Consider the following 144,179-nt stretch of genomic DNA (forward strand, 5'->3'; position numbering starts at 1 on the left):
GCACCAATCTACTTCAGAGAAGATGGGCATTGAAGAAACTCCATATGGAGTTTACTTTCATTGTGGCAAAAGTTAGCCACTGGGCAAGAAAGTGCCCTCACATCAACTGCTGACAGTATGCTATCCAAAATGGACAAGCAGGACACAAAACATAGGAGTGCTGATCCTTGCCAAGACAAGTTAGGAAGGCTCTTTCGAAAATCCTGTTTCACAGAGGAGTCTGTCAGATGTGCTAAGCCTGTAGACTGAAAATGATACCCCCACATTGCATAGAAAACTCCGGTGAGTGTTCAGGCAGCTGCCTATTTCTGTCATTACTCACATTTTTTGGAATTCGCATATTTGCACTTCCTAGGAATCTTAATTTCTTATGGGGTCTCTGAGGGTGTTGACGATTAGATAGTTATAGTTATAGATTTCTTTGTTTGCTTTTTTTTCTTATTAAAATAGAAGAGGGGAAATGTGGTGGTAATCTAATTGTACTGAAATGTGATTTTGATTGTATGTTAATAAATAAAGTTGCCCAGGGGTCAGAGCTATTTGAGCCATAGCAAGAGTGTGGCGGTGGTGGCACATGCCTTTAATCCCATAGATCTCTGTGTGTTCAGGCATACAGCCAGCATTGGATACATATGCCTTTAAGACTTGGGGGGCTGTACATACAGACAGTGACGAGGCAGTTACGTGTGTGGGTTTACAACCAATGAGAAGGCAGAACAAAATACTTAAAAAGATGAACAGCCAGGATATAGCTCTCTTTTTCGGGAAGCTGGGACACCGCTGGAGGAAGGGTGAGATTTTAGCTCTGAGCTCTGACCTCTCGGCTTTCTCTTTTACATTGTTTCTGTGTTTCTTATTTAATAAGACTGTTGGATACATATACATCTGGCACCCAACTAGCTGAGATGATCCAGTCTCAAAGACTACTTGAATAAGTACTTGAGATAAACCCTGAACTTTGGCATTATACACAGACTGGATAATGAATGATATAGTTAACTTTCCTAGAATTTGACAATTAACCTAAAATTTTTCTTTCAGGATAAAGAAAACTTCGCCCATACCCAGCAGGAAGCAATTTTAAGAATACGACGCCCACATTCCCAAAGAGGTGGCGTGGGGCGGGTGGTTTTTTGGTCTTTTTAATGGGTTTTGGGTCTGGGATAATTTTCAGTATTTAGGGGGGTTGGTTACAAGTTATTGTCAAGGGTTAGGAAAAAGGCTAAGTAAAGGAGATTAGATTTAAGGTTCTTGTTTAAAAAAAAAAGAAAAAGAAAAAGACAATTACTAGTTTTAAATACTTTAGATTGGATTGGATTGTTTTATATTGTATACAAATTTGAAACTGATATTATAAGAAAATGCTATATGTATATTTGTAATTGTATTTATACCATTCATTTAACAATGTAATGCAAATTTCTGATCCTTGAATGTTATTATTATCAACTATTAGGATATAAAGAGATGAAAGTTAGTAGTTAGACATTACAATAGAACTTGTAGTCATATTAGATATGTTTTAAAAATTGAGCAGAGATGTTTTAGACAGGTCATCTTCAAACCCTTCAGAGTTCTACAGAATATGGCATTTAAAATGTTTTAATAACTTAGAAAACTTTTCTTTTTTGAGACATGTAGCTCCTGGCAGTACCAATCTACTTCAGAGAAAATATTGGCACTGAAGAAACTGCATATGGAGTCAACTTTCATTTTGGCAAAAGTTAGCCACTGGACAACAAAATATCCTCGAATCAACAGGACAAAATGGACAGACAGAACACGAAACAAAGGACTACTGATTCTTGCCAAAACAAGTGTGGTTATGGCTTTATCAAAAGGCATCTTCTGAGGCAAGGACAATATGGCCCCATCCATGAAGTGGCCTTCACATCCAGAAAAGGTACGGTGCCCTTTTCTTCGAAGGCAGCTTAACAGGCAGAGGGCCGATGGCTTCTGTTATGCAATGGAACAGCAGCTGAAAGCTCACGCCTCTTGATAGTAGACTGGCATTTAATAGAGGGATGTGGAGAAGAAGGGGATGGTGAGATGAAGCCATATATACACTGCCAAGAAAAATGGACAGCTGAATTCAAAAACTGCCAACAATTTCCAGAATTTAAAATCCTGAATCATGAAAGGACACTAGTGGAATTCAGGTGTTTCTGGTAAGTGGACTGCGCTCACCCAATGTGAGGTTGAACTGTTGAACTTGTGTACATCCTACTTCACAAATGAGTCTGTCAGATACACTAAGCCTATAGGCTGAAGATGATGCCCCAACACTGCGGAGAAACCTCAGGTGACTGCCCAGGCAGCTGGCTGTTTCTGTCAACTCACAAATTTTTTTGGAAGTTGCTTGCATGCACTTCCTGTTTTTATTTTTGTTAGCTAATATTATTTCCTTCTTGGGTCTCTGAGGGAGTTGAAGATTAGTTAGTTATAGTTGAAAATTAAATAGGATAGAAAGTGCATTAGATACATCTTGGATTTACCAAAATAGGAGAGATGATGGAATTATTTTCTCTGATTTGTCAAATACCTATTTAGGTATTTATTACTTGTATATATTGTATATAGTTATTGTAATTTTGTATATAGCTTTTCTTTTGTTAGTTATAACCTTTTACTTTTTTTCTTTTTATTAAAATAGAAGAGGGGAAATGTTGTGGTAATCTAATTGTACTGAAATGTGATTTTGATTATATGTTAATAAATAAAGTTGCCTGGGGGTCAGAGCTATTAGAGCCATAGACAGAGTGTGGCTTTGGTGGCACACGCCTTTAATCCCATAGAACTCTGTGTGTTCAGGGATACAGCCAGCATTGGAGACATATGCCTTTAAGACCTGGGGGGCTGTACATACAGACAGTGACGAGACAGTCAGGTGTTTGGATTTACAACCAATGAGAAGGCAGAACAAAATACTTAAAAAGATGAACAGCCAGGATATAGCTCTCTTTTTCGGGAAGCTGGGACACCGCAGGAGGAAGGGTGAGATTTTAGCTCTGAGCTCTGACCTCTGGGCTTTCTCTTTTACATTGTTTCTGTGTTTCTTATTTAATAAGACTGTTGGATACATCTACACCTAACCCTGTGCTTGTCAGCTGAGGTTCATTTTTTATCCCAGGGGACAATAGGCCATGATTGAGATATTTTTGGTGGACACAACCAGGAGATTGGTTGTGTAGACAGAGGCTACATGATGCTTCTATACTCCCTGCAGTGTTCAATTCCCATAACCTACCTAGAGATTCACAACACCATTCTTTAACTTCATTTCCAGAAGATCTGACACCTCTTCTGATCTCCGTGGGCATGACATGCATGTAGTGTGAACACACATGCACGCAAACACATAACTTATCAGCAAGCCATGCAGTTCTTTGGCATGTGTCCACAGTTCTTGATATTCCTACTCCAGATACTTGTTTAGTCTTGTTCATTGCCACTCTGTTCACATAGACTAGGAAAAGGAAATAACCTAAATAGTTTTCAACTAATGAATGGGTAATGAGAATGCAGTACATATACACTGTGGAATACTATTTATCAGTAAAGAAAATGATATCTAGAGGCAAAGAGATGGAGCTAGAAAATATATTAAGTGAATTAACCCAGGCACAGAAAGTCAAATGGCACATTTGTTCTCATTCTTCTGTGATTCCTACCTCCAAAACTTCAGATGTGAATATGAAACATGGTTGTGGTGGTACATTCCCATAGGATTTGCTAACGGAGGCAGAGCCAGGAGGATCTGGAGTTTGAAGCCGGCCTAGGAGGCTTGCTAAGGAGAAGCTTTGGCAGGGGCCCAGCCACAAAAGGTGGCCGAGGGACCATGGAGGCAGCATCTGCTGCTCCAAGTTGCTGGCTGCTTCTCATCGTGTTGGTGACTGCAGTGATGGCTGCTACCTGGGATGAAAGGTTTACTGCTGCTTGTTCAGAGAAGAATTGCCAGGACCATTGTGTTACAAGAAAGCATCAACAAAGGTCAGTTTGGAAAAATTTGGCAAGTCAAATGGTGGGGAGAAATGGCTGTGAAGATATTGTCTTCTAGGGTAGAACATTCATGGTTCTGAGAGACAGAAAGATCGACATTGGACTACAAACTGCTCAGGACAATTTTGAGATGGCTAGCTGAGATGATCCAGCCTGACAGACTACTTGAACAAGGACTTGAAACAAGCCCTGCACTTTCTCATTATGCAGTAACTGGACAAAAGATACAGGACTTGACAATTAACCATAAAATTTCTTTTCAGGATTCCCTAAAGATGTCTTCACCCCCCAAAAAGCAGGAAGTAATTTAAAGAAAATGATGCCCACATTCCCAAGAGTTGGGATGGGAGGTTTTTGGTTGTTTAATGAGTTATGGATATTGTCATTGCTTATGATGGTTGGTTACAAGTTGTTAATTGTTAATGATCAGGAAAAAAACTGAACAAGGAGATTAGATTCAGAGTTTTTGTTTAAAAAAAAAAGAAAAAAAAAGAGAATATAGGTATGAGGTAGATCATTTAATCTACGCTGAAGAAAAAAATAAATAATAGGATAAATGGGTAGATCATTGAATCTACTCTAAAAAGAAAAAGAGAAGATATAAAAATGACAAAAGTAGATTATTGAATCTATTATGAAAAGAAAAAAGATAGAATATGGAAATGATAAGGTATAAAGGTCAGTTACTGAATCTACTTTTAAAAAGGAACTACTTGTTTTAAATAGGATAAGTAATGAATTTTTTGTCTGAATTTGTCAAATATTAATGGACTGGACATTGTTATATATTAATGGAGTTTTTCATTTGAATCTGTCAAATGTTAATGGACTAGACATCGTTAATGTAATTCTTGACTGTATATATTGTATAAACTAATTGGATATAGTTTTTCTTGTATTAGTTATAAGCTTTTTTAATTTTATACAAAATAGGGGGAAATGTGGTGGTATTGTGTTCCCTAAAATATTGTGTACCCTAATAAACTTATCTGGAGTCAGAAAGCATAAAAGCCACTAGATATGGAGGCCAGAAAACAATGGCACACACGCCTTTAATCCTAGCATTCCAGAGGTAGAAATCCATCTGGATCTCTGTGAGTTCAAGGCCACACTGGAAACAGCCAGGCATGGTGACTCACACCTTAATCCCAGGAAGTAATGGCAGAAAGCAGCTAAGTATATAAGGCATAAAAATCAGGAACTAGAGCTGGTTAAGGTTTTAGGATTTTGAGCTGTGCAGTTCAGCTGAGATCCATTGGGATGAAGACTCAGCGACTTCCAGGTTGAGGAAACAGGATCAGATGAGAATTGGCAAGCTGAGGTGACTGTGGCTTCTGTTTCTCTGATCTTTCAGCATTCACCCTAATACCTAGTCCCGGGTTTGTTTTTATTAATAAGAACTTTTAAGATTCCTGCTACAATATGGGATATGGACATTGCCGTTGTCTGTCTCACAGAAGTTGCAGATAAGTCTCTCTTGCTGATAATACCATATACTTCAGACACAGGACTGAAAGGATCCAAGCTTGATCTGATCTGAAAGTCTGCACCCTGAGGACTAGTTTTCATAGTCCTGGGTGCTGTGCAAGCAGCCAAGGGAAGGAAACAAGAAATACACCTACCCAGCTGTGACACCAAAGTACCACAATGAAGAACTTAGCAATATACTGCTAAGCATGTATTGTGGAATAATTATTTTGTACACTGTAAAGATGTGTCTTTGCCAAGGCACCTTCTGATTGCTTTATTAAAGATACAAATGGCCAATAGCTAGGCAGAAAGAGGTTAGACAGGACTTCCAGGAAGAAAGAGAGCAAGAGAGATGAATCTAGGCGTGTGACAGAAACCAGGGGACGTGGAGAGGAAACAGGAGGTGCAAGATGGAAGAGAGGTAAAAAGCCAGGAGGCACAACATTGATTGATATAAATGGGTTAATTTAAGTTATAAGAGCTAGTGGGACAAGTATAAGCGATAGGCTGAGCCTATAATTAATAATATGTCTCCATGTCATGTTTTAATTGTAAGCTGGAGGACCAAAGGAAAAAGTGTATGCAACAGCAGCACTTACATCTTGGCTATAACCAACAGAATACTGAAGATGCTGGCACATATTTTTAATCTCAAAATAAAGGAAGCAGAGGCAGGGGGACCTCTGTGTGTTTGAAGCCAGACTACACATGGTTTTCAGTCTAGCTAGGTCTAGATGGTAAAACCCTGACTCAAAAAAGGAGATAATGAAATTGGGCAGTAATTAAAACCGTGATTTTTAATGTACCTATTGTTACAAATTGTATTGTGGCTCAGTGCTATGCTGGGAAGGATCAAGAAGTGAGTGGGATATCCTAATTGTCTCTTCACTTGTTCACTGACTCACTTACAAGGTGAGGGGAGCTCAGCTGGCCTTGCTGTCTTGTACCACGTTTATTTTATTATTTAAATTTTTATTTATGTTTTTTCATTTTACATACCAATCACTGTTCTCCCTCACTCCCCTTCTCCTGCTTCCCCCCAATCTCCCCTCATCCTCTTCCCTGGCATTGGGACCAGAACTTATGCCGTGTACATGAACTGGCTTTATTTTTAATTTTTTAATTCATTTGACATACCAACCACAGATCACCCTCACATCTCTCCTCCATCTCCTCGCTCCTTCCCCCCAAGACTCCCCCCATCCCCTCCTCCAAAAGGGTTAGTACTTCCATTGGGGAACAGCAAACCCTCCCCTCATCCCCTCCTCCAAAAGAGTTAGTACTTCCATTCAGTTGAGGCAGGACCAAGCTTCACCCCCATGCATCAAGGGTGAGCAAACAATCCAAAGGTAAGAAATCTAGAAGCTAACTTAAAGGGGGAAATCTCATAGGGTTCCACCTCTAAATAAAGAACTACAGACAGCTAAAGAATTAGTTTTCCACAGGGATCACCCTTTTAACAGGTTACCAATATCAAGTGGTCAGCTCTGAAATCAAATACATATACATGCAACACCAAATAGACTGGGAACATTGTATTTATGTATTTGTGTGCCCGTGTGTGTGTGTGTGTGTGTGTGTGTGTGTGTGTGTGTGTTTGTGTGTGTACATGTGATGATCAATGAAAATAGAACATAAATTTGACAGGCATCTAGTAGGAGAGGATATGGAAGGGAAAGAAATAGAAAAGGAAAGGATGTGATTATATTTTCATTTCTAAAAATTTAAAAATTAAATAAAATGTAGATAAACATTTAAAACATATAAGGCAAAAAATAGAAGCACATAAAATATTTATTTAACAGTGAACAAATTTAAAATGAATCAAAATTAATTTACATAATTGCAAAAATCATAATATTCTAATAATTTTCACTAGTGAAAAATTAAAGTACCTTAAACTACAAGCTTATAATATATTTATTTAACATATTGTTCAAATGTAAAATTTATTAAAATTAATTTGTGTAACAGGAAAAATCATAATGTCATAACATTGACCTTGTTTTTCATTAACCCTACTGTTGAAGTTACCCATACTTGAGTCATAGAACATGGCAGAAAAAAGTTGGTAATGATCTAAATGTTTAATCCCTACTGGCTTCTTTTCATGTGCTGGAAGATGCTATGCAGGCTTCCAAAGGAGAAAAGTCATCGTCAGTCACACCTATCTATAAAACCTTTGAGCTACAAGAATGATCAGCATAACACATGACCATTGGTGTATTAGCAGCTCAAATAGTATTGGTGTAACCAACCACTTTTTGATTGGATTTAAGTTCCTCTCCACAAGAGGAAACCCGTAGTAGCATCATTATCAGACCAAGAACATACAGCTAGCAGTCATAGGCCCTAGGGGAAAACTTATTACTGTTATGTTATACTGTAAATGCACATAGTATTAAACTGACTTATCATTACAGCCATAGATCAATGTATCTCTTATTCCTCATCTAAGGAGCTTTGAAATGGAGTAAGTGGTGGTTAACATTGTGGCCCACAACTGGCCAAGGTGCAGAGAATAAGAGACTGAAGATTGCTCAGTCTTAAAGGGAACCTAGGTACCTCATCCTCCCCTCACAGGGTTCAGAGATCATTGAGGAAGAGGACAAAGAAAGAGTATAATAATCTGAGGTGGTGGAGGAATACAAGGAACTTCTGGACACAGTAGGGCAGTAGCACATATGAACTCACACAAACTGCAACACCATGAAAAAGAAAACAAACCTGTGCAAGCCCAAGGCAGACCAAATCCCAGCATGGAAGTGGGAGCTGGGCACACAATCCCCCTCTATGCCTAGGAGCTATTGACAAGTGTTATCTGCTGGGAAAGGAAGGGCAATTTCCTTTTAAGAGTGTAGGTCTGGGAAGTTGACATTGCTCCAGCTGAAGAACAAACACCCAAGGATATCTGGCACTACACTTTGGTCTTAAAGAAACGTTTTGTTGTTGTTGTTTTAAGAAGACACAAAATTGAGTGGGTAGGAAAGTGGGGGAATGAGTTGAGAAATAGTTGGCAGGGATAAATATGATCAAACACATAGTAAGAAACTCTCAGAAAAACTAATAAAAAACAATTAAAGAAAAATCAATAAGACACTTTCTCCAGTGTTGTTAGATTATTTGTTTCAACGAGACCTGAGGTAATTACAGTTCAGAATGAATGGACTACATCACTACAGCCTTTTCTTAGACCTCCAGTGCCCCCACCCCCAACAGGATGAGTGAAAGAAGTCTAAGGCAGGAGCTCATTTTTTAGTAAAAAGTAGGGACCTGTTGGGCCCTGGCCCCCGGTTTTGGGGAGCTGTTTCCTTGCCTGTTGACCTTGATCAGATGTCCTCCTTATGCTAATTCCCTGCCGATTTCATTCCTCCTAAACATCTTACTGCAGGTTCCTTGTTTCTGTATCCTGCATGTTGATGTAGTGCTAGAATGTAAAACATCATTAGCAAACTTTTGCCCTCCCAGGATCTTCCACTCTATTGTAAGTCTGTATTTAAGGTCTCCTCCCTCCATCAATAGGGGGCATTCTACAGAGAGGAAAGACCTGCTGTCTTGTCTCTCTTTTTAATCCTCAGCCTCTTGCTTGGTCATGGTGAATGTGTAGTAAACGCGGGCATTGCTACAACCAGAAAGCTTCTGAAATCTGATATTTGCCTTCATTTGAGTCTATAAAAACGTTTAATAGTATGAGTTTATGATACTCCTGTTTGCTGAATAAAAATGTCAGGTAATTTGATATTTAGCCAATAAATCAATACTTATTAATGTACTTGTGTCTATTGAATTATTGTCAGAGAACAGGATGAGTTAAATCAATTAATCTCTTTACTGAGATCTTTCTTGATGAAAATAATTAAGGGTGGATATTTCAGAGTGAGACTTCTAACAAGATGAATCTTATGGTGATGCAGTCTAAAACCAACAGTGCCCTTATGGATTAAAAAAGAAGAATGGTCTTGATAGAGAATTAGATGACCTGGATAAACCTTCAAATGCAAAACATAAAAATACTAAAAAAAACAACCTTAAGGATGATTTTTTCTAGTTCCATCCTTTTGCCTGCCAATTTCATGCTTTCATTGTTTTTCTCTGCTGAGTAGTACTCCATTGTGTATATGTACCACTTTTTTTCATCCATTCTTCAGTTGATGGGCATCTAGGTTGTTTCCAGGTTCTGGCTATTACAAATAGTGCTGCTACGAACATAGCTGAGCATGTATCTTAATGGTATGAATCAGCATTCCTTGGGTATATGCCCAAGAGTGGGATGGCTGGGTCTTGGTAGTTCGATTCCTAATTTTCTGAGAAACCGCCATACTGATTTCCACAGTGGTTGTACAAGCTTGCATTCCCACCAAAGGTAGAGGAGTGTTCCCTTTGCTCCACATCCTCTCCAACATTGACTGTCATTGGTGTTTTTGCTCTTAGCCATTGTGACAGGTGTAAGGTGGTATTTCAGAATCGTTTTGATTTGCATTTCTCTGATGATTAAGGATGTTGAGCATTTCTTTAAATGTCTTTCAGCCAATGGTGATTCCTTTTTTTTTTTTTTTTTTTTTTTTTTTTTTTTTTTTTTTTTGGTTTTTCGAGACAGGGTTTCTCTGTGTAGCTTTGCCCCTTTCCTGGGACTCACTTGGTAGCCTAGGCTGGCCTCGAACTCACAGAGATCCGCCTGGCTCTGCCTCCCGAGTGCTGGGATTAAAGGCGTGCACGACCACCGCCCGGCACCAGTGGTGATTCTTGATTTGTGAATTCTGTTTAGCTCTTTAGCCCATTTTTTAATTGGATTGTTTAGTATTTTGATGTCTAGTTTATTGAGTTCTTTATATACTGTGGAGATCAATCCTCTGTCAGATGTGGGCTTGGTGAAGATCATTTTCCCATTCTGTTGGCTGTCTTTTTGTCTTATTGACAGTGTTTTTCTCCCTGCAAAAGCTTCTCAATTTTGAGAGGTCCCATTCATTAATTGTTGTGCTCAGGGTCTGTGCTGTTGGTGTTATATTTAGGAAATGGTCACCGGTGCCAATGCATTCAAGAGAACTTCCTACTTTCTTTTCTACTAATTTTAGTGTCATTGGATTTATGTTCAGGTCTTTGATCCACTTGGACTTGAGTTTTGTGCATGGTGACAGATATGGATCTATTTGTAATCTTTTACATATTGACATCCAGTTATGCCAGCACCATTTGTTGAAGATACTTTCTTTTTTCCATTGTATAGTTTTGGCTCCTCCATAAAAGACCAGGTGTTCATATGTGCATGGATTAATGTCAGGGTCTTCAATTCGATTCCCTTGGTCCGTATGTCAGTTTTTATACCAGTACCAAACTGTTTTTAATACTATAGCTCTATAGTAGTGTTTGAGGTCAGGGATGGTGATGCCTCCAAAGGTTGCTTTATCGTATAGGATTCTTATAGCTATCCTGGGTCTTTTGTTTTTCCATATGAAGCTGAGTATTTTTCTTTCCAAGTCTGTGAAGAATTGTGTTGGGATTTTGATGGGGATTGCATTGAATCTGTAGATTGCTTTTGGTAAGATTGCCATTTTTACTATGTTAATCCTATCTATCCAAGAGCATGGGAGATCCTTCCATTTTCTGATTTCTTCTTCAATTTCCTTCTTTAGAGATTTAATGTTCTTATCAAAAAGGTCCTTCACTTGTTTAGTTAGTGTTATCCCAAGGTATTTTATATTATTTGTGGTTATTGTAAAGGGTGATGTTCCACTGACTTCTTTCTCAGCCCTTTTATCATTTGTGTATAGGAGGACTACTGATTTTTTTTGAGTTGATCTTGTATCCTGCCACTTTACTGAAGGAGTTTCTCAGCTGTAGGAGTTGCCTGGTAGAGTTTTTGGGGTCACTTATGTATACTATCATATCATCTGCAAATAGTGAAAGTTTGACTTCTTCCTTGTCAATTTGTATCCCTTTGATCTCCTTTTGTTGTCTTATTGCTCTAGCTAGAACCTCTAGCACTATATTGAATAAATATGGGGAGAGTGGACAGCCTTGCCTTGTTCCTGAATTTAGTGGTATCGCTTTGAGTTTCTCTCCATTTAATTTGATGTTTGCTGCTGGCTTGCTATAAATTGCCTTTATTATATTTAGGAGTGTTCCCTGTATTCCTGATCTTTTCAAGACCTTTATCATGAAGGGGTGTTGGATTTTGTCAAAGGCTTTTTCAGCATCTAATGAGATGATCATGTGGTTTTTTCTTTCAGTTTGTTTATATGATGTATTACATTGACACATTTTCATATGATGAACCATCCTTGCATCCCTGAGATGAATCCTACTTGGAAGTGATGGATAATTGTTTTGATGTATTCTTGGATTCGGTTTGTCAATATTTTGTTGAGTATTTTTCCATCAATGTTCATGAGGGAGATTGGTCTGTAGTTCTCATTCTTTGTTGCATCTTTGTGTGGTTTTGGGTATCAGGGTCATTGTAGCCTCATAAAAAGAGTTTGGTAGTGTTCCTTCTGTTTCTATTGTGTGGAACACTTTGAAGAGTATGGTTATTAGTTGTTCTTTGAGTGTCTGGTAGAATTCTGCACTGAAACCATCAGGTCGTGGGCTATTTTTTTGCTTGGGAGACTTTTGATGACTGTTTCTATTTCTTTAGTGGTTATTGGTCTATTTAAATGGTTTATCTGGTCTTGATTTAATTTTGGTATGTGGTATTTATCCAGAAAATTGTCCATTTCTCCCTGGTTTTCCATTTTTGTGGAGTACAGGTTTTTGAAGTATGATCTGATGATTTTCTGGATTTCCTCCTTGTCTGTTGTTATGTCTCCTTTTTCATTTCTGATTTTGTTAATTTGGGTGCTCTCTCTTTGCCTTTTGGTTAATTTGGCTAGGGATTTGTCTATCTTGTTGATTTTTTCAAGAACCAACTCTTGTTTCATTGATTTTTTTGTATTGTTCTCTTGTTTTATATTTCATTGATTTCAGCCCTGAATTTGATTATTTCCTGGTGTCTATTTCTCCTAGGTGAGTTTGTTTCTTTTTGTTCTAGAGCTTTTAGTGTGCTGTTAATTCCTTGGTATGGGATTGCTCCATCTTCTTTAGGTGTGCATTTAGAGCTATGAATTTTCCTCTTAGCACTACTTTCATAGTGTCTCATAAGTTTGGGTATGTTGTACTTTCATTTTCATTGAATTCTAGGGAATCTTTAATTTCTTTCTTTATTTCTTCCTTGACCCATTGATGTTTCATGTGGGCATTATTCAGTTTTCATGAGTTTGTGGGTTTTCTATAATTTTTGTTGTTGTTGAGGTCTACCTTTAAGGCCTGGTGGTCTGATAAGATACAGGAGATTATTCCAATTTTTTTGTGTCTTTTGAGATTTGTTTTGTGGCCAAGCATGTGGTCAATTTTTGAGAAGGTTCCATGGGGTGCTGAGAAGAAGGTATATTCTCTTGTGTTAGGATGGAATGTTCTGTAGATACCTATTAAGTCCATTTGAGTCATAACATCTGTTGGGTCCTTTATTTCTTTGTTAAGTTTCAGTCTGGTAGATCTGTCTTTTGGTGAGAGTGGTGTGTTAAAATCTCCCACTACTAATGTGTGGGGTTTGATGTGCATTTTAAACTGTGGTAGTGTTTCTTTTATGAATGTGTGTGCTTTTGTATTTGGAGCATAACTGTTTGGAATCGAGACTTCATCTTGGTGGATTTTTCCTGTGATCAATATGTAATGTCCATCCTGATCTCTTTTGATTGATTTTAATTTGAAATCTATTTTATTAGATATTAGGATAGCTACACCAGCTTGTTTCTTAGGTCCATTTGCTTGGAAAGCTTTTTCCCAGCCCTTTACTTGGAGGTAGTGTCTGTCTTTGAAGTTAAGGTGTGTTTCTTGTATGCAGCAGATGGATGGGTCCTGTTTTCTTATCCATTCTGTTAGACTGTTTCTTTTTATAGGTGAGGTGAGACCATGGATATTGATGGATACTAACGACCAGTGATTGTTAATTCCTGTTATTTTTTTGTGGTTGTGTTGTGTTGTCCTTCTTTGGTGTATGTTGGTGTGGGATTATCTATTGCTTGGTTTTTCATGGATGTGTTTAGCTTCTTTGGGTTGGATTTTCCCTTCTAGTGCTTTCTGTAGGGCTGGGTTTCTGAACAGGTATTGATTAAATCTGGTTTTATCCTGGAATATTTTGTTTACTCCGCCTATGGTGATTGAGAGTTTTGCTGGGTATAGTAATCTGGGTTGGCATCTCTGGTCTCTTAGTGTCTGCATAAGATTTGTCCATGACCTTCTAGCTTTCATAGTCTCTATTGAGAAGTCTGGTGTTATTCTGATGTGTTTGCCTTTATATATTACTTGGTCTTTTTCCTTTGTGGTTCTTAATATTTTTTCTTTGTTCTGTGTGTGTTTAGTGTTTAGATCATTATGTGGCAAGGGGACTTTTTCTTTGGATCCAGTCTATTTGGTGTTCTGTAAGCTTCTTGTATCTTCATGGGTATTTCTTTCTTTAGGTTACGAAAGTTTTCTTCTATGATTTTGTTGAATATATTTTCTGGGCCTTTGACTTGGTATTCTTCTCCTTCTTCTATCCCTATTATTCTTAGTTTTGGTCTATTCACGGTGTCCTAAATTTCTTGGACGTTTTGTGTTACGACTTTTTTGTCTTTAGTGTTTTCTTTGCCTATGAATCTATTTTCTCTATTGTGTCTTCAGGGTCAGAGATTCTCTGTTCCATCTCTTGCAATCGGTTGGTTATGCTTATCTCTGTAGTTCCTGTTTGTATATTCAGGATTTCTATTTCCAGCATTCCCTCAGCATGTGTTTTCTTTATTGTCTCAAATTCATTTTTCAGATCTTGGAATGTTTCTTTCATTGGTTTAATTGCTTTTTCTTGGCTTTCTTTGATTTCTTCCCATTTTTTGTTCGTTTGTTCTTCCATTTCTTTAAGGGAGTTTTTTATTTCCTCTTTAATTGAGTTTTTCATTTCCTCTTTAAGGGAAGTTTTTATTTCCTCTTTAATGGAGTTTTTTATTTCCTCTTTAAGGGAAATTTTTATTTCCCTTTTAAGGGAATTTTTTATTTCTTCTTTAAGGGCCTCTATCATCTTCTTAAAGTCATTTTTAAGATTGAATACTTCTGTTTCTTCTGTCTTGGTATGTTCAGGTCTTGCAGGTATAGAATCACTAGGTTCTGATGTTGCCATATTGGTCTGTATGTTGTTCCCTGTATTTTTGCACTGGCGTCTACTCATCTCTTCCTCTGCTCCGTGCAGGTGGTGTCTGTGTCTGAGAGTGCCTCTCTTGTTCTAATTTTTAGTCTTGGTTCACTAGGAGTTCTTGGTTAAATTGGTGCTATTGGGCTGATTCTTCAAGAGCAGCTGATCTCAGTTGGTGAAGTATATACTTATGATTCTGGTGATCTGGTTTGGTTGCTGGGCAGCACCTTCTTCTGTGTTCCCAGGTCACATTTTATTCATTCTTCAACTCCTCAGTTGATCTTGTTTCTTCAGACTTCAAACTGTAGGAATCGGAATCCTCTCCCGGATGGAGTTCAGCTGGGTGGAGTAGTCTCACCAACACCTCCAAGTTGTTGGGTTTTGCAGGATCAGTAGCTGGGCCCTAAGTTGGCCCCAGACGGACAGAATGTTCAGATTCGTTCTGGTTCTGTCCCACGGAGATAGCTTCTTCCCAGGGTGTTGGGATTAAAGGCACCCCTGTTCCAAGCTCTTGATTAAGAGCTTGTTTTCACCAGCTCTTCAGTGGGTAATAGCTCAGTTTCTGGTCTTTATTGCAACTGTGTTTCAGCAGCCCTCTGCTGGGCCTGCCAGATTGCATTGAATACAGAGATTACTTTCAGTAGGATGGACATTTTCACCCTATTAATCTTTCTAGACTATGAGCATGAGAGGTCTTTCTAGATTTTGGTTTTGTCTTTCATTTCTTTCTTCAGTGTGTAAAGTTTTCATTGTACAAGTCTTTATCTTCCTTGATTACATTTATTTCAAGATATTTTTGATCCTATTGGGAATGGATTGTTTTTATGGTTTCTTGTTATATTTTTCATCTATATACAGGAAAACTAGAGATGTTGTTTTTTTAATTTTGTATCCTACAACATTGCTGGATGTATTTTTCAGCTCTATTTGTCCTGTTGAATCTTTGGTATCTTTTATGTGTAGAATCATATCTTCCAATAGGTGTATTAGACTTCTGTCTTTCCTATATGTATCCCCTGTATAGCCTTGTTTCATTGCTCCACCAAGGACTTCATGAATTTATTGAAAAAGAGTAGAAAGTGTGGCCAGTCTTGTCTTGTTCTTGATTTTAGCAGAAATGATTTCAGTTTTTCTCCATTTATCATGATGTTTCTTGTGGGCTTGTAGTGTGTGTGTGTGTGTGTGTGTGTGTGTGTGTGTGTGTGTGTGTGTGTGTGTGTTGGTGGGTGTGGGTGTATGCTGCATATGTGAGTGTATTCTTACAAAGTATATTAACAAATAATTTTCCCTTAACCCAGTTGCAACATATGTAGGATTAAGACCCGCCTATAATGCCAGTGTAATTCTATAGCTATCAAATAGGAAAGGCAGAAGGTTTGTACAAAAACCATGACTTTACAAATAAAAACTTAACATTCACATAATCTTTGTTTTAATTACAATTGTGACCTCAGACCAGTTGCAGTGGACTTATATATTGTCTTTATTAGGTTGAAATATCAACCCGCTATCCCTAGATTCTCGAGGACTTCTGTCATGAAGAGATGTTAGATTTTCTTAAAGGCATTTTCAGCATCTAATGAGCTGCTCGTGAGGCTTCTCTCCTTGAGTCTGTGAGGTGGATTAAATCTACTGGTTTACATGTATCAAACCATCCCTGCTTCTCTGGGATGAAGTTAAATTATCTTTTGGATGTGGTCTTGAATTTGGCTTGCAAATATTTTAATGGAAATTTTTGTGTTTATGTTCATCAGAGAGATTGGCCTATATACTTCTATTTTTAGTTGGGATTTTGACTGGTTTTGGTATCAGGGAAATGCTGGCTTAGTCAAACAAATTTGGAAGTGTTTATTCTTTTTCTGTTTTTTAGAACAACTTGAGGAGTATTAGTGTTAATTCTTCTTTGAAAGTCTGGCAGAATTCTGTGTTGAATCTCTCTGGCCTGGGTGTTTTTTGTTGGGAGAGTCTTTCTAATTTTGTTTTTTACTTTTTATGATATGATGTTGTAGAAATTCTTTTAAAAATCTTTAAGTACCATGTGAGATCACAGCTGAAAATGACAGTATGACATGATTACTGACCTGAAGACATTCTATTGCCACTGCTTGGTGTTTGCCTTGGAGTTTCCCAGTATAGGGATTTTTCTGCTGAGGTCCTGGCACACAGAACATGTTTCTTTGAGCTCTTTTATTCTTTCTTTAAATTTTTCATTCATTTTTATTTTCTTTCAGATTTAATTTTTAATCTTAATATTTCCTGATTTTTATTAATTCTTTGGAAATTGCATGCAATGATTTCTAAGTTTTAATTTTTTTAATTTAAAGATTTTTTTCCATTTTCCATACCAACCACAGTTCCTCCTCCCTCCCCTCCTCTCTTTCACCCCCCAACTTCTGCCCACTCCATCCCTTATCCATTCCTCAGAGAGGGTAAGGCTTCCCATGGGGAGTTAACAAAGTCTGGCATGTTGAGTTGAGGCAGGACTAATCCCGCTCCCCCTGTATCAATGTATCCCAAGGCATAGGGAATGGACTCCAAAAAGCCAGTTCATGCACCATGGATAAATCCTTGTTCTACTGCCAGTAGTCCCACAAACTGACCAAGCCACACATCTGTAACCCACATTAAGAGGACCTAGTTCAGCAACCCCAGAGAAACTAGGTAACAAGGAGGACCCTAACAGAGACGTGCATGGATCATTGTTGGAAGGGGGCATAGATAAGATCTCCTGAGTAAATAGAGAGCATGGGGAGAGGTAAGGGAAGGTGGCAAGAGAACATAAGGGAACTAGGTAGTTGAGTTGGGGGTGGGGGAACAGAGAGGGTGAGCAAGGAAATAGATACTTGTTTCTATTTATTTAAATTTTTAATAATTTTACCTACCAACCACAGATGTCCCTCTCGTTACTCTTCCTGCTCCCCTCAGCATCTCTCCCCCCACTTCCCATCTCCTCCTCCAAAATTGTAAGGCCTCCCATGAGGAGTCAGTCAGCAAAGCCTGGTATATTCAGTAGAGGCAGATCTCAGGCCCTCCTCCCTGCATCAAGAGTAAGCAAGACAGATGATGGGTCAAGAAAGCCAGCTCATGCACCAGGGATAGATCCTGATGCCACTGCCAGGGGCCCCTCAAACAGACCAAACTACACAATTGCTCCCCTATGCAGAGGGCCTAGTCCAGTCCCATGCAGGTTCCACAGCTGTTGGTCCATAGTTTGTGACTTCTTACTATCTTGGATCAGTTATTTCTTTAGATTTTTCATATCATGATCTTGAACCCCCTTGCTCATATAATCCCTCTTCCTTCTCTTCAGCTGGACTCCCAGAGCTCAACCTGGTGCTTGGTTGTGGATCTCTGCATCTGCTTCCATCAGTTACTGGATGAAGGATCTATGATGACAATTAGGGTATTCACCAATCTGATTACCGAAGAAGGCCAGTTCAGGCACCCTCTCCAATATCATTAGTAGTCTAAGCTGCGGTTGTCCTTGTGGATTCCTGGGAATTTCCCTAGCACCAGGTCTCTCCCTGACCCCATAATGGCTCCCTCTATCAAGATGAACCCAGCTAAGACTCTAAAAGTCCAGTCAAAGACAGGGAGGAGGGACTATATGAGCAAAGAGGTCACGATCATGGTGGGAAACCTACAGAGACAGCTGACCCAAGCTAGTTGGAGCTCACTGACTCTAGATTGACAGCTGGGGAACCTGCATGGGACCGAACTAGGCTATACTGTTTTAATATCTCTTTTCAATTCTCATTATATTGGTTAGGAGATTTCAGTTATTTTGATTAGTTTAGCTTATCATTTGTCTGTTTATCTTTTCAAGGAACCAACTCTTCATTTCATTGATTCTTTGCATATTATGTTTCTAGTTCATTGATTTCAGCCCTGATTGATAGAGACCTTTAAAGAGGAAATGAAATTTTCCCGTAAAGAAATGAAAGAAAAGACAAACAAAAAGTGGAAGAAATCAATAAATCCCTTAAAGAAAGCCAAGAAAGAGCAATTAAAAAGGTGAACGAAAGTCCAAGATTTGAAAACTGAAATAGAGGCAATAAAGAAGACACAAAATGAGGGAATGCTTGAAATGGAAAATTTGAGTAAATAAACAGGAACTACAGATGCAAGGAAAAGCAACAGAATGTAAGAGAAGGAAGAACCGATCTCTGGCATTGAAGATACAATAGAGGAAATAGATTCAAGAGTCAAAGAAAACACTAAAGCCAAAAGAGTTGTAACACAAAATGTTCAGAAAATTTGGGACACCATGAAAAGACCAAACCTAAGAATAACAGGAATAGAAGAAGGAGAGGAATGCCAACTCAAAGGCACAGAAAATATCTTCAACAAAATCATAGAAGAAAACTTTCCCAACTTAAAGAAGGAAATGCCTATGAAGGTACAGGAAGCTTACAGAACACGAAATAAAGTGAATCCCATAAAATGTCCCCTTGCCACATAATAATCAAACCACTAAACATACAGAATAAAGAAAAATTATTAAGAGCTGTGCTGTGGGATGGTCTGTATGTCAAATGTGTTGCTCTGATTGGTCAATAAATAAAACACTGATTGGCCAGTAGCCAGGCAGGAAGTGTAGGCAGGACTAACAGAGAGGGGAACTGAGAGAACAGGAAGGTGGAGGGAGACACTGCCAGCTGCCACCAAGACAAGAAGCCCATGAAGCTGGCGGTAAGTCACAGGCCACGTGGCAAGGTATAGATTTATAGAAATGGATTAATGAAAGATGTAAGAACTAGATAGCTAGAAGCCTGAGCCATTAGGCCAAAAAGTTTAAATAATATAAGTGTCTGTGTGTTTATTTTATAAGTGGACTGCCAGAGCTTGGTGGGACCCGGAGAGAAAACTCTCCAGCTACAAAGCTGCAAAGGAAAAAGGCCAAGTAACTTATAAAGGCAGACCCATCAGAATAACACCTGACTTCTCAATGGAACTCTGAAGGTCCTGGACAGACTTAAACAGACACTAAGAGACCATGGATGCCAACCCAGACTATTATATCCAGCAAAAATCTCAATCACCATAGACACAGTAAACAAAATACTCCATGATAAAACCAGATGTATGTGGTGGGATTCTAATTGTACTGAAATGTGATTTTGATTGTATGTTAATAAATAAAGTTGCTCGGGAGTTAGAGCTATTAGAGTCATAGACAGAGTGTGGTGGTGGTAGTGGTGGTGGGGGCGGCGGCGGCGGAGGCGGCGGCGGGGGCGACGGCGGCGCCAGCGCATGCCTTCAATCCCATAGATCTCTGTGTGTTTAGGGATACAGCCAGCATTGGAGACATATGCTTTTAAGACCTGGGGGGCTGTACATACAGACATTGATGAGGCAGTCACGTGTTTGGGTTTACAACCAATGAGAAGTCAGAATGACTATGAAACGACTTACGCACGGGGAAATAGCTCTCTTTCAGGAAGCTGGGACACCGAAGGAGGAAGGGTGAGATTTTGGCTCTGAGCTCTGACCTCTCGGCTTTCTCCTTTACATTGGTTCTGTGTTTCTTATTTAATAAGATGGTTGGATACATCTAGAGATGTAAACAATACCTATCCACAAATCCAGCCCCACAGAAAGCACTAGAAGGAAAAATCCAACTGAAGGAAGTTAGATATACCCATGAAAACACAGGCAATAGAGAGTTCCACACCAACAAATAGAAAAGAAGAGAAACACAACACTACCAACAAAAATACCAGGAATTAACAGTCACTAGTCATTAATATCCATTAATATCAATGAACTTGATTCACCTATAAAGAGACACAGGCTGACAGAATGGATACAGAAACAGGATCCATCCTTCTGCTGCATACAAGAAACACACCTCAATTTTAAAAACAGACATTACCTTAGAGAAAAAAGGCTGGGAAAAGACTTTCCAATCAAATAGTTTTAAGAAGCAAGCTGCTGTAGCTATCCTAATACCTAATAAAATAGATTTCAAACAAAAATCCATTGAAAGAGATCGGGAAGGACATTACATATTTACCACAGGGAAAACCACCAAGATGAAGTCTCAATTCTGAACATTTGTGCCCCCCAATACAAGGACACCCACATTTGTAAAAGAAATATTACTAAAGTTTAAATCACACATCAAACCCCACACACTAGTAGTGGGAGATTTCAACACCCCACTCTCACCACTGGATACATCTGCCAGACTGAAACTTAAAAGAGAAATAAGGGATCTAACAAAAGTTATGACTCAAATGGACTTAATAGATATTTATGGAACATTCCACCCTAACAGAAACATATCATCTTCTCAGCACCCCATGGAACCTTCTCTAAAACTGACAACAAGCTGGGTCACAGCAAATCTCAACAGATACAAAAAATTGGAATAACCTCCTGTATTTTATCAGACCACCATGGCTTAATGCTAGATTTCAACAACAACAAAAATTACAGAAAGCCTACAATCTCATGGAAACTGAATAATGCCCAAATGAATCAACAATGGGTCAAGCAAGAAATAAAGAAAGAAAGTAAAGATTTTCTAGAATTCAATGAAAATGAATGTACTACATACCCAAACTTATGGGACACTATGAAAGCAGTGCTAAGAGGAAAATTCATAGCACTAAATGCCCACATAAAGAAGCTGGAGAAATCTCACACTAGTGACTTAACAGCACAACTGAAAACTCTAGAAGAAAAAGAAGCAAAGTCACCCATGAGGAAGCAACACCAGGAAATAATCAAATCGATAGCTGAAATCAATGAAATAGAAACAAAGAGAACAATACAAAGAATCAATGAAACAAAGAGTTGGTTCTTTGAAAAAAATGAACAAGATAGACAAGCTCTTATCCACATTAACCAAAAGGCAGAGAGAGAGAGCATCCAAATCAGAAATGAAAATGGAGACATAACAACAGACAATGAGGATATCCAGAGAATCTTCAGGTCAAACTTCAAAAACTTGTACTCCACAAAATTGGAAATTCTGAAAGAAGTAAACAATTTTCTGGATAGGTACCACATACCAAAGTTAAGACCAGTTATCAAGACCAGATAAACTATTTAAATATACCAATAACCCCTAAGGAAATGGAAACAGTCATTAAAAGTCTCCCATCCAAAAAAGGCACAGGACCAGATGGTTTCTGTGCAGAATTCTACCAGATTTCCAAACAAGAGCTAATTCCAATGTGCTTTAAATTGTTCTACACAATAGAAACATAAGGAACAATACCAAACTCTTTTGGTGAGGCTAATGTTACCCTGATACCCAAAGCACACAAAGATGCAACAAAGAAAGAGAATTACAGACCAATCTCCCTCATGAGCAATGATGAAAAATATTCAATAAAATATTGGCAAACTGAATCCAAGAACACATCAAAAAATCATCCACCATGATCAAGGAGTTGGCTTCATTCCAGGGATGCAAGGATGGTTCAACATACGAAAATATGTCAATATAATACATCATATAAAAAATTGAAAGAGTAATCCACATGATCATCTCATTAGATGCTGAAAAAAACTTTGACAAAATCCAACACACCTTCATGAAAAAAGTCCTAGAGAGATCAGGAATAAAAGGAACATACCTAAACATAATAAAGGCAATTTAAGCAAGCTGACAGCCAACATCAAATTAAACGGAAAGAAACTCACCTCAAAGTGATTCCACTAAAATCAGGAACAAGAAAAGTCTGTCCACTCTCCCCACATTTACTCAATATAGTACTTGAAGTTCTCGCTAGAGCATTAAGACAGCATAAGGAGATCAAAGGGATAGAAATTGGAAAGGAAGAAACCAAACTTTCACTATTTGCAGTCAATATGATATTGTATATAAATGACCCCAAAAATTCTACCAGGGAACTCCAAACAGCTGATAAACTCTTTCAGTAATGTGGTAGGATACAATATTAACTCAAAAAATCAGTAACCCTCCTATATACAAATGATAAAAGGGCCGAGAAAGGAATCAGAGAAACATCACCCTTTACAATAGCCACAAATAATATAAAATGCCTTATGCTAACTCTAACCAAGCAATTGAAGAACCTGTATGATAAGAATTTTAAGTCTCTGAAGAAAGAAATTGAAGAAGATATCAGAAAATGGAAAGATCTCCCATGCTCATGGATAGGTAGGATTAACATAGTAAAAATGGCAATCTGACCAAAAGCAATTTACAGATTCAATGCAATCTCCATCAAAATCCCAACACAATTCTTCACAGACTTGGAAAGAACAATACTTAACTTCATATGGAAAAACAGAAAACCCAGGATAGCTAAAAGAATCCTGCACAATAAAACAACCTCTGGAGGTATCATGATCCCTGACGTCAAGCTCTACTAATGAGCTACAGCAATAAATACAGCTTGGTACTGGCATAAAAGCCTACATGTAGACCAATGCAATTGAAGACCCTGACATTAATCTGCACATGTATGAGCACCTGATCTTTGACAAAGAAACCAAAACTTTACAATGGAAAAGGGAAAGCGTCCTCAACAAATAGTGCTGGTGTAACTGGATGTCAACATGTAGAAGATTGCAAATATATCCATATCTTTCACCATGCACAAAACTCAAATCCAAGTGGATCAAAGACCTCAACATAAATCCAGTTACACTTATCCTGATAGAAGGAAAAGTAGAAAGTATTCTTGAATGCATTGGCACTGGAGATCACTTCCTAAATATAACACCAGTAGCACAGACACTGAGAGCAACAATTAATTAATGGGACCTCTTGAAACTGAGACGCTTTTGTAGGGCAAAGTACATGGTCAATAAGAGAAAACGACAGTCTAGAAAAGGGGAAAAGATCTTCACCAAGCCCACATCTGACAGAGGGCTGATATCCAGAATATATAAAGAACTCACGAAACTAGACATCAAAATACCTAACAGTCCAATTTTAAAAATGGGATATAGAGCTAAACAGAGAATTCTCAACAGAAGAATCTCAAATGGCCAAAAGACATTTAAGGAATTGCTCAAAATCCTTAGTCATCAGGGAAATGCAAATCAAAACTACTCTGAGATGCCATCTTACAACTGTCAGAATGGCTAAGGTCAAAAACACTTAAAACAGCTTATGTAGGAGAGGATGTAGAGCAAGGGGAACACTCCTCCATTGTTGGTGGGTATGCAAATTTGTATAGCCACTTTGGAAATCAGTATGGCAGTTTCTCAGAAAATTGGGAATCAATCTTCCTCAAGACTAAGCTATACCACTCTTGGGTATATACCCAAGGAATGCTCAATCATACTACAAGGACACATTCTCAACTATGTTCATAGTAGCATTATTATTAATAGTCAGAACCTGGAAACAACCTAGATGCCCCTCAACTGAAAACTGGATTAAGAAAATGTGATACATATACACAGTGGAGTTCTACTCCACATGGAAAAACAATACATCATGAAATTTGCAGGCAAATGGATGGAACTAGAAAATATCATACTGAGGGAAGTAACCCAGACTCAGAAGGACAAACATGGTATGTGCTCTGTCATAAGTGAATACTAGATGAAAAGCAAAGGGTAACCAGACTGCAACCCACAGTTCCAGGGAGGCTAGCTAGTAAGGAGGAACCTATGAAGGATGCATGGATTGTCTAGTGAATGAGAAATAGATGAGATCTACATGAGCAAACTGGGGATGAGGGGGGAAATGGAGGGCAAGTGATGGGGGATGAGAACATACAGGAACGGGAGGTTCAAGCTAGAACAGGGACAGAGTGGGAGAGCAAAGAAAGAGATCCCCATGATAAATGAAGACATCATGGGAATAGGGAGAAACAGAGTGCTAGGGAAGTTTCCAGGAATCTACAAGATGACTCCACCATAGACTATTGGCAACAGTGGAGAGGGTGCATGAACTGGCCTAATCTGGTGATCAGATGGCTGAATACCCTGTCATCATAGAGCCCTCATCCAGTGGTTGATAGAAGCAGATGCAGAGATCCATGGCAAGGTGCCAGGCCGAACTCCAGGAGTCCAATCAATGAGATAGAGGAGGGATTCTATGAGCAAGGGACATCAAGACCATGATGGGAAAACATAGAGACAATTGGCCAAACTACTGGAAATGAATGAACTGTGTGTGTGAACCAATAGCTGAGAGGCCTCAAGGTATTGAGCTAGGTCCTCTGGATAGGCAAGACAATTGTTTAGCTTAAACTGTTTAAGGGGCCCCCAGCCAGTGGGATCGGGACCCATCCCTAGTGCGTGAGGCAGCTTTTTGGCTCCTAGTGCCTATGGTGAGACACTTTGCAAAGCCTTGGTGCAGGGAGGAGGGTCTTGGGCCTGCCTCAACTAAATGTATCAGGTTCTGCTTATGCCCTATGGGAGACCTTGCCTTGGAGGAGGTGGGAATGGGAGGTGGGGTGCAGGGGAAGGCTGGGGTGCGGGAGGAGGGAGGACAGGGGATTCTGTGGTTGGAATGTAAAATGAGTAGAAAATCTCTTAATAAAATGTATAAACTAATACTAGGCAAATAATTGTTTGAATTTAAATAAAAACCTGATGCATAATATGAAGTACTGATGAAATTAACCTGACAATTAAAAACTGTTTCACAAAAGACATTGTTGTAAGTGTGAGACAAATTGTCATGGGGATAAAATACTTGAAAAATTATATTTCTGAAAAATAATTTGAATTTAAAATATAGAAGCACTGTGCAGGTGAGAGGACTCATCAGGTAAAGGCGCTTGCCACTAAGTCTGACAATGTGAATCCAAATCCCAGATTTAACATGGTGCTCCATGTATATGCTATGGTACACATGTACACACACACACACACACACACACACACACACACACTAAAAAAGAAATGTTAAAACGTTTTCAGTGTGTGTGTATCTGTGAGTCTATGTGCCCCAATAGGCTGTGTGATATGGCCAAATGTGACAGAATTCCTACTGCCACAGCTCTAAGGAACTCTTGCTACTGAGACTTCCCAAGTATGATAGACTCTGTCCCTGACACTGTGGCTTTATTTGAGATACTAGGAGAAAGAAAACAAGTTTATTTTTGTTGTGGATCCCAAAGCCAAATGCATGTTTGATGGGAGGTTGTTAAGTCCAGTAAAAAAGGATCCCAGGGTTGGGACGATAACTCAGTCAGTAAAATACTTATAATGCAATTATGTAGACCTGAGAGAGATTCTGTTTCATCATTAAGTATGATATTGAATATCACTTGGGGTTAATATAGCTACTTATTACTGCCCATTGAATTATAAAATGTTTTAACCTAGAAGGAATGCACTGGATATTGGGGAAAATGGCTAGCTGAAAGCAAACAGTGATAGGAATAGATAACATAAGACAGAGAAATGGAAACTATTTAGACAGAAGGAATTAGCAAGCACAGGAAGCTGAATATACCACCCAAATGTGTGGTGAGCATCACTGAAGAAAAATGTTCATGCCCTAGTCAGTGAGCAAACCTCAAAAGAGTCAAGTTGAGTCATCAACTTGGTGACAGATTTACAGAATTAACACTATAACTCAATTTGGTAGATGAGATCTCTAGGTCTCACCATCACTCTGGACTCTTCAAAGTTTTCAAAGGATCATGCAAGGTTTGCCCAATCCACCATGTCTCAAAGAAGTTGTTTTCTTTTATGGTCTGCCAGCAGAATTACATAATAAATGTCATTCAAGGAAGACAGAAACAAATTTATATGGTTATTAATATCTGATAATAGATGTGAAGTTTATGAACCTCTTTAGCAAATGGATTTGTAAACAGCAGCTGGGAGAGAAGAATTTCACCAAGGAGTTATTTTTTTTAATAAGGAGAGAAGTGTGTCAATGAACATATGCTGGGAGAATATAATTTAAATACTGTGTTGTTTTAGAAAACATGTTCTTCAAGGGGAGGCAGGAAGCAGGGGGTTGTGTCACAAATCAACCTCAAACTGTCAATATAGCCCAAGGTAAACTTGAACTCTTAGCCTTCCTGCTTCCATCTCCAACACTTTTCATTACTAAACCCTTAGCTACTGATTCTTGAAAACAGTTAGCACTTGCTTGGAAAGGATGTAAATGGCCCTTCTGGGAGCTTGCCCAACCGTTACAAAAAGGTTTCATTACACCAGTGATACAGTTCAAGACTCTGAATGTTTTCCAGATTTGGAAAAACCATCTAAAACCATTAAAAATCAGTTAAGGAATTTGGAAAAAGGCATACTGCATGGTTATGAAAAGCTACTACCAGAAACCACGTGGTTGTTAATTAAAAATCTTAGTACCGGGGCGAGCTACTTGCCTATGAGTTGTATGTAGGCCAGGAGGCTCCTGAAGAGTTCACTATGGAGATCAGGCTGTGAGCTACCCTATATTCCATAAATCACTGCCTTTCATACTGTCCCTTAGCCAGAGAGACTACATTTTATGAACAACATTGGGCTTCATTTTGATTGTATACACTGTGGCAAGATGACTCTGCATGTTGCTCTGCATATAGACATCAGAAAGCCCATGAAGCATTTCCTAATGATAACAAAAATCTTACTCCAGAGAAATTATCCTTGTATAACCAGAGCAGCAAAGGGTGCAACAGCTTCTACTGAACCCTCACGTGGATGAGAATACCTAATATTGTGATGGCAAAATCTCTACAAACCTGTCATCTGATAAATTTGTATGTGAATCAAGGCATCAAAAGACAGAAAATTCCCAAGTATTTCACAGGGCTCAGCTCAGTTCTTACTGCTGACAGAGCCTACTCTATTTGCTATCCATCTGTCTGTCTGTGCATTTGACTATCCATCCACTTGTCCATGATTCCACACCTCAAGGCTATACTTTCCATGCCTCTATAATTTACCTTTGTAGACTGAGTCAACTCTGAGAGTCTTATTTGGTCTTGGAACCTGCAACCTTAACAAACACACCTCCAGCAACTCTCCAATTGAGTTCCTTAATGTCTTACCAAGCAGCTGCATTGGCTCTTAGCCTTTGTATCTGCACTCTGCTTCTGACTCCAGGAAGGCCTCTTGGAAATCCTTGAACTCTGCTGTAGCCTCTTTAATCGTATTGCAGCTATTCTGTAACCTACACATTTACAGATATGTTTACTGTGTGATAAGCACTATGTTACCTGAAAATTATTATTAGCAATTAGAATTGACATAGAAGCATTTGTGGTTGCCAAAAGCAAGCTATCAAGAAAAGGACTAATTGACAAACTACAGCCAACAAAATTGATGTAGCTTGTGAATTTATTGCTATTCAATAAAGTATTTCATTATGAACAGGCAAAAATATATGCAGAGAATTCTCTGAATTCAATTTAAAAGTAATCAATCAAAAAGAATTCAATTTAAAAAAAAGTAAAAACACCCACATGTAATGACTTTGGAAGTATTAGCTTGCACTGTTATAAGAAATGATGAAAAAATCAAATAACTATGACTGTTCTTGAAGTTGCTAGAGATTCAAAGTAGAAATGGAAAATATCACCTTAGAATTGAGTTAGATAGATCAGCAGAGAATCAGATGGGATCAGCTAACCAACCCTTTTACAATTCTTCCGAGATGTTAAGGAAGAAGGAACAGTTACTAGCTCACCCCATGATGAGCATTACCCTATAAAAAAGTTAGATAAAGGCATCACAAGAGAAGAATATCATAATCCAATGTGCAAAATGCTAAGCAAAATATTGCCACATCTAACTTACATTTAAACGTTATTTTTTTTTTAAATAATGGGCAAGTACAATTTATCCAGGAAACTATAGGTACTATATCAGTCAAAATAATGTACCATAATAATGGAATGAATGAAATAAATTATGAGAAACAAGAATCACACTGTGAAGGGGAGATAGAATAGACATCAGAGGTGGATGTGCAGGGCTGGATGTAGTTGGCATGGGAACAAGAAGGATCAGGTTGGGGGAGGATGGATAGAGCAAGTACTAGGAAGACAACTGGAATTGGGGGGGGGCGATCTCTGGGATGAGCTAGAAACCTAGAACAATGGAAACTCTCAGGAATCTATGAGGCTGACTCTAGATAAGACTCCTAGCAATAGGAGATACAAGCCTGAACCAGTCATCTCCTTTAACCAGGTAAGACTTCTGCAACCCAGCCACACAACCTTTAACTTACAATTTGCCCTGCCTACAAGGTATACTGGGGCAAAGGTGCAGAACTGATGAGAACGGCCAACCAATGACTGGTCCATTTTGAGACCCATATTATGAGAGGGAACCCACATCTAACATTGTCTGGAGGGCAAGGACCCAGAAGCTACTTACTTCAGAGGCCTAGGATAGAACCAAACATGACTGGCAAAAAAAGTCAATGAAATGATTCCTAATGAAATTCTGCTCTACTCATAGGTTGATGCCTAGCCCAGTTGTCATCAGAGAGGCTTCATCCAGAAACTGATGGAAAATGATGCAGAGACCCACAGCCAAACATTAGACAGAACCAGGGGAATCCTGCAGAAGAAGAAAAGGAAGGATTGTGAGAGCCAAAGGGGCCAAGGAAACCACAAGAAACTCACAGAATCAAATAAGCGGGGCTCATAAGGGCTTACAGAAATTGAACCGACAACCAGGGAGCCTGCATGGGACTGACCTAGGCCAACTGCATATGTACAGTGATTGTGTAAGTTGGTGTTGTTATGGTTCTCCTAACAGTGGGAGCAGGGGTTGTCTCTGACTGCTACCTGCATTGGGGACCCTTTCCTCCTACTGGGTTGCCTCTTCCATCCTCAATAGGAGAGGAGGTGACTAATCATACTGCAACTTGATATGGCTGGCTGATACACAAGGGAGGACTGTCCTTTTCTGAAGAGAAAGGAGGAGTAGATGGAGGGGGTGGTGAAGAGGGGAGGGGGCCGAGGGTCTGGGAGGAGAGGAAGGAGGGAAGGAAAGATGTAATCAGGCTGGAAAAAAATAATTAATTAGAAAAGAGAGAATAATTCTTTTTTCCCCTTTATTCTTTCTTTCTTCTTTTTTCTTCTGGCCTTTTGAGACAGGGTTTCTTTTTGTATCCCTGGCTGTTTGTATCCCTGATTGACAGACTCACCCTGTCAATCATGTTGTCCTCAAACTCATAGAAACCCACCTACCTTTGCCTCCTGAGTGCTGGGATTAAAGGCATGCACCACCACTGCCTGCTCAGGAAAAATTCTTTGACACAGTAATTTGTTATTTTAGTGGTGAAAATTAAAACTAAAATTAAGACAAATGTGGGAGCTGGAGAGATGGCTCATTGGCTCATGGCACCCAATTCTTTTCCAGCAGGTGAAGGGTTGGTTCCTAGCACCCACATGTAGTGGATCACACCATCCTTATGTTCTGGGATACCCTGTTTCTTTAATTTGTCTGGACAGTTCAGAGAACCTTCAAAGTTGCCATTCCTGCTGCTGCAGCAGCCTCTTGTTCAGCATCAAGGCTCACCTTGACATCATTTTCTTCCAGCTTCAAACTTCAAACCTCAGGAGTTAAGTCCATCCTAACCAGCTTTCATAGAAGCTGCCTGAAGCAATGCTTCTGCAATATGATTCATAAGTAGATGTCAAGTATACAGGTCAGGAGCGAAGGCTAAGCATTAAAGTATGAATACCTGGGGTCCCACATGAGAGGTTCAGGAGCTCAGGGATGTCAATGTTACAGCATCACAATGATGAAAGGAAAATGTTTACTGAACTCTTCAACTGTACAAAGGGAGGCTGTTCCAGGGGAGCTTCAAGACAGGTATAGAACAGGAGCTAAGCTAAGATTCAGGTGTGGGTCAAAGTCAAGACAGCTTGTAGTCCAGTCTCTTCTTTGGCCTAAACACTGAGCTACCAGGTCTGAGGCCCCGACTATGGAGGAGGAAGATAAGTTTAGCTACTTCTTCAGTGATGTCATGCATTTAGGACCAAAACTGAGGTCACTGTTACTAAAATGAATCCTGGTTGGGGCCAAAGAGATGGCTCAGTAGTTAAGACCACTTGGTGCTCTTGCAGAGGAACTGGGTTCAGATGTCATTATTCACATGGTGGCTCACAACTGTCCATTACCCCATTTCCAGGGTATCTGATACCCTCTTTGACTTCCACAGACATCAGAAAGGTACATAATGTGCATAAATACATTCAGGCAAAAGAGTCATACACTAAACTAAAATAAATAAATCTAAAAAAAAAAATAAGTGGCAGCCTGGGAATGTGAAAATTCTCAGTTTCAAAGAAGGGGGTATAGTGGTGGACAGAAGCCTACTCACATAAATCCTTTGTAGTAAGGTATAATTCTGGCTGAATAAAGATAATAAGACTTTGTGTAAGTCAGGCCAGGGTGCCCATACTTCTGCTGGGTGTGTGCAAGGATGAGGATGCAGAGCAGACATCCGGAGTGCTAGGCTATGCAGGACAGCTCAACTGATTGTGCGGGAGCTTTGCTAAATGCAGACCAGGTAGACACAATGTCCTAAGTTCAGAGTCCAGGCTCAGAGCTCAAGAGAGACTGGATGTCAGGCTCCTCCCCTCCATGACCTCAGGATAGATAGCAGGGGAACAAAAGCATACTACTCATTGAAAATAGAGGAAAATTCCTTGAGTCTGAGGTACCAGCCCTGTCTACTTGAGACAGGAGGCATAAGGGAAAGCCGAGGGACCACGACCCTTTGTGAAGGGAGAGGAGAAGCTGAGAATGTAAAGGAGTAATTGGAAGAAAGGTCTGCACCCTGGAAGGTGTGAAGGAAGGCACGGAAAAGGGCACAAGGCAGGCAGGGAGGCAAATAACAAGACTCAGAGCATGGTGTCTGCAGCATGAAATGAGCCAAGGAGTGGGGAATGAGGCCTGAGCACAGCCCTTGCTCAGGCCATTAAGCATGGCGCTTAACCCACAATCACATAGGGACTAGGAATACATAGGGAAATATTCTCTCAGCTCTGGAAACACAAGGTGAAAGCATGGAAGTCCCAGCCAGGGCTTCTGGACTGGCCGAAAGAATCAGAGACCCTTTGTCAACACACTCAGGAGTCCCATAAAACACTAAACTGAATTCAAAGGATTGGTGTAGACCAATGCAGGCCCTGTGTTTGCTGCTACAGTCTCTGAGAGTTCAGAGAAGCTTTGCTCAGTTGATTTGGAGGGACTTGTTCTCTTGGTGTCCTCCATCGCCCCTGGTTCTTACACTCTTCCTGCGTCCTCTTCTCTGGGGTTCCCTGAGCCATGAGGAAAGGAATGTGATGGAGACATCCTATTTAGAGCTGAGGATGAGATGCACTGGATTGTTACAGGCAGCTTGATTGGGCTATTTACAGTAATTCAGAAGTCAGAGGCATCCATGCTGACATAGGCTCTGGAAGCACTGTCCTAGTGCTGAGATTATGCTTTTCAGGGGAAGTAAACTGTAGTTACCGGTACACTGGTTTGTGAAGTTGAAATAAAAGAATATCAAACTCTGCAAGTAACTCAATGAACCCTGATGATATCCCTGTCCTGTGCCATTGGTGTTACCCCATTTCATGGTTAAGGAAGCTGTGAACAAGGCATATCATTCAGAGTTCCAAGATATATGGAACTCAGGCTTCAGGATTTAGCTAAATAGAGATGACACTGCCCATCCCATTTTCTTTTTAATTAGCTGCTTCTTTCTTTGCCTTATGTTCTCTTCTCCCTCTGAAGTTATAATGCAGAGATCTCCTAGAAATTGTGTGGCAGTCAGCGAGAGGAAAAACTGTCCTCTGAGGCCCAAGTACAAATGTCAAGTGCCTTTCCATGGCTCCACATTAGCACAAAGATCCCAGCTTCCTGCATTAGCCTGCTGCAGACTCGGGGTCTCTGTCTCTTTATCTACACTGACAAATACATGGACAACTTTTATATATAGTCAATTTATATACATAGTCAACTTTTATAAACACACAAAATACACTGTAAGGAATATGGGAATCTGTCAGGAAGAGGGGTACTGACCCTTGCCCATTTTCTACGGTGGTTAACTCAGGCACCTATTATTTTTTCTGAAAATGTGTCATATGCCTTATAAAGTGTCTACACCCATACACATGTGCAAATACAAACACGTGAACACATACATACACATAAAGAAAAGAAAAATAAATCTAAAAAAATTGAACTGGATTTTTAATCCTGACACTCCCCCAAACTTCCAAGAGCAGGGAAAACCCTAGGGTTATGCTAAGTGTCTGGAGAGAAGAGGAGAAACAAACATTTAGGAAGACTTATGAAATTTATATGTGATATACCAGTAGGCCAATTTACTCTTTTTCTTGGAACATTATTTTCTGGATGATTTGTCCTTTTTCATCATATGTCTCATTTGTCCAGTGTTCTTCAGATTCCATAGCCTTCATTCTCCTGAAAGACAAAAACAAAAACCTTTCCCCAAGCCTAAATTTGGGAGATTCCCCTATGGCAAGTTACATCTGACTACATGAAAAGAATTTGTTAGTGGTATAAGTTAATTTTAATTGGATGATTATGCTAGTCAATGTCCTCCTTAGTTAAAGGTACAACAATTTCTGCTGGGTCTATTTCTGCTAATTGACGAAGCTTCAATTTTCCTTTTAAGATCAAGTCAGAGATTTTTTCCACATAAGTTTTCAATTTTTTACTCTGTTTATTTGGTAGAAATATCTATTCCAATATAATTTCTTCCCTCTACATTAAAATTCCTATAGCAGGATTCTTAGAGAGTAAAAAAAAAAAAATCAATCAAGCTTTGGATCCACACAATCCACATGTCCTTCCCGTACTTTCTTTTCCACCAAGGCCAATTCTCTCTCAGCCTGAGGTGATAATTCTCTTGGACTATTTAAATCCTTGTCACCTTCTAAGGTTTTGAACAAATTACTCATTTCATCATATTTTACCCCAGCAACAGTTCGTAGATAGGAAATGTCTCCAAATAATCTTTGAAAGTCATTAAGGGTCCATAATTGATCTCTCCTCATTTGCACATGTTGCGGTCTATTTTTTGTCCACCTATTTTATATCCTAAATAATTAATAGTATCTTCTCTTTGTATCTTTTTGGGAACAATTTGTAAACCTGAATAAGGCAAAATTTTCATTAATTTTGGGAATCTGTCAGAAGAGTGGTGGTACTGACCCTCCCCAATTCTGACAGTGGCTAACTCAGGCACCTATTATTTCTCTGAAAAGCTGTCATATGCCCTATGTCACATGCCAAATATTGTTTTAAACACTTCCTGAATATTTATGTATTTACCTTCCATCCAACAGAATAAGGGACTGCATCGACATCCTCAGTGATAAGAACTGAGGCAAATATTATATGTGGAATTTAAGAGATTATAAAATTATTATAATCTGAGGTAATTATTTCTTAAGCAGATCATTTTTTTCTTTTGAGGGGAGGGAGTGTCTTTTGTTTGGTTTTCGACAGTGCCATTAACTAGAATTATATTCAAACTCAGTCCCAAGACCTTGATGCTGAGCTTGAAGAAGAATGGCTAACTAGCCTTCAATGTACTACCAGGGACTCCTGTACTAGCAGCCACTAAACTGATCATGTCCAGTTAGTTCTAAGCCCATTCTCTGAGCAGCAGTAGTAGGTGGAGGGTGAGGTCCACAGAAATTTTCTACATGTTCACGCAAGGATCCTGTGGTCAGTGTGTGTTCCCACCTTTCTCCCATCTCTCTTCCCCAATTATCTTGCAATGCTACACAATTCACCCTTCAGTGTCATCTCTACAACCTAGGAGGAACAGGCAGCATGCGCATGTGCACAGACACAAGCTAAAACTCATTCTGCACACATGCCCTAGAAGTAAGGTTTAACTTCCCAGGACCTTTCACAGGCCTGTTCACAGTGGCTCCCTCAGTGCCTCATCTTTGGGCCACACCCACCATTTGTGCACCAAAGCAAATTCCACCTACCTCAGCAGGAGTTCATAAAGCCCAGGGAAGTCAGTCAGGGAAAGAAAAGCCTATGGCGCCCATCTGGAGAGGAGCATGTGGATGTCAACCATGAGGAATGTGGAGAAGTGTGGAGCATGCGCAGAAGGACACATTGACGTCACCCATTCCTTGACACCCCGTCAGTAGTAGAGACTGACCGAACAATAGGCCTCGAGTGTGGGCATTCCTGGGGCCTCACTTCTCTCTGTGGCTTTGGCCCACTACTAGTCATGGCCAGCAAGAATGAGAATGGTGAGGAAATAGCTCAGGTCCCCACCTTAGAGGCTGCCTTGGCGATGGTGGGTGGCAACCCTAGTGGAGGTGACGCGGGCTGCGTAACGGCACTAAATAACGAGGGTCGCCAGTTCCGTGGGGGCCAGAACAACTCAGCTGAGGCTGTGATTAGGATTCCGAGGCGCCGTTCATCACAAAGGCGACGGCGAACCACATTGCAGTTCACACTGTGGCAGGTGGAAGAAATGGAAAAATTGTTCAAACAAACCAAGTACCCAGATGCGCTGGCAAGGTATGTGTCTGGCACCAGGAGCAATCCCCAACCTCCCTGTTGTCTCAGGTTGAGATGTCCTTTTGTTCTTCCAGGCCCTGGTTTCCTATCATCCCTCCCTAAGCCACTGCTGTCTTCTCCCTCAGTGGTGGGTACAGGAGGGTGCCTTGTGTAGGGGTAAAAGTCAGTATTAGCGTGTAGTGTTGACCTGAAACAAGTGTACATAGTCAACAACACTCATTTAGAGTCATATTGTAATTTCTGTAAAATATAGAAACATGAGTATAGTGTGCCAAAATACTCACTAGTGTAAAGTTCACCAGTGTTAAGGATTTACACTTTGTTGGGTGACCTCCTCACCAGTAACCTCGTCATCTTTTCAGGGACTGTGTACCTATCCATCAACTCGTTTTGGTTTCCATTTCCCTTCCCCTGGTGCTATTTTTTAAATGAGTATAATTTGCTCAGCATACACTTTGACATTTATTTTTAATTTTTAATAGTGTGTTAAAATTATTCATCTGTATTGTTTAAAAACTTTTTAAGAGGTAAAAGTATTTCAAAAGCGAGACTAGTTCTGAGTATGAAAGTTAAATGTGGGTGTGAGGGAGGATAACAATATTAAAAAAGTGTAGTAATCATATATGACTCTGCATTTCATGTAAAACACGCACACTAAACATTGGTGGTTTTCTTTCCACAGGAAGGAACTTGCACAAGCTTTGAATATTCCTGAAGTCAAAGTGAAGGTCAGTAAATCCAAGCAAAGCCATTGAACAGTCAATCTACAGCCTTCCTCAGGTCTTGGGAAGCCTTGTCCTAGGCACTTTTTTATTTAAGATATTTTCATTTTACATACCAACCACAGTTTCCTCTCCCTCCCCATCTCCTGCTCTCAGCCCTCACCTCCCCCATCCACTTCCACATCCACTCCTCATAGGGGGTAAGGGCTCCACTGTGAGTCAACAAAGCCTGGTACATTCAGTTGGGGCAGGACCAAGCCCCTCCCCTGATGCACTGCACTTCCAGAGATGCTGATGCATTGCAGCTCTAGAGAGGTTGATGCACTGCAGCTCTAAAGAGGATGTTGCACTGCAGCTCTAGAGAGGTTGATGCACTGCAGCTCTAGAGAGGCTGATCCACTGCAGCTCTATAGAATGATTTACTGCAGCTCAAGAGAGGTTGATGCACTACAGCTCTAGAGAGGATGTTGTACTGCAGCTCTAGAGAGGTTGATGCACTGCAGCTCTAGAGAGGCTGATCCACTGCAGCTCTATAGAATGATTTACTACAGCTCAAGAGAAGTTGATGCAGTGCAGCTCTAGAGGCTGATGCATTGCAGCTCTAGAGAGGATGATTCATTGCAGCTCTAGAGAGGATGATACACGAAAGCTCTAGCGAGGCTGACGCATTGCAGCTAGAGAGAAGGTGGAAACAGGACACAATAGACAACACCCATGGTCTCCTGTTTGCACACTCTTCAGTGTGACTTTCCCAAAGCCTCATTTCTGATTTCCCCTTTCCTATTACAAATGTAATAGATAGGCTTTAGGGAACAAACACAGGGAACTCTGACTTAATGTGAGCCCACATGAGTCAACCACTGGGATATATTGGAGGTATCATGATGGTAGTAGGGCTTCTGGTCCTTTGGTTGGTCTTCTTTAGACTATACATCCACATAATAGGCAGGGAGGGAAAGTACATGGAGTCACAAATGTGCAGTTTGAGAACTTCCCAATACAATGGACTCTCATTCACTAGGAGCCTGAGAGGATGGTGAAATCTAACAGATAACTGTGACTGTATTTCCATAGCTAGGCCATATTTAGGAAGAGCCGATTTATGACTATTTTCCCCACACTGTTGTGGACCATCTTACTCTTTACCTTTTGAAGAAAGATGGGCTTTAGATGTCCTGGTGATACAGCAGGACCTAGTGTGCCCTCTGTGCTGGACAGGATTCTGGAAATGTAGCTGAAGCAGAGATAGTATTCTTCATCCTGATACTGAAGAACTTTGTATATCATGAAAGAATATACTGTTCAGATTTACCGTGGGTGGAAGTTACCCTTTCTGTTGAACTCCTGGAGATGGCAAAGGTTTCAGTGTCCTGTATGTCATTTAGGTTGAGTTAGTCAACTTTCACAAACCCTGGAGGCTGTGATGTCAAACCATTGTCCAGGCCATCTCTGCCTACCACCTGTTCGCTCTCCAGAAATTTCAAGCACCACAATCCCATTGGCACCCTTGAAGGCTATTTTGTTTCTGAAAATCTCCCATGCTTGTTTCTGTTGATTAACTACTTCATACTGAAGACTGCTTTTACAAACAGAAAGCTGTTCCCCTCCATAGGCCTTTAAAATGTGCTAACATTTGGTGATCTACAATCTCCGCCCAAACAAGAGGAATGTATCACTAGTGAGGAGGGTATTCTACAGCTGATGGTCAAATGTCAGAACCAAGACTTTCCTTTACCCAGTTACCATATATTGAAGTAACATCAAGGAACAAGTCGTAAGCTAAGCGTTCCATCCAATAAAAAAAGAAACCACTGAAGTGTTTATACTGCTGGAAAAAGACAGAATCATGGCCTATCGCAGAAGTTGACACACAGCTGATATTTGCTTTTATGAGCTGAATAGAAAGCAAGCGTTATGTGTCTTAAAGTGGTTTTTATCTCTTGGCTCTGGGGTGGAAGCCAATGCTAAATCCAATCCTGTCTTCCTCTGATTTCAGACATGGTTTGTCCATCGGAGAGCAGAAGAGAGGAAGAGAGAGAGGTCTGTCGTATTACAGAGCATACCTCCTCGTATTGAAAAAGTCATTCTCCTTAAGGAAAGGGATGGCAATCCCCAGAGTGTAATCTATGTTCAGGGGCAAGATGGAAATTTGGTGACACCTGTACTCAATGAACAGCTTAACTAAAATTCAGCACTCATGTTAACAATAAAATCATGAATTTCCAAGTTATTTAATTTCATATGCTTTCTGGGGTTTTGTAGTATATAGATGTACACTCTTCAGGAAATGCCATTTAAACAAAATGACAACTTCTGTTTTTTGGGGGGTGACATTTCTAAGGCATGATTATTACTTGCACAGATGACTATTCCCTACACATGTTATTTGTGAAACAGTGGATCACTTAAGCCTTCTTGATTCAGGCTCACTTGATCCTTTGAACAAGAGATTCAGTAGTAACCCTGCAAATGTAGAATCTACGGAGAAGGTGGGCACAGAAAGTATTGATGGTGATGATTACTTTTTATTTGGGGAGGGGTCACAACAATTCTTTCTTTTTTCTTTCAATGAAAATAGACATTTTTGTCACATAATATACCCCGATTATGGTTTCCCTTGCCCCTACTCCTCCCAGTTCCTCCCCACTTACCCGTCCATCTGGACATATCTACCTTTCTGTTTGTCACTAGAAAACAGCTCAGGTGGGTGGAAGCCACCCAAAGGCCAGCCTGGGTCCTCAAGGAAAGCCTGGGCTGACTAAAGACATTGACAGGCAGGAAGGTGCCATTATGATGAGAAAATGTGTGGTGGAGAAATGTGAGAAAAAGAGAGGCAGAATGGCTCATGTGTTGTAGAAAGAGGTGGAACAGAAGAAGGAAACGTGGTGAGGAGCCGGCTTAGGTGGGTGCCCTGATTGTCACCCAGGGAAGTGATGACACCTGGGCCCAGGCTGCTGCAAAGGGCCACGTTTGGGTCCGTGGTCCTACTGTAGCCAGGGTCTGTGTTGACATCCATGGGCAATGTTGCCACAAAGGCCACAGGATATCCAGTGTCTGGGTTGCCACCTGTGGACAGGTAGGTGTCGAAGGACCATTCCACCTCAGGGGCTATACTGATATAAGTGGCCTATACTGCTACCCTGTGCCATGGTGACATCAGGGAGTGAGCTGCACCTGAGAGCCATGTCTGGGTCCATGGCCTTACTGCAGTTGGTGTCTATATGTTGGAGTCCATGGCTCCTGCTACCATTGAAAGCCATGCATGTGTCTAGGGTCTGGGCTGTCACCTGGGATCGTGTTGGTGTCCCTGGACAATGCTGCCTCTGGTGCAATGCCAATATAAGTGTCCTGTGCTGCCACTTGTGGCCTTGGGACATCCAGGATATGTTGCTGCAGGGGACTGTGCCTGGGTCCATGTCCTACTACAGCCAGGGTCTGTGTTAAAGTCCATGTCCTGTGTTTTGCCACCAAAACCACATGGATGCCCAGGGTCTGTGACACAACCTGTGGACTTGTTGTCCAAGCCTCCAGAGCCATGCTGATCTGAGTAGCCTATGCTACCACCCAGGGCCTAGGTGTCATTCGGGCCTAAGTAGCTTCTGAGGGCCATGTCTGGGTTCATGTCCCTACAGTAGCCAGGGTCTGAGTTTATGTCTATGGCTCCTGTTACCACAAAGGGGCATGAAGATGCCTGAGGTCTGGTCTGCCACCTGAGACCATGTTGCTGTCCCATGGCCAAGCTGCTCTGTTTGGCCTGTGTTATCACCTGGGGCCATGGCACCTCAGAGGCCATGCTGCGGTCTAGGGTCATCTTTTGTCACTATGGGCCATGTATATGCCCAGGGTCTGGTTAGTCACTTCAGACCATGTTGGTGTCTGAGAGCCATGCTGCTTGCTGCTGGGGCTGGACTGCTTTGAGTGACCTGAGCTGCCACAGGGGACATGGTAACATCTGGGCCTGAGATGCTCTGCAGGGCCACCTCTGGATCTGTAGTCCTGCTGTAACTGGGGTCTGTGTTGATTTCTGTGGCCCTTATTACCATAGGGGGCCATGCATGATGAAATCCAAGGGCAGTGCTAAGCCAGCCCTGCCATGTGTTGGCCCGAGGAAAGCTGGCCCTGCTCCTCACTAGACAATTCAGCAAGAGTGCTGATCCTGACCCTCACAGGAGAGCTGGTCCCAATGGCTTGGGCATGGAGAGCTGGCCCCCTGTACTTATGAGAGTTGGCCCCACCCCTCAACACAGGCATGAGAGAGATGGTCCTGATGCCATGAGCATAAGAGAGCTGATTCCACCCCTCACCCGAGGGGGGCAGCTCTTCTGTCAAGGACTGGCAAGCTCATCTACCACCCAGGTTCATATCCAGGTCCTTGGACTGGCCCACCATCTACCCCATCTAGGACCTGCTGGAGCATGTGAAGGGACTGGTTCTGCAGATCTCCATGACTAGGGGCAGCCGTGGGATGTCAGAGAGGAGTTTCAGTGAGGATCCAGTGATGATGGTGGACCAGAAACCAGAGGCCTTAAACCAGACCAATGACTCATTGCAATTTTCATTTTCAGGTGGGGCTGATTGAACAAAAGGGTATACTGCAGGACACACCAAGGATCCCAGTGCCACTCAAATGAATGAAGAGATGTTGAAGAGGCAGGAAAGACAGAGGAGAGATGTGGGTCTTTTGTTTGGTTGTTTGGTTAGTTTAGTTTGGTCTTTCTTTTATTTTCTTTTGGGGAGGGACACTGCAAGAGTGGAGGGAGGATATGAAGGGACTGGGAAATGAGCAGAATTGGAGTGCATGATGTGAAATTCCCAAAGAAATAATAAAGGTGTGTGTGTGTGTGTGTGTGTGTGTGTGTGTGTGTGTGTGTGTGTGTGTGTGTGAAAACATACAGGTTTCTAAAGGGTAATAATGAAATAAACTATAGCCGAGCTGTTATGGTACACACCTTTAATCCCAGCACCTGAGAGGCAGAGGCAGGCCGATCGATCTCTGTGACTTCGCGGCCAGCCTGGTCTACATAGTGAGTTCCAAGACTGCGAGGGATACACAGAGAAACCTTGTCTTGAAAAACCCAAAATAATTAATTAAACAAGCAAACGAACAAAAATAAATAAATAAATAAATAAATAAATAAATAAATAAAAACATAATAAGTAAAACAAAAACTAACATGTTAGAACTGAACAAAATTTGGTGAGTCTGGGGTCATTCAGAAATTCACTGTCACCATGAATAAATTTTAATAAGAAGAGGTTTTATTAAATAAATACTGGTGCCAGCTGCTCATGACACCAAGACTGCAACTGAGATCGCTCCCAATTGCAGCCCCTGGTCATATTAATCCAAGGCTTATAAAGCCAAAACCACAAGATTACATGTATTCTGTCTACATGAAAGCATGGTCTAATTTTAACATATATATGTCTTGCAATTGTCCCAGTCATGGAGCATAGTAAGCAAGTTTGATTACAAAAACAGAAATAGTATTTAGTCCTATGACCTATTATCTTGCTAGAACAGCAGATTTTACAGGATCAGTCAATTTAAGGACAGTCTTCAATGTCTTTGAAAAATAGGAGTTGAGGGTGAGCTCCTAGGGCACAGCTTGTACAAGCTAGGGGCTTGCATGTTCCAGGCATTTTTTTGCTCTTTGGTCTCTCAAGCAGAGTAAATCTAAACTTTAAATGTAATGTTATCATTCACAAAAATAAACAGGAGGAAAAGAACCCAAGAGAAGACACAAGAATCAGAGACCCATTTGTTCACACACTCAGGAATCCCATAGAAAACACTAAACTGGAAGCAATAATACATATGCAGAAGACCTGGTGCAAACCCATGCAGGCCCTGTGCTTGGTGCCTCAGTCTCTGAGAGTTCAGAGGAGCTTTGCTCAGTTGATTTGGAGGGTCTCCTGGTGTCCTCCATCCCCTCTTGTTCTTACACTCTTCCTGCCTCCTCTTCTCTGGGGTTCCCTGAGCCCTGAAGGAGGAATGTGATGGAGACATCCTGTTTAGAGCTGAGGATGAGATGCACTGGATTGTTATAGGCAGCTTGATTGGGCTATTTACAGTTATTCAGAAGTCAGAGGCGTCCATGCTGACATAGGCTCTGGAAGCTCTGTCCTAGTGCTGAGATTATGCTTTTCAGGGGAAGTAAACTGTAGTTACCGGTACACTGGTTTGTGAAGTTGAAATAAAATGATGTCAAACTTTGCAAGTAACTCAATGAACCCTGATGGTATCCCTGTCCTCTGCCATTGGTGTTTTCCCCATTTCATAGTTAAGGAAGCTGTGAACAAGGCATTTCATTCAGAGTCCCAAGATATATGGAACTCAGGCTTCAGGATTTAGCTAAATAGAGCTGACACTGTCCATCCCATTTTCTTTTTTCTTAGCTGCTTCTTTCTTTGCCTTCTGCTCTCTTCCTCCTCTGAAGCTATAATGCAGAGGTCTCCTAGAAATTGTGTGGTAGTCACTGAGAGGGAAATCTGTCCTCTGAGGCCCAAGTACAAATGTCAAGTGCCTTTCCATTGCTCCACATCACCATAAAGACCCCAGCTTCCTGCATTAGCATGCTGCAGACTCGGGGTCTCTGTCTCTTTATTTACATTGACAATCCCATGGACAGCCAAGTAGTCAATTTTTATAAACACACAAAATACATTAAAAGGCATATGACACCTTTTCTGAAAAAAATAATATGTGCCTGATTTAACCACCATCAAGAGTGGGGAACGGTCAGTACCCCTCTTCCTGACAGATACCCTAGGTTTTCCCTGCTCTTAGAATTTTTGGGGGGTTAGGATTAATAATTCGTCCAATTTTTTTCCATTACTTTTTCTTTATGTATATATGCGAGTTCATGTGTTTGTATTTATTTCTTTTTTTTCTTTTTTTTTTTTTTTTTTTTTGGTTTTTCAGGAATGGGTTTCTCTTTGTAGCTTTGCGCCTTTTCCTGGAACTCACTTGGTAGTCCAGGCTGGCCTCGAACTCACAGAGATCCACCTGCCTCTGCCTCCCAAGTGCTGGGATTAAAGGCGTGTGCCACCACCGCCCAGCTGTGTTTGTATTTCTAAATGGTCTTATTAATAGAAAACATGGAGCCGGATATAGAGGTAAAAACCTGAGAGAGATCAGAGGAATAGGAGCAGCCACACACTAACCTCACCTTGCCTACTCCAAAGCTTCCAAAAGGAGACTTCCTGTGTACACATGCCCCTATGCCTTGCTGTTCTGCCATCTGATTTGCTCTCTCTGTCCAGCTACATCACTTCCTCTTCCTGCCCATCACTTTCTGTCTTTATATACCTCAAGACCTCTGTGGTTACCTAGTGTTGGAATTTAAGGCATGTGCCACCACACCTGACTCTGTTCCCAGTTATTGCCTTGAAATCACTGAGATCCAGACAGATCCCTGCTTCCCTAGAGATAGGATTAAAGGCATGTTCTAATATTGCCAACTTTTGTGTTTCCTTATAATGGCTGGCTTTTTCCTCTGATCTCTATGCAAGCTTTATTTATTAGAGCACAAATAAAATTTCACATTTCCCCTTTTTTGTCTAATAAAATAAAGTTATAACTAATAGAAGAAAAGCTATATACAATAAGTACATTAACTATATACAATATATATGCAAAATATATATCAACAATGTCTACTCTATTTGCATTTGACAAATTTAGAGAAAATATTCCATTATCTATCCTATTATGGTGAGTCCAAAATGTTTTACCTAATTCACTTTCTCTCCTAACCTATATTACCAACAGAAAACTATCTTATGATGCCTTTCAATCTTACACACTTAACACCTCTTAGTGAGTTGCTTTTCTGAATTTCTTAACAAGAAAACTGTAACTACAACTATCTGACCTGTGTCTTCTTTATTTTTTCTATTTCCCTTTTCAGGTCTTGGACTGTTTCCTTTATTTTTTCATTGCTTTTTCATGATTTTCTTTCAGTATTTTATTGTTTTCTTCCAGTACTTTATTGTTTTCTTCCAAGACTTTATTGTTTTCTTCCAGGACATTATTGTTTTCTTCCAGGACTTTATTGTTTTCCTCTAATTTGTTTGCCCTTTCCTCTAGTTGTTTACAGTGTTCTTCCCATTTTTTTTGTCTTTTCTTCTACACAAGCCTCTACCTTCTTCATGATGTTATTCATAAGGCTGTTTTCTTCTGCTTCTTCCAATTTTTGATGTTCAGGACTAGATGTTGGAGGCAGGCTAGGTTCTGGTGATGCTGTATTGCTCTTCATTTTGTTGTATGTACTTCTGCCTTGATGTCTGCCCATCTTCTTGTGGTTCATTCTTGGTCTTATCGGTGCACTTGGTTCAGACAGAGCTGACAGATTCAGGAAGTCTCTCTCTTGTCCAGATGGAAGCTCTCTTGTCCAAATGGGAACTCCGGGTCAGGATGGAAGCTCTTATCTGGATGAGAAGTCTGGGGCAGGATTGGAGCTTTTGTCCAGACAGGACATCCAGGGTAGGATGTGTGTTCTTGTCCAGAAGGGCAGTCCAGGTCAGGATGTGAGCTGTTGTCCAGAAGGGCAGTCCAGGTCAGGATGTGAGCTCTTGTCCAGAAGGGAAGTCCAGGGCAAGATGGGAGCCCTCTCTGGTCCAGAAGGGAAGTCCAGGGCAGGATGGGAGCTGGGGGTTGGTCTCTAAGTCCCAGGAAGTAGCTGGGGTCTCCAGCAGATGTCCGTGGGGACAGGGCATGGAGATTTCAGGGGCTGCTGGGGGCTTGGAGAAGGGGATCCTTCCCAGTGGAGCTAGAAGGGGACCTGCCTGGTGACCAGAACCTGGGGCCAAGTTGGGCAGGTCTTCCCTGAGTGGCTGGTGCCCAGGGATGGGGTCCGGGCTGGGCCTGGATACTCACCTCTGGTCCAGAAGGGGAGTCAGGGGTAGGATGGGGCTAGGGGCCGGCCTCTAAGTCTCAGGAAGTGGCTGGGATCTTGGGCAGATGTGTGTGGGCGCAGGGCGTGGAGATGAGGGTCTGCTGGGGGCCTTGGAGAAGGGAATCCTTCCCAGTGGGGCTAGAAGGGGACCTACCCAGGGGCCAGAACCTGGGGCCAAGTTGGGCAGGTCTTCCCGGAGTGGCTGGTGCTCAGGGATGGGGTCCGGGTTGGGCCCGGATACTCACCTCTGGTCTAGTGGTTTTGTTTTGTTTTGTTTTTGAAGCATCCATTTGCCTGCAAACCTCATGATGTCATTGTTTTTTTCTCTGCTTACTAGTATTCCATTGTGTATATGTACCACATTTTATTTATCCATTCTTTGGTGGAAGGGCATCTAGGTTGTTTCCAGGTTCTAGCTGTTACAAATAAAGCTGCTATGAACATAGCTGAGCATGTGCCCTTGTGGTATGATTGAACATTCCTTGGAAACATGCCCTAGAGTGGTAAAACTAGGTCTTGGAGAAGATTGATTCCAAATTTTATGAGAAAGGGCCATATTGATTTCCAAAGTGGCGGTACAATCTTACATTCCCACCAACAGTGGAGGAGAGTTCCCCTTGCTCCACATCCTCTCCAGCATAAGCTGTCTTCAGTGTTTTTGATCTTAGCCCTTCTGACGCCTGTAAGCTGGTATCTCAGAGTCATTTTGATTTGCATTTCTCTGATGATTAGGGATGTTGAGCAATTTGTTAAATGTCTTTCGGCCATTTGAGCTTCCTCTGTTGAGAATTCTGTTTAGCTCTATAGCAATTTTCTTAATTGAACTGTTGGGCATTTTGATGTATAATTTCTTGAGTTCTTTATATATTCTTGATATCAGCCCTCGCATCTTTCTTAAAGCACCCACCATTGTATTTTTCCACTTGGTAAATGATTGATAAATATTTCTTACAAAAAATAGCTTACATAATGCACACAGAATTCCATTTTGGATCACCGATATTGACATTTAAAAACACATTATCATTGATGGGATAATAAGGACTAAGACACAACAGAGAAAGGAATTCATTATAGTGTTATAGAGCAAAAAAGTATAACTATAGTCTAAAATAAATTCTATATATTTAAAAAAACAAGAGAAGGAAAAATTTAAGGTTCGCAGCACAGAAATGCAAAGGTTTGGTAAGAGAGTGTGAATTACCTTGATTTCATAATGAAACATGATATTTAAATACCTGTGCCAAAATATCACACTAAACTCTATAAATAAATGCAACTAAACAATCATTAGAACTAAACAAAAGATAAAATAATCTGCATAGTACATATTATCAGGAATTTGACATATTTAGAGCAGGCACATAGAACAGAGACACATTGTAAGCCCTTTGTCACATTCATATTGAGTGGAGAGTCCAAATAGGCATTTATCTTAATGTCACTGAGGAGATTTCATTGAATATAATTGGTTAATTTTGGAATTTCTACTAATATAACTTAAGACTAACTTACAAATCTTCTGTGAATTATACTGACGTTCTTTCCACTCTACAGGAAGTATAGCCACAAATCCGTGGTGATATTGTATTTGTGCTCTAACAAATAAAGCTTGACTGGAGATCAGAGGATAAAGTCAGCCACTATATTAAATATAGCGGTCAGGCAGTGGTAGCACAAACCTATAATCCTAGCATTTGGAAGGCAGAGATTCATCTGGATCTCTGTGAGTTGAAGGTCACAATGAGAACAGAGACAGACATGGTGGCACACAACTTTAATTCCAAAACTACTTAACCATAAAGGTATGGAGGTCTCTACAGACAGAGAAGAAGTGATAGAGCTGCAGAAATATGAAGTGATGTAGTTAGATGGAGAAAGGAACTAAGATGGCAGGGCACAGAAGGGTATATAGGCATGAGTATTCAGGAAGTAGATCTCTATTGGGATGAGGATTTCCTAGTGATAAGAAGTGGCTAGCTTGTTCTATACCTCTGATCTCTCAGCTTTCATCCCAATATCTGACTCTGTTTTTTTTTTAATTAAAAGTCCATTTAGCAATTCATGTTAAACAAATCTCTGGGCCTCTTCTGAGATTACTTAGGGAACAGAACTTCAGACTAGACAATCAACTATTTTTTTCAAGTTTATCTGTTGGTAATTTCATTCATGTATACAATATCTTTCAATTATATCTACACTCCACTCTTCAGGTCCACTTTCTCTCAGGATCCTCAACATGCCTCTCCTAACCTCATGTCCTCTATATTTTTGATCAGCAGAGTCATGATTGTGGGGACATCTACTGGAGCTTGGGAAACCTATCAGAAGCCACACCCTAAAGAAACCAACCTCTCTTCCCCTAAAAGTCATCAAGTGACAATAGTTCTTAAGCTAGAAGTGGGGAACTGATGAGGCCTTTCACAATCCCTGCAGGAATGTACACTGTCTTAATTCTGTGCATGTCTTAGGTAGGCAACCACAGCTGCTGTGGGTTGATGAATGCAATGGCTTTGTAATGTATAAAAGACACTATTTTGCAGCAGTCCTCCTAAACTCTAGCTCTTACAATCTTTCTACCCCCTCGTACATAATATCCTCTGGGCCTTGGGTGGGGAGAGAATGGGATATCATTCTCCTATTTAGGGATGACCACACAATAATCACTGCTTCTCTCAACCTTGTCCTCTTATAGGTCTCTGAGTTATTTTCCATCAGCCACACAAGGGAGTTCCTCTGATGCATGGTACGAATTATACCGATATATGTGGGTGTAATGATAAGTATTTAGAAGGTGATTTGATACTATGCCTATTTTAGAAAAGTAGGTTTTCCCCTAGCGCATGTGACCTCCCCAGCCATGGATACTAGGCCAGGCATAAGTCCTTCTGTGAAATGGGTTTTAATTCCAATTACAAAGCCATGGTTTACAACCATAACATTCCTGGAACTTTTCACCAATGAACTTATCTAGTTAGGTCAGTCATTATGGTGGCCCACAGACTTCACAGTTCAGTAAGATTGCTGATAACTCCCCCCCCCACTAGCCTGCATAGTACCTTCTAGCACTATGTAAGCTAGACAGTTGGGAGGAATCTTCCAGGTAACCATCACATGGGTTTGTTTTGATTTGTTTTTATGTCCTGCTCTAAATTGTGTGATGTCTTCAATGGTAGGGACTGACTGTTAAGTTCTGATGGATGACTAGAAGCAATGACAATAGCCTGAATTGACCCAGGAGTCTCTGTGATGCCTATGACCACACTTTGTAGGGTTTCTCTCACACTTGGCACTAGGCTATTTGTTTGATACCCTATGGATTCTCAGAGCTGCATTATTCCCTTACATAGGGCAACTTCAATTTAAACTCCTTTGAGCATACATTCTTTAGGAAGCTTTTAAAATAACAGGTTTCTATGTGGCTTTTCAAGCATTCTTGGTGATAGCTCTACCTCCTGATATGCCACCATGTACCCTAGACTTCCATCCATCCTCTCCCAACTTAAACCTTCCTCATTATTCTCTTTTCTCCCTTCATATGGACTGTACTCTATCACCCCCTGCTTTAATCTCTTTCTCATCCCGTCCCATGGCCTCCCTTTATAGGTTCATAGTCTCTACATGTACTCCAAGTTAAACACACCAATCTGAATCTTTCTGCTAGTGTAGTGGGTAGCCATTCCAGCTTGGTTCTGGAAGTTCCAACCCCCATTGAGACTCTGGCAACTGTCACGCCTACGAGGCAGGGCGAGGGGAGGCGCCTGGGGACCCGAGAGCTAGATGGGCCAGCTCTCGCTCTGGGCGTTCTCTCGGTGCCGGAACGCTGACCGGTGCAGATTGACTGTGCAGAGCTCCGGAGAACACCGCTGGATTGCGATACACCTTCCCCAGACCCTGCGACCTACCCATTACTTAATTTGTGAGTTATGCCATTTAATAAATATCCTTTTAACTACGTGGAGTGGCCAAAATAATTTCTCCAATATCTGGCGCTCACGTGGGCCAAACTCCAAAGGCCTGGGCGGCTCCCGCCGTCTCCTCTCTAGCTGGCGGGTACCTAAACCCGCCTGCAAAGTTCCATACAACCAGGGAACACCTACACAGTTCCATTCCCGAAAAAGGGAGCAGCTAGTCCGATCTCAATTCCCTAGCCTAGCCCCAGACCAGCGAAAGAGGCAGGAGAGTGCTAGCTCCGATTTCCGCCATCTCCCTCGGACTCCAGCCAAGATCGCCAGCAGGCCCTGTTTTGGAGCTGTACCAACGCCACCTGCTGGCTGAAAAGTGCTACTACACGAAAGGTAAGCATATTGTTTCAAGTAAAGGTACTTGATAATTTTACACCTTAAAATTGACTAACAAATTTTGAGTAATTCGTGTAATATGGCCGACAACATTACCTCACAAGAGTTTAAAAACCTTTTTGCCTGTATGATGAATGACATCTTCCTGGAAATATACGACATTCCTAAGGCATATCTGGGCTATACCATTTTGGCATTCATCATAATAATTCACACAGTGTTCAAACACTGGTTTAAGAACAAAGATGAGTCATTATTGGGACTGATACAGGCTTTAAAAGATAGCAATGAAGGCTTAGAGAAAAAAGATTCTCTCTCTGGAATCTGCTTTCAAAGATAGCAATGAAGGCTTAGAGAAAAAGATACTTTCTTTTTTCCATTGTATAGTTTTGGCTCCTTCATAAAAGACCAGGTGTTCATATGTGCATGGATTAATGTCAGGGTCTTCAATTCGATTCCCTTGGTCCGTATGTCAGTTTTTATACCAGTACCAAACTGTTTTTATTACTATACCTCTATAGTAGAGTTTGAGGTCAGGGATGGTGATGCCTCCAAAGGTTGCTTTATCGTATAGGATTCTTTTAGCTATCCTGGGTCTTTTGTTTTTCCATATGAAGCTGAGTATTTTTCTTTCCAAGTCTGTGAAGAATTGTGTTGGGATTTTGATGGGGATTGCATTGAATCTGTAGATTGCTTTTGGTAAGATTGCCATTTTTACTATGTTAATCCTATCTATCCAAGAGCATGGGAGATCCTTCCATTTTCTGATTTCTTCTTCAATTTCCTTCTTTAGAGATTTAAAGTTCTTATTAAAAAGGTCCTTCACTTGTTTAGTTAGTGTTACCCCAAGGTATTTTATATTATTTGTGGCTATTGTAAAGGGTGATGTTCCACTGACTTCTTTCTCAGCCCTTTTATCATTTGTGTATAGGAGGGCTACTGATTTTTTTTGAGTTGATCTTGTATCCTGCAACTTTACTGAAGGAGTTTCTCAGCTGTAGGAGTTGCCTGGTAGAGTTTTTCGGGTCACTTATGTATACTATCATATCATCTGCAAATAGTGAAAGTTTGACTTCTTCCTTGTCAATTTGTATCCCTTTGATCTCCTTTTGTTGTCTTATTGCTCTAGCTAGAACTTCTAGTACTACATTGAATAAATATGGGGAGAGTGGACAGCCTTGTCTTGTTCCTGAATTTAGTGGTATCGCTTTGAGTTTCTCTCCATTTAATTTGATGTTTGCTGCTGGCTTGCTATAAATTGCCTTTATTATATTTAGGAATGTTCCTTGTATTCCTGATCTTTCCAAGACCTTTATCATGAAGGGGTGTTGGATTTTGTCAAAGGCTTTTTCAGCATCTAATGAGATGATCATGTGGTTTTTTTCTTTCAGTTTGTTCATATGATGTATTACATTGACACATTTTCATATGATGAACCATCCTTGCATCCCTGAGATGAATCCTACTTGGAAGTGATGGATAATTGTTTTGATGTATTCTTGGATTCGGTTTGTCAATATTTTGTTGAGTATTTTTCCATCAATGTTCATGAGGGAGATTGGTCTGTAGTTCTCATTCTTTGTTGCATCTTTGTGTGGTTTGGGTATCAGGGTAATTGTAGCCTCATAAAAAGAGTTTGGTAGTGTTCCTTCTGTTTCTATTGTGTGGAACACTTTGAAGAGTATTGGTATTAGTTCTTCTTTGAGTGTCTGGTAGAATTCTGCACTGAAACCATCAGGTCGTGGGCTATTTTTTTGCTTGGGAGACTTTTGATGACTGTTTCTATTTCTTTAGTGGTTATTGGTCTATTTAAATGGTTTATCTGGTCTTGATTTAATTTTGGTATGTGGTATTTATCCAGAAAATTGTCCATTTCTCCCTGGTTTTCCATTTTTGTGGAGTACAGGTTTTTGAAGTATGATCTGATGATTCTCTGGACTTCCTCCTTGTCTGTTGTTATGTCTCCTTTTTCATTTCTGATTTTGTTAATTTGGGTGCTCTCTCTTTGCCTTTTGGTTAATTTGGCTAGGGATTTGTCTATCTTGTTGATTTTTTCAAGAACCAACTCTTGTTTCATTGATTTTTTGTATTGTTCTCTTGTTTTCTATTTCATTGATTTCAGCCCTGAATTTGATTGTTTCCTGGTGTCTATTTCTCCCAGGTGAGTTTGTTTCTTTTTGTTCTAGAGCTTTCAGTTGTGCTGTTAATTCATTGGTATGGGATTGCTCCATCTTCTTTAGGTGTTCATTTAGAGCTATGAATTTTCCTCTTAGCACTACTTTCATAGTGTCTCATAAGTTTGGGTATGTTGTACTTTCATTTTCATTAAATTCTAGGGAATCTTTAATTTCTTTCTTTATTTCTTCCTTGACCCATTGATGTTTCATGTGGGCATTATTCAGTTTTCATGAGTTTGTGGGTTTTCTATAATTTTTGTTGTTGTTGAGGTCTACCTTTAAGGCCTGGTGGTCTGATAAGATACAGGAGATTATTCCAATTTTTTTGTGTCTTTTGAGATTTGTTTTGTGGCCAAGCATGTGGTCAATTTTTGAGAAGGTTCCATGGGGTGCTGAGAAGAAGGTATATTCTCTTGTGTTAGGATGGAATGTTCTGTAGATACCTATTAAGTCCATTTGAGTCATAACATGCGTTGGGTCCTTTATTTCTTTGTTAAGTTTCAGTCTGGTAGATCTGTCTTTTGGTGAGAGTGGTGTGTTAAAATCTCCCACTACTAATGTGTGGGGTTTGATGTGCATTTTAAACTGTAGTAGTGTTTCTTTTATGAATGTGTGTGCTTTTGTATTTGGAGCATAACTGTTTGGAATCGAGACTTCATCTTGGTGGATTTTTTCTGTGATCAATATGTAATGTCCATCCTGATCTCTTTTGATTGATTTTAGTTTGAAATCTATTTTATTAGATATTAGGATAGCTACACCAGCTTGTTTCTTAGGTCCATTTGCTTGGAAAGCTTTTCCCGAGCCCTTTACTTGGAGGTAGTGTCTGTCTTTGAAGTTAAAGTGTGTTTCTTGTATGCAGCAGATGGATGGGTCCTGTATTCTTATCCATTCTGTTAGCCTGTGTCTTTTTATAGGTGAGGTGAGACCATGGATATTGATGGATATTAATGACCAGTGATTGTTAATTCCTGTTATTTTTTTGTGGTTGTTTTGTGTTGTCCTTCTTTGGTGTATGTTGGTGTGGGATTATCTATTGCTTGGTTTTTCATGGAGGTGTTTAGCTTCTTTGGGTTGGATTTTTCCCATCTACTGCTTTCTGTAGGGCTGGGTTTCTGAACAGGTATTGATTAAATCTGGTTTTATCCTGGAATATTTTGTTTACTCCGCCTATGGTGATTGAGAGTTTTGCTGGGTATAATAGTCTGGGTTGGCATCTCTGGTCTCTTAGTGTCTGCATAAGATTTGTCCATGACCTTCTAGCTTTCATAGTCTCTATTGAGAAGTCTGGTGTTATTTTGATGGGTTTGCCTTTATATGTTACTTGGTCTTTTTCCTTTGTGGCTCTTAATATTTTTTCTTTGTTCTGTGTGTGTTTAGTGTTTTGATCATTATGTGGCGAGGGGACTTTTTCTTTGGATCCAGTCTATTTGGTGTTCTGTAAGCTTCTTCTATCTTCATAGGTATTTCTTTCTTTAGGTTACGAAAGTTTTCTTCTATGATTTTGTTGAATATATTTTCTGGGCCTTTGACTTGGTATTCTTCTCCTTCTTCTATCCCTATTATTCTTAGTTTTGGTCTATTCACAGTGTCCTAAATTTCTTGGACGTTTTGTGTTACGACTTTTTTGTCTTTAGTGTTTTCTTTGCCTATGAATCTATTTTCTCTATTGTGTCTTCAGGGTCAGAGATTCTCTGTTCCATCTCTTGCAATCGGTTGGTTATGCTTATCTCTGTAGTTCCTGTTTGTATATTCAGGATGTCTATTTCCAGCATTCCCTCAGCATGTGTTTTCTTTATTGTCTCAAATTCATTTTTCAGATCTTGGAATGTTTCTTTCATTGGTTTAATTGCTTTTCCTTGGCTTTCTTTATTTCTTCTCATTTTTTGTTCGTTTTTTCTTCCATGTCTTTAAGGGAGTTTTTTTATTTCTTCTTTAATGGAGTTTTTCATTTCCTCTTTAAGGGAAGTTTTTATTTCCTCTTTAATGGAGTTTATTTCCTCTTTAAGAGAAATTTTTATTTCCCCTTTAAGGGAATTTTTTTATTTCTTCTTTAAGGGCCTCTATCATCTTCTTAAAGTCATTTTTAAGATTGAATTCTTCTGTTTCTTCTGTCTTGGTATGTTCAGGTCTTGCAGGTATAGAATGACTAGGTTCTGATGTTGCCATATAGGTCTTTATGTTGTTGCCTGTATTTTTGCACTGGCGTCTACTCATCTCTTCCTCTGCTCTGTGCAGGTGGTGTCTGTGTCTGAGAGTGCCTCTCTTGTTCTAATTTTTAGTCTTGGTTCACTAGGAGTTCTTGGTTAAATTGGTGCTATTGGGCTGTTTCTTCAAGAGCAGCTGATCTCAGTCAGTGAAGTATATACTTATGATTCTGGTGATCTGGTTTGGTTGCTGGGCAGCACCTTCTTCTTTGTTCCCAGGTCACATTTTGTTCATTCTTCAACTCCTCAGTTGATCTTGTTTCTTCAGACTTCAAACTGTAGGGATCGGAATCCTCTCCCGGATGGAGTTCAGCTGAGCAGAGTAGTCTCACCAACATCTCCAAGTTGTTGGGTTTTGCAGGATCAGCAGCTGGGCCCTGAGTTGGCCTCAGAAGGAACGTTCAGAATCATTCTGGTTCTGTCCCTCTGAGATAGCTTCTTCCCAGGGTGTTGGGATTAAAGGCACCCCTGTTCCAAGCTCTTGATTAAGAGCTTGTTTTCACCAGCTCTTCAGTGGGTAATAGCTCAGTATCTGGTCTTTATTGCATCTGTGTTTCAGCTGCCGTCTTCTGGGCCTGCCTGATTGCATTGAATACATAGATTACTTTTAGTAGGATAGACATTTTCACCCTATTAATCTTACTAGACTATGAGCATGAGAGGTCTTTCCAGATTTTGGTTTTGTCTTTCATTTCTTTCTTCAGTGTGTAAAGTTTTCATTGTACAAGTCTTTATCTTCCTTGATTAGATTTATTCCAAGTTATTTTTGATCCTATTGTGAATGGATTGTTTTTATGGTTTCTTGGTATGATTTTCATCTATATACAGGAAAACTAGAGATGTTGTTTTTTTTAAATTTTGTATCCTAAAACATTGCTGGATATATTTTTCAGCTCTATTTTTCCTGTGGAGTCTTTGGGATCTTTTATGTGTAGAATCATATCTTCAAATAGGTGTATTAGATTCTATCTTTCCTATATGTATCCCTTGTATAGTCTTGTTTCATTGCTACACCAAGGACTTCAAGAATTTATTGAAAAAGAGTAGAAAGAGTGGCCATTCTTGTCTTGTTTTTGATTTTAGCAGAAATGATTTCAGTTTTTCTCCATTTATCATGATGTTTCTTGTGGGCTTATAGTGTGTGTGTGTGTGTGTGTGTGTGTGTGTGTGTGTGTGTGTGTGTGTTTGTGCGTGTGTCTGTGTGTGTGTGTGTGTGTTGGTGGGTGTGGGTGTATGCTGCATATGTGAGTGTATTCTTACAAAGTATATTAACAAATAATTTTCCCTTAACCCAGTTGCAACATCTGTAGGATTACCACCCTGCCTATAATGCCAGTGTAATTCTGTAGCTATCAAAGAGGAAAGGCAGTAGTCTTGTACAAAAACCATGACTTTACAAATATAAACTTACCATTCACATAATCTTTGTTTTAATTACAATTGTGACCTCAGACCAGTTGACAGGAGACTTATATATTGCCATTATTAGGTTGAAATATTAACCCTCTATCCCTAGATTCTCGAGGACTTCTGTCATGAAGAGATGTTGGATTTTCTTAAAGGCATTTTCAGCATCTAATGAGCTGCTCGTGAGGCTTCTCTTCTTGAGTCTCTGTGGTGCATTAAATCTACTGGTTTACATGTATCAAACCATCCCTGCTTCTCTGGGATGAAATCAAATTATCTTTTGGATGTGGTCTTGAATTTGGCTTGCAAATATTTTAATGGAAATTTTTTTGTTTATGTTCATCAGAGAGATTGGCCTATATACTTCTCTTTTTTGTTGGGTTTTGACTGGTTTTGGTATCAGGGAAATGCTGGCTTAGTCAAACAAATTTGGAAGTGTTACTACTTTTTCTATTTTATAGAACAACTTGAGGAGTATTAGTGTTAATTCTCCTTTGAAAGTCTGGCAGAATTCTGTGTTGAATCTCCCTGGCCTGGGTGTTTTTAGTTGGGAGAGTCTTCCTAATTTTGTTTTTTACTTTTTATGATATGATGTTGTAGAAATTCTTTTAAAAATCTTTAAGTACCATGTGAGATCACAGCAGAAAACGACAGTATGACATGATTACTGACCCTAAGACATTCTATTGCCACTGCTTGTTATTTGCCTGGAGTTTCCCAGCAGAGGGAATTTTCTGCTGAGGTCCTGGCACACAGAACATGTTTTTTGAGCTCTTTTATTCTTTCTTTAATTTTTTCATTCATTTTTATTTTCTTTCAGATTTAATTTTTAATGTTAATATTTCCTGATTTTTATTAATTCTTTGGAAATTGCATGCAATGATTTCTAAGTTTTAATTTTTTTAATTTAAAGATTTTTTTCCATTTTCCATACCAACCACCGTTCCTCCTCCCTCCCCTCCTCTCTTTCACCCCCCCAACTTCCCCCCACTCCATCCCTTATCCATTCCTCAGAGAGGGTAAGGCTTCCCATGGGGAGTTAACAAAGTAAGGCATGTTGAGTTGAGGCAGGACTAATCCCGCTCCCCCTGTATCAATGTATCCTAAGGCATAGGGAATGGACTCCAAAAAGCCAGTTCATGCACCATGGATAAATCCTTGTTCTACTGCCAGTAGTCCCACAAACTGACCAAGCCACACATCTGTAACCCAAATTAAGAGGGCCTAGTTCAGCAACCCCAGAGAAACTAGGTAATAAGGAGGACCCTAATAGCGACGTGCATAGATCATTGTTGGAAGGGGGCATAGATAAGATCTCCTGTGTAAATAGCGAGCATGGGGAGAGGTAAGGGAAGGTGGCAAGAGAACATCAGGGAACTAGGTAGTTGAGCTGGGGGTGGGGGAAAAGAGAGGGTGAGCAAGGAAAGAGATACCTTTTTCTATTTATTTAAAATTTTAATAATTTTACCTAGAACCACAGATGTCCCTTTCGTTACTGTTCCTGCTCCCCTCAGCATCTCTCCCCCTACTTCCCATCTCCTCCTCCAAAATTGTAAGGCCTCCCATGAGGAGTCAGTCAGCAAAGCCTGGTACATTCAGTAGAGGCAGATTTCAGCCCCTCGCCCTTGCATCAAGAGTAAGCAAGACAGATGATGGGTCAAGAAAGCCAGCTCATGCACCAGGGATAGATCCTGATGCCACTGCCAGGGGCCCCCCAAACAGACCAAACTACACAATTGCCCCCCTATGCAGAGGGCCTAGTCCAGTCCCATGCAGGTTCCACAGCTGTTGGTCCATAGTTTGTGACTTCCTACTATCTTGTTTCAGTTGTTTCTGTAGATTTTTCCCATCATGATCTTGACCCCCCTTGCTCATATAATCCCTCTTCCTTCTCTTCATCTGGACTCCCAGAGCTCGACCTGGTGCTTGGTTGTGGATCTCTGCATCTGCTTCCATCAGTTACTGGATGAAGGATCTATGATGACAATTAGGGTCTTCACCAATCTGATTACCAGGGTAGGCCAATTCAGGCACCCTCTCCACTATCATTAGTAGTCTAAGCTGGGGTCGTCCTTGTGGATTCCTGGGAATTTCCCTAGCACCAGGTTTCTCCCTGACCCCATAATGGCTCCCTCTATCAAGATGAACCCAGCTAAGACTCTAAAAGTCCAGTCAAAGACAGGGAGGAGGGACTATATGAGCAAAGGGGTCACCATCATGGTGGGAAAACCTGCAGAGACAGCTGACCCAAGCTAGTTGGAGCTCACTGACTCTAGATTGACAGCTGGGGAACCTGCATGGGACCGAACTAGGCAATACTGTTTTAATATCTCTTTCCAATTCTCATTATATTGGTTAGGAGATTTCAGTTATTTTGATTAGTTTAGCTTATCATTTGTCTGTTTATCTTTTCAAGGAACCAACTCTTCATTTCATTGATTCTTTGCATATTTTGTTTCTAGTTCATTGATTTCAGCCCTGATTGATAGAGACCTTTAAAGAGGAAATGAAATTTTCCCTAACTAACTAATTAACTAACTGTTAATATTTGTTCTGACCACCGTGTATACTGTGCCTCATGCACTGCACATACACACTTTGTATACACACACATACACAGTCATACACACACATAAATTTAAAAGACAAAGTAAACTTCAAAAATAATTCTGCCGTGCTGAATGTGTTACAAGAGTCCTCTTATCTTATCATTGGGTGATGATAGCAGGAGGATGTCGTGGACAAGACAGTTTGAAAAATAATAGAGGAAGAGATCCTAAATCTATTCCGGTATCAAATCACCTTGGAGTATACACAAACTTGAGAAAGAGTGATGGCTACGTACAGGAAGTTCCTAGTTCCATGCCTGGTTCACCGAATAAACCTTGATAAACCTTGTAGGGATGCAGAAACTCAATGGAGCGGTAACTTCTTTTGTATTATTTTGTGTGTTATGTCATTCATTATCATTCTAGACGATAGAGGAGGAAGCGTAAGTATACCTACATTTGAGTAAAAACACAGCAAAGAAAAAAATACCTATGGCTATATGTGAACATAATATTCATCGTGGTAAATAAGTAGGAACTATGATATCAATCTCTTCAGAAACTTTAAGTTTTAAATAATGCTGCATTGGAGGCTTGTGCTTCAGTATGAGTAAAAACAAATACAAGGATACAGAGGAACACCCACAAATACAGACAATGCTCTCATTTGTAAATAATCTCCTAAAGGAGATTTATCAAATGTTTCACTCTTATATTTCTATGTCTTTAGAAATTGTGCTGTATTTAGAAAGTCCTTGTCAAACTTTCAAATAGAACGTATAACTAAGTTTCTTTTTTTATCTTTTTTGAGACAGGGTCTCTGTGTATAACCCTGGCTGTCTTGGAACTCCTCTGTAGACTAGGCATGCTTCAAATACACAGAGATCCATGTTCCTCTACCTTCTGATTACTGGGTGTAATGTAAGGCATGGATCACCGGTGCCAACCCCTTTCTTCTTCCTTCCTTCCTTCCTTCCTTCCGTCCTTCCTTCCTTCCTTCCTTCCTTCCTTCCTTCCTTCCTTCCTTCCTTTCTTTCTTCCTTTCTGACATGGTTTCCCCAAGCTGCTGAGGCTGTCTTAGAATTGACCATGCTTCTGCCTCAGCCTCCCAAGTGTTGTAACAACAGGTGTATGTCATCATGTTTATCCAAACTATTTTGTAATGTTGTCATGGAACTAGATTCTAAAAGGACTGGACTTCATGTTATTAATCACGCAAAACCTTAAAAGGGCATCCTAACCCTGTGCTTGTCAGCTGAGGTTCATTTTTTATCCCAGGGGACAATAGGCCATGATTGAGATATTTTTGGTGGACACAACCAGGAGCTTGGTTGTGTAGACAGAGGTTACATGATGCTTCTATACTCCCTGCAGTGCTCAATTCCCATAACCTACCTAGAGGCTCACAACACCATTCTTTAACTCCAGTTCCAGAAGATCTGATACCTCTTCTGATCTCCGTGGGCATGACATGCATGTAGTGTGAACACACATGCAGGCAAACACATACCTTATGAGCAAGCCATACAGTTCTTTGGCATGTTTCCACAGTTCTTGACATCCTACTCCAGACATTTGTTTAGTCTTGTTCATTGCCACTCTGTTCACATAGACTAGGAAAAGGAAATAACCTAAGTAGTTTTCAACTAATGAATGAGTAGTGAGAATGCAGTACATATACATTGTGGAATAATATTCATCAGTAAAGAAAATGAAACCTAGAGCCAAAGGGATGGAGCTAGAAAATATATTAAGTGAATTAATCCAGGCACAGAAAGTCAAATGGCACATTTGTTCTCATTCTTCTGTGATTCCTACCTCCAAAACTTCAGATGTGAATATGAAACCTGGTTGTGGTGGTACATTCCCATAGGATTTGCTAACTGAGGCAGAGGCAGGAGGATCTGGAGTTTGAGGCCGGCCTAGGAGGCTTGCTAAGGAGAATCTTTGGCCGGGGCCCATCACAAACAGTGGCAGTGGGACCATGGAGGCAGTATCTGCTGCTCTGAGTTGCTGGCTGCTTCTCATCGAGTTGGTGACTGCAGTGATGGCTGCTACCTGGGATGAAAGGTTTACTGCTGCTTGTTCAGAGAAGAATTGCCAGGACCATTGTGTTACAAGAAAGCATCAGCAAAGGTCAGTTTGGAAAAATTTGGCAAGTCAAATGGTGGGGAGAAATGGCTGTGAAGATATTGTCTTCTAGGGTAGAACATTCATGGTTCCGAGAGACAGACATTTATCAGACTGTGATTACTCCAAACCACAGAGACGGCACACAGACACACACAAATTCTGCAGAGAACCATGATCATACCTAAAAGCAACTTTGAAATCTTCAAAACAATGATGGCACCCCACAACAATGATTCCATATGGACTATGGTAAAGCCATTAAGCTGAATAATACCACAGAAAGATCGACTTTGGACTACAAACTGCTCAGGACAATTTTGAGATGGCTAGCTGAGATGATCCAGTCTGACAGACTACTTGAACAAGGACTTGAAACAAGCCCTGCACTTTCTCATTATGCAGTAACTGGACAAATGATACAGGACTTGACAATTAACCACAAAATTTCTTTTCAGGATTCCCTAAAGAAGTCTTCACCCCCCAGAAAGCAGGAACTAATTTTAAGAAAATGATGCCCACATTCCCAAGAGTTGGGATGGGAGGTTTTTAGTTGTTTAATGAGTTATGGATATTGTCATTGCTTATGATGGTTGGTTACAAGTTGTTAATTGTTAATGGTCAGGAAAAAAGCTGAACAAGGAGAATAGAGTCAGATTTTTTGTTTAAAAATAAGAAAAAAAAGAGAATATAGATATGCGGTAGATCATTTAATCTACTCTGAAGAAAAAAATAAATAATAGGATAAATGGGTACATCATTGAATCTACTCTAAAAAGAAAAAGAGAAGATATAAAAATGACAAATGTAGATTATTGAATCTATTATGAAAAGAAAAAAGATAGAATATGGAGATGATAACATATAAAGTTCAGTTACTGAATCTACTTTTAAAAAGGAACTACTTGTTTTAAATAGGGTAAGTAATGAATTTTTTTGTCTGAATTGGTCAAATGTTAATGGACTGGACATTGTTATATATTAATGGAGTTTTTCATTTGAATCTGTCAAATGTTAATGGACTAGACATCGTTAATGTAATTCTTGACTGTATATATTGTATATATTTATTGGATATAGTTTTTCTTGTATTAGTTATAAGCTTTTTTAATTTTATACAAAAAAGGGGGAAATGTGGTGGTATTGTGTTCCCTAAAATATTGTGTACCCTAATAAACTTATCTGGAGTCAGAAAGCAGAAAAGCCACTAGATATAGAGGCCAGAAAACAATGGCACACACGCCTTTAATCCTAGAATTCCAGAGGTAGAAATCCATCTGGATCTCTGTGAGTTCAAGGCCACACTGGAAACAGCCAGGCATGGTGACTCACACCTTAATCCCAGGAAGTAATGGCAGAAAACAGCTAAGTATATAAGGCATAAAAACCAGGAACAAGAGCTGGTTAAGGTTTTAGGATTTTGAGCTGTGCAGATCAGCTGAGATCCATTCGGATGAAGACTCAGCAACTTCCAGTTTGAGGAAACAGGATCAGCTGAGAATTGGCAAGCTGAGGTGACTGTGGCTTCTGTTTCTCTGATCTTTCAGCATTCACCTTAATACCTAGTCCCGGGTTTGTTTTTATTAATAAGAACTTTTAAGATTCCTGCTACAATATGGGATATGGACATTGCCCTTGGCTGTGTCACAGAAGTTGGACATAAGTCTCTCTTGCTGAAAATACCATGTACTTCAGACACAGGACTGAACGGATCCAAGCTGGATCTGATCTGAATGTCTGCACACCGAGGACTAGTTTTCATAGTCCTGGGTGCTGTGCAAGCAGCCAAGGGAAGGAAACAACAATTACACCTACCCAGCTGTGACATCAAAGTACCCCAATGAAGAGCTTAGCAAAATACTTAGCAAAATACTTAGCTAAGCATGTATTGTGGAATAATTATTTTGTACACTGTAAAGATGTGTCTTTGCCAAGGCACCTTCTGATTGCTTTAATAAAGATCCAAATGGCCAATAGCTAGGCAGAAAGAGGTTAGACAGGACTTCCAGGAAGAAAGAGAGCAAGAGAGATGAATCTAGGCGTGTGACAGACACCAGGGGACGTGGAGAGGAAACAGGAGGTGCAAGATGGAAGAGAGGTAAAAAGCCATGAGGCACAACATTGATTGATATAAATGGGTTAATTTAAGGTATAAGAGCTAGTGGGACAAGCATAAGCGATAGGCTGAGCCTATAATTAATAATATGTCTCCATGTCATTTTTTAATTGTAAGCTGGAGGACCAAAGGAAAAAGTGATGCAACAGCAGCACTTACATCTTGGCTATAACCAACAGAATACTGAAGATGCTGGCACATATTTTTAATCTCAGAATAAAGGAAGCAGAGGCAGGGGGATCTCTGTGAGTTTGAGGCCAGACTACACATGGTTTTCAGTCTAGCTAAGTCTAGATGGTAAAACCCTGACTCAAAAAAGAAGATAATGAAATTGGGCAGTAATTAAAACCGTGATTTTTAATGTACCTATTGCTACAAATTTTGAATTGTGGCTCAGTGCTATGCTGGGAAGGATCAAGAAGTGAGTGTGATATCCTAATTGTCTCTTCACTTGTTCACTGACTCACTTACAAGGTGAGGGGAGCTTAGCTGGCCTTGCTGTCTTCTGCCACGTTTCTTTTATTATTTAAATTTTTATTTATGTTTTTTTCATTTTACATACCAATCACTGTTCTCCCTCCCTCCCCTTCTCCTGCTTCCCCCCAAGCTCCCCTCATCCTCTCCCTTGGCAATGGGAACAGAACTTATGCCATGTACATGAACTGGCTTTATTTTTTAATTTTTTAATTCATTTTACATACCAACCACAGATCACCCTCAAATCCCTCCTCCATCTCCTCGCTCCTTCCTCCCAAGACTCCCCCCATCCCCTCCTCCAAAAGGGTTAGTACTTCCATTGGGGAACAGCAAACCCTCCCCCCATCCTCTCCTCCAAAAGGGTTAGTACTTCCATTCAGTTGAGGCAGGACCAAGCTTCACCCCATGCATCAAGGGTGAGCAAACAATCCAAAGGTAAGAAATCTAGAAGCTTTTACACAATTTTTGAACCGAGCCCTAATTCTTCTAAAAAGGGTCTCCAAAATCTGGAATAGAATTATCATACTCCATAATGAAATGCTTGAGTTCTTCAACATGTTGCTCACCTATTTCATGCAAACTCTGCTTCATTGCAAACTGTATAGATTTTTCTAACGAACGATCCTTTTCAACCAGCCTTTCCACAACCATCCCGAAAGTTTCACAGACTTGTCGGTAAACCTTCTCAATCTCAGTGATTTTTGATGCAATCGCTTTACAGCGAATGCTAAGCTGGCTGTCTTTACACAATTCTGGGCCAGCTGTTGTGTTTGACTTGGGTTCTTCTGTCTGGTTGATACGTAATGGTGCCTTGGATGCCATCTCAAACTCGGAAATTTCAGCCAAGTTATTTTCTTCTGACTGCTTGGGATTTTCATTAGCCCTCTTGCTTGCAGCATCAGCCTGTTCCTTCTCAGTCAGCCGGCTGGGGCTTTTTAACACCTTGGATGAAGAACTTGAGGGCACAGTATCTCTTGATGTTTTCAAAAACTGGATGGCTCTCTCTTTACATCTATGTCGAGACTGATGGAAGGAGCGCATCCTGCTTCTACTGCTGAGACTGGATCCAAATCTGCTGTGTAGGGAGTCCTTCCCGCCCACACGTGATTCTCTCAAAAAAGGAGTGCCCCGTTTATGGGGAGAGCTTTGTCTTGAATAATTGGAAGAATAGAAACGTTTTCTTCTAAAGCCATTTCTCATGGCCCTGTATTGAGGCTGTTGGCTTGTGGAATACTCATCTCTTGACCATCGGTAGCCATAATGGCCTCTTTTGTAGGGTGGGGCTCTTCTTGGATCCGGAGTAAAACAGCGGCCCTTGTCCCATTTTTGGTAATCAACATGACAGTAGTATCTACTGTAGCCTGCTTCGTTGGGTCTGGATAGCAGAGATGATCTCTTGTCTCCCAGAGGCGGTCTCTTTGGCACAACATTGATTAATCTTTGGTTGCCATCACTGGGATGGTTCCAAGGAGGCGCTTGTTTTCCTGGAAGTCGCTTGTAGTGATACCATCCCTGTGCTTGTTTTCCTGGAAGTCGCTGGTAGTCACACCATCCCTCAGACCACATTTCATCTGTTTTGGAAGCCACTGGACTTCTGCGAACAGAAATGCCTACTTCCCTTCTTGTTCCCTTTCAATTTCCAACCACACTCATGGCTCAGCTCAAGAATCTCTTATTGTCTAAAAATTCGTCATCAGAACTCTCCAACGCGTATGTTCCACCGATGCTGCTGAAACCGCACCAACAGTTCTCTAATTAGACTTAGGCCTACTCAACAGCACGGAAATCATGCCCGGTCCTTGAAAGCTAGGAAATTAGCTGGGGCTAGTGAGGGCATGTGTCATACAGGAGAATGCAGTACCACCACTTGACTAAATCGGTACAATTCCTAAGTGAATTCCACTTACTACAAAAAAGTGTAGCTCTCACCCCTCACCAAAAAAAGCTTCTCTTTGCAACAGAGAGAGACCATTGCAGAAAATCACAACCACTCAAAATCAGAGAACAAGTGATTGTGGGGTGTCTAGCCCCAGTATACACACACACACACACACACACACACACACACACACACACACAGACACACACACGCACAACTCCTGTGCCTATGGCTCAGGGAGCATCATTAAGAGGAGGAGGAACGATTATAGGAACCAGAAATGAAAGGGAAGCTTCACCCATGATATTTCAACAATATGACTGCCTAAACAAGACCTGAATAAGGACAATACCAATCAATATGCTAACTCGAAAGGGGGAAATCTCATAGGGTTCCACCTCTAAACAAAGAACTACAGACTGCTAAAGAATTAGTCTTCCCCAGGGATCACCCTTTTAACAGGTTACCAGTATCAAGTGGTCAGCTCTGAAATCATATACATATACATGCAACATGAAATAGACTGGGCACATTGTATTTATATATTTGTGTGTGTGTGTGTGTGTGTGTGTGTGTAATGATTAAGGAAAAGAGATCACAAATTTGAGAGGCATCCAGGAGAGTATATGGAAGGGAAGGAAACGGAAAAGGAAAGGATATGATTGCATTTTCATTTCTAAAAATTTAAAATTAAATAAGATATAAATAAATATTTAAAACATATAATGCAAAGAATACAAGCTAAGAATACAAGCTTATAAAATATTTAACATAATTAACCAATGTAAAATGAATTTTTAAAATTAATTTATATAATAGCAAAAATCATAATCTAATAAATTTCACTAGTGAAAAAATTAAAGTACCCTAAAATAAAATTAATAATGTGGGACAGCATTTTTATAGGCCATTATAAAGTTTTATGGAAAGATAATCAACAAGATACGCATGAATGGAGACAAATATCTATGGAGAGAATTCTTGTATCAATTTATCAACTCTAACAAATCTCATATTCAGATTTAATGATTCTAATAAAAATCCCAACAGAGACTTTTAAAAAATTTGACAAGTTGAATCTGAACTTCACAGGTTACAGTGAAGATTCAAAAATAGGTAAGAAATGCCTGAAGAATGAGAAAGAGGAAAAGGGAAACAGGGCAGGGAAAAGATAAATATGAAAACTTGCTCTTTCAGATCTTAGGACTGAAAAATGCATAGACATGGAAGCTGTGTGGCTTTCCTATAAAACAAAAACAATGATCAATGGAACAGAATTGAGGTACCCGTCATGTATTCATATACTTCAGAGTACAGATACCAGATATGACCCGAAATATCATTACATTATGGCCTTTTATTTTCATTGACCCCATTGTTGAAGATACCCATACTTGAGTCATAGAACATGGCAGAATCAAGTAGGTAATGACCTAAATATTTCATCCCTGCTGGCTACTTTTCATGTGCTGGAAGATGCTATGCAGTCTACCAAAGGAGAACAGTAATCATCAGTCATAATAATCTATGAAACCTTTGAACTACAACAATGATCAGCATAAAACATGGCCATTGGTGTATTAGCAGCTCAAATAGTATTGGTGTAACCAACAAATTTTTGATTGGATTTGAGTTCCTCTCCACAAGAGGAAACCCATACTAGCACCATTATCAGACCAAGAACATACAGCTAGCAGTCATAGGCCCTAGGGGAGAACTTACTACTGTCATGTTATACTGTAAATCAATATAGTATTAAACTGACTTATCATTACAGCCGTAGATCACTGTATCTCTTATTCCTCATCTAAGGAGCTTTGAAATGGAGTAAACGGTGGTTAACATAGTGGCCCACAACTGGCCAAGGTGCAGAGAATAAGAGACAGAAGAATGCTCAGCCTTAAAGGGAACCTAGGTACCTCATCCTCCCCTCACAGGGTTCAGAGATCATTGAGGAAGAGGACAAAGAAAGAGTATAATAATCTGAGGTGGTGGAGGAATACAAGGAACTTCTGGACACAGTAGGGCAGCTGCACATATGAACTCACTCAAAATGCAACACCATGAAAAAGAAAACAAACCTGTGCAAGCCCAAGGCAGACCAAATCCCAGCATGGAAGTGGGAGCTGGGCACAGAATCCCGGTCTATGCCTAGGAGCTATTGACAAGTGTTATCTGCTGGGAAAGGAAGGGCAATTTCCTTTTAAGAGTGTAGGTCTGGGAAGTTGACATTGCTCCAGCTGAACAACACACACCCAAGGATATCTGGCACTACACTTTGGTCTTAAAGAAAAGTTTTGTTGTTGTTGTTGTTTTAAGAAGACACAAAATTAAGTGGGTAGGAAGGTGGGAGAATGAGTTGAGAAATAGTTGACAGGGATAAATATGAAGAAACACATAGAAAGAATCTCTCAAAAAACAACTAATGAAAAACAAAGAAAAGTCAATAAGACACTTTCTCCAGTGTGGTTAGATTATTTGTTTCAACGAGACCTGAGGTAATTACAGTTCAGAATGAATGGACTGCATCACTACAGGCTTTTCTTAGACCTCCAGTGCCCCCAACCCCAACAAGATGAGTGAAAGAAGCCTATGCAATACTACTTGAGCTAAGGCATCCCAAGTACATCAAGCCATGATCCATACTCTTGTAGTAACATGTGGCCAATATTAATGTACGTCAAACATACTTCAAGAAACATGAAACTGGTTGAATATTTGCATGTATCAATTAGTAGGAAAGAGTAATGATCATGGGTGAAAGGCTCCATAGTAGCAGAGTAGGACTTTGGCAGTTCAAATACCACAGCAGTTTGTGAAGTGTGGAGCCTTCTCTTCTGCACTTGGTTTCTCTGAATCCCTGGGGAGAAATGCCATTACAAACATAACCACAAAACTGTTTCCTAGCATTCTTCTTCACTCCTCCTATAAAGAAAATTTACCTTCCTAGAGCAGAGATTGCAAACAGACAAGGGTGATGGTAAGGAACATCTTTGGGAAGGGATGCTGATGGGAGTTCAAGGGTGAGCAGGCGATGTTGTGGAAACACATTATATGTTACAGTACAATTGGATAGGCAAAGGTTTTAAATTGCCAAGAGAAAATGACACTGCTCACCTAAAGGGCATATTGACTTCAAAAGTTTGGACACACCACTAACGATAAAAACATGCACAAAGGGAAAATAACTTAGCCTTACATAAGGCTTTCTGGAGGAAATTACATTTTATTCTACAAAGAACATATGATAGCCAGCCAAGGCAAAGCAAGAATAGTTGAAAGATGTTCCAGGAAATGGTAGTAGTGAAATTTAAGGACTGTAGCATGAGAGGCCATATCATGACTAACGAACTACAGCTTGTTCTGTGTGATACAAAGATGGGGGGGATAAAGACAGATAGGAGGGGAGAAAGTGAGATTGAACAGACATGAAGAGACTGAGAAAAGGGAGAGGCGTAGAAGCATATGCAAACAACACAGTGAAACCCTACAGAGGGGTCACATCAATTTTAGTCTATACAACACAATTGGACATTTCTGTAACAGCAATAATAACACACTAAAAGATTTAAACCAGGAATTTACAGAATAAGATCTCATTGTAGAAAACATACTCAGTGGGGGAAATCCACACTTCATTGCAGGCAGAAGTTATTATGCTTAAAGTTTTCTATTAATATCTGCTATCTTAACCACTGTGATCTATTCTGATTGCTGACTGATTAATCTGCAGTGTCTAAAGAGAGCTGCTGACAATCTAAATCACTTAGGAATTAAGACACAAGAGTCAGTTCCCCCAAATGGAACAGTGATTCACGAGAGTCACATAAACTCCTGATGTCAGTTGAGTGCATAACAGGTCACAAAGAATCTTCAACTTGTTATTTCTGTAAGAAAATCACGTCCTTGTTGATACTTTATTTTTAAAACATCTTGAAGTTTGTAGTTCTCCAATTAGAGTGGGTGTTACTTTATTCAACTTTATTCAATTTGTTGTAATTCATCGCTATCCTGGAATTAGTTATTTACCAAGAAATCGAAGCATTTCTCCTCTTACTGTAAGGCACATGTGAAAAAAAAACTCATCATTACAACTTTTTAGAAGATCTGCACACAACCACAGTGTAACAACTCTAGTGACTCTCATGGGAAATCCACCAGGATATTATTTACTACATAAGGAATTACGTCAGTGAAGGCACTCTATAATATTAGAGCCCCGTTCCAGGTAATTTCTCTGGGACCTACATTCATTCAATGCCCTAGAGTGATTTTTTTTTTTTGGTGCCACAAATTATCACACATTCTGTATAGAAATATAACTAGTAATTATAATGGGGAAAATGCAAATAGTTCCATATCCTCTATGTGGTAGACACAGTATGCATTATCTCACAAGTTTACAAAATTCTTTGCAATATTCTATTAGCAGACTGGAAATTTCCTCCAGGCTATCTAGCTTCCATAGTTTTGGAAGGTGTCATGCAGGCTGCTGGAGGAGAAAAGGCATTATGAACTACAATACCAAAATGCTAGACAAAATGTGCCCACTTGTACTACAGTAACATCAAAGTCATGGGGGCAAACAACTATTCTCTGACAGAGTTTCAGGTCTGCTTTACAAGAGGGAATTCACACATAGTACTGTAAAACCAGGCAAAAATACATTTGAAGAAGTCTTATGCCAAAATAGGAACTTACAACTATTTCTGTAGCTAAATTGACATGGCACTAACCTGCTTTCTAAATACCTATGTTCATATTCATACATTAACGCTGGCCCCAGCCTTCGTCAAGGAGCATCTGTTTGCATTGGAAACAGTTAAGACATAGACTCAAAGCTCATCATTGAATTCTTAGCTCTAAACAGAACATTCATATCACTCCTCTAAGACTCAGGAAACACCTAAAATGAGAGGATGGAAACAATGTGAGAGATGTAAAATGGGGAGAAAAGCTGAAATACAGTTTTCTGGGCATGATATAGGCATTGCAATCATGAACTCATAGCAGTTAAGACTGTTTGTACTAGTTGTATACCAGACTAGAGCTGCCAGTAGTAAATCATGGATATGGAAGGAGCTCACACCACACTAACATGTCCTACTCACCTTTGGGCTACTGATAGGTTCTGAGGTAGGGGTAAACATTATCTTCAGTTGTACACCTACTGGTGAGGTCACTGAGCTCCAAGGGGTAGCACCAAATCCATGGTCACACAGACAGGCTGGTGAAACTCAGTGGATCATGAAAAAAAAGATGTGAATGTGGAAAAGTGACTTCAGGTGAGGGTTAAGTGGGAAGAATGGGGCAGGAGTGCTCAAAGAAGTCAAGGCCTGAGAGTAATCAGAACACATTATCTCCAAATACAAAATTGTCAAATATAAGTTTAATATGTTATTTTAAATGGGAGGGAAAGGGGAGAGTACAATGAGAGAGGGAATACGGGAAGGTACAGCTAAAATTAAGGGGCTATTTGAAGGTAGTATGGAACTCTGATACAGTAGAGACTTCTACAGATAGACAGAGCTCTACGTTGATGTCATAGCGATGGGAAATTATCACTAACCTGGAGAGAATTAGTGAAATTATACAAGAGGAGGATAAATGGAAGGGAGGGGAGGAGAAGAAGAGGAGGATAAGTTCAGAACACAGCACTGGGATTCATCTATGTGCTAACAGCTGAGGCCAGGGGGAAAGGACTTGTTAGGGAAATGAGCAGAGGACAAATCATCTATTTGTTTACCCACAACACTCTAAATAGTTGGCAGGGTAGTCCTGGAGGAAGCAGGAAGCTCAATTCCACTACAAATGTGGAATTTTGTGCTGGCTCTGCTGTTGATGGAAGCTAGGTTCTTGTACATATTAGGCAAGTGCTCTATCACTGGGGTTCTCATATACTGGCTGTCATCTTCTTTCTCAGTGTTTTTTTTTTTTTTTTTTTTTTTGTCCTTGAGGACACTGAACAGATAACGTATTCTTCACTGAGAATCAGTTGGTATTACAGATTTTTGGTTAAGCTGATAGTAAGCAAAGCTAAGCTCCCATGTACCAAAGACATGTTGACGTTGTTTCAGCATTAGTGTTAATTTGTTTTTTAGGTGAAAGCCCTTTGATGTCTCTAAAATATTGTATTGTGAGATAAATATAACTATGGTCTAAAAAACTGGTTCTTAAGTCAATTAAAACTGAAAAATCCTGGATGCTATATGAGAGTCAAAACAGTATGACAAAGGCTGTGCTAAATTCTCTCTCAAAAAATTAAAGATTTGAATTCATTGAACATAGAATTATTGAATTTTTACATTTTAAGTTAAATTATTTGATATCAGATTTCTCTTCCCTGGAACAGTACCATCTGGAGGAACAGAGTTGCACAAAACCCATGTATCTCTATTAATCCAGACTCTTTCCTAATATGGTCAGCAAAATCCCGTGTGATTTAGAATCACTTGAGAGATTGGAGAAACACACCTCTCAGTATATCTGTGAAGGCACTTGCATATAGGACTGTCTAAGGTGGGGAGGAGCCTTAGAGAAAATATTTAGAAACACTGTAACTGAAAAAAAGTCATCCTGAGTAGAATTATAAGCAGTAACACCCAACAGTAAGAAAACCATCTCCCAACTAGCTGGATGGTAGTGGTCCACGCCTTGACTCCCAGCTCTTGGGAGACAGAGGCAGGAGGATCTCTGTGAGTTTGACACCAGCCTAGTCTATAGAGTGATTTCCAGGACAGGGTCCAAAGCTACACAGAGAAACCCTGTCTCAAAAAACAATAACACGGAAAAAATATAAATATAAAAAAAATAAAGGAAAGAAAAGAAAACCAACAAATTGAGAAAGACATCGAACATACATCTCTGGCCTCCATACACACATACAAGCACACACTCACCACTCTGGCACACACATATATATGAATACACACACACACACACACACACACACACACACACACACACAAATAAATGTGCATATGACATACTGACAACTGCAATGAGGTAATGGTATCATCCATCCTGTGTCAGGAGATGCAAAAAGGCAGCTCTCCTTTGCATAAAACATTGCCACTAGTCACTTATGGAGCTGCCACAGTGTTGTGTGAAGCTAATAGTTGGAGACAAAGGATCCTGGCCATAGCCTTACTGTTTTGATGACTTCGTGATTGACATGAGTAATCTTATACATTTTCTAGGTGTGTTGTGAGAAACAATTATAGATATATTTATACACATTCTGCAAAGAGCACAGAACAACACATCAACAGCATCATCACTGTTACACCTTGGCCCTGGTAGTGATGTGCATTCAGGTGAATGCTGCCCCACATCATCTGCAGCAGGGGCTACTAAGTGACATGGACAGCCCCAACATTGCCACAATAGGCAGGCCGTTCAGGGTCCTGAGGTGGGGACAAGAACACATCAAAAGAAGAAATATTGCACCCTCCTGCCCGCTTGCATACCAAACCTTGGGGGCTGGTCCCCACCTTAACCATCTCCTAAACATCACCAGGCAACCATTCTGACCTACCTCCAGCTCTGTCACAATCCCTCTCCTCTGCAAAGGCCTCCATCTCCCACCCCTCATCTCCTTCCTCCCCACGATACCCTATACCAACAACCAGACACCATCAGGAAAGATCTCTTTCCATTATCTAACATCCCCAAGACCCTGTAAGGCATGGAACTCTCTGTATCCTCTGTGGACACCCACCTACCTGTGGCAGGGCCTAGGCACACACAGGACTCACTCAGCTCTTCAAGAGATTCAAGTGGATCTAGGACAGGCAACATAGAAGCTGAGGGACTCTTAACACAAACACCAGGATTCCTGCAGGACACAACCAACCCTATTCCAGGCATCCTCACACAAAATTCCCTCCAGGGGCCCAGATCCATGGAAGAGAAACAAGTGTCCACAGACAGAATGGGTCTGCCCACCAGCCTGGATAGAAAAACACTAACAAACACGAAAACACCCAACATCCCACATGCAGATTCTCAATTTCTCAGCTACCCTCTGGCTCCCTGTCCCCCCAACAATCTTTCTATCCTCCTCTACCTCCAATTCCACCTCTATCTCTTTCTTTCTCTAAACCTCCTTCCTATGTACACTTTAATCCTGGTATCCAGGTTAGCTAGGCCATGTTCAGTCGGGAAATGCTTTGCACTCCCCAACAGGAAGCCTTGCTTCAATGAGCACTGAAAGCCTACAAAGGCCCACCTCCACACTGCTGACGTCTTCCATGATGGAGCCTAGAAGAAAATCACTCTCCCTGCCACCTGGAGACAAGCCTGTCTATGCTCTTCCAAATCGTCCTCTACAAAGCTTCCTGGAGACATCTGCTGAGGCTAAAAAGGGAACTTCCTGGTGCTTGGGTTGGGGGTGGAGGCCCTGACCTCCTAGACCTGCCTGGCAGGCCACTTCAAAGGACGGTCCTGCCACCTTCCAGATGGTTCCTACACAATGCTCTCATCCTCCATGCACCGGCTTGGCCCTGGGCCCCAAAACACAGGCAGGATGCAACACTCCAAACCCTGTGCTCGCCTGAGCAGGAGCGGAAGGATGGAGCCCTAAAAGGTTTCCCCTACATGCCAACCTGTACTTCCCTTTCAACCTAGACAGATGACCATAAACCCTTATATACTCTGCCTCTTAGGCACTGCTTATGGGGCCTCACAGGACTAGGACACAATAAACCCAGACACACACAAACACCAAACACACACAACCAACACACACACACACACACACACACACACACACACACACACACACACCGCAGCTTTCAGAGATCCAGCAGCTGTCTACAAGACTCCACCCAACTCAGTGGGACCCTAGGCCCAGCACGGACTTCCCACCTGGCAGAAGGCCACTCTGGGATGGACACAAGGGAAAAGGGCAGGCAGCTGTGTGCACTGGTCAGGACTCCAGGGTCAGGGCCTGAGTCCCATGTTCCATGGTCCCATGGTCTGATATTGAGATGGGAGAGGAGAAGGGCTTCCTTCCAAAACCTTGGCCTCCTTGGTGAAGTGTTGCTGGAGAGCTTCTCTCCAGGTTTCCCAAGCCCCGCAGTCCCACAATCCACATATAAAATAATCACTCATCGCTTATATCACTTATAAACTGTATGGCCGTGGTAGGCTTCTTGCTAACTGTTCTTTTATCTTAAATTAACCCATTTCTATAAATCTATACCTTGCCACGTGGCTGGTGGCTTACCAGCGTCTTCACATGCTGCTTGTCCTGGCGGTGGCTGTAGTGTCTCTCCTCCTTCTTCCTGTTTCCCCAATTCTCCTCTCTCTTTGTCCCGCCTATACTTCCTGCCTGGTCACTGGCCATCAGTGGGTTATTTATAAAGAGTGGTATCCACAGCCCTTCCCCTTTTCTTTTTTTTTTTAAAGGAAGTTTTTAACTTTAACATGGTAATATTACATATAATAAAACAATAATTGAGCAAGTATTACAGTTACAATATTAAAGAAGATGTCCTATCTATCTTATATTTGTGAGTTTAAAGTTTTATATCTAACTTATCTTTTATCATAACTGAGGAAATTACAACTATCTAGTCTTTAACCACATCAAAGACCTGAGAAGGAACATAATGGTACCTAAGAAATGGTAGATGGATTCCAGCAACTTTTGGCAATCTTGTAAGAGTAGACCAAGACAGCTGGCAGCCTGGACATTCACCTAATGTTTCTCAGCATTGTTGGTGCATTTAAATTGGCTATAGGCCTAGAGTATCTGACAGACCACTTTCAGAAGCAGGATTTCTGAAAGACCATCTTACCCTGTCTTGACAGAGCACAGTGGTCGCTTTCCTTGTGTCCTGCTTGTCCAGAAAGGACAGCATTGCATGTACTGTCAGCCTTCAAGGCAAGGGCAGTTCTTTGCCCAGTAGGCCATTTTGTGCCAAAAAGACAAACTTCCAAATGGAAATGTCTTAGAAGCCCAACATTCTCTCGGGATCAATTGGTGTAGCCAGGAGCAATTGTGTCTCACATCAACAGAATTTTAAGTTATTTAAATGCCATATTCTCTAGGTCTATGAAGTGTTTGGAGATTACCTATCTATCTGAAATATATCTATGTATACCTAAAAGACTTAACTAACATGGCTACAAATATGATTATCATAGATGACTAATTATTAATCTATTTTTAATTATCCATTACAATTTTAAATGAGTTACATAAATATAATACCTCAAACAAGAATAGAAATAGAAATATATATATATATATATATATATATATATATACAGTATAACAAAATTAACTTCAAGTTTGTATCAATAAACTAAAATTTATACCAATGTAAAACATTTTAAACATAAACTAAAATCTATACCAATGTAAAACATTTTAAACAAGTTGTTCTTTAAAAGTAGGTTCATTAATCTACCCTTTTATCTCATCATCTCCATATCCTCCTGTATATCTATATCATATCCCCTTTTCTTTTTTAGAAAGAGATCACATTTATAATCAACCTGTTTTAAATAAAAATATTGGTTGTTCTCTGTCCCACACCAGAGGGCTCTTCTGATTTGGGACACAAGAATCTCTTAACCATTTTTTTTAAAGCAATATGTCTGGGTTTAGAGGGGGAGTGAGCCAATTCCACCTCTAAAGCCAGCTTGGTATATTTGGGAATTTGGGCGTAGTATCTCTTACTACTTCCTGCTGGAGGGGGGCGCTGTATCTTATGGGGACGCAAAGAAAATTTTAGGCCTATGGGGTAGTCCGTGAGGCTGTATTGTGGGAGCCAGTTGCCTTGAAACCGTTCTGGATGTTGGATCATCTGGGCCATGGTGTCACTGGAGACCTTTCAGGGGGTCTTGGCTGGTGAAACCTGATGTATCTTAATGTGGAACAAATCCACAGCCTCTGGCTTTCTGGGGAAACAAAAGCAAAACCTCTTTTCCAAAGTAACATATCCTTATATCAAAATTTTGAAGTCAAGGTACCTTTATAATATACATTTTGGCATAACTCAACAGCTTTTGTAATCAAATGTTTTTCTTCAGTTACGAATATCAAAGAGATCATAATCCAGATTCTCTGTGTGGTAGCCATCTTTACGTGGCTTATATTACCTTGAGCCTATTGCTTTAAACTGCACCAATCTAAGACTGAAATGGTGCTGTGGCTGCTGGCTCCGCCCACTTCAGCTTCGCAACATGGCGGTGGAATGTTTTACGCCAGCTCTGGGAGTCATCAAGTCTCAGAAATAGTGGGTGTAAGCTTTTATCAAAGCAGCGTGTAGTCCAGAAACCTCTTTTTTTTTTTAAATACTAGTAAAGACTAAATCTACCACACAGCTTAATGTACCAATGGCAGATGCCTCATTTCCGCCATACCGCTGGTCAAACGCACAAGCCAGGAACCCCACAGTGTTCAAACCTGCGTTTTGCGGCGTCTAGCTGCCCATATGAGACAAGAAGCAGGAACCTGGTTTTGGCTCTGTTTAGAATTGGTTATTAAATATTCTCAGGTTTAAGGTGGAAACTCGAGCCATTGGGCATCATTTGTTGCTGGAGAGCTTCTCTCCAGATTCCCCAAGCCCAGCAGTCCCACAATCCACATATAAAATAATCACTCAGACGCTTATATCACTTATAAACTGTATGGCCGTGGTAGGCTTCTTGCTAACTGTTCTTTTATCTTAAATTAACCCATTTCTATAAATCTATACCTTGCCATGTGGCTGGTGGCTTACCAGCATCTTCACACGCTGCTTGTCCTGGCGGTGGCTGTAGTGTCTCTCCGCCTTCTTCCTGTTTCCCCAATTCTCCTCTCTTTGTCCCGCCTATACTTCCTGCCTGGTCACTGGCCATCAGTGTGTTATTTATATAGAGTGGTATCCACAGCAGTGAAGTGCAGTCAGGTGGATCCTGACCTCCTAGACCTGCCTGGCAGGCCACTTCAAAGGACAGTCCTGCCACCTTCCCGATGGTTCCTACACAATGCTCTCATCCACCATGGCCCGGCTCGGCCCTGAGCCCCAAAACACACACAGATTGCAACACTCCAAAACTTGTGCTCACCTGAGCGGGAGCTGAACGATGGAGCCCTGTAAGGCTTCCCCTACATGCCAACCCGTGCTTCCCCTACATCCCAGAGCTGACCACCATAACTCTTACATACTGTGCCTCTGAGTCACTGTTTATCTCATCTCACCTCACAGTACTGGGGCACAGTAATTCCCGGTGTACACAAATACCCCCACACAGACCACACACAGACACACACACACACACACACACACACACACACACACACACACACACACACACACAAGCACATCTGCACACTCAGCAGTTCTAGAACTCTAGATAGAGGCCTCTGTTAATTTCAGAGCTTTCTCTAAGTATTCTTCCATCTGAGATGATGCCTGGACAGGGGAGTGCAGGACAAGGGACTATTGGACCTTTGATCCTGGGGGCTCTACCCTGCTTTAAGGCAAGGTGAGCTAGGCAGGTAAGACAGGAGTATGCAGCCTGCAGGTGTGTCATGCATCCCAGAGGGGAGGCTTGTCACGGGGGGCAGGGGCCATAAAATCTGGCCTCCATGGTACCTAAGTCCTGCCTGGCCTGTTTGTGAGCACCCCTGAGTCCAAACCATTCTCGACCTGCTTCTACTTGGATTCACTTTGAGCCAACACACTGCCTTACTGGGTACACACAACCAGCTTGCAGAGGATGATGATGGGTGGGGGCTTTCAGACCCCTTGTAGGGATGTGGGGATGTGTTTCTGGAGCAGGAACCTTTTCTGACAGGTCCCAGGCCCTGAATTCCACTTGAAGCACAGATCCAGGGAAAACCCGGTAAAAGGAACAACAGGCAAGCCAGTGAGAAGACCTGGCAGCCAGAGAAGAGAGGGGATGGCAGGAGGAGTTAAATGGATGACAGACATTTGGCCACAGTGGCTAGCCACCAGGCCTGAGACCCTGAGAACCTCCCAGAGATTCAGGGCAGAGTTTGTGTGGTCTCCGGAGGTGAGCTGTGGGTACTGCTGGGGATGCTCAGACAAAAGCTAGGGGGTGGCAGGGTGGCCTTGTGCACCATGGTATGGGCAGGCAGGCTGGCGCCCTGGCAGGAAAAGTTCCCCATACCGACCATGATGCAGCCCAGGCTGCACAATCCTCTGCTGAGAAGTCCTCTGCTCCTGCCAGGCATGGCGCCCTGCGGACCCGGGAGGCTGTGCTTCCGTGACCCGCAAGCCAAGCCTCGTGGCGCCTGCCCAGAACTGGTCACCTGGACCCTGCTTCCACCTCCAGCTCCCCTGGGTCATGAAGCTGGCAATAGAACCGCTTTGGTCCTGGGAGACCCATGAGGAAGCCCTTTCCTAGCAGGCCCGCCTCCATTTCGGGTGAAGCACAGGAACTTGCTGGCAGAATCCGCAAACTGCATCCTCGTGATTGCAGCAGGGCATCGCGAAAGTCAGCCATCCAGGGCGAAGGGTGCTCTGCCTCCGCCCTTCGCAAAGCAAAAAAATTTCGAAAAAAGGCCAAAATTCTCCTGTCTAGCTCCAAGATGGAGGCCAACCATGTAGGCCTGGACTGTACAGACCTGAGGCTCTAGGGCCGCTACTAGGGATCCCAGGGTGTGCATCGGCTGGGGGTGCAGTGGACAGATGTTGGTTAGCGACCTTAACAGGTTCCTCCATGCCCTGCACTGCCCTGAGACACTGGGCTTTGGGCGCAAGCCAGCCCATGAAGGCGGGTGGTGGAGGATGTGATGGAGGGGCCCAAGTGCGGAGTGTGTGAACATGGGCACAGAAGCAATGGAGAGCCCACACCAGAACCTAAGGGAATCCTACACAAACCACATGCCAATCTGGACTCTAGGGGAGGAGCTTCAGAAACATACTCAAGGATTTGGGGACCAGGGGATGAGCGTCGCCCCCTAGCAGCCAAACCAGACTATTCTCACAGCTGCATCCCTGCCCTAGAATGGCCCTCACCCCTAACACACACACACACACACACACACACACACACACACACACACACACACACACACTGCAGCTTTCACAGATCCAGCAGCTGTCTACAAGACTCCACCCAACTCAATGGCACCCTAGGCCCAGCACGGTCTTCCCACCAGGCAGAAGACCACTCTGGGATGGACACAAGGGAAAAGGGCAGGCAGCTGTGTGCACTGGTCAGGACTGCAGGGTCGGGGGCCTGAGTCCCATGTTCCATGGTCCGATGGTCTGATATTGAGATGGGAGAGGAGAAGGGCTTCCTTCCAAAACCTTGGCCTCCTTGGTGAAGTGCATTCAGGTGGATGCTGCCCCACATCACACGAAGCAGGGATCACTAGGGGCCGGGGACATCCACAACATCCCCTCAACAGGCAGGCCGTCCAGGTCCCTGAGCTAGAGACAAGCACACATCAAAAGAAGAATCATTGCACCCTCCTGCCCTCTAGTCTAAAAATACCTGGCCGCAGACCCCACCTTACCCGTCTCCTAGGCAACACCAGGCAACCATTCTGACCTACCTCCAGCTCTGTCACAATCCCTCTCCTCTGCAAAGTCCTCCATCTCCCACCCCTCATCTCCTCCCACCCGACCCTACCCTATACCAATTACCAGGCACCACGGGAAACGTCTCTTTCCATTCTCTAACATCCCCAAGACCCTGTAAGGCATGGAACTCTCTGTATCCTCTGTGGACACCCACCTACCTGTGGCAGGGCCTAGGCACACACAGGACTCACTCAGCTCTTCAAGAGATTCAAGTGGACCTAGGACAGGCAACATAGAAGCTGAGGGACTCTTAACACAAACACCAGGATTCCTGCAGCACACAACCACCCCTATTCCAGGCATCCTCACACAAAATTCCCTCCAGGGGCCCAGATCCATGGAAGAGAAACAATTGTCCATAGACAGAATGGGTCTCCCAACCAGCCTGCATAGAAAAACACCAACAAACACGAAAACACCCAACATCCCACATGCAGATTCTCAATTTCTCAGCTACCCTCTGTCTCCCTGTCCCCCCAACCATCTGTCTATCCTCCTCTACCTCCAATTCCACCTCTATCTCTCTTTCTCTATCCCTCCTTCCTATGTACATTCTAATCCTGGTCTCCAGGGTACTTTGGCCATGTTCAGTCAGGAAATGCTTTGCACTCCCCAACAGGAAGCCTTGCTTCAATGAGCACTGAAAGCATACAAAGGCCCACCTCCACACTGCTGACATCTTCCATGATGGAGCCTAGAAGAAAATCACTCTCCCTGCCACCTGGAGACAAGCCTGTCTATGCTCTTCCAAATCTTCCTCTCTACAAAGCTTCCTGGAGACATTTGATGAGGCTAACAAGGGAGCTTCCTAGTGCTTGGGTTAGGGGTGGAGGCCCTGACCTCCTAGACCTGCCTGGCAGGCCACTTCAAAGGACAGTCCTGCCACCTTCCTGATGGTTCCTGCACAATGCTCTAATCCACCATGCCCCGGCTCGGCCCTGAGCCCCAAAACACACACAGGATGCAACACTCCAAACCTTGTGCTCACCTGACCTGGAGCAGAAGAATGGTGCCCTAAAAGGTTTCCCCTACATGCCAACCTCTTCTTCCCTTTCAACCTGGACTGATGACCATAAAACCCTTATATACTCTGCCTCTTAGGAACTGCTTATGGGCCCTCACAGGACTAGGACACAATAAACCCGGGCACACACAAACACCAAACACACACACAATACACACACACACACACACACACACACACACACACACACACACACACACAAGTGCAACTTCGTGCTCAGCAGTTCTTGGACTCTAGATAGAGCCGTCTGTTAATTTCATAGTCTTCTCTATTTATTCTTCCTGCTGAGATGATGTCTGGACAGGGCAGTGCAGGACAAGGGGATCTTCTACCTTTGACCCTGAGAGTTGTACCTGGGTTTAAGGCAAGGTGATCTAGGCAGGAGAACACAGAAGTATGCAGCCTACAGGTGTGTCCTGCATCCCAGAGGGGAGGCTTGTCAGGGGAGGCAGGGGCCATGAAATCTGGCCTCCATGGTACCTAAGTACTACCTGGCCTGTTTGTGAGCACTCCTGAGTCCAAACCCTTCTCTACCTGTTTCTACTTGGATTCACTTTGAGCCACCACACTGCCTTACTTGGTACACACAACCCGCTTGCACAGGATGATGATGGGTGGGGGCTTTCAGACCCCTTGTAGGGATGTGGGGATGTGTTTCTGGAGCAGGAACCTTTTCTGACAGGACCCAGGCCCTGAATTCCACTTGAAGCACAGATCCAGGGATAACCTGGTAAAAGGAACAAAATGCAAGCCAGAGAGAAGGCCTATCACCAAGAGAGGAATCGGAATGTCAGGGAGGGAATTAAATGCATGATAGACTTCTGGCCTCACTTGCTACATGGCTCTGAGCAGTTTTGAACCTCTCCCAGATACTTGGTAGTATGTGTGTAGTTTGCAGAAGTTTTTGCATGTTTCTGGGAAGGTTCCACCTATAATTCCTGGGTCGCCATTTGGACTTTTTCACATGGTGAGGTAGGCCAGAAGAAATTCCCTACATCAGCCCATATGCATCCTAGAGGGTTTGGATTCTCCATGGTACAGAGACCGCAATTCTTCTGAGAGAATATTTTAGTTTACATACATGTTTTCTATATACAGCACTGATATATATCATATATTTTTATTTTTAATGTATATAGAATATATATATATATATATATATATTATGAGTAGGTTAATTATTCTATCCTGACCCATATAGTGTCAAATGATATTTGAACCCCACTCCATATCTTTGCTTATAATGGATATAAACAAGGAGTAATTTCCTTGATTTAAAAATGTACTTAAAATAGTTGTCGACTTATAAAAAGGTATAACATTCATGGAAGAAGAATTGTAAGATCCCAGAGGTGTCTCAGGTAAAAGCATTTCCTTCAGTGAGCCTGAAAACCTGTGTCTAGATCCTCTGCAAACCATAGCGTTCCTGTCATTCTCGCTTTCTTTAGGTAGATAGAAATTAAAGAAGGAAGCAGAATAAAGCCAAAAATTCTAGGACCACTTCTGTGTGCGTTCAGAACACAAAAATAAAGGAGACCCTGTTTCAGATAAGGTTAAAAATGAAAACTAACTGCTAATATTTGTTCTACCACTGTGTATACTGTGCCTCATGCACTACACATACACACTTTGTATATACACACATACACAGTCATACACACACAGAGAAATTTAAAAGATAAAGTAAACTTCAAAAATAATTCTGCCGTGCTGAATGTGTTACAAGAGTCCTCTTATCTTATCATTGGGTAATGAAAGCAGGAGGATGTCGGGGACAAGACAGTTTGAAAAAATAATAGAGGAAGAGATCCTAAATCTATTCCGGTATCAAATCACCTTGAAGTATACACAAACTTGAGAAAGAGCGATGGCTACGTACAGGAAGTTCCTAGTTCCATGCCTGGTTCACCGACTAAACCTTGATAAACCTTGTAGGGATGCAGAAACTCAATGGAGGGGTAACATCTTTTGTATTGTTTTGTGTTTTATGTCATTCATTATCATTCTAGACGATAGAGGAGGAAGCGTAAGTATACGTACATTTGAGTAAAAACACAGCAAAGAAAAAAATACCCATGGCTATATGTGAACATAATATTCATCGTGGTAAATAAGTAGGAACTATGATATCAATCTCTTCAGAAACTTTAAGTTTTAAATAATGCTGCATTGGAGGCTTATGCTTCAGAATGAGTAACAACAAATACAAGGATACAGAGGCACACCCACAAATACAGACAATGCTCTCATTTGTAAATAATTTGCATTTTTACCTGTATTTTAAATAGGACTTGCTCTTCTTAAGCATATTATGTATTATTACAGACTTTTGTATCTGAAACAATTTCTTATTGAAAATTTTAAATTTTAAGTTTCATTATTGCTTTAATATTCTAGGGAGCAAGTGGTTGTTGGCAGAGTGCTTTTCCTCACGTGTTCAAGTTCCTGGTATCCGCAATCAGTGCTGTAAAGTATTCATAACCTTGATTTCATCTCTTCTCCAGTTCACAAAACTCTAGAGTCTAGACCAGTGAAAATGTGATTGGCCGGTGGTGTATGACTTTAATCCCAGCACGTGGGAGACTTAGGAAGAGGGATCTCTTAGTTGGAGGACAGCCCGGTCTACAGAGTGAGTTCTAGGGGCGGCCAGGGCTACACAAAGAAACCTAGTTTTGCTAACAACAACAACAACAAAAAAAAAAAAAAAAAAAAAAAGCCCCTGAAATTTTGTGAGAACTTGCAATGCACACTCAGAAATGCAGCTGTTTTTAGTAATTTTTTTTCCCTCTGAAACATCCACGAAAGCAAACGTTCTTGCCCTAAGTTTGGGGAACCCGCACAGCCTTGAACAGGGCGGCCACACTTGAGCGATTACTTAGCTCAAACCACCACAACACCCGCGCCTAACTGGCTGTGTACAGGCAGAGAGTGTGTGTGTGGGGGGTGGCTGCTTAGTGCTAAGTCCCTGAGCCCTCTCCGGCCTCCCACAGCCTCCTCTACACCAGGGATGTGATTCCGGGTCCACGAAGCCCTTCCAACAGGCTTTGCAAATGCTGCCCAGTGCACATACTCAAGGGTCCCTAAAGGCATGAAAAAGGCCATCCCACGTGGTGTCTCCTCTACCTGCCCCAGGGTCCCAGCAAAGGCCAATTCCCAAATCTCCCAGGTTCATAGTCACACACTCAGTCAAGGGAGAGGTCCTGGCTCCACAGAGATCGCTCAAGCTACCAGGAAGGTGGGGATGATGCAAGAATCTTACATGGTCCAGGCCGGGCCGTCCTGTGGTCGGATCTCAGCCCTCTGTGGGGGCTGCAACCTCCAGCAGCATGCACTGGGCGCCTCCTACACACTCTCCCGACTCTTAGTTGAGGGCAAGTAGGAAAGGAAGAAAGAAACTCCTGTCCCTCTGAGTGCTGGCCCCGCCCAGCGGATAACTGATCTCTCCTAGATTCGCCCCAGAGTCTCAGAGGGGCAGGAGCTGTGGACCTGGGAAAGCCTCCAAGGTTTCTTTTCTACTTCCTGAGAAAATCTTTAGCTCTATTAAGTGAGACAAAGGGTTACTGAGGGAACCATGTAACGGGAAATTAGCATTTACGGGAAAAACAAGCTTAAAAAAGTTTTAATAAGGATTAAAGTGTTGTGGCACCTCACCCCTTTGGGTGTTTTTCCTGCGTGTATGTGTGTGTACCACAAGCATTCCTTGTGCCCACAGAGGACAGAAGAGGAACTGAGAGGGCACTGGAGTCCTTGGAACTGGAGTTTTAGATACAGATGGCTGTGAACTGCCACAGAAGTGCTGGGAACTGTGCCTGGGTCCTTTGGAAGAGCAGTGGTTGCTTGCTCTTCAGGAGGGTCATGTCCTCAAGTTCTGGCAGGCAACCAGACCAATGGCAACAGCTTATATTGTCTGAGGAAATCTCTTTGACCATCAAACCACAAAACTCAAAGGAGGTTTCACACACCTGTCACCAGATTTTGTCTCCTAATGTCTGTGCTTCCAGGGGAGGGCATTGTTCCCCAGGATGGGATATTTCCAATTAAATTACATGTACATATTTTGTATATGCATTTTTAAGAAAGCCTATGAGAAATAGATCTGCCTATGGATTCTTTCAAACACCATAGAAGTCATTATCCATTCACTCTCCTGCTGGCTTTCCCACCCTATACATTACCCCTCCACCCCATCATTGCCCTCCCCACTTATGTTTTTTCCCATTTCACCTTCCTGTCTTCATGGCACCTGTGCTCTACTACAGAGCCAAGAAACCAAAAGAAATAATTCTTTCTTATGTGTGCTCTGTGCTTATTAAACGTTTTTGTTGTTGTTTGTTGTTTTATTCTTTTAGAGACAGGGTTTCTCTGTGTACCCCTGGCTGTCCTGGACCTCGCTCTGTAGAATCAGACTGTCCTCAAACCCAGAGATCTACCTGCATCTGCCTAAGTACTGGAACTAAATATGTGTGCTACCACCTCCCAGTGTTAATTTTTTTTAATTAGCAGACTAAATGTTGCCTTTCATTATTGTTGAAATGACATTTTACAGATGTGTTTCATTTTATTTTGTTCATTCCGCCTCCCCGCACTCTACCCTGTACCCCTGATTTCCTCTTTCTATCTGATTGTCCTGTACCTCCACTCAAATAGTCCTCCTGTTTGGTTGAAAGCAGCCCATTCTACTAAAAATTCCTTCCATGACTGTTCCTGATACCATTTTTCACATGACCTCAAGTGTGAAACCACCCACTTGTCCATTGACTGATAAATGTTTAAACAAAACACTCAGACCACACCATGTTTTCATTTTGTTGTTTCTGAAACAAGGACTCAAACTGTAGCCTGAGCTGGCTGAACTACATCCCTAGCTCTTTTAAATCAAAATTTTGTTTTGAGACAAGGTCTGGCTACGTTGCCCAAGCCAGCTTTGAACTTCCTCCCCTCCAGCTTTTATCTCCAGAGTAGCCAGAGTTATAAGTTTGCACCATCAGGCCAAACAAGTGAAGAATAGTTTAATTAACGTATCTCATCCAAGTGTGTCTGTAAGTTATTCTGTTCTTTTTCTGAAAAATATTGACAACATATTTGTATATCATTAAATATTTGCATCCTATTCTGGGTGACTGTGCTGAGAACTGAACCTCAATATTAATGTATACCCCAGTCCCTACTTCTCTACATTAGCCCCTATATCTTTACATTTCCTTATTATTTCACTATGTCAGTTAAGGAACTACATATGGCTCAGCATTTGATTGGATCAGGATGAATACTCTTTTTGCTCCAACGATTAGTCTGCCTGAATCAAAGAAGAATATGGATAACACATCATGTTTCAGAAAGTTACTAGGAGGACCTTTGTCTGTCTATTGTCAGACTTTATTTTGTACAGCCAGTTCCCCCACCCCCCAAAAATCTAAAATAACACAGACAGCTGGCTGCCTGTATATGTTTTTGTGTTTGAGCCTCAATCAGTTTTCTGTAGGGAATCATAACCACACCTAAAAGCAAGTTTGCAGTGTCTAAAAATATGATGGGGCCCCACAATGACTATTTCACATGGGCAATAATAATACCACTAAGCTGACAAACATCACCCAAAGATCAACTTTGGACTGCCAACTACTCAGGACAATACTTAAATGGCTAGCTGAGATGATCCAGCCTCACACACTACTTGAACAAAGACTTGAGATAAGCTCTGCACTTTCGCATTATGCAGAGTCTGGACAACAAATGATATAGCTACCTCTCCCAGGACTTGACAATTCAGTCAAAATTTATCTTTTCAGGATCCCCTAAAGATGCCTTTGCCCCCAAACAGCAGGAATTAATTTTGAGAACATAATGCCCACATTCCCAAGAGGTGGGTTGGGTGGTTTTCAGTCTCTCTATGGGTTTTGGATAATTGTCATTGTTCAGGATGGTTGGTTACAAGTTGTTATTGTTAATGGTCAGAAAAAAGGCTAAACAAAGGAGATTAGATAAATTTTGTAGGTAGGTTCTTGTTTAAAAGAAAAGAAAAAAAGTAAAAAAAAATGAGAATATAGATATGAGGTAGATTATTGAATCTGCTCTGAAAAAAAAGACATAGAGATGATAGAACAAAGGGCAACTTATTGAAAAGAAAAAAAAGAAGGGATATAGATATGATGTAGATAAATTGTCAGTTATTGAATCTACTTCCATTATTGAATCTACTTTTAGAAGGCAACTACTAGTTTTTAATATTTAATGTTGGATTGGATTTTTGTATATTGTATAAAAATTATATATAGATACAAATTTGAGAGTGATTTTGTTAGCAAATACTGTATGTAACTGGGCAGTGGTGGCTCACACCTTTAATCCCAGCACTCAGGAGGCAGAGCCAGGCAGATCTCTGTGAGTTCGAGGCCAGGCTGTGTTAGCAACTGAGTTCCAGGAATGGCACAAAGGTACACAGAGAAACCCTGTCTTGAAAAACCAAAAAAAAAAAAAAAAAAAAAGGAAAATACTGTATGTATATTTGTAATCGTGTTCAAGATATTGTACTTATACACTTCATTTCACAATGTAATGCAATTTGCAAGTCCTCAAAACTTTTTATTACCAACTATTAGGATATAAAGAAATGAAAGTTAGTAGTTAGTCATTACAATTGAACTTGAAGTCATATTAAGTATGTTTACAAGGTCAAACTGAAATATAATTTAAGTAGACAGATACAGATTATCTTCAAACACTTCAGAGATCTATGGAATAAGACATTTAAAATGTTTAATAACATAATTTTTTCATTTTTTAATGACTATGGGACATGTCTGCTCCTGGCAGCACCAATCTACTTCAGAGAAGATGGGCATTGAAGAAACTCCATATGGAGTTTACTTTCATTGTGGCAAAAGTTAGCCACTGGGCAAGAAAGTGCCCTCACATCAACTGCTGACAGTATGCTATCCAAAATGGACAAGCAGGACACAAAACAAAGGAGTGCTGATCCTTGCCAAGACAAGGTAGGAAGGCTCTTTCGAAAATCCTGCTTCACAGAGGAGTCTGTCAGATGTGCTAAGCCTATAGACTGAAAATGATATCCCCACATTGCATAGAAAACTCCGGTGAGTGTTCAGGCAGCTGCCTATTTCTGTCATTACTCTCATTTTTTGGAATTTGCATATTTGCACTTCCTAGGTAATCTTAATTTCTTATGGGGACTTTCAGGGTGTTGAAGATTAGATAGTTATAGTTATAGATTTCTTTGTTAAGAAATTCAGAAAATGGGGCTGGAGAGATGGCTCAGAGTTTAAGAGCACTGGCTGCTCTTCTAGAGGTCCTGAGTTCAATTCCCAGCATCCACATGGTGGTTCACAAACATTAATAATGAGATCTGGTGACATCTTCTGGCCTGCAGGCTTACTGTCTACACAATAAATAAATCTTTAAAAAAAAAAAAAAGAAATTCACTAAGAGGTCTAAAGTGTGAAAGTTTGAAAGACATCTAAAGATAGTGCTGGTAATTCAAATTCAGGTAGAAGGTAAATTGGATAGAATTCTTTGGATTCACAAAACCAGGATAGATGGTAGAATATTTTCAGTGAGTTTGTCAAATGCAAATGAAACAGACATTGTCGATGCATTTATTACTTGTATATATTGTTCATAGTTATTGTACTTAATGTATATAGTTTTTCTTATATTAGAAATAACTTTATTTTATTTTTTTTATTTTAGACAATAAAAAGTGGTAATGTGGTGATATTTAATCTGTGTACCTCAATAAAGTTTACCCGAGGATCAGAGGAAAAAGCCAGCCACTATATTAAACATAGAGGTCAGGCAATGGTAGATCAAGCCTTTAATTCTATCATTTGGAAGGCAGAGATCCGTCTGGATCCCTGTGAGTTCAAGGCCACACTGCAAACAGAGCTAGGCATGGTGGGGTATACCTTTAATCCCAGCACTAACCATAAGGGTCTGCAGGTCTGTACAGACAGACAGGAAGTGACAGAGCTGGGCAGAGAAAGGAAATGACATGTCAGAACAGAAAGGCCTATAGGCATGGGTATACAGGAAGTAGTTCTCTTTGTCAGAGGATCTCCAAGTGTTAAGAACATGGCTCGCTCCTTTCAGCTTTTCTGATCTCTCAGCCTTTTATCCCAATATCCGTCTCCGGGTTTTTTTTTTTTTAATTAATAAGACCATATAGCAATTGGTCCTACAGAGGTGAACATTAGGTGGCTCTTAATGGGGTAAAGACAGCCCAAGATAATCTGTCTCAGGTCTTGCATGCTTCCTATTCTTCCTAAGTACCAGAAGTTCCGACAAACTAATTAGATTCATAGAATCTTTAAGATAGGTTTTTGTGTGTGTGCACGCGTGATTGTGGGGTTTGTAGCCACAAGATACACACACACACACACACACACACACATACACACACACACACACACACACACACACACACACACACAGAAACCCACACCCCTCCCACAGAAACACACACACAAACATAGGTTTGGTCCAAGCCTCCCAGTCCCAGATAAAGCCACTTTTGTTTGTTTTTTCACCTGAGACAGGGTCTCCTGTAGTTCATCCTTGTCTGGAACTCTCTGTGGAAACTAAGGTGACTTCAAAATCCTGATCTTCCTGCCTCCAACTTTAAACTGCTGGAATTACAGACACACATCCTGCATTAGGGTAGTCTTTTATTTTGGGGGTACAGTGAGACTGATAGTTCAGGAGATGACAATACTTTTTTAAATTTTCGTTTATTTTATTACATTTTTTTTATTATGTATTCATTGTTCTGCCTGCACATATCCCCTCAGGCCAGAAGAGGGCACCAGATCTCATTACAGATGGCTGTGAGCCACCACGTGGTTGCTGGGAATTGAACCCAGGACCTCTGGAAGAACAGCCACTGCTCTTAACCTCTGAGCCATCTCTCCAGCCCTAAATTTTCATTTATTTTCATTTCATGTGCATTTGTGTTTTTCCTGCATGTATGTCTGTGTGGGGGTGTCAGATTCCCACTAGGGTGGGCAGGGTGGGAGTTGATATGAAGAAGGCATGGGTTCGGAGCTGTAGAAAAGCCCCTTTGTTGTGATGTCTATAGGTAAGAAGGGGTTAGGATAGGTGCTCAGGTTAATGACTGGCTAATTTGAGTGGCTTCAGTGGGCAAGGCCAGACTTACCTAGTAACTGGCCCCAGGGAGATTAGGGTAGGGAAATACTCCTGAGGGCTTGGGATGGAGGGTGAGTTAGCTTCTGTTTTTTTACATGTGAAAGGCAGTAGCCCAAGCAGTTGTTTACTATCTCTAGACCTTGGGCAGGGCATTGTCTCCAGCACCAGCAAAAGCCTAGGAGTTTACCCATCAGAATCACAACAGAAGGAAACTCCTGTTTTCAACAGACTTCTCTATAATATTTCCTTAATTTGTTTTCCTTAGGGATGTCTCAATCAGGAGTATCCTTTTGAAACCAGATCCTCCGTAGAAAGTGAAAGAGTAAAGGCACTGAAATCCCAAGGCAGGAGTGGTTAAAAATGGCTTATTTTATTTGGAGCTGGCGATGGAACCCAGGTTCTCAGACATGCCAAGGCACACCAGCCGCCCCTCGACGGACATTTAAAAGCCTCCATCAGTGTGGAGTTTTCTGCCTCCATTCCCTACAATCCCAACCCCCAGTATTCTTTCCCAGCTGAGGCTCCCCTTATGACCAAGGGCCTGCTGAGGTGCCCAGCCTTGGCTCAAAGGCCCTGACTTCACAGGCTTTGTTTATCCCTTACTCACTTCCTGGCTGTTTGGGTAGAAATAGATAAATCAGAGAGGAGGAGAAGGAGAACATTGGAGCCCATGAGGGTCTTTTTTCTTGGACGAGGAGGTATCTTTCTTTGCTTTCAAGGTCAGCGAGAAATCTCCCAATGTCCCCATTGCCATCTTCTCCTGGAGAGGGATGCTTGGAGGAGGGGCAAATACTCAGGCTGCCATTACATCTTTTAGGAAGTGGGAAGGGAAGGAGCTTGAGACTCCTCCTGATGGTTTTTAGTGCCCTCTTACCCAGCAAGGGAAAGTCAGGAAACACGACAGAATCCACTAACAAGAGTTTTATTAAGATGAGGAGAAAAGGATAGATGTGATCATGCCTGCTGAAAGGACTCGTGTGTGAAGGGGGCAGAGAACATGGGGCCTGTCTTTTAAAGGCCAAGTCCCATCTGTGCACACAGGCCCATGTGGTTATTCCACGTATGCCCATAGACCACGTGGTTGTGCCACGTGCTTACACAACCACAGGGTCATGGGTCATGCAGTACATATGACCCAGAAATGACTAGGTGGAAATGCCTGAGTGTCCTGCCAGGCATGTAGGACCGTGGGGGTCTGGTTGGAATTCCTATCACCTTTCAAGTGAAATTTCCCCAGAGACCCCTTGGCTTGGATAAGAGGTCTTCACTGGTCTGCAGAAGCCCTTCCTGATTTGCCTAGTTTTTCTTCTCTTTTTTCTTAGGGAGTAATGGCCATTCACAAGTCAAAAGCCATTTACCCTGTCGATTGCCTGGACATGCACAGACCTAAATGGCTTTGCGAGAGTCTCCAGAGGCAGAAATCCTTTGCTCTCTCCTTGCTAGAAAAGAATGCTTAGGAGAGCTAGAAAGATGGCTCAGCAATTAAGAGTAAGGACTGCTATTCCAGAGGACCAAGGTTCAATTCCCAGCAATCACAAGGTGGTTCACAACCATTTGTGACTCCTGTCCCAGGGGCTCTGACACCCTATTTGGCCTCTGTAAGTACCAGGTACACAGTCATATGCAGGCAAAACACCCATACACAGAAGCAGAGTATGGAGAATGCTTAGGGCTGAGAATGTAGTGCATTTGGTACAGTGCAGGAGCACAGAGCCTTGGTTTTAGATTCCCAGACCCAAGTAAACAAAGCATGGTGGCACAAGCTTATAAATCCAGCACTTAAAGGGTAGAGTCATGGAGGATCAGAAGTTTCAAATGTCCCCCAGTGATTCAGAGGCTAGCCTGGCACACACAAAAGCTTGTCTAGATCATTAATTCAAAATAATGTGTGGCTGGGCAGTGGTGCTGCATGCCTTTAATCCCAGCACTCAGGAGGAAGAGGCAGACAGATCTCTGTGTTCTAGGACAGCCTGGTCTGCAGAGTGAGTCCAGGACAGCCAGGATTACACGGAGAAACTCTGTCTAAATAAACAAAAATAAATACATAAATAAACAAAACAATAGTAATGTGGTGGATGTGGGCGCTCTGGGAAGATGGCTTCGTGGTTAAGAGCCCTGGCTGCTCATCCAAAGGGTTGAGGTTCTATTTCCAGCATCCACATTGTGACTCATAGCTGTCTGTAACTCTAGTCCCTGGGGATCTGACAAGGTCTTCTGGTTACTGTGGGTATCAGGCACATACACCGTGCTCTAATATACACTCAGGTAAAACAGTCATCATATAAACATATATGTGCTAATTATTTTTTACGTTTTCTGTATGTTTAAAACTATCTGTTTTGTTTCATGTGTTTGAATGTTTTCCCCTGCAGGCACCTAAATGTAACAGAGGCATGCAGTTCACACAGGGGCCAGAAGAGGGCATCCTATCACCTGGACTGGAGGTTTAGGCCCTTAGGAGCTGCCTGCCATTTGTGTGCTGGTAAGGGAATGCTGCTTCTCTGCAAGAGTGGAAAGGGCTATTAAGTGCTGAACCATCTCCCCAGCTGATGAACCAGGCTGCCTCCATGTTAGGCTGAAAGCCATCTTATAGCAAAGACAAAGTAGGTTCATTCCTGTTGATGATTCAATCTGTTTCTCAATGATTTGGCTATAACCCACCTGCAAATGCCAGCATACCTGGCTGTTTCTGCTTAATGTAGTTTTTCTATTTACCAGATTTTCAAATTATTTTATTTTTTGAGGCAGTATCTCTCACTGACCTTTACTCATTCTGTTCAGATTCCTAACTAGTGAATTCCAGAAACAACAAAAAATAAATAAAAGAAAAAAAACCTTGTCACCCCTAAAGGAGATTTATCAAATGTTTCACTCTTATATTTGTATGACTTTAGAAATTGCACTGTATTTATAAAGTCCTTGTCAAACTTTCAGATAGAACGTATAACTAAGTTTCTTTCTTTATCTTTATCTTTTTTGAGACAGGGTCTCTGTATAACCCTGGCTGTCTTGGAACTCACTCTGTAGACTAGGCATGCTTCAAACACACAGGGATCCACTTTCCTCTACCTTCTGATTACTGGGTGTTATGTAAGGCATGGATCACCGGTGCCAAGCCCCTTTCTTCTTCCTTCCTTCCTTCCTTCCTTCCTTCCTTCCTTCCTTCCTTCCTTTATTTCTTTATTTCTTTCTTTCTTCCTTCCTTCCTTTCTGACATGGATTCCCCAAGCTGCTGAGGCTGTCTTAGAATTCACCATGCTTCTGCTTCAGCCTCCCATGTGTTGTAACAACAGGTGTATGTCATCATGTTTATCCAAACTATGTTGTAATGTTGTCATAGAACTAGATTCTAAAAGGACTGGACTTCATGTTATTAATCACGCAAAACCTTAAAAGGGCATCCTAACCCTGTCCTTGTCAGCTGAGGTTCATTTTTTATCCCAGGGGACAATAAGTCATGATTGAGATATTTTTGGTGGACACAACCAGGAGCTTGGTTGTGTAGACAGAGGCTACATGATACTTCTACACTCCCTGCAGTGCTCAATTCCCATAACCTATCTAGAGGCTCACAACACCATTCTTTAACTCCATTTCCAGAAGATCTGACAACTCTTCTGATCTCCGTGGGCATGACATACATGTAATGTGAACACACATGCAGGCAAAAACATTCCTTATGAGCAAGCCAAGCAGTTCTTTAGCATGTGTCCAAAGTTCTTGACATCCTACTCCAGATACTTGTTTAGTCTTGTTCATTGCCACTCTGTTCACATAGACTAGGAAAAGGAAATAACCTAAGTAGTTTTCAACTAATGAATGGGTAATGAGAATGCAGTACATATACACTGTGGAATACTATTCATCTGTAAAGAAAATGAAATCTAGAGGCAAAGAGATGGAGCTAGAAAATATTATATTAAGTGAATTAACCCAGACACAGAAAGTCAAATGGCACATTTGTTCTCATTCTTCTGTGATTCCTACCTCCAAAACTTCAGATGTGAATATGAAACCTGGTTGTGGTGGTACATTCCCATAGGATTTGCTAAAGGAGGCAGAGGCAGGAGGATGTGGAGTTAGAGGCTGGCCTAGGAGGCTTGCTAAGGAGAAGCTTTGGCCGGGGCCCAGCCACAAACAGTGGCAGTGGGACCATGGAGGCAGCATCTGCTGCTCTGAGTTGCTGGTTGCTTCTCATCTTGTTGGTGACTGCGGTGAACTCTGCTACCTGGGATGAATGGTTTACTGCTGTTTGTTCAGAGAAGAATTGCCAGGACCATTGTGTTACAAGATAGCATCAGCAAAGGTCAGTTTGGAAAAATTTGACAAGTCAAATGGTGGGGAGAAATGGCTGTGAAGATATTGTCTTCTAGGTTAGAACATTCATGGTTCTGAGAGACAGACATTTATCAGACTGTGATTACTCCAAACCACAGAGACGGCACACACAAACACACAAATTCTGCACAGAACCATGACCATACCTAAAAGCAACTTTGAAATCTTCAAAACAATGATGGCACCCCACAACAATGATTCCATATGGACTATGGTAAAGCCATTAAGCTGATTAACACCACAGAAAGATCGACTTTGGACTACAAACTGCTCAGGACAATTTTGAGATGGCTAGCTGAGATGATCCAGCCTGACAGACTACTTGAACAAGGACTTGAAACAAGCCCTGCACTTTCTCATTATGCAGTAACTGGACAAATGATACAGGACTTGACAATTAACCACAAAATTTCTTTTCAGGATTCCCTAAAGATGTCTTCACCCCCCAGAAAGCAGGAAGTAATTTTAAGAAAATGATGCCCACATTCCTAAGATTTGGGATGGGAGGTTTTTGGTTTTTTAATGAGTTATGGATATTGTCATTGCTTATGATGGTTGGTTACAAGTTGTTAATTGTTCGTGGTCAGAAAAAAAGCTGAACAAGGAGATTAGATACAGAGTTTTTGTTTAAAAAAAGAAAAAAAAGAAAATATAGATATGCGGTAGATCATTTAATTTACTCTGAGGAAAAAAATAAATAATAGGATAAATGGGTAGACCATTGAATCTACTCTAAAAAGAAAAGGGGAAGATATAGAAATGACAAAAGGTAGATTATTGAATCTATTATAAAAAAGATAGAATATGGAGATGATAAGATATAAAGGTCTGTTATTGAATCTACTTTTAAAAAGGAGCTACTTGTTTTAAATAGGATAAGTAATGAATTTTTTTTGTCTGAATTTGTCAAATGTTAATGGACTGGACATTGTTATATATTAATGGAGTTTTTCATTTGAATCTGTCAAATGTTAATGGATAGACATCATTAATGTAATTCTTGACTGTATATATTGTATATACTTATTGGATATAGTTTTTCTTGTATTAGTTATAAGATTTTTTAATTTTATACAAAAAAGGGGGAAATGTGGTGGTATTGTGTTCCCTAAAGTATTGTGTACCCTAATAAACTTATCTGGAGTCAGAAAGCAGAAAAGCCACTAGATATAGAGGTCAGAAAACAGTAGCACACACGCCTTTAATCCTAGCATTCCAGAGGTAGAAATCCATCTGGATCTCTGTGAGTTCAAGGCCACACTGGAAACAGCCAGGCATGGTGACTCACACCTTAATCCCAGGAAGTAATGGCAGAAAGCAGCTAAGTATATAAGGCATAAAAACCAGGAACTAGAGCTGGTTAAGGTTTTAGGATTTTGAGCTGTGCAGTTCAGCTGAGATCCATTGGGATGAAGACTCAGCGACTTCCAGTTTGAGGAAACAGGATCAGCTGAGAATTGGCAAGCTGAGGTGACTGTGGCTTCTGTTTCTCTGATCTTTCAGCATTCACCCTAATACCTAGTCCCGGGTTTGTTTTTATTAATAAGAACTTTAAAGACTCCTGCTACAATATGGGATATGGACATTGCCCTTGGCTGTCTCACAGAAGTTGCAGATAAGTCTCTCTTGCTTAAAATACCATGTACTTCAGACACAGGACTGAAAGGATCCAAGCTGGATCTGATCTGAAAGTCTGCACCCTGAGGACTAGTTTTCATAGTCCTGGGTGCTGTGCAAGCAGCCAAGGGAAGGAAACAACAAATACACCTAGCCAGCTGTGACACCAAAGTACCACAATGAAGAGCTTAGCAAAATACTGCTAAGCATGTATTGTGGAATAATTATTTTGTACACTGTAAAGATGTGTCTTTGCCAAGGCACCTTCTGATTGCTTTAATAAAGATCCAAATGGCCAATAGCTAGGCAGAAAGAGGTTAGACAGGACTTCCAGGAAGAAAGAGAGCAAGAGAGATGAATCTAGGCGTGTGGCAGACACCAGGGTACGTGGAGAGGAAACAGAAGGTGCAAGATGGAAGAGAGGTAAAAAGCCATGAGGCACAACATTGATTGATATAAATGGGTTAATTTAAGTTATAAGAGCTAGTGGGACAAGCATAAGCGATAGGCTGAGCCTATGATTAATAATATGTCTCCATGTCATTTTTTAATTGTAAGCTGGAGGACCAAAGGAAAAAGTGTATGCAACAGCAGCACTTACATCTTGGCTATAACCAACAGAATACTGAAGATGCTGGCACATATTTTTAATCTCAGAATGAAGGAAGCAGAGGCAGGGGGATCTCTGTGAGTTTGAGGCCAGACTACACATGGTTTTCAGTCTAGCTAGGTCTAGATGGTAAAACCCTGACTCAAAAAAGAAGATAATGAAATTGGGCAGTAATTAAAACCGTGATTTTAAATGTACCCATTGTTACAAATTGTATTGTGGCTCAGTGCTATGCTGGGAAGGATCAAGAAGTGAGTGGGATGTCCTAATTGTCTCTTCATTATTCGCTGACTCACTTATAAGGTGAGGGGAGCTCAGCTGGCCTTGCTGTCTTCTGCCACGTTTCTTTTATTATTTAAATTTTTATTTATGTTTTTTTCATTTTACATACCAATCACTGTTCACCCTCCCTCCCCTTCTCCTGCTTCCCCCCAATCTCCCCTCATCCTCTTCCCTGGCAATGGGACCAGAACTTATGCCGTGTACATGAACTGGCTTTATTTTTTAATTTTTTAATTCATTTTACATACCAACCACAGATCACCCTCACATCCCTCCTCCATCTCCTCGCTCCTTCCCCCCAAGACTCCCCCCATCACCTCCTCCAAAAGGGTTAGTACTTCCATTGGGGAACAGCAAACCCTCCCCCATCCCCTCCTCCAAAAGGGTTAATCCTTCCATTCAGTTGAGGCAGGACCAAGCTTCACCCCCATGCATCAAGGGTGAGCAAACAATCCAAAGGTAAGAAATCTAGAAGCTTTTACACAATTTTTTGAACCGAGCCCTAATTCTCCTAAAAAGGGTCTCCAAAATCTGGAGTAGAATTATCATACTCCATAATGAAATGCTTGAGTTCTTCAACATGTTGCTCACCTATTTCATGCAAACTCTGCTTCATTGCAAACTGTATAGATTTTTCTAACGAACGATCCTTTTCAACCAGCCTTTCCACCACCATCCCGAAAGTTTCACAGACTTGTCGGTAAACCTTCTCAATCTTAGTGATTTTTGATGCAATCGCTTTTGAGCGAATGCTAAGCTGGCTATCTTCACACAATTCTGGGCCAGCTGTTGTGTTTGACTCGGGTTCTTCTGTCTGGTTGATACATAATGGTTCCTTGGATCCCGTCTCAAACTCGGAAATTTCAGCCAAGTTATTTACTTCTGACTTCTTGGGATTTTCATTAGCCCTCTTGCATGAGGCATCAGCCTGTTCCTTCTCAGTCAGCCGGCTGGGGCTTTTTAACACCTTGGATGAAGAACTTGAGGGCACAGTATCTCTTGATGTTTTCAAAAACTGGATGGCTCTCTCTTTCCATCTACATCGAGACTGATGGAAGGAGCGCATCCTGCTTCTACTGCTGAGACTGGATCCAAATCTGCTGTGTAGCGAGTCCTTCCCGCCCACATGTGATTCTCTCAAAAAAGGAGCGCCCCGTTTATGGGGAGAGCTTTGTCTTGAATAATGGGAAGAATAGAAACGTTTTCTTCTAAAGCCGTTTCTCATGGCCCTGTATGGAGGCTGTTGTCTTGTGGAATACTCATCTCTTGACCATCGGTAGCCATAATGGCCTCTTTTGTAGGGTGGGGCTCTTCTTGGATCCTGAGTAAAACAGCGGCCCTTGCCCCATTCTTGGTAATCAACATGACAGTAGTATCTACTGTAGCCTCCTTCCTTGGGTTTGGCTAGCAGAGAAGATCTCTTGTCTCCCACAGGTGGTCTCTTTGGCACAACATTAATTAATCTATGGTTGCCATCGCTGGGATGGTTCCAAGGAGGCGCTTGTTTTCCTGGAATTCGCTTGTAGTCATACCATCCCTGTACTTGTTTTCCTGGAAGTCGCTTGTAGTCACACCATCCCTCAGACCACATTTCATCTGTTTTGGAAGCCACTGGACTTCTGCGAACAGAAATGCGTACTTCCCTTCCGGTTCACTTTCAATTTCCAACCACACTCATGGCTCAGCTCAAGAATCTGTTATTGTCTAAAAATTCGTCATCAGAACTCCCCAATAAGTACGTTCCACCGATGCTGCTGAAACCGCACCAACAGCTCTCTAATTAAACTTAGGCCTACTCAACAGCACGGAAATCATGGCAGGCACTTGTAAGCTAGGAAATTACCTGGGGCTAGTGAGGGCATGTGTCATACAGGAGAATGCAGTACCACCACTTGACTAAATCAGTACAATTCCTAAGTGAATTCCACTTCCTACAAAAAAGTGTAGCTCTCACCCCTCACCAAAAAAAGCTTCTCTTTGCAACAGAGAGAGACCATTGCAGAAAACCACAACCACTCAAAATCAGAGAACAAGTGATTGTGGGGTTTCTAGCCCCAAGATACACACACAAAACTCCTGTGCCTAAGGCTCAGGGAGCATCATTAAGACGAAGAGGAAAGATTTTAGGAACCAGAAATGAAAGGGAAGCTTCACCCATGATATTTCAACAATATGACTGCCTAAACAAGACCTGAATAAGGACAATCCAATCAATATGCTAACTTGAAGGGGGAAATCTCATAGGGTTCCAACTCTAAACAAAGAACTACAGACTGCTAAAGAATTAGTCTTCCCCAGGGATCACCCTTTTAACTGGTTATCAATATCAAGAGGTCAGCTCTGAAATCAAATACATATACAAGCAACACGAAATAGATTGGAAACATTGTATTTATATATTTGTGCGTGTGTGTGTGTGTGTGTGTGTGTGTGTGTGTGTGTGTGTGTTTGTGTGTGTGTGTGTGTGCATGTGATGATCAAGGAAAAGACAACGTAAATTTGAGGGGCATCCGGGAGAAGAGGATATGGAAGGGAAAGAAATAGAGAAGGAAAGGATGTTATTTTTTTTCATTTCTAAAACTTTAAAAATTAAATAAAATATAGATAAACATTTAAAACATATAAGGCAAAAAATAGAAGCACATAAAATATTTATTTAACAGTGAACAAATTTAAAATGAATCAAAATTAATTTACACAATAGCAAAAAATCATAATATTCTAATAAATTTCACTAGTGAAAAATTAAAGTACCTTAAACTACAAGCTTATAATATATTTATTTAACATATTGAACAAATGTAAAATTTATTAAAATTAATTTATATAACAGGAAAAATCATAATGTCATAACATTTGGCCTTTTATTTTCATTAACCCTAATGTTGAAGTTACCCATACTTGAGTCATAGAACATGGCAGAATCAAGTTGGTAATGATCTAAATGTTTAATTCCTACTGGCTTCTTTTCATGTGCTGTAAGATGCTATGCAGGCTACCAAAGGAGAAAAGTCATCATCAGTCACACCTATCTATGAAACCTTTGAGCTACAACAATGATCATCATAACACATGGCCATTGGTGTATTAGAATCTCAAATAGTATTGGTGTAACCAAGCACTTTTTGATTGGACTTAAGTTCCTTTCCACAAGAGGAAACCCATACTAGCACCATTATCAGACCAAGAACATACAGCTAGCAGTCATAGGCCCTAGGGGAGAACTTATTACTGTTATGTTATACTGTAAATGCACATAGTATTAAACTGACTTATCATTACAGCCGTAGATGAATGTATCTCTTATTCCTCATCTAAGGAGCTCTGAAATGGAGTAAACAGTGGTTAACATAGTGGCCCACAACTGGCCAAGGTGCAGAGAATAAGAGACAGAAGAATGCTCAGCCTTAAAGGGAACCTCATCCTCCCCTCACAGGCTTCAGAGAACATTGAAGAAGAGGACAAAGAAAGAGTATAATAATCTGAGGTGGTGGAGGAATACAAGGAACTTCTGGACACAGTAGGGCAGTAGCACATATGAACTCACACAAACTGCAACACCATGAAAAAGAAAACAAACCTGTGCAAGCCCAAGGCAGACCAAATCCCAGCATGGAATCGGGAGGTGGGCACACAATTCCGGTCTATGTCTAGTACCTATTGACAAGTGTTATCTGCTGGGAAAGGAAGGGTAATTTCCTTTTAAGAGTGTAAGTCTGGGAAGTTGACATTGCTCCAGCTGAAGAACAAACACCCAAGGATATCTGGCACTACACTTTGGTCTTAAAGAAACGTTTTGTTGTTGTTGTTTTAAGAAGACACAAAATTAAGTGGGTAGGAATGTGGGGGAATGAGTTGAGAAATAGTTGACAGGGATAAATATGATCAAACACATATAAAGAATCTCTCAAAAAACAACTAATAAAAAACAATTAAAGAAAAATCAATAAGACACTTTCTCCAGTCTTGTTAGATTATTTGTTTCAACGAGACCTGAGGTAATTACAGTTCAGAATGAATGGACTGCATCACTACAGGCTTTTCTTAGACCTCCAGTGCCCCCAACCCCAACAGGATGAGTGCAAGAAGCCTATGCAATACTACTTGAGCTAAGGTATCCCAAGTACATCAAGCCATGATCCATACTCTTGTATTAACATGTGGCCAATATTAATGTACGTCAAACATACTTCAAGAAACATGAAACTGGTTGAATATTTGCATGTATCAATTAGTAGGAAAGAGTAATGATCATGGGTGAAAGGCTCCATAGTAGCAGAGTAGGACTTTGGCAGTTCAAATACCACAGCAGTTTGTGAAGTGTGGAGCCTTCTCTCCTGCACTTGGTTTCTCTGAATCCCTGGGGAGAAATGCCATTACAAACCTGTGCTTTCCAGACCCCCCACCCCTTACTGGGGAGCTACTGTAGTGGATGGCTGTTTTCAAAAGACCACGAAGCAGCTAAGAAGCTAAGAATGGTGGATGCCAGAACGAGCACGAGGCATCTGCAGCTGAGATTTGTGGAAAATCAACACAACACAGACACACACAGACACAGACACACACACACAAAAAATATATAAATATATAAATACATAAATAAAGTAATAAATAAATAAATAAATAAATAAATAAATAAATAAATAAATAAAGCAATCAATTAATTGATAAACTGAGCTAACAAGAAAAACGGTGCAGTTTAAAATATTATTTCTGATGCCAGTAGGGATTGAGATCCCAAGACGGCCAACCTTGACAAACATTAATGTAAGCCTAGGAACTGTAGCCATGTGGTTGGTCTCTTCAGAAGGGAATGTATGGTAACTGCTTTTTCAAGAATGTTTGAGAACATGTCACTCAGGCACCTTGGAGATTAAAGGGCAACCCTGACATTTGGTAGTATGGTCACTGACCTCCATTTGTTAACAGTACCATGCCAGCAGAGTTTTTTCATGTTTGCCATCCTCTTCACGCTGATGTAGCACCTACCTTTTCAGGAATGGCTTTGTACAACATTTATGGGCCCCTGGAATTCATCTAGCCCCCTTTGAAAGGTACCTTAAAATTTGTGAGCTTGAAATGTAACCGTAACGAGACCGTTACTTCTGCTTCTTGTATGCTGTCTCTGTCATTCTTTGTGGTTCTTAGGTGTTCTTTTGCAGAGCTACCAGCTTAAGTCACGCTGGGATCAAGGGAAATGGGCCTTGGTGGTTCATGTTCCTGGAGTTGGGTCCATGCCAGTGGACCATGGCTGTAGACACAGATGGTGCTCACATGCTCCAAAATACAACTTGACTTCACTGCAGCTGTTGCTGCTACTACAGCGATATCAGCCACTGCTGCTACTGTTTCTGGGATTGCTATTTCACACTTATTTTCTACAGCTAGTAAAGTGGAGACGCTGGCAGCAAAAGTAGCTACTACAGTTAAGTACTCCTTCATTCTACTAGGTATGATAAATTTAATTCAGCAGTAATATGCATTTTGATTGGCTTTAAAAGTTATAAAATTAATAAAACTTGAGTCCACTTCCTATTGGGATACCATCTTACAAGGGCTCAAATTTGCAGTAAGGCTCGTTAAGGAAGGGAATGGCTCAGTTGCCCTAATGCACTGGCTATGGGCGGGTTAGGACTTTGTTCTTTCCTGTATCGAACGTACAGATTGGAAGCCCAGCGCAACTTTTATATCTATGGCAGCAGTTAACCCTACAGCTCACACACAGCTGAGCTCCATTACCAATGGCTCCATTACCAATGGCTCCATTACCAATGGGTCCATTACCAATGGGTCCATTACCAATGAAAACTAGAGAATCAGATATTGGGTCAAAACCTTATAGATCAAAGAAGTGTAGCATGAATCATAAGAGTCCTATTAATAAAATCAAACCTGAGGCCAGTTATTGGGGTGAATGCTGGTAGATCAGATGCAGAACAAGCCACAGCAATCTCACCTTGCCCATCCCTCAGCTGGTCCTGTTTCCTCAGAATGGAAGCCTCTGAGTCCTCATCTAGAATGGATCTCAGCGGAAATGTGCTGCTCCAAAGCCTGAAAGCTTCACCAGCCAAATGCTTCTAGTTTCTGGTCCTCATGCCTTATATATCTTTCCTTTCTGCCAACACTCCCTGGGATTAAAGGCTCATTTCTTGGGATTAAAGGTATGTGTCATCATGCCTGGGTTTTTCCAATGTGGCCTTGAACTCACAGAGATCCAGAGGGATTTCTACCTCTGGAGTGCTAGGATTAAATGTGTGTGTGCCACCATTTTCCAGCCTTTGTATCTAGTGGCTGTTCTGTCTCTGACCCCAGATAAGTTTATTAGGGTGCACAATATTTTGGGGAACACAATATTACCACAAAGAAGCACAGGAGGAGTGACCAGCTGACCTTCCCTTTCTTACCGGATAGGCAACAAGCACACCTTCTATCCACATGTCCCAGGTCAAAGAGAGTTCTTGATTAACAAGTCCCTCCCTCCTCCTTCCTGTCCAACTTCCCTATCTGTATTCCTGGCTTCTCGATGGCTAATTACAGTCAGTTAGCCCCTGGTTCCAAGCCCTCATTCAATGGTACCATTATTGTTTTCTAAATTTATTTATTTATTGATTTATTTATATAAGTTACACTCATCACTCATGATATTCATTACTTACACTAATGATATTAATCACATTTGTGGTATTCATAGATTACATTTGCAGTATTCAATCAATTTTTTATATATAATTATTATTAATATATATATTAATTTTAAATGTTGAATGTCATTTCTTGAAGGAGGTTAATACAGGCTTACAGCACAATGGGAGGACCCCAGAGGGTAGAAATTCGCTACTGACGTTTTACAATCCTGCACCTAAGCTGTTAACGCCCTTTATTTAGGATACACACACAAGGAACTTCCCTTAAGCAGTCAAGATGGTGGAATCTGGCAGTGAATTATCACTGGGAGGATATCAAGGTCAAGGTCTGCAAGCAAGGCAACAGTTACCCAAAACGGGGGCCAGGCCCTGCAGGTCCCCCTTTTATTAAAAAATGAGCTTCTGACTTGTGTTGGGTGGGATGTCAGCTGGTCACCTTACGCATCATGGAGATGCCTGCCCAGGCCACACAGGTGCTCTGTCTTAGGATGTTGAGTGCCACCCAGGTATTACCCGTCTCTGAATACTCATTATCATACTGGCTCAATCATGTGTGAGCTGCATGGATAATTGCTGCCAAAGATCTCAAAGTGGCAATGGGCTTGCAATCTGTGTGTTTGATACAGAAAAGACCAACAGAGGTCCTATATCACCCATAGCCAGTAGGCTAAAGGCAACTGAGCCATTCCCTTCCTTAATGAGAGATACTGTACATTGAAATCCTTGTAAGACAGTATCCCAAAAGCAACTGGAACTTTTGTTTATACGTTTATAATTTTCAAAGCCAATTGAGATGTATATAACTAATGAATTAAATTTCTCACGCCCAATACAATGAAAGATTAACTGACTGTGGTAGCTACTTTTGCTGCCAGGGTCTCCACTGTGCTAGCTGTAGTAAGCAATTATGAAATGGTAATCCCAAAAACAGTAGCAGTGGTGAGCACCATTGTTATAACAGCAACAGCACAGCAGCAATGTCAAATTCTCTTCTGGATTGTGTGGACACCTACTGGCATGGATACAATTCCAGGAACACGAACCGCCAAGGCCCGATTTTCTTGATCCCAGCATGACTTTAGCTGGCAGCTCTTCTGGAGAATCCAGTCTCATGCCTACAGTTCCTAGGCTTACATTAATGCTTGCCAAAGCTGGCCATATTGGGCTCTCAATCTCTATTGGCATCAGAAGGGTTGATTTTTTCATGGAGACACATTAGGTCTCTGTCATGTTGGGCTTCATCAGCAGCCACAGGGCGCGTTCAGTGCTCAGGAATCCAAAGAGGAACCTCATTGTCCTGAGGAAAGACAGAAACCAAACTCCGGGACCACACCAACACTAGATCGGGTCTCCTCCACGTGCTAGTAGAAAGATCCTTCCATCGCTCCAGAGGGTGATTTGCAACAGAAGCCCTCCAGTGCTTATCTGCATTGGATCCTCGAGCACAATGCACTGATAAACTCCAGCGGAATCCACTGATAAAAAAATTTAAAATTTATAAAACGAGGGAAAGAATGGAATGTGGAGAGGAATGATCAGTCCCTAGGTCTCCCTTTTTTTGACCTTAGTAAAATATTTGTTTGTTTATTATTTCAAAACTTTTTCTTTTATTTTTTTAAATTAATTAATTTTTCTATTATCAGCTTGACAGAGTATGTATTCTTATCTTAATAGTGAGATGTTTCATTGAGGTTTGCTCAGCAATTGAGTAAAACCGAAATTTATTATAGGCCACAGTCGTCTTAGGGACCTCCATGCTATATATATAGCCTCCATGGTTCTGTGGGTTGTAGTCTGATTGCTCTTTATTTTATATCTAGATCCCACTTATGAGTGAGTACATACCATGACTGTCTTTTTGGGTTTAGGTTACCTCACTCAGGATGATTTTTTCTAGTTCCATCCATTTGCCTGCCAATTTCATGCTTTCATTTTTTTTTCTGCTGAGTAGTACTCCATTGTGTATATGTACCACTTTTTTTCATCCATTCTTCAGTTGACGGGCATCTAGGTTGTTTCCAGGTTCTGGCTATTACAAATAGTGCTGCTATGAACATAGCTGAGCATGTATCTTAATGGTATGAATCAGCATTCCTTGCGTATATGCCCAAGAGTGGGATGGCTGGGTCTTGAGGTAGTTTGATTCCTAATTTTCTGAGAAACCGCCATACTGATTTCCACAGTGGTTGTACAAGCTTCCATTCCCACCAAAGGTGGAGGAGTGTTCCCTTTGCTCCACATCCTCCCCAACATTGACTGTCATTGGTGTTTTTGATCTTAGCCATTGTGACAGGTGTAATGTGGTATTTCAGAATCGTTTTGATTTGCATTTCTCTGATGATTAAGGATGTTGTACATTTCTTTAAATGTCTTTCAGCCAATGGTGATTCTTGATTTGTGAATTCTGTTTAGCTCTTTAGCCCACTTTTTAATTGTACTGTTTAGTATTTTGATGTCTAGTTTCTTGAGTTCTTTATATACTGTGGAGATCAATCCTCTGTCAGATGTGGGGTTGGTGAAGATCATTTTCCCATTCTGTTGGCTGTCTTTTTGTCTTATTGACAGTGTTTTTCTCCCTGTAAAAGCTTCTCAATTTTGAGAGCTCCCATTCATTAATTGTTGTGCTCAGAGTCTGTGCTGTTGGTGTTATATTTAGGAAATGGTCACCGGTGCCAATGCATTCAAGAGAACTTCCTAATTTCTTTTCTACTAATTTTAGTGTAATTGGATTTATGTTCAGGTCTTTGATCCACTTGGACTTGAGTTTTGTGCATGGTGACAGATATGGATCTATTTGTAATCTTTTACATATTGACATCCAGTTATGCCAGCACCATTTGTTGAAGATACTTTCTTTTTTCCATTGTATAGTTTTGGCTCCTTTGTAAAAGACCAGGTGTTCATATGTGCATGGATTAACGTCAGGGTCTTCAATTCGATTCCCTTGGTCCGTATGTCAGTTTTTATACCAGTACCAAACTGTTTTTAATACTATAGCTTTGTAGTAGTGTTTGAGGTCAGGGATGATGATGCCTCCAAAGGTTGCTTTATCGTATAGGATTCTTTTAGCTATCCTGGGTCTTTTGGTTTTCCATATGAAGCTGAGTATTTTTCTTTCCAAGTCTGTGAAGAATTGTGTTGGGATTTTGATGGGGATTGCATTGAATCTGTAGATTGCTTTTGGTAAGATTGCCATTTTTACTATGTTAATCCTATCTATCCAAGAGCATAGGAGATCCTTCCATTTTCTGATTTCTTTTTCAATTTCCTTCTTTAGAGATTTAAAGTTCTTATCAAAAAGGTCCTTCACTTGTTTAGTTAGTGTTATCCCAAGGTATTTTATATTATTTGTGGCTATTGTAAAGGGTGATGTTCCACTGACTTCTTTCTCAGCCCTTTTATCATTTGTGTATAGGAGGGCTACTGATTTTTTTTGAGTTGATCTTGTATCCTGCCACTTTACTGAAGGAGTTTCTCAGCTGTAGGAGTTGCCTGGTAGAGTTTTTGGGGTCACTTATGTATACTATCATATCATCTGCAAATAGTGAAAGTTTGACTTCTTCCTTGTCAATTTGTATCCCTTTGATCTCCTTTTGTTGTCTTATTGCTCTAGCTAGAACTTCTAGTACTATATTGAGTAAATATGGGGAGAGTGGACAGCCTTGTCTTGTTCCTGAATTTAGTGGTATCGCTTTGAGTTTCTCTCCATTTAATTTGATGTTTGCTGCTGGCTTGCTATAAATTGCCTTTATTATATTTAGGAATGTTCCTTGTATTCCTGATCTTTCCAAGACCTTTATCATGAAGGGGTGTTGGATTTTGTCAAAGGCTTTTTCAGCATCTAATGAGATGATCATGTGGTTTTTTTCTTTCAGTTTGTTTATATGATATATTACATTGACACATTTTCATATGATGAACCATCCTTGCATCCCTGAGATGAATCCTACTTGGAAGTGATGGATAATTGTTTTGATGTATTCTTGGATTCGGTTTGTCAATATTTTGTTGAGTATTTTTCCATCAATGTTCATGAGGGAGATTGGTCTGTAGTTCTCATTCTTTGTTGCATCTTTGTGTGGTTTGGGTATCAGGGTCATTGTAGCCTCATAAAAAGAGTTTGGTAGTGTTCCTTCTGTTTCTATTGTGTGGAACACTTTGAAGAGTATTGGTATTAGTTCTTCTTTGAGTGTCTGGTAGAATTCTGCACTGAAACCATCAGGTCGTGGGCTATTTTTTTGCTTGGGAGACTTTTGATGACTGTTTCTATTTCTTTAGTGGTTATTGGTCTATTTAAATGGTTTATCTGGTCTTGATTTAATTTTGGTATGTGGTATTTATCCAGAAAATTGTCCATTTCTCCCTGGTTTTCCATTTTTGTGGAGTACAGGTTTTTCAAGTATGATCTGATGATTCTCTGGACTTCCTCCTTTTCTGTTGTTATGTCTCCTTTTTCATTTCTGATTTTGTTAATTTGGGTGCTCTCTCTTTGCCTTTTGGTTAATTTGGCTAGGGATTTGTCTATCTTGTTGATTTTTTCAAGAGCCAACTCTTGTTTCATTGATTTTTTGTATTGTTCTCTTGTTTTCTATTTCATTGATTTCAGCCCTGAATTTGATTGTTTCCTGGTGTCTATTTCTCCTAGGTGAGTTTGTTTCTTTTTGTTCTAGAGCTTTCAGTTGTGCTATTAATTCCTTGGTATGGGATTGCTCCATCTTCTTTAGGTGTGCATTTCGAGCGATGAATTTTCCTCTTAGCACTACTTTCATAGTGTCTCATAAGTTTGGGTATGTTGTACTTTCCTTTTCATTGAATTCTAGGGAATCTTTAATTTCTTTCTTTATTTCTTCCTTGACCCATTGATGTTTCATGTGGGCATTATTCAGTTTTCATGAGTTTGTGGGTTTTCTATAATTTTTGTTGTTGTTGAGGTCTACCTTTAAGGCCTTGTGGTCTGATAAGATACAGGAGATTATTCCAATTTTTTTGTGTCTTTTGAGATTTGTTTTGTGGCCAAGCATGTGGTCAATTATTGAGAAGATTCCATAGGGTGCTGAGAAGAAGGTATATTCTCTTGTGTTAGGATGGAATGTTCTGTAGATACCTATTAAGTCGATTTGAGTCATAACATGTGTTGGGTCCTTTATTTCTTTGTTAAGTTTCAGTCTGGTAGATCTGTCTTTTGGTGAGAGTGGTGTGTTAAAATCTCCCACTACTAATGTGTGGGGTTTGATGTGCATTTTAAACTGTAGTAGTGTTTCTTTTATGAATGTGTGTGCTTTTGTATTTGGAGCACAACTGTTTGGAATCGAGACTTCATCTTGGTGGATTTTTCCTGTGATCAATATGTAATGTCCATCCTGATCTCTTTTGATTGATTTTAGTTTGAAATCTATTTTATTAGATATTAGGATAGCTACACCAGCTTGTTTCTTAGGTCCATTTGCTTGGAAAGCTTTTTCCCAGCCCTTTACTTGGAGGTAGTGTCTGTCTTTGAAGTTAAAGTGTGTTTCTTGTATGCAGCAGATGGATGGGTCCTGTATTCTTATCCATTCTGTTAGCCTGTGTCTTTTTATAGGTGAGGTGAGACCATGGATATTGATGGATATTAATGACCAGTGATTGTTAATTCCTGGTATTTTTTTGTGGTTGTGTTGTGTTGTCCTTCTTTGGTGTATGTTGGTGTGGGATTATCTATTGCTTGGTTTTTCATGGAGGTGTTTAGCTTCTTTGGGTTGGATTTTTCCCTTCTAGTGCTTTCTGTAGGGCTGGGTTTCTGAACAGGTATTGATTAAATTTCGTTTTATCCTGGAATATTTTGTTTACTCTGCCTATGGTGATTGAGAGTTTTGCTGGGTATAATAATCTGGGTTGGCATCTCTGGTATCTTAGTGTCTGCATAAGATTTGTCCATGACCTTCTAGCTTTCATAGTCTCTATTGAGAAGTCTGGTGTTATTCTGATGGGTTTGCCTTTATATGTTACTTGGTCTTTTTCCTTTGTGACTCTTAATATTTTTTCTTTGTTCTATGTGTGTTTAGTGTTTTGATCATTATGTGGCGAGGGTACTTTTTCTTTGGATCCAGTCTATTTGGTGTTCTGTAAGCTTCTTGTATCTTCATAGGTATTTCTTTCTTTAGGTTACGAAAGTTTTCTTCTATGATTTTGTTGAATATATTTTCTGGGCCTTTGACTTGGTATTCCTCTCCTTCTTCTATCCCTATTATTCTTAGTTTTGGTCTATTCACGGTGTCCTAAATTTCTTGGACGTTTTGTGTTACGACTTTTTTGTCTTTAGTGTTTTCTTTGCCTACGAATCTATTTTCTCTATTATGTCTTCAGGGTCAGAGATTCTCTGTTCCATCTCTTGCAATCGGTTGGTTATGCTTATCTCTGTAGTTCCTGTTTGTATATTCAGGATGTCTATTTCCAGCATTCCCTCAGCATGTGTTTTCTTTATTGTATCAAATTCATTTTTCAGATCTTGGAATGTTTCTTTCATCGGTTTAACTGCTTTTTCTTGGCTTTCTTTGATTTCTTCCCATTTTTTGTTCGTTTTTTCTTCCATGTCTTTAAAGGAGTATTTTATTTCCTCTTTAATGGAGTTTTTCATTTCCTCTTTAAGGGAAGTTTTATTTCCTCTTTAATGGAGTTTTTTATTTCCTCTTTAAGGGAATTTTTTATTTCCCCTTTAAGGGAATTTTTTTATTTCTTCTTTAAGGGCCTCTATCATCTTCTTAAAGTCATTTTTAAGATTGAATTCTTCTGTTTCTTCTGTCTTGGTATGTTCAGGTCTTGCAGGTATAGAATCACTAGGTTCTGATGTTGCCATATAGGTCTTTATGTTGTTGCCTGTATTTTTGCACTGGCGTCTACTCATCTCTTCCTCTGCTCCGTGCAGGTGGTGTCTGTGTGTGAGAGTGCCTCTCTTGTTCTAATTTTTAGTCTTGGTTCACTAAGAGTTCTTGGTTAAATTGGTGCTATTGGGCTGTTTCTTCAAGAGCAGCTGATCTCAGTCAGTGAAGTATATACTTATGATTCTGGTGATCTGGTTTGGTTGCTGGGCAGCACCTTCTTCTGTGTTCCCAGGTCACATTTTGTTCATTCTTCAACTCCTCAGTTGATCTTGTTTCTTCAGACTTCAAACTGTAAGGATCGGAATCTTCTCCCGGATGGAGTTCAGCTGAGCAGAGTAGTCTCACCAACATCTCCAAGTTGTTGGGTTTTGCAGGATCAGCAGCTGGGCCCTGAGTTGGCCTCAGAAGGAATGTTCAGAATCATTCTGGTTCTGTCCCTCGGAGATAGCTTCTTCCCAGGGTGTTGGGATTAAAGGCACCCCTGTTCCAAGCTCTTGATTAAGAGCTTGTTTTCACCAGCTCTTCAGTGGGTAATAGCTCAGTTTCTGGTCTTTATTGCATCTGCGTTTCAGCTGCCGTCTTCTGGGCCTGCCTGATGGCATTGAATACATAGATTACTTTTAGTAGGATGGACATTTTCATCCTATTAATCTTACTAGACTATGAGCATGAGAATTCTTTCCAGATTTTGGTTTTGTCTTTCATTTCTTTCTTCAGTGTGTAAAGTTTTCATTGTACAAGTCTTTATCTTCCTTGATTAGATTTATTCCAAGTTATTTTTGATCCTATTGTGAATGGATTGTTTTTATGGTTTCTTGATATGATTTTCATCTATATACAGAAAAACTAGAGATGTTTTTTTAATTTTGTATCCTACAACATTGCTGGATATATTTTTCAGCTCTATTTGTCCTCTGGAGTCTTTGGGATCTTTTATGTGTAGAATCATATCTTCACATAGGTGTATGAGACTTCTATCTTTACTATGTGTATCCCCTTAATCACCTTGTTTCATTGCTCCACCAAGGACTTCAAGAATTTATTGAAAAAGAGTAGAAAGAGTGGCGATTCTTGTCTTGTTCTTGATTTTAGCAGAAATGATTTCAGTTTTTCTCCATTTATCATGATGTTTCTTGTGGGCTTGTAGTGTGTGTGTGTGTGTGTGTGTGTGTGTGTGTGTGTGTGTGTGTTGGTGGGTGTGGGTGTATGCCGCATATGTGAGTTTATTCTTACAAAGTATATTAACAAATAATTTTCCCTTAACCCAGTTGCAACATCTGTATGATTACCACCCTGCGCATAATGCCAGTGTAATTCTGTAGCTATCAAAGAGGAAAGGCAGAAATTTTGTACAAAAACCATGACTTTACAAATATAAACTTAACATTGACATAATCTTTGTTTTAATTACAATTGTGACCTCAGTCCAGTTGACAGGGGACTTATATATTGTCATTATTAGGTTGAAATATCAACCCTCTATCCCTAGATTCTCAAGGACTTCTGTCATGAAGAGATGTTGGATTTTCTTAAAGGCATTTTAAGCATCTAATGAGCTGCTCGTGAGGCTTCTCTTCTTGAGTCTCTGTGGTGCATTAAATCTACTGGTTTACATGTATCAAACCATCCCTGCTTCTCTGGGATGAAATCAAATTATCTTTTGGATGTGGTCTTGAATTTGGCTTGCAAATATTTTAATGGAAATTTTTTTGTTTATGTTCATCAGAGAGATTGGCCTATATACTTCTCTTTTTTGTTGGGTTTTGACTGGTTTTGGTATCAGGGAAATGCTGGCTTAGTCAAACAAATTTGGAAGTGTTACTACTTTTTGTATTTTATAGAACAACTTGAGGAGTATTAGTGTTAATTCTCCTTTGAAAGTCTGGCAGAATTCTGTGTTGAATCTCTCTGGCCTGGGTGTTTTTAGTTGGGAGAGTCTTTCTAATATTGTTTTTTACTTTTTATGATATGATGTTGTAGAAATTCTTTTAAAAATCTTTAAGTACCATGTGAGATCACAGCTGAAAACGACAGTATGACATGATGACTGACCCTAAGACATTCTATTGCCACTGCTTGGTGTTTGCCTGGAGTTTCCAAGCAGAGGGATTTTTCTGCTGAGGTCCTGGCACACAGAACATGTTTTTTGAGCTCTTTTATTCTTTCTTTGATTTTTTCATTCATTATTATTTTCTTTCAGATTTAATTTTTAATGTTAATATTTCCTGATATTTATTAATTCTTTGGAAATTGCATGCAATGATTTCTAAGTTTTAATTTAAAAATTTTTTAACATTTGCTATACCATCCACAGTTCCTCCTCCCTCCCCTCCTCTCTTTCACCCCCCAACTTCCCCCACTCCATCCCTTATCCATTCCTCAGAGAGGGTAAGGCTTCCCATGGGGAGTTAACAAAGTCTGGCATGTTGAGTTGAGGCAGGACTAATCCCGCTCCCCCTGTATCAATGTATCCCAAGGCATAGGGAATGGACTCCAAAAAGCCATTTCATGCACCATGGATAAATCCTTGTTCTACTGCCAGTAGTCCCACAAACTGACCAAGCCACACATCTGTAACCCACATTAAGAGGACCTAGTTCAGCAACCCCAGAGAAACTAGGTAACAAGGAGGACCCTAACAGAGACATGCATGGATCATTGTGCGAAGGGGGCACATATAAGATCTCCTGTGTAAATAGCGAGCATGGGGAGAGGTAAGGGAAGGTGGCAAGAGAACATCAGGGAACTAGGTAGTTGAGCTGGGGGTGGGGGAAAAGAGAGGGTGAGCAAGGAAAGAGATACCTTTTTCTTTTTATTTAAAATTTTAATAATCTTACCTACCAACCACAGATGTCCCTCTCGTTACTCTTCCTGCTCCCCTCAGCATCTCTCCCCCTACTTCCCATCTCCTCCTCCAAAATTGTAAGGCCTCTCATGAGGAGTCAGTCAACAAAGCCTGGTACATTCAGTAGAGGCAGATCTCAGCCCCTCGCCCTTGCATCAAGAGTAAGCAAGACAGATGATGGGCTCAAGAAAGCCAGCTCATGCACCAGGGATAGATCCTGATGCCACTGCCAGGGGCCCCTCAAACAGACCAAACTACACAATTGCCCCCCTAGGCAGAGGGCCTAGTCCAGTCCCATGCAGGATCCATAGCTGTTGGTCCATAGTTTGTGAGTTCCTACTATCTTGGTTCAGTTGTTTCTGTAGATTTTTCCCATCATGATCTTGACCCCCCCTTGCTCATATAATCCCTCTTCCTTCTCTTCAGCTGGACTCCCAGAGCTCGATCTGGTGCTTGGTTGTGGATCTCTGCATTTGCTTCCACCAGTTACTGGATGAAGGATCTATGATGACAATTAGGGTCTTCACCAATCTCATTACCAGGGTAGGCCAATTCAGGTACCCTCTCCACTATCATTAGTAGTCAAAGCTGGGGTCGTCCTTGTGGATTCCTGGGAATTTCCCTAGCACCAGGTTTCTCCCTGACCCCATAATGGCTCCCTCTATAAAGATGAAGCCAGCTAAGACTCTAAAAGTCCAGTCAAAGACAGGGAGGAGGGAGTATATGAGCAAAGGGGTCAAGGTCATGGTGGGAAAACCTACAGATACAGCTGACCCAAGCTAGTTGGAGCTCAGTGACTCTAGATTGACAGCTGGGGAACGTGCATGGGACCGAACTAGGCAATACTGTTTTAACATCTCTTTCCAATTCTCATTATATTGGTTAGGAGATTTCAGTTATTTTGATTAGTTTAGCTTATGATTTGTCTCTTTTTCTTTTCAAGGAACCAATTCTTCATTTCTTTGATTCTTTGCATATTTTGTTTCTAGTTCATTGATTTTAGCCCTGATTGATAGAGACCTTTAAAGAGGAAATGAAATTTTCCCTTAAAGAAATGAAAGAAAAAACAAACAAAAAAATGGAAGAACTCAATAAATCCCTTAAAGAAAGCCGAGAAAGAGCAATTAAAAAGGTGAATGAAACAGTCCAAGATTTGAAAACTGAAGTAGAGGCAATAAAGAAGACACAAAATCATGGAATACTGGAAATGGAAAATCTGAGTAAATAAACAGGAACTACAGATGCAAGCAAAAGCAACAGAATGTAAGAGATGGAAGAACCGATCTCTGGCATTGAAGATACAATAGAGGAAATAGATTCAACAGTCAAAGAAAACATTAAAGCCAAAAGAGTTGTAACACAAAATGTTCAAAAAATTTGGGATACCATGAAAAGACCAAACCTAAGAATAACAGGGATAGAAGAAGGAGAAGAATGCCAACTCAAAGGCACAGAAAATATCTTCAACAAAATCTTAGAAGAAAACTTTCCCTTCTTAAAGAAGGAAATGCCTATGAAGGTACAGGAAGCTTACAGAACACCAAATAGACTGAATCCCAAAAAATGTCCCCTTGCCACATAATAATCAAACCAATAAACATACAGAATGAAGAAAAATTATTAAGAGCTGTGCTTTGGGATGGTCTGTATGTCAAATATGTTGCTCTGATAGGTCAATAAATAAAACACTGATTGGCCAGTAGCCAGGCATTAAGTGTAGGCAGGACTAACAGAGAGGAGAACTGAGAGAACAGGAAGGTGGAGGGAGACACTGCCAGCTGCCACCAAGACAAGAAGCCCATGAAGCTGACGGTACGTCACGGGCCACGTGGCAAGGTATAGATTTATAGAAATGGATTAATTAAAGATGTAAGAACTAGATAGCTAGAAGCCTGAGCCATTAGGCCAAAAAGTTTAAATAATATAAGTGTCTGTGTGTTTATTTTATAAGTGGACTGCCAGAGCTTGGTGGGACCCGGAGAGAAAACTCTCCAGCTACAGAGCTGCAAAGGAAAAAGGCCAAGTAATTTATAAAGGCAGACCCATCAGAATAACACCTGACTTCTCAATGGAACTCTGAAGGTCCTGGACAGACTTAAACAGACACTAAGAGACCATGGATGGCAACCCAGACTATTATATCCAGCAAAAATCTCAATTACCATAGACAGAGTAAACAAAATATTCCATGATAAAACCAGATGTATGTGGTGGTATTCTAATTGTACTGAAATGTGATTTTGATTGTATGTTAATAAGTAAAGTTGCTCGGGGGTCAGAGCTATTAGAGCCATAGACACACACCTTTAATCCCATAGATCTCTGTGTGTTCAGGGATACAGCCAGCATTGGAGACATATGCTTTTAAGACCTGGGCGGCTGTACATACAGACCTTAATGAGGCAGTCACGTGTTTGGGTTTACAACCAATGATAAGGCAGAATGACTATGAAACGACTTACGCATGGGGAAATAGCTCTCTTTCGGGAAGCTGGGACACCGAAGGAGGAAGGGTGAGATTTTAGCTCTGAGCTCTGACCTCTCGGTTTTCTCCTTTAAATTGGTTCTGTGTTTCTTATTTAATAAGATGGTTGGATACATCTACAGATGTAAACAATACCTATCCACAAATCCAGCCCCACAGAAAGCACTAGAAGGAAAAATCCAACTGAAGGAAGTTAGATATACTCATGAAAACACAGGCAATAGACAGTTCCACACCTACAAATAGAAAAGAAGAGAAACACAACACTACTAACAAAAATACCAGGAATTAACAGTCACTAGTCATTAATATCCATTAATATCAATGAACATTATTCACCTATAAAGAGACACAGGCTGACAGAATGGATACAGAAACAGGATCCATACTTCTGCTGCATACAAGAAACACACCTCAATTTTAAAAACAGACATTACGTTAGAGAGAAAAGGCTGGGAAAAGACTTTCCAATCAAATAGTTTTAAGAAGCAAGCTGCTGTAGCTATCCTAATACCTAATAAAATAGATTTCAAACAAAAATCCATTGAAAGAAATCGGGAAGGACATTACATATTTACCACAGGGAAAACCACCAAGATGAAGTCTCAATTCTGAACATTTGTGCCCCCCAATACAAGGACACCCACATTTGTAAAAGAAATATTACTAAAGTTTAAATCACACATCAAACCCCACACACTAGTAGTGGGAGATTTCAACACCCCACTCTCACCACTGGATAGATCTGCCAGACTGCAACTTAAAAGAGAAATAAGGGATCTAACAAAAGTTATGTCTCAAATGGACTTAATAGATATTTATAGAACATTCCACCCTAACAGAAAAGAACATATCATCTTCTCAGCACCCCATGGAACCTTCTCTAAAACTGACCACAAGCTGGGTCACAAAGCAAATCTCAACAGATACAAAAAATTGGAATAACCTCCTGTATTTTATCAGACCACCATGGCTTAATGCTAGATTTCAACAACAACAAAAATTACAGAAAGCCTACAATCTCATGGAAACTGAATAATGCCCAAATGAGTCAACAATGGGTCAAGCAAGAAATAAAGAAAGAAATTAAAGATTTCCTAGAATTCAATGAAAATGAATGTACTACATACCCAAACTTATGGGACACCATGAAAGCAGTGCTAAGAAGAAAATTCATAGCACTAAATGCCCACATAAAGAAGCTGGAGAAATCTCACACTAGAGATTAACAGCACAACTGAAAGCTCTAGAAGAAAAAGAAGCAAATTCACCCATGAGGAAGCAACACCAGGAAATAATTAAATTGATAGCTGAAATCAATGAAATAGAAACAAAGAGAACAATACAAAGATTCAATGAAACAAAGAGTTGGTTCTTTGAAAAAAATGAACAAGATAGACAAGCTCTTATCCACATTAACCAAAAGGCAGAGAGAGAGAGAGAGAGAGAGAGAGAGAGAGAGAGAGAGAGAGAGAGAGAGAGAGCATCCAAATCAGAAATGAAAATGGAGACATAACAACAGACAATGAGGATATCCAGAGAATCATCAGGTCAAACTTCAAAAACTTGTACTCCACAAAATTGGAAAATCTGAAAGAAGTAATCAATTTTCTGCATAGGTACCACATACCAAAGTTAAAACCAGTTATCAAGACCAGATAAACTATTTAAATAGACCAATAACCCCTAAGGAAATGGAAACAGTCATTAAAAGTCTCCCAACCATAAAAGGGCCCAGGACCAGATGGTTTCTGTGCAGAATTCTACCAGATTTTCCAAGAAGAGCTAATTCCAAGTATTGTTTTAAACACTGCCTGAATATTTATGTATTTGCCTTCCATCCAACAGAATAAGGAACTGCATCGACATCCTCAGTGATAAGAACTGAGGCAAATATTATATGTGGAATTTAACAGAAATTATAAAATTATTACAATCTGAGGTAACTATTTCTTAAGCAGATCATTTTTTCTTTTGAGGAGAGGGAGTGTCTTTTGTTTGGTTTTCGACAGTGCCATTAACTAGAATTATATTCAAACTCAGTGCCAAGATCTTGATGCTGAGTTTGAAGAAGAATGGCTAGCTAGCATTCAATGTACTACCAGGGACTCCTGTACTAGCAGCCACTAAGCTGATCATGTCCAGTTAGTTCTAAGCCCATTCTCTGAGCAGCAGTAGTAGGTGGAGGGTGAGGTCCACAGAAATTTTCTACATGTTCACGCAAGGATCCTGTGGTCAGTGTGTGTTCCCACCTTTCTCCCATCTCTCTTCCCCAATTATCTTGCAATGCTACACAATTCACCCTTCAGTGTCATCTCTACAACCTAGGAGGAACAGGCAGCATGCACATGCATGCAGATGCAGGCTAAAACTCATTCTGCACACATGCCCTAGAAGTAAGGTTTAACTTCCCAGGACCTTTCACATGCCTGTTCACAGTGGCTCCCTCAGTTCCTCATCTTTGGGCCACACCCACCATTTGTGCACCAAAGTAAATACCACCTACCTCAGCAGGAGTTCAAAAAGCCCAGAGCAGTCAGTCAGGGAGAAAAAAGCCTATGGCACCCATCTGGAGAGGAGCGTGTTGACGTCAACCTGGAGGAATGTGGAGTGTGGAGCATGCGCAGAAGGACACATTGACGTCACCCTTTCCTCAGTCCCTCTCTTGACGCCTCTTCAGTAGTAGAGACTGACCGAACAATAGGCTTTGAGTGCGGGCATTCCTGGGGCCCCACTTCTCTCTGTGGCTTCGGCCCACTACTAGTCATGGCCAGCAAGAATGAGAATGGTGAGGAAATAGCTCAGATCCCCACCTTAGAGGCTGCCTTGGCGATGGTGGGTGGCAACCCTAGTGGAGGTGACCCCTGCTGCGTAATTGACCTAAATAATGGGGGTCACCAGGTCCGTGAGGGCCAGAACGTCTCCGCTGAGGCTGTGATTAGGATTCCGAGGCGCCATTCCTCACAAAGGCGGCGGCGAACAACATTCAAATTCACACTGTGGCAGGTGGAGGAAATGGAAAAATTGTTCAAAGAAACCAAGTACCCAAGATGCGCTGGCCAGGTATGTGTCTGGCACCAGGAGCTATCCCCAACCTCCCTGTTGTCTCAGGTTGAGATGTCCTTTTGTTCTTCCAGGCCCTGGTTTCCTATCATCCCTCCCTAAGCCACTGCTGTCTTCTCCCTCAGTGGTGGGTACAGGAGGGTGCCTTGTGTAGGGATCAAGTTCAGTATTAATGTGTAGTGTTGACCCGAAACAAGTGTACATAGTCAACACCACGAGTTTCCTGCCATATTTTAATTACTGTAAAATATAGAGACATGAGTATAGTGTGCCAAAATACTCACTAGTGTAAAGTTCACCAGTGTTAAGGATTTACACTTTGTTGGGTGACCTCACCAGTAGCCTCGTCATCTTTTCAGGGACTGTGTACCTATCCATCAACTCCTTTCGGTTTCCATTTCCCTTCCTCTGGTGCTATTTTTTAAATTAGTATAATTTGCTCAGGATACACTTTGGCATTTATTTTTAATTTTTAATAGTGTGTTAAAATTATTCATCTGTATTGTTTAAAAACTTTCGTAAGAGGTAAAACCATTTCAAAAGCAAGACTAGTTCTGAGAATGAAAGTTAAATGGGGGTATGAGGGAGGATGGCAATATTAAAAAAAAGTGTAGTAATCATATATGACTCTGCATTTCATGTAAAACACTGCACACTAGACATTTGTGGTTTTCTTTCCACAGGAAGGAACTTGCACAAGCTTTGAATATTCCTGAAGTCAAAATGAAGGTCAGTAAATCCAAGCAAAGCCATTGAACAGTCAATCTACAGCCTTCCTAAGGTCTTGGGAAGACTTGTCCTGGCACTTTTTTATTTAAGATATTTTCATTTTACATACCAACCACAGTTTCCTCTCCCTCCCCATCTCCTGCTCTCACCCCTCAACTCCCCCATCCACTCCCACATCCACTTCTCATAGGGTGTAAGGGCTCCACTGTGAGTCAACAAAGCCTGGTACATTCAGTTGGGGCAGGACCAAGCCCCTCCCCTGATGCATTGCACCTCCAGAGAGGCTGATGCACTGCAGCTCTGAGAGGTTGATGAACTGCAGCTCTAGAGGTTGATGCACTGAAGCTCTAGAGACTGATGCACTACAGCTCTGGAGAGGATGATGCACCGCAGCTCCAGAGACTGATGCACTGTAACTCTAGAGAGGCTGATCCACTGCAGCTCTAGGGAGGATGTTGCACTGCAGCTCTATAGAGACTGATCCACTGCAGATCTATAGAATGATGTACTGCAGCTCAAGAGAGGTTGATGCACTGCAGCTCTAGAGGCTGATGCATTGCAGCTCTAGAGAGGATGATACACTACACCTCTAGCGAGGCTGACGCATTTCAGCTACAGAGAGAAGGTGGAAACAGAACACAATAGACAACACCCATGGTCTCCTGTTTGCACACTCTTCAGTGTGACTTTCCCAAAGCCTCATTTCTGATTTCCCCTTTCCTCTTACAAATGTAATAGATAGGCTTTAGGGATCAAACACAGGGAACTCTGACTTAATGTGAGCCCACATGAGTCAGCCACTGGGATATATTGGAGGTATCATGATGGTAGTAGGGCTTCTGGTCCTTTGGTTGGTCTTCTTTAGACTATACATCCACATAATAGGCAGGGAGGGAAAGTACATGGAGTCACAAATGTGCAGTTTGAGAACTTCCCAATACAATGGACTCTCATTCACTAGGAGTCTGAGAGGATGGTGAAATCTAACAGGTAACTGTGACTGTATTTGCATAGGTAGACCATATTTTGGAAGAGCTGATTTATGACTACTTTCCCCACACTGTTGTGAACCATCTTACTCTTTGCCTTTTGAAGAAAGATGGGCTTTAGATGTCCTGGTGACACAGCAGGACCTAGTGTGCCCTCTGTGCTGGACAGGATTCTGGAAATGTAGCTGAAGTAGAGATAGTATTCTTCAACCTGATATTGAAGAACTTTGTATATCATGAAAGAATGTACTGTTCAGATTTACCGTGGGTGGAAGTTACCCTTTCTGCTGAACTCCTGGAGATGGCAAAGGTTTCAGTGTCCTGTATGTCATTTAGGTTAAGGTAGTCAACTTTCACAAACCTTGGAGGCTGTGATGTCAAACCATTGTCCAGGCCATCTCTGCCTACCACCTGTTCGCTCTCCAGAAATTTCAAGCACCATAATCCCTTTGGAACCCTTGAATGCTATTTTGTTTCTGAAACTCTCCCATGCTTGTTTCTGTTGATTAATTACTTCATACTGAAGACTGCTTTTACAAACAGAATGTTGTTCCCCTCCATACGCCTTTAAAATGAGCTAACATTTGGTGATCTACAATCTCTGCCCAAACAAGAGGAATGTATCACTAGTGAGGAGGGTATTCTACAGCTGATGGTCAAAAGTCAGAATGAAGACTCTCCTTTACCCAGTTACCATATATTGAATTAACATCTAGGACCTGGAACAAGTTGTAATCTAAGCGTTCCATCCAATAAAGTAGAAACCACTGAAGTGTTTATACTGCTGGAAAAAGACAGAATCATGGCCTATTGCAGAAGTTGACACACAGCTGATATTTGCTTTTATGAGCTGAATAGAAAGTAAACGTTATGTGTCTTAAAGTGGTTTTTATCTCTTGGCTCTGGGGTGGAAGCCAATGCTAAATCCAACCCTGTCTTCCTCTGATTTCAGACATGGTTCGTCCATCAGAGAGCAGAAGAGAGGAAGAGAGAGAGGTCTGTTGTATTACAGAGCATATCTCCTTGTATTGAAAGGGTCATTCTCCTTAGGGAAAGGGACGGCAATCCCTAGAGTGCAATCTGTGTTCAGGAGCAAGAGCGAAATCTGGTGACACATGTACTCAATGAACAGCTTAACTAAAATTCAGCACTCATGTTAACAATAAAATCATGAATTTCCAAGTTATTTAATTTCATTTGCTTTCTGGGTTTTTGTAGTATATATATGTACACTCTTCAGGAAATGCCACTTAAACAAAATGTCAAGTTCTGTTTCTTGGGGGGAGACATTTCTAAGTCATGAGTATTACTTGCACAGATGACTATTCCCTACACATGTTAGTTGTGAAGCAGTGGATCACATAAGCCTTCTTGATTCAGGCTTACTAGATCCTTTGAGCAAGGAATTCAGTAGTAACCCTGCAAACGGAGAATCTACGGAGAAGTTGGGCACAGAAAGTATTGATGGTGATGATTACTTTTTATTTGAGGAGGGGTCACAACAATTCTTTCTTTTTTCTTTCAATGAAAATGGACTTTTTTGTCACATAATATATCCTGATTATGGTTTCCCTTGCCCCTACTCCTCCCAGTTCCTCGACACTTACCCGTCCATCTGGACATATCTACCTTTCTGTCTGTCACTAGAAAACAGCTCAGGTGGGTGGAAGCCACCCAAAGGCCAGCCTGGGTCCTCAAGGAAAGCCTGGGCTGACTAAAGACATTGACAGGCAGGAGGGTGCCATTATGATGAACAAATGTGTGGTGGAGAAATGGGAGAAAAAGAGAGGCAGAATTGTTCATGTGCTGTGGAAAGAGGTGGAACAGAAGAAGGAAAGGTGGTGAGGAGCCGGCTTGGGTGGGTGGCCTGCTTGTCACCCAGGGAAGTGATGACACCTGGGCCCAGGCTGCTGCAAAGGGCCATGTTTGGGTCCGTGGTCCTCCTGCAGCAGGGGTCTGTGTTGACATCCATGGGCCATGTTGCCACAAAGGCCACTGGATGCCCAGTGTCTGGGCTGCTACCTGTGGACAGGTAGGTGTTGAAGGACCATTCCACCTCAGGGGCTATACTGATATGAGTGGCCTATACTGCTACCCTGTGCCATGGTGACATCAGGGACTGAGCTACACCTGAGAGCCATGTCTGGGTCCATGGCCTTACTGCAGTGGGGTCTATATGTTGATGTCCATGGCTCCTGCTACCATTGAAAGCGTTGCATATGTCTGGGGTCTGGCCTGTCACCTGGGGCCATGTTGGTGTCCCTGGACAATGCTGCCTTTGGGGTCATGCCAATATAAGTGTCCTGTGCCGCCACTTGGGGCCTTGGGACATCCAGGCTATGTTGCTGCAGAGGACTGTGCCTGGGTCCATGTCCTACTACAGCCGGGTTCTGTGTTAAAGTCTGTGTCCTGTGTTACCACCAAAACCACATGGATGCCCAGGGTCTGTGACACAACCTGTGGACTTGTTGTCCAAGCCTCCATAGCCTAGCAGCCTATGCTACCACCCAAGGCCTAGGTGTCATTTGGGCCTAAGTAGCTTCTGAGGGCCATGGCTGGGTCCATGTTCCTACAGCAGCCAGGGTCTGAGTTGATGTCTATGGCTCCTGTTACCACAAAGGGGCATGAAGATGCCTGAGGTCTGGTCTGCCACCTGAGACCATGTTGGTGTCCCATGGCCAAGCTGCTCTGGTTAGCCTTTAATCCCAGCACCTGAGAGGCAGAGGCAGGCCAATTTATCTCTGTGAGTTCGAGGCCAGTCTGGTCTACATAGTGAGTTCCAAGACTGCCAGGGATACACAGAGAAACCTTGTCTTGAAAAACCCAAAATAATTAAATAAACAAACAAACAAATAAATAAATAATAACATAATAAGTAAAACAAAAACTAACATGTTAGAACTGAACAAAATTTGGTGAGTCTGGGGTCATTCAGAAATTCACTGTGACCATGAATAAATTTTAATAAGAAGAGGCTTTATTAAATAAATACTGGTGCCAGCTGCTCATGACACCAAGACTGCAACTGAGATCTCTCCCAAGTTGCAGCCCCTGGTCATCTTAATCCAAGGTTTATAAAGCCAAAACCACAAGATTACATGTATTCTGTCTACATGAAAGCATGGTCTAATTTTAACATATATGTCTTGCAGTTGTCCCAGTCATGGAGCATAGTAAGCAAGTTTGATTACCAAAACAGCAATAGTACTTAGTCCTATGACCTATTATCTTGCTAGAACAGCAGATTTTACAGGATCAGTCAATTTAAGGACAGTCTTCAATGTCTTAGAAAAATGGGGGGAGGGTGAGCTCCTAGGGCACACATAGCTTGTACAAGCTAGGGGCTTGCATGTTCCAGGCATTTTTTTGCTCTTTGGTCTCTCAAGCATAGTAAATCTAAACTTTAAATGTAATGTTATCTTTCACAAAAATAAACAGGAGGAAAAGAGCCCAAGAGAAGACAGAAGAATCAGAGACCCATTTGTTCACACACTCAGTAATCCCATAGAAAACACTAAACTGGAAGCAATAATATATATGCAGAAGACCTGGTGCAGACCCCTGCAGATGGCTCTTCTGACATGAAACAGGGATATTGCATTTTCTTTTAACAAGCATGCTTGGGTTTAGAGCCAGATTTAATTGGTGATTGAACTGGGACTACAAAAAAACCATTTGTATTAAGTTTCTGTAGAAAACAGCAGAAACAAACATTTAGGAAGACTTACGAAATTTTATATGTGATATACCAATAGATCAATTTATTCTATTCCTTGGGACATTTATTCTGGATGATTTGTCCTTTTTCTTTAAATGTCTCATTTGTCCAGTGTTCTTCAGACTGCTTAGCTTTCATTCTCCTGAGTGACAAAAACAAAAACCTTTCCCCAAGCCTAACTTTGAGGAAGTTTCCTTTTGGCAAGTTATATCTGATTAAATGAAAATCATTTGTTAGTGGTATAAGTTAATTTTAATTGGATGGTCATGATTCCAATTAAGAGATCTCTCTTGTTCAAATTGAACCTTTATCGATTTTGATGGTATGCATAGCTTTTCTTCTCCTGTAGGAACAAAAGCAAAACCAGAACTTTTAAAATATCAAGAAGTTGCCCTTCTTTCTATGTGCATGTGTAAAGAGTTGAAACAGGGACTTTTGTATTATTCCTGGAACTTGAGCTCTAATCTACAGCGCTGACTCCTCTAGGAGAACAATTAGGATAGATATTGAAGAAATATTTGATGATATTCTGCCAGTTGTAAGGACCAAGTACATATTCCCATAAGAAAATGTCTGTAAGGAGGACGTTAAAATCCTAATAGTCAACATTTCTAGGACATTTAGAAAAATTCCAAGTTCATATTTAAAAAAATTCCCAGGCATATGGATAGTACTTATTCATTTATTACCACACAACTATTCAAATGCAATTATCTTTTAAAATATATTCATGCAATATTTCTCATCTGTGGAAATACCACAGAAATGGCTATAATAGAAAATGTAATTGTCATAGAAATAAATTAAATATAATTTTAATTAAAGTGCTACTTGATACTTTGTTAACTGCAATGAAAAATTAATTATGTTATCACATATTTCAATTAACCATCTTCTTAAATTTTATTTAATTATACAAATCTTAATTCAGAATAGTACCATCAGGCTAAAAATAGAGTTATATCTTAAATTTAGATGAAACACCGAATATTAAGACAATTTTTTGCCATGCAGCTACTTTAGTTTTTATATATAAATTATCACATTCCAATAAGTTATTTTTTGCTTCTAGAGGGTCATATAAGATTTTTGAGTTATGTAAGCAGGCATAGTGGTGCGTGCCTTTAATCCCAGCACTCCAGAGGCAGAGGCAGGTGGATCTCTGAATTCAAATCTAGCTTGGTCTACAGAACGAGTTCCAGGACAGCCAGTGTTGCACAGAGAAACCCTATCTCAAACAAATAAACAAATAAACAACAAAACAAAACAAAAAGAAAACAGACTTTGGGGTAAAGCAATATGTGAAGATGCTATGCAAGCTGCCAAAGGAGAATAGCGATCAATAGCCCTACCCAGCTACAAGTCTACAAACCACAACAATGACATAATGACTAGTCTACAAAGTAGTTCCCATGGTGCAATAGTGGCACTTCTCTCTTCGGCTGAGCCAACAGCTTTAGGTTTCTAATTGCACTTAGGCCTGCTCAACAGGAGGGAATTCATGCCTGGTACTGGAATCCTAGCCAACTACTGGTGAGGTCATAGACCCCAGAGGAGAAAGAATACTTCACAAGGCCCTACCCATAGATGAAGACCTAGTCAATCCATGGCTGTGGGGAGAGGGGTAGCCAGTTTTTCCAGGAATGAGCCCCTTAATTGGTTGTTCATTACCAAGTGGTCAACCTTAAACATATAAATATATAAGCAATACTAAATGAATTCAGGATGATGATGATAATGTGTGTATGTATGTATATATGGACGTATAGCAGTAATAGTCTATAAAAGTTATATTAAACAATTTTAATCAATAATTTGAGAAGGAATGGGGGACATGGTTTGAGTTGGAGGGAGGAGAATGAGGGATAAAATTCTCAAAAAATACGTTTAAATTAAAAAAAAGGGTATTTGGGTGTAGTAGAAATTCAAGTTATATTACCTAAAAATTATTGTAATTGAAATTTGATGTTGCCGGGCGGTGGTGGCGCACGCCTTTAATCCCAGCACTCGGGAGGCAGAGGCAGGCGGATCTCTGTGAGTTCGAGGCCAGCCTGGGCTACCAAGTGAGTCCCAGGAAAGGCGCAAAGCTACACAGAGAAACCCTGTCTCGAAAAACCAAAAAAAAAAAAAAAAAAAAAAAGAAATTTGATGTAAACTTTAACTTTGAACGTCATTTTTTGAAATTTTAGCATATAGCATACATGTAGTACTTGGTTAAGTTAAAAAATTAATTGGTGTTTTCATTTCAAGATTAATTAATGTTGCAATGGAGAAAATAAAAAGATAATTCTACGTTTGGATCTCCTAACTCTATTTCAATACTCTATTTAAAGTGGAGACAAAACAAATATGCAGGATCCTTAAGGGAGACACTTTTCCAAGCAAAGAGCAAGAATGAACAGTATGCTCTGAGGTTAAGGGTTCCAGACATTTCATTAATTATTAGAAGACATGATTGATAGTCTGCTGTTTTAAGACATGGTCTTTCTATGTAACCATGGCTGTCCTTGACCTTGCCATCTAGACCAGGTTGGTCTTGAACTCACAGAGATCCTTCTGCTTCTGCTTCTTGAGTGCTGTGAAACTCTTGGGTAAGAGGAAAACATCAAAGGTGGAGCAGGATGATTGGAAATCACAAGCAATACTCAAGTGAAGCAACATTTTAAACTTTGCTAGATATTTGATTTCAGAGAGGCAGAAAAATCAGCAGTCTCGGTCATCTATGGTTATGAACATTGTAGCCATATTTTCCAAACCTTTATTGTCAACATGTAATCTGAAAGATGTGAATGTTATTACGGAGCAATTAGGACAGGGTGTTTAAGATTCATGACGTTTTTGAAAACCCAAATTGCCATAGCTGTGGAGGCTATCAGAGCAAGATACATATTTGTTTCCCATGGGAAGTGGAGGAACTTATATAACTGAAGGTGGCAGTGAATGAGGAAAGAGTGCTTCATTTTCCACTTTGCCTGCTTTAAAGACAGAAATATCACACTTCTCTGAACTTGAAAGAATGTGTGGGATTTGAATTATGAAGGGAAAGAAACAACAGTGTATCTTAAGGAGTTATTTAGGACTAATTTGTTTGCTTGTTGTACATGTGTGTGCATTGCTGGTGTTGTAGGGGAGTGGCTCAGTGTTACATTTCTTGCATAGTGCACACACAAGGTCTGGATTAGATAGCCCCCGCAGCATAAACACAGAAGTGTTTAACTAAGGAAAGGTTCTGTCCATTCAAATATTATCTTTAGGATGTGGGAAATAGGTAGGAGTCAGAGAATATTTTCAAGGTGTGTGTTGAGATTGTAGAATAAGAACCTGAACAATGTAACACAACTAAGACGTTTCTTGATGATTGACAATATATTTATTTGCAGCTACCCTACAACTGTCCAGATGGTACTAATAGGTCACTGCCATTTGATATCGATTTGTATAATCGCATGTGCCTTGTGATATATATTGCCACAATCTATATTATAATTTTATTTTGAGATAGTTTTCAAATAGAACTACATACAGAAATCAGGAACCAAAATTATTCTTGCCCCCAGAATTTCTTTTCTCTCTTTTTTCATATGTATATATTTGCAGTATGTGAGGACATGCAAGCATGGCCTTAAGTGTTTTGGCAAACTTGTATGTGCATGGACAAGAGGGTTTGGAGGGTCCAAATTGATCCTGGAGTCTTCTTCTATTACATTAGGTGGCCCGGCTCCTCCAGGGTTCCCTGCCACCAACATTGGAGGCTGGAATTACAGATGGGCATCCATGCTCATCCAGAATTTACAGGGGTTCTGGTGATACAAACCTAGGTCTTCTTGTTTAAATGGCAAATACTTTAACATCTAAGCTTAATCCCTTGTTCCCAGTCTTTGTTTCCTTTCATCCACTTTGGCCATCCTTCCACTTCATGGTAACCTATCATAGGCTATACTCACAGTCTCATGTTACATGATCCTTGGGTCATGTCAGAAGAAATACATCTTATGAGATCATTCACAATTGGAAATATTTTTCAAACCTTTCTCACTTTCAAAATGATTTTAAAATATTATATATATATATATATATATATATATAATAAATGAAAAGAAATATTTATTACTGAACCAATTGTGGATTTTTTCCTGATCTGCTGAGATGGAGACTGCTATAGTAAGTTTGTGGAATCATATGAAGTAGGTAATATGAAATCAAGTTCCCAAGAAAATTGCTACGTCTGTGTTGAGGAAGATACCAGAAGGAATTGACTGATTAGAACTTTGTGACTAGAGTTCAAATGTCCCAAAACAAATCAAATAATCCGAGTTATCTTGAGTCCTCTTAGCTATTTATTGCCTTTCCTTGTATCTATCCTAATATTCTTGTAATTATCGAGTAAAACTTTTGTTATATTTCCTTAGAAGGTCATCACCTTCCACAAACCTACAAGTTAAAAATGTCATTAGATAGCATCTGAAGTCTCTAGGAAAGATGTCTCTGCTTTCCTATAAGCCTCCTACCTGATGTCCTTGCCAATGTATTTGATAAATACCCTGATAAATGACTTTTGTTTTGTGACTATAAAAAGGTTATGTAACTACTTCCTTATTAAAGTAGGTAATTTGGGTCAACCTGAGTCTGTGTCTGCTTCCTCTTTTGCTCAGAGTAAACTCTCTTATTCTCTTTTTGATGTGAGCTGTGTTTTGTATCAATAGTAAAAAAAAAAAAAAAAAAAAAAAAAAAAAACACCCTTAGTTGTATCTACCTTTGAGGTTAGCCCTAGTCAGTGCCAATTCACAGCTGTGACTTGATATGTCCCTAGAGTTTAAAATGTTTTTCCTTGTCTGTGCCTCTTGTGTTAATACTAGAATAGAAAATTAGTTTATCTGTAATGATAACTCCAATTTGCAGAGATCCAACACTGCCTTCTAACTCCATGGACATATCAGACATGTGGTACATAGACATGCAGGCAGGCAAAATACCCATACACTGTGAAATAATAAAATAAAAAATTAGAAATTTGCATGAAACACTACTTAGTGATATCTGCTTATCTTATAGTTGTCTTCACTTGAGCCATGCTCTACATACTTCTGACAACCTTACACACAAATGACTACAAATTAAAATTTATAGATACCATGAAAATGAGAATGACTGAGTAAAAACTGAGGTTTGTTCCTTAGTGTTATCCAGTAATCTGTCATGAAAGAATGTCAGTTTGTTTTTCCATTTTTAGTGTAGAAAATCAACTTAGTTTAAAACTCTGTTTCAGATTTTAGCTATACCAAAGTTTTGGACCCATATTATTTCCTAACATTACCCACAGTATCTATTCAGCTGATCTAAATTGAAAGGAGAACAGTGAAAGTATACATTTAGCTTATAGTGCTTTAAATAAGACCACACCAATGATAGGAAATATCCATCATATTTGAGTCATTTTGTGCTCACAAATGACATGTAAATGAGTTTTACAAAAGTATATATGGAGATAAATATCCTCTAAATTGAAACAAAGTACATTTCCACTATTCCAGAGAAGTGATATATACTTTCTCCTGTCTTGTCGGTGCTCCCCAAAGGGAAAATGCTGCTTTCTGTCATCACCAACAGGTAATTTTGCCTGTTAAATAATTTCGAAAGGACTAGAGAGATGAGATGGCAGCTAAGAGTAATGGATGTTTTTCCAGAGGACATAGGGCTCAATTCCCAACATCCACAGGGCAGCTGACAACACTCTGTAATTGCAGGATATCCAGTGACCTTTTCTGGAAGCTGTGAGCATGAGGCAAGCATATAGTACACAGACAAACATGCACATAAAATAAAAAGAATAAGAAATTTTAAAAAACTATATTGGATATATGTGTGGTCACTGGTAGGTTTTCCATGTTCCAGTGGATGTCCCTGTACCCATGCATATGTGGGCAGCAATAACTGAACTTACTTTGGGGTATCAAAGAAAGGCATGACATTGGGAGAGGGGTGTTGGGGAGGTTAGGGGAGGAGTTAAAGTAGATGATCATAGTACACTGTTTGCATGCATGGAATCCTCAGAAAACAGATAACACTCTCAGTGCTAGCTCATGCTACACAGCTGAATGCACCAGCTCATCCTGGTGAGTGACTGTATTCCTGCCCTCCAGTGTCGTCCTCATACTCCCAGAAGGCCTAGCTAAGGTTGCTTAGGTGTATGTCTGCCCAGCTTGGTGAATGACCCTTCAACATTCCCCTCACACTCCCAAGAATAGCTGGGGTCTCTTAGCTTGTTCATCAACCCAGCCAGGAGAGTAACCCAGATTCCCACTCAATGGCACCATGACCTCACCTTCCCAGATTTCAGTGGGATTGTGCAGCCTAAACAATAGTACAGTCTAGTGACCCAGATTCCTGCATTCTGCACCATCCTCACACTCCCAGGTCTACCTCTGGAAGCTCAGACTAAACACCCAGACAAACCCATCCAATAGTCATATTCCCATGCTTTTTTGTTATCACTGAATTGGAATTACCCAATTCTTCCAATAAAAATCTACACCACATATCTGAAGGACTGGCCGACCATTCTTGACAAGCAGAACCAAACTTTCACTCAACTGAGGCAGGCTGGAATCTCACATCAGACACCCAGCCAATGAATATATTCCACACAACCAGGTTATGGCACAGAGACACAAACAATATGAAAGGCTAAGACACTATGTCCTCCCCAAACCTACTAGTACTATAGAAGTGTTCTTCAATTAGAAATATCTAGATGAACTCCAGGGCACAACATTTAAAAGAACAATCATGAACCTGATCAAATACTTTGAGGAGTTTTAAGAAGAAACAAAAATATCAATGGCCTGAAATAGGATAGAAATTAATTCCAGTGTGCAGTCCTAGAAAACACAAATACATGACTGAATGAAATAAAAAAGACAATTCAGGATTTGAAAACTGGGTTCAGTAAAGACATAGAAATAGTGAAGACAACTCAAGCTGAAATGAAAATGCAATTAAAACACAAAAACTCACTTAGAAAACTCAGGGGAAAACCTTACAAATAAAATGAATCAAGTAGAAAGTTGATTAACAGGACTTAAGTTAGAGGCATTAGACCAAAGAATATAAAAAATATAAAAAGACGAAATGTCTATGTACAACTTTATAACATTATAGAAAGGCAAAATTAATGAATTAAAAGTATCTTAGTGTTTCTATTGCTGCAATGCAATGCTATGACCTCAAGACATTTGGGGAGGAAAGGGTTTATTTGGCTCATAGTTTCCCATCATAGTCACTGAAGGAAGTTGGGACAGGAGCTCAAACAGGGCAAGAACCTGGAGGCGGGAACTGCTGCAGAGGTCATGAGGGGTGCTGATTACCAGCTTGATCTTTGTGGCTCACTCAGCCTGCTTTCTTATAGAACCAAAAACAGCCAACCCAGGGATAGCACCACCTACAATGGGCTGACCCCTCCCACAATCAATCACTAATTAAGAAAATATCTTACAGTGGATCATATGGAAGCATTTTCTCAGTTGAGGTTTTCTCTTTTCAAATGACTCTTGTGTCAAGTTGACATGAAACTAACCAGGACAATAGGCATTGAATATGAAGAATTCAAGGACAATGGCATCATAGAAGAACTTTCCAAAATTACAGAAAGGCAAACCCTCACAGAATCAAGAAGCACGCAGAACACCAAACAGACAGGGCGAGAAAAGAAACTCCCTGTGACATATGTTATTAAAAACACTAAATACAGAGAATGAAGAAGGTATTGAAAGCTGCAAGAGACAGCTTCCAAGGGAGGGCATTGTTCCCCAGGATGGGATATTTCCAATTAAACTACATGTACATATTTTGTATATGCATTTTTAAGAAAGACTATGAGTAATAGATCTGCCTATGGATTCTTTCAAACACCAAAGAAGTCATTATCCATTCACTCTCCTGCTGGCTTTCCCACCGTATACATTACCCCCCCACCCCATCCTTGCCCTCCCCACTTATGTTTCCCCCCATTTCCCCTTCCTGTCTTCTTGGCACCTGTGCTCTACTACAGAGCCAAGAAGCCAAAAGAAATAATTCTTTCTTATGTGTGCTCTGTGCTTGTTAAAGTTTTTTGTTGTTGTTTGTTGTTTTATTCTTTTAGAGACAGGGTTTCTCTGTGTACCCCTGGCTGTCCTGGACCTCGCTCTGTAGAATCAGACTGGCGTCAAACCCAGAGATCTACCTGCATCTGCCTAAGTACTGGAACTAAATATGTGTTCTACCACCTCTTAGTGTTGATTTTTTTAATTAGCAGACTAAATGTTGCCCTTCATTATTGATGAAATGACATTTTTACAGATGTGTCTCATTTCACTTTGTTCATTCCCCTTCCCCCCACTCTACCCTGTACCCCTGATTTCCTCTTTCTATCTGATCGTCCTGTACCTCCACTCAAATAGTCCTTCTCCTATTTGGTTGAAAGCAGCCCATTCTACTAAAAATTCCTTCCATGACTGTTCCTGATACCATTTTTCACATGACCTCAAGTGTGAAACAACCCATATGTCCATTGACTGATGAATGTTTAAAAAAAAACACTCAGACCACACCATGTTTTCATTTTGTTGTTTCTGAAACAAGGACTCACACTGTAGCCTGAGCTGGCTGAACTACATCCCTAGCTCTTTTTAATCAAAAATTTGTTTTGAGACAGGGTCTGGCTACGTTGCCCAAGCCAGCTTTGAACTTCCTCCCCTCCAGCTTTTATCTCCAGAGGAGCCAGAGTTATAAGTTTGTACCACAAGCCAAGCAAGTGAGGAATAGTTTAATTAAAGTATCTCATCCAAGTGTGTCCCAGATAAAGCCACTTTTGTTTGTTTGTTTGTTTTTTCACCTAAGACAGGGTCTCCTGTAGTTCATGCTTGTCTGGAACTCTCTGTGGAAACTAAGGTGACTTCAAAATCCTGATCTTCCTGCCTCCAACTTTAAACTGCTGGAATTACAGACACACATCCTGCATTAGGGTAGTCTTTTATTTTGGGGGTACAGTGAGACTGATAGTTCTGGAGATGACAATACTTTTTTAAATTTTCATTTATTTTATATTATTTTATTTTATTTTATTTTATTATGTATACAGTGTTCTGCTTGCACGTATCCCTTCGGGCCAGAAGAGGGCACCAGATCTCATTACAGATGGCTGTGAGCCACCATGTGGTTGCTGGAAATTGAACCCAGGACCTCAGGCAGAACAGCCAGTGCTCTTAACCTCTGAGCCATCTCTCCAGCCCTAAATTTTCATTAATTTCATTTCATGTACATTTGTGTTTTTCCTGCATGTATTTCTGTGTGGGGGTGTCAGATTCCCACTAGGGTGGGCAGGGTGGGGGTTAATATTAAGAAGGCATGGGTTCGGAGCTGTAGAAAAGCCCCTTTGTTGTGATGTCTATAGGTAAGAAGGGGTTAGGATAGGTGCTCAGGTTAATGACTGGCTAATTTGAGTGGTTTCAGTGGGCAAAACCAGACTTACCTAGTAACTGGCCCCAGGGAGATTAGGGTAGGGAAATACTCCTGAGGGGTTGGGATGGAGGGTGAGTTAGCTTCTGGTTATTTTACATATGAAAGGCAGTAGCCCAAGCAGTTGTTTACTATCTCTAGGCCTTGGGCAGGGCATTGTCTCCAGCACCAGGAAAAGCCTAGGAGTTCACCCATTAGAATCACAACAGAAAGGACCTCCTGTTTGCAACAGGCTTCTCTATAATATTTCCTTAATTTGGTTTCCTTAGGGATGTCACAATCAGGAGTATCCTTTTGAAACCAGATCCTCGGTAGAAAGTAAAAGAGTAAAGGCACTGAAATTCGAAGGCAGGAGTGGTTAAAAATGGCTTATTTTATGAGGAGCTGGGGATGGAACCCAGGTTCTCAGACATGCCAAGGCACACCAGCAGCCCCTCAACTGACATTTAAAAGCCTCCATCAGTGTGGAGTTTTCTGCCTCCATTCCCTACAATCCCAACCCCCAGTATTCTTTCCCAGCAGAGGCTCCCCTTATGACCAAGGGCCTGCTGAGGTGCCCAGCCTTGGCTCAAAGGCCCTGACTTCACAGGCTTTGTTTATCCCTTACTCACTTCCTGGCTGTTTGCATAGAAATAGATGAATCAGAGAGAAGGGGAAGGAGAACATTGGAGCCCATGAGGGTCCTTTTCTTGAACAAGGAGGTGTCTTTCTTTGCTTTCATGGTCAGGGAGAAATCTCACAATATCCCCATTGCCTTCTCCTGGAGAGGGATGCTTGGAGGAGGGGCAAAGACTCAGGCTGCCATTACATCTCTTAGGAAGTGGGAAGTGGAGGGAGCTTGTGACTCCTCCTGATGGTTTTTAGTGCCCTCTTACCCAGTGAGGAAAAGTCAGGAAACACAACAGAATCCACTAACAAGAGTTTTATTAAGATGAGGAGAAAATGATAGATGTGAGCAGGCCTGCTGAAAGGACTCCTGTGTGAAGAGGGCATGGAACATGGGGCCTGTCTTTTAAAGGCCAAGTCCCATCTGTGCACACAGGCCCATGTGGCTATTCCACGTATGCCCATAGACCACGTGGTTGTGCCACGTGCTTACACAACCACAGGATCATGGGTCATGCAGTACATATGACCCGGCAATGACTAGGTGGGAATGCCTGAGTGTCCTGCCAGGCATTCAGGACCGTGGGGGCCTGGTTGGAATTCCTATCACCTCTCAAGTGAAATTTCCTCAGAGACCCCTGGGCTTGGATAAGAGGTCTTCACTGGTCTGCAGAAGCCCTTCCTGATTTGCTTCGTTTTTCTTCTCTTTTTCCTTAGGGAGTAATGGCCATTCACAAGTCAAAAGCCATTTACCCTGTGGATTGCCTGGACAGGCATAGACCTAAATAGCTTTGGGTGGCTCTCCAGTGGCAGAAATCCTTTGCTCTCTCCTTGCTAGAAAAGAATGCTTAGGACAGCTAGAAAGATGGCTCAGCAATTAAGAGTAAGGACTGCTCTTCCAGAGGACCAAGGCTCAATTCCCAGCAATCACAAGGTGGTTCACAACCATTTGTAACTCCTGTCCCAGGGGTTCTGACACCCTATTTGGCTTCTGTAAGTACCAGGTACACAGTCATATGCAGGCAAAACACCCATACACAGAAGCAGAGTATGGACAATGCTTAGGGCTGAGAATGAAGTGCATTTGGTACAGTGCAGGAGCACAGAGCCTTGTGTTAGATTCCCTGTACCAAGTAAACAAAACATGCTGGCACAAGCTTATAAATCCAGCACTTAGAGGGTAGAGTCATGGAGGATCAGAGGTTTCAAATGACCCCCAGTGAGTCAGAGGCTAGCCTGGCACACACAAAAGCTTGTCTAAATAATTAATTTAAAATAATGTGTGGCTGGGCAGTGGTGCTGCATGCCTTTAATCCCAGCACTCAGGAGGCAGAGGCAGACAGATCTCTGTGTTCTAGGACAGCCTGGTCTGCAGAGTGAGTCCAGAACAGCCAGGACTACACAAAGAAACTCTGTCTAGATAAACAAAAATAAATAGATAAATAAATAAAAAAATAGTAATATGGTAGATGGGGGTGCTCTAGGAAGAGGGCTTCGTCGTTATGAGATTTGGCTGCTCATCCAAAGGGTTGAGGTTGTATTTCCAGCATCCACATTGTGACTCATAGCTGTCTGTAACTCTAGTGCCTGGGGATGTGACAATGTCTTCCGGTTACTCTGGGTATCAGGCACTGTAGCGGTAACGTCCGCATGACCTATACCCGTTTACCATGTCTGAGCGAAGGGCTGCGGATTAAAAAATAGAGATAAGAGACAGCGGGTCATTCATACGATTGGATGTCGAATGCCGTTTATTGAAAGAGGGAAGAAACCTTAAATACAGGCTTACAGTACAAATGGAGGAACCCCCAGAGGGCAGAAGTTCGCTACCAATGGTCTACATTCCAGACCCAATGTTCTACATTCTTGTATCTAAGTTGTTAACGCCCAAAATGCAGGATATACAAACAAGGAACTTGCCTTAAGCATTCAGAAGGGTGGATACCGGCAGGGAATCTGAATAGGGAGGATATCTGATCGAGGTCAGCAATCAAGGCCGCAGCCACTCCAGGTCGGGGGCCAGGGCCCATGGTGCCCTCAGGTCCCCCCTTTTTATTAAATGAGCTTCTGACTTAGGTTGCGTGGGACCAGCAGACCACCTTACCCGTCATAGAGACACCTGCCCAGGCCACGCAAGTGTTCTGTCTTAGGTTGATGGCAGCCCCCCAAGCATTACCCGTCTCTGAATACTCATTATCATACAGACTCAACCATGTGAGCTGTAGAGTGACTGCTGCCAAAGATCTCAAAGTGGCACTGGGCTTGCAATCTGTGCGACACAGAAAAGACCAACAGAAGTCCTAACCCACCCATAGCCAGGAGGCTAAATGCAATTGAACCATTCCCTTCTTAAACGAGCCTTACTGCAAATTGGAGTCCTTGTAAGGTGGTATCCCATAAGCAAATGGAACTTGAGTTTTAATAATTTTTTACAACTTACAAAGCCAATGATAATGTATAAAAGTGGAATTAAATTTATCATGCCCAATAAGAAGAAAGATTAACTAACTGTGGTAGCTACTTTTGCTGCCAGGGTCTCCATTGTGCTAGCTGTAGTAACCAATTATGAAATAGCAATCCCAGAAACAATAGCAGCAGTGATGTCAGAGTCTCGTCTGGAGCGTGTGAGCATCATCTGTGTCTAGCTGCCACGGTCCACTGGCATGGACACGGCTCCAGGAACACGAACCACCAAGGCCCATTTTTCTTGATCCCAGCACTACTTAGGCTGGCAGGTCTGCAAGAGAACAACTGAGAAACATAAAGAAAACAGAAAACAAAAACAGCAAACAAGGAGCAGAACTAATGGCCTCAATAATGGCTACATTCAGGCTCACAAATTTTGAGGTATCTTCAAAAAGGCTAGATGAATTTCAGGAGGTAAATAAATGTTGCACAGAGCCATTCCTGAAAAGTAGGTACTACACCAGCTTGAGGGGGGTTGCAAAATGCGAAAAAGGCTTAGCTGTCATGCTACTGTTAGCAAATGAAGTTTATTGACCTTCAGAGTTATCCTTAATCTCCAAGGTGTGATACATTCTCAACATTTTTGAAAAAAGTTACCATACATTACCTTCTGAAGAATCCAACCACATGGCTACAGTTCCTTGCCATACAATAATGTTTGCCAAGGCTGGCCGTATTGGGCTCTCAATCCCCATTGGCATCAGAAGGGGAGAGTTTTTTATGAAGGCCCAATAGGTCTCTGCCATGTTGGGATTCAGCAGCAGCCACAGGGCACACACAGCGTTCAGGAACCCAAAGAGGAACTTCATTGTCCTGCGGAAAGACACAAACAGATCCCCGGGCCCACACCAACACCGGATAGGGTCCCCTCCAAGTGCCAGTAGAAAGATCTTTCCATCGCACCAGAGGATGATTTGCAACAGGAGCACTCCAGTGCTTATCTGCAGCGGATACTCCAGCAGAATCCACTGATAAAAAATTTAAAATATATAAAACAAGGGAAAGAATAGAATGTGGAGAGGAGAGATGAGCCCCTAGCTCCCCCCTTTTTACTTTAGCAATATAAGTTTTTAAGGTACGATGGCAGCGTTCTACTATAGCCTGTCCTTGAGGATGCAAAGGAATGGTGAAGAAACAATCCCTCAAGTCAACCACAATTAAGTGCCAATGTTTAGGAATTGCCACAGGGGCAGGCAAGCCAGGCTGTGTTGCTCCCATGAGAAGCATGGTTTTATTTACAGCTCTAAGATCCTGTAATAGCCTCCATTTTCCTGATTTCTTTTTAATAACAAATATAGGTGAGTTCCAAGGTGAAGTGGAAGGAATGATATGTCCAGCATCTAACTGCTCCTTAACCAATGTATACGCAGCCTCCAATTTTTCCTTAGTAAGGGGCCACTGCTCCATCTATATAGGGTCATCACTTTTTCAAGTGATTTTTATCGGTTGTATAATCGAAGGCTGTTGTGTAGTGACCTCTATAGAAAAGACCCTAATATTCTAGTATCGCCAGGACCCCTAGTGACACAGTTTTTGTCTGCCGCAGGGAGCGGGTCTCCTTGCAACATTTTCCCTAAGCCTCTGTCCGGGCAGTAGCCCTGACTCTTTAGCATCTGTTGTACAGGCTGTGTAGTAAGCACTGTTCTCATACCATCTAACATATCCCGTCTCCACAAGTTCACTGGAATGTCAGGTAGCACAAATGGTTGAAAAGTTCCTGCATGACCTTCCTTGTCCTTCCAATTTAAAAGTAGCCTGCTCTGTAATGGCGTCTGAGCTGTGCCGATACCTTGTAGGTGAGAGGTAGAATTTTTAAGGGGCCAATTGGGATCTCAGGATTCTTGTGAAATTATAGATATATCCAGCACCAGAATCTAATAATCTTTCTATCTCAATCCCACACAATTTTATTTTTAATTTAGGCTGTTATCATTGATAACTGTTTGTCAAAACACCTTTTTTCCTGTACTTCCAAAGCCTCCAGTTCTATATATTGGCGCCATTTTGAATTTAAAATATGAAAGCAATAATAATTGAGCAATAATTATAATAATAATAGTGAATAATTCTATCACCAGCTTTTGTTTTCATGGTCTTTTTTACATATGTCAATTATAAAAGCATTAAATACAATCTCTATAGGATTTGAAAAGGTAAACTTTAGGTAATACTCTTTAGTAGTATTTTTATAAAATCTTAAAAAGAGGATCCTTTCTTATAAATTTCAAGTAGCACATTAGCACAAATAGCCAATTATTAACAATGTGGACCAAACAATTTACCTGTATTTTATTTACTGGAAAAATAATTTTGTAACCTCTTTATCAGGAAGAGATTATTATTTGTGGGTTTATCTTAGCAACATTATTTAATAAGCTGATAACACAATTCATTTCAGGTGTTATATTTTTTATAGAATTAAACCAAGAATTTCTAGAAAGCAACTTAAATTGTAGAGCCAAATTTTCAGTAATGATCAACAGACAAGAGCACACCTAATATATAGTTCAAAATTATGAATTTTGTTCCTCTAGTTTATCTACCATGAGGATCAAACATTTATCCAAACATTTATCAAGACAATCAAAAGAACAGAACATCCTTTATTCAAACAGCATTGACTTAGCATTCAATGTCACGACCGAAACCATTTTTCACCAGAAGTTAGGCCCGGTTTAAACTTTTAGTGCTAGTCCCTTCCCGGCCTCAGCTCACTGGCTCTGTCCAGTGCTCAGGCTCTATTGCCAGTGCCTGCCTGGACCGCACTCCATCACGGCTCTGCCTCCCACCGGCGCGTACCTGTCTGCCCGCTGCTTCGGGCTATCTCCTGTACGCCTTTGTCCGCCACAGCCGCTGGGCACTCCCCGCACACACAAACTCACATTTAAATTTCCTACTCCCATGAAGGGACTACCTAATAACGAGTTATTCCCACCATAAGGGAAAACAGAAAAACATTTCCCACGAAGGGATCCTAAATATTGAATTATTCCCACTCTGAGGGAAAAATAAAAAAAACATTTGAGCCAAAGTTAAGCAAACAGACAGCAAAACTTTAAGCTCTGGGCTCGCTTGCTGTTCAGCCAGCAGCAATGAGGCCTACCTGCCGATTCTTTGTAATTCAGATGCTGCGGCTCTGCACTGGCGAGAAGAAAGAGCTCAGAGTTTCAGCTATCCTGAAAAACTCTACAGTTGGAAAAATTCTTTTCTTCCTCCATTACCACGGGATGAGGCTTCTCTCTTTCCTTCATCCTTCCTCTAAAGACCCAATCTTTAGGCCTAGTTTCAAAAAATTTTTCCCCTTTTTACCGGGAAAATTCTTTTTTCTTGATTAAAATTTTTTCTCCCTTTTCTAATGGGAAATTTCCTTTCCTTCCCTCTTCTCTTTTGGGAAGATTTCCTTTTTTCATTTAAAATCTTTAGCTGTCTTGCCCTTTCTTAACTTTGGTGCCTTCCTGCTTCAACAGTCCAATTAACTGACTGTGGACTAATTACACCCATTTCAATTCACTCTTACCTTTAAAATGCCGGCCCACCTTCCAAGAGTGTCCGTCAGCTGGTCCTTCTTTCTCAGATCTCGGTGGAACCTCCATTTGTACCGGTAACGCCCGCATTACCGATACCCGTTTACCATGTCTGAGCGAAGGGCTGCGGATTAAAAAATAGAGACAAGAGACAGCGGGTCATTCGTACGATTGGATGTCGAATGCCGTTTATTGAAAGAGGGAAGAAACCTTAAATACAGGCTTACAGTACAAATGGAGGAACCCCCGGAGGGCAGAAGTTTGCTACCAATGGTCTACATTCCAGACCCAATGTTCTACATTCTTGCATCTAAGTTGTTAATGCCCAAAATGCAGGATATACAAACAAGGAACTTCCCTTAAGCATTCAGAAGGATGGATACCGGCAGGGAATCTGAATAGGGAGGACATCTGATCGAGGTCAGCAAGCAAAGCCGCAGCCACTCCCAGTCGGGGGCCAGGGCCCATGGCGCCCACAAGGCACATACACCATGCTCTAATATACACTCAGGTAAAACAGTCATCATATGAACATATATGTGCTAATTAATTTTAAGTTTTCTGTGTTTGAAACTATCTGTTTTGTTTCATGAGTTTGAATGTTTTCCCCTGCAGGCACCTAATTGTAACAGAGGCATGCAGTTCACACAGGGGCCAGAAGAGGGCATCCAATCACCTGGACTGGAGGTTTAGGCCCTTAGGAGCTGCCATTTGTGTGCTGGTAAGGGAATGCTGCTTCTCTGCAAGAGTGGCAAGGGCTATTAAGTGCTGAACCATCTCCCCAGCTGATGAACCAGGCTGCCTCCATCTTAGACTTGAAAGCCATCTTATAGCAAAGACAAAGTAGGTTCATTCCTGTTGATGATTCAATCTGTTTCTCAATGATTGGGCTATACCCCACCTGCAAATGCCAGCATACCTGGCTGCTCTTCTGCTTAAAAAAAAAAAAAAAGCACTTTTACTCTGGGGACCAAGCTTCAATTCCTGTAACGTACCTAGAGGCTGACAACATTCTTTAACTCCAGTTCCAGAAGATCTGATACCTCTTCTGATCACCGTGGGCATGACGTGCATGTAGTGTGAACACACATGCAGTCAAACACATACCTTATGAGCAAGCCAAGCAGTTCTTTGGCATGTGTCCAAAGTTCTTGACATCCTACCCCAGATACTTGCTCATTCTTGTTCATTGCCACTCTGTTCACATAGACTAGGAAAAGGAAATAACATAAATAGCTTCCAGCTAATGAATGGATATGCAGTACATATACACTGTGGGATACTATTCATCTGTAAAGAAAATGATATCTAGAGGCAAAGGGTTGGAACTAGAAAATAATATATTAAGTGAATTAACCCAGACACAGAAAGTCAAATGGCACATTTGTTCTCATTCTTCTGTGACTCCTACCTCGAAAACTTCAGGTGTGACTATGAAACCTGGAGTAAATGCAGAAACTATGAAAGTCAAGTGGTAGCTTAGAGGGGAGGGGCGTGGGAAGGAGCCATGGAGTAAGGAATAACAATATACAAATGATTCGAGTGGAAATAGTGAAAACAGGGGAGGTTTTCATTGAAATGGAAGAGGGTGGTCAATACAAATGGGGATGGAGGGGAAGAGGTGGAAATAACAGTAAGGATGCTTGAAAAAAGCCACAGTGATTATGCTGGCTACTTTTTTGTCAACTTTATACAAAGTAGCATCATCTGAGTGGAGGGAGCCTCAACTGAGAAAATGCCTCCATAAGATTGGGCTGTAGGCAAGCCTGTAGGGCATTTTCTTAGTTAGTGATTGGTGGGTATGGCCCAGCAAACTGTGGGTGTGAAATCCCTGAGCTGGTGGTCCTGGGTCCTATAAGAAAGCAGGCTGAGTAAGCCATGGGGAGCAATCGAGCAAGTAGTATTCCTTCATGGCCTTTCCATCAGCTCCTGCCTCCAGATTCCTGTTCTGACTTCCTTTGATGATGAACAGTGATATGGAAGTGTAAGCCAAATAAACACTTTCCTCCTCAACTTGTTTTTACGTCATGGTGCTTCATAACAGCAACAGAAACACTAACTAAGACAATGGTTTTTTATCTAAAATTACGTGTGTGTGTGTGTGTGTGTGTGTGTGTGTGTGTGTGTGTGTGTCTGTGTGTGTGTGTCTGTGTCTGTGTGTGTATACATCTGTACTTTAAAGGAAAATTTCCCCAGCTGAGCTGTCAATGTTTCTGCAAAAAGCCATAGACTGTCTAGCAAAATCACCAGTTCCAGGGATGAAACATTCCCTTTTGAGTTGCTGATAAGGGGAATTTGAGAGTCCCAAAACAGTATAGGATATGGACATTGCCCTTGGCTGTCTCACAGAAGTTGCAGATAAGTCTCTCTTGCTGAAAATACCATGTACTTCAGACACAGGACTGGAAGGACCCAAGCTGGATCTGACCTGAACGTCTGCACCCTGAGGACTAGTTTTCATTGTACTGGGTGTTGTGCAAGCAGCCAAAGGAAGGAAACAACAAATACACCTACCCCTGTTGGTGGGAATGTAAACTTGTACAACCACTGTGGATATCAATAAGGCGGTTTCTCAGAAAATTAGGAATCGAACTACCTCAAGATCCAGCCATCCCACTCTTGGGCATATACCCAAGGAATGCTGATTCATACCATAAAGATACATGCTCAGCTATGTTCATAGTAGCACTATTTGTAATAGCCAGAACCTGGAAACAACCTAGATGCCTGTCAACAGAAGAATGGATGAAAAAAATGTGGTACATATACACAATGGAGTACTACTCAGCAGAGAAAAACAACGAAAGCATGAAATTTGCAGGCAAATGGATGGAACTAGAAAAAATCATCCCGAGTGAGGTAACCCAAACTCAGAAAGACAGTCATGGTATGTACTCAGTCATAAGTGTCTTCTAGATATAAAATAAAGAACAATCAGATCACAACCCATAGAATCATGAAGGCTATATATATAGCACGGAGATCCCTAGGACAACTGTGGCTTATAATAAATTTTGGTTTTACTCGATTATTGAAAAAAATAATAGCCAAATGAATGGAAACGCCTGAACTATGAACCAAAGGCTGAGGGGCCCACAGCTGGTTCAGGTCCTCTGAATAGGTGTAACAGTTGTTTGGCTTGATCAGTTTGGGGGGCAACTAGGCAGTGTGACCAGTTCCTGTGCTCATTGCATGAGTTGGCTGTTTGAATCCAGGGACTTATGCAAGGACACTTGGCTCAGACTGGGAGGAAGGGACTGGACCTGCCTGGACTGAGTCTACCAGGTTGATCGCAGTCCTTGGGGCAGGATTTGCCCTGGAGGAGGTGGGAATGGGGGGTGAGCTGGGGGTAAGGGAAGGGGGTGGGAGGGGGAGAATAGGGGAACCCATGGCTGATATGTAGAAGTGAATGGAATTGTAAAATAAAATAAATAAAGTAAAAAAAAAAAATACACCTACCCAGCTGTGACACCAAAGTACCACAATGAAGAGCTTGGCAAAATATTCCTAAGTATGTACTGTGGAATCATTTTTTTGTACACTGTGAAGATGTGTCTTTGCCAGGGCGCCTTCTGATTGCTTTAATAAAGAGCCGAATGGCCAATAGCTAGGCAGAAAGAGGTTAGACAGGACTTCCGGGAAGAAAGAGAGGAAGAGAGATGAATCTAGGCGTGTGACAGACACCAGGTATCAGAGACTATTGGGGTCCAGCCCCTCGATAGTCCCCTCCCAGGGTCCGGGAGGAATCTACAACCAGCTGAAAATTAATCTTTGAAGAAAAGAAATGAATCTTATGTACACGAAACTCCTTAGTTCATACACTTTATTATTCTGTGATAGTTCTCTCTCTACACAGCTTCTATTCTGCTCTCATGTCTAGCTCCTTTCTTGCCTGATTTCTCTCTATATTTATTTACTGTTCCCTCTAGGTTCTATCTTAATTCCTTCATCTAGTTCTGTCCCTTCTAGGTTCTTATCCATCTAGTTCTTTCCCCTATCAGCTCCTCTCCCATCTCCTTCTCTCTCATCTGTGTCTTCTTCATCTTGTTCTTCCCCTTCTGGCTCTTCCTCATCTTCCATTTCGTTCCTCTAGTACTCTCTTCTAGCCCTTCAATCTAGTTCTTCCCCATCTCAGTTTGCTATCCTCAAGTTCTTACCCATCTAGTTCTTCCATTCTCTTTTGTCTTCTCTGTCCTGTGCCCTGGAATTCCCAATATGAATAGGGAGTGTCCGAGCTAAATTGTATAAAGCTATTACTTAATGTCCACCTGACCTAGGCGGTGTCCCCTTGTCAAATTTACATTAAGTCAGGAGACCTGTATGTGGGCTGCTATCACTGTTAGTCCTTGAAAGTTGGGTGCTGACCTGGGTGGTGTCTCCTTGTGGAATTTAAGTCAGGAGACTTGCACGTGGGCTGTTATTGTTATCCTCGGAAGTTGGGTGCCCACGTGGATGGTTTTTCCTGTAGTCTGTGAAAGTGGCTAAGGGAGATACATGATTCCAGAGAAAGCCTTTCCTGAGGCTGTTCTCCAAACACCTGGAATGTCCATGTCCAGAGAGAGATCAGTCAACACTGTTAGCTCTTCTTAAGGAAAAGTCAATTGGGAAAGCTATGAAGGCACCCAATATTTTCATAACAGAATACAGCTGATATATAACAAGCCAAGTAATACCAAAAACTCCTTGGGATTTGGCTTACTCTAGAGGAATTCCCTGATTCCTCCAGGTAGTGACTTTGCCATAACCAGCTGAGTTGGTATGATATATTCCTGAGGCCCGCAGCAACCAGTGGACATGGAGAGGAAACAGGAGGTGCAAGATGGAAGAGAGGTAAAAAGCCATGTGGCACAACATTGATTGATATAAATGGGTTAATTTAAGTTATAAGAGCTAGTGGGAAAAGCCTAATCTATAGGCTGAGCTTTTCATAATTAATAGTATGTCTCCATGTCATTTTTTAATTGTGAGCTGGAGGCTCAAAGGAAAAAAATCTGCCTACAAGTATGAATCACCAACTCTTACATCTTGGCCATTACCAACAGAATACTGAGGATGGTGGCACATGTCTTTATTCCCAGCATGCGGGAGGCAGAGGCAGGGGGATCTCTGTGAGTTTGAGGCCAGCCTGGTTTACACAATGGTTTTCAGTCTTGCTAGGTCTAGACTGTAAAACCTTGACTCACAAAAAGTAGATAATGAAATTGGGCAGTAAT

At 41.0% G+C, this 144,179-nt stretch overlaps 2 protein-coding genes and 2 long non-coding RNA genes across 6 annotated transcripts; 1 reads left to right on the top strand and 3 right to left on the bottom strand.

The window, feature by feature from the left end:
* Nucleotides 1-32,863: 32,863 nt before the first annotated feature.
* LOC143270858 (uncharacterized) lies at nt 32,864-34,760 on the bottom strand. Its single transcript, XR_013048069.1, has 2 exons — nt 34,555-34,760; nt 32,864-33,010 (listed from the first exon to the last, which is right to left on the bottom strand). It is a non-coding gene; the product is annotated as an uncharacterized LOC143270858 (long non-coding RNA).
* A 13,747-nt stretch (nt 34,761-48,507) lies between these two features.
* On the top strand, nt 48,508-120,346 carry LOC143270892 (uncharacterized). The gene is made up of 4 exons (XR_013048109.1): nt 48,508-49,021; nt 91,074-91,183; nt 118,126-118,171; nt 120,113-120,346. It is a non-coding gene; the product is annotated as an uncharacterized LOC143270892 (long non-coding RNA).
* LOC143270964 (periphilin-1-like) lies at nt 62,574-63,811 on the bottom strand. 2 transcript variants are annotated; one of them, XM_076562456.1, is made up of 2 exons: nt 63,536-63,811; nt 62,574-63,352 (listed from the first exon to the last, which is right to left on the bottom strand). In XM_076562456.1, exons 1-2 carry the CDS (start codon nt 63,651-63,653, stop codon nt 62,574-62,576), a joined length of 897 nt encoding a protein of 298 aa, XP_076418571.1. In that variant the 5' UTR covers nt 63,654-63,811. The 2 variants fall into 2 exon arrangements, with proteins under 2 accessions (XP_076418571.1, XP_076418570.1); XM_076562455.1 differs by having other exon boundaries at nt 62,574-63,811.
* LOC143270966 (periphilin-1-like) lies at nt 96,060-96,773 on the bottom strand. Of its 2 annotated transcripts, XM_076562481.1 has the most exons (2): nt 96,516-96,773; nt 96,060-96,395 (listed from the first exon to the last, which is right to left on the bottom strand). In XM_076562481.1, exons 1-2 carry the CDS (start codon nt 96,771-96,773, stop codon nt 96,060-96,062), a joined length of 594 nt encoding a protein of 197 aa, XP_076418596.1. The 2 variants fall into 2 exon arrangements, with proteins under 2 accessions (XP_076418596.1, XP_076418595.1); XM_076562480.1 differs by having other exon boundaries at nt 96,060-96,773.
* Nucleotides 120,347-144,179: the final 23,833 nt, after the last annotated feature.

Source organism: Peromyscus maniculatus, chromosome X (assembly GCF_049852395.1).
Source record: "Peromyscus maniculatus bairdii isolate BWxNUB_F1_BW_parent chromosome X, HU_Pman_BW_mat_3.1, whole genome shotgun sequence".
Lineage (NCBI taxonomy): Eukaryota > Metazoa > Chordata > Mammalia > Rodentia > Cricetidae > Peromyscus > Peromyscus maniculatus.

What these genes read in the sequence shown, in the direction of transcription:
- LOC143270964 (XM_076562455.1), bottom strand. Translation starts at nt 63,653, where the DNA reads ATGTGGTCTGAGGGATGGTGTGACTACCAGCGACTTCCAGGAAAACAA.
- LOC143270966 (XM_076562480.1), bottom strand. Translation starts at nt 96,773, where the DNA reads ATGAGAAACGGCTTTAGAAGAAAACGTTTCTATTCTTCCCATTATTCA.